The sequence below is a fragment of the Cornus florida genome, unplaced genomic scaffold, assembly GCF_030987335.1.
Source record: "Cornus florida cultivar Cherokee Brave unplaced genomic scaffold, ASM3098733v1 CherokeeBrave_3.0.0_Hap2_Chr01, whole genome shotgun sequence".
NCBI lineage: Eukaryota > Viridiplantae > Streptophyta > Magnoliopsida > Cornales > Cornaceae > Cornus > Cornus florida.
This window is the reverse complement of record NW_026775571.1, coordinates 91518634-91639381: the sequence shown is the minus strand read 5'-3', so window position 1 is coordinate 91639381 and position 120748 is coordinate 91518634. Positions and strand designations below refer to the sequence as shown.

At 35.4% G+C, this 120748-nt stretch overlaps 6 protein-coding genes and 2 non-coding genes across 12 annotated transcripts in view; 4 read left to right on the top strand and 4 right to left on the bottom strand.

Moving 5' to 3' along the window:
- The first annotated feature begins 21673 nt into the window (after positions 1-21673).
- TRNAD-GUC (transfer RNA aspartic acid (anticodon GUC)) lies at positions 21674-21745 on the top strand. Its single transcript has one exon. It is a non-coding gene; the product is annotated as a tRNA-Asp (tRNA).
- Positions 21746-34608: 12863 nt separating this feature from the next.
- On the top strand, positions 34609-34680 carry TRNAD-GUC (transfer RNA aspartic acid (anticodon GUC)). Its single transcript has one exon. It is a non-coding gene; the product is annotated as a tRNA-Asp (tRNA).
- A 380-nt stretch (positions 34681-35060) lies between these two features.
- LOC132306329 (myosin-1-like) lies at positions 35061-44550 on the bottom strand. The gene is made up of 6 exons (XM_059803684.1): positions 43891-44550; positions 38349-38478; positions 37894-38040; positions 37707-37816; positions 36343-36543; positions 35061-36029 (listed from the first exon to the last, which is right to left on the bottom strand). The coding sequence occupies exons 1-6, from the start codon at positions 44275-44277 to the stop codon at positions 35580-35582; spliced, it is 1425 nt and encodes a 474-aa protein (XP_059659667.1). The 5' UTR covers positions 44278-44550; the 3' UTR covers positions 35061-35579.
- A 4176-nt stretch (positions 44551-48726) lies between these two features.
- On the top strand, positions 48727-78257 carry LOC132306315 (anaphase-promoting complex subunit 4). Of its 2 annotated transcripts, XM_059803656.1 has the most exons (19): positions 48733-49220; positions 49336-49447; positions 54268-54359; positions 57488-57565; positions 60870-61109; positions 61272-61352; positions 62430-62590; positions 66792-66952; positions 67035-67135; positions 67221-67295; positions 69218-69397; positions 72956-73038; positions 73184-73282; positions 73456-73560; positions 73735-73873; positions 75909-76136; positions 76279-76431; positions 76665-76746; positions 77966-78257. In XM_059803656.1, the coding sequence occupies exons 1-19, from the start codon at positions 49152-49154 to the stop codon at positions 78058-78060; spliced, it is 2334 nt and encodes a 777-aa protein (XP_059659639.1). In that variant the 5' UTR covers positions 48733-49151; the 3' UTR covers positions 78061-78257. The 2 variants fall into 2 exon arrangements, 1 of the variants encoding a protein (XP_059659639.1); XR_009481931.1 differs by lacking the exons at positions 76665-76746; positions 77966-78257 and having other exon boundaries at positions 48727-49220; positions 75913-76136; positions 76279-76413.
- Positions 78258-78791: 534 nt separating this feature from the next.
- Positions 78792-88982, bottom strand: LOC132306324 (calmodulin-binding protein 60 B-like). The gene is made up of 8 exons (XM_059803673.1): positions 88626-88982; positions 87802-87877; positions 86318-86376; positions 84787-85280; positions 84522-84682; positions 84231-84434; positions 82169-82406; positions 78792-79900 (listed from the first exon to the last, which is right to left on the bottom strand). The coding sequence occupies exons 1-8, from the start codon at positions 88736-88738 to the stop codon at positions 79341-79343; spliced, it is 1905 nt and encodes a 634-aa protein (XP_059659656.1). The 5' UTR covers positions 88739-88982; the 3' UTR covers positions 78792-79340.
- Positions 88983-91661: 2679 nt separating this feature from the next.
- On the bottom strand, positions 91662-98109 carry LOC132306305 (ribosomal RNA-processing protein 17). Its single transcript, XM_059803649.1, has 4 exons — positions 97906-98109; positions 97604-97709; positions 95980-96103; positions 91662-92314 (listed from the first exon to the last, which is right to left on the bottom strand). The coding sequence occupies exons 1-4, from the start codon at positions 98013-98015 to the stop codon at positions 92058-92060; spliced, it is 597 nt and encodes a 198-aa protein (XP_059659632.1). The 5' UTR covers positions 98016-98109; the 3' UTR covers positions 91662-92057.
- Positions 98110-101648: 3539 nt separating this feature from the next.
- On the top strand, positions 101649-115763 carry LOC132306287 (B3 domain-containing protein Os07g0563300-like). 3 transcript variants are annotated; one of them, XM_059803635.1, is made up of 14 exons: positions 101649-101871; positions 101953-102082; positions 104848-104929; positions 105142-105240; positions 105986-106325; positions 106476-106842; positions 107105-107201; positions 109084-109258; positions 110807-110886; positions 111891-112301; positions 112871-112923; positions 113426-113539; positions 114384-114481; positions 114634-115763. In XM_059803635.1, the coding sequence occupies exons 2-14, from the start codon at positions 101961-101963 to the stop codon at positions 115410-115412; spliced, it is 2817 nt and encodes a 938-aa protein (XP_059659618.1). In that variant the 5' UTR covers positions 101649-101871; positions 101953-101960; the 3' UTR covers positions 115413-115763. The 3 variants fall into 3 exon arrangements, with proteins under 3 accessions (XP_059659618.1, XP_059659623.1, XP_059659615.1); XM_059803640.1 differs by having other exon boundaries at positions 101649-102082; positions 112874-112923; XM_059803632.1 differs by having other exon boundaries at positions 101649-102082.
- Positions 115764-119542: 3779 nt separating this feature from the next.
- LOC132306275 (vacuolar protein sorting-associated protein 28 homolog 2) overlaps positions 119543-120748 on the bottom strand; it is a 2113-nt gene continuing 907 nt past the window's right edge. For both annotated transcript variants that reach the window (XM_059803613.1, XM_059803622.1), the window contains exon 2: positions 119543-120510. In XM_059803613.1, coding sequence (XP_059659596.1) covers positions 119789-120418 — 630 coding nt within the window. In that variant the 5' untranslated portion in view covers positions 120419-120510 and the 3' untranslated portion in view covers positions 119543-119788. The remainder of the gene's footprint in view (positions 120511-120748) is intronic.

Below are 120748 nucleotides of genomic sequence, written 5' to 3'. Positions count from 1 at the left end.
ATTGGCTAGAAATCTGAGTCTACCAATATCTAGTGTTACAGGCCTATCACTCTCATATAAAATGGCTGTATCGCCTAATGGTGTAGAAATACCCCGAGGTTCAGTGCATACCCTCATCCTCATCCCAGATAAAGCAACAAAAGTCCTAGATACAAATGAGTGTGTAGCACCCGTGTCAAATAAAACACGTCCATGCAAACCATGATTAGGAAACTTACCCTCAACAGCCTGAGGTGCCCGAACATCCTGTGGCATGGGGTTGTACACCCTGCCATAGTGCAACTGCTGCTGCGCCTGTCCCTGAGACTGCGACGGTGCTGGTAAAGCCGGGAAGGTCTGTCCCTGAATGCGCGGAATCTGTGGAGCGGGTAAAGGTAATGGTGCCTTCTATCCCTGCTGCACATGCTGACCCTGTCCTGCTCTAGGACACTGCCTGGAAGTATGTTCATACTCTCCACAAGTGTAACAACTACCCTGGAAAGTACCAAATAGCCTCCTCTGTCGGTTAGCCGGTGGCTGACCCTGTCCTGCCTGTGGTCCCCCATTCTGCTGCCTCTGAATAGGTGCCCCGTTTTGCTGAGCATCTGAACCACCCTTGTGCTTCTTCCAAGGCTGATGTCCCTGGAATTTGCCTCTGTCATTCTGTCGGTGTCCGTTCCTATTCCCTTTCCCAGCTGACTGATTAGCAGAGTCTCGATCACCCCGATTCTCACCCTTAGCCTGTCTGATATCCACGGTCAACTGATACTGCTGTAAAGCAGCGTCTACCACCTGAGCATAGGAAGTATAGGCTGGAATACCCGTAATAGCTCTCTCGATAGACCACATCAGTCCCTTGACTAAACTGTTGCGCTTCTTCTCCTCTGTATCCACCTCATCTGGTGCAAAGAGAGACAAGCGTGTGAACTGCTACTCATACTCCGCTACGGTCATGTTCCCCTGCTGCAGATTAAGAAACTCAGTCTTCATGGTTGCCCTTACTGCATAAAGGAAATACTTTTCATCAAAGCGTGCACTGAACTGATCGTAAGTCAATGCCATCCCCTCCTCGGCGGTGGTAACTGACTCCCACCACTGTAGTGCATCCCCAACTAGCTTGGAGGTAGTAAGCATCAGCTTCTGAACCTCCGTGCATTGAACCAAACGAAGATGTCGCTCGATGTCCTGTTTCCACTGATGAGCTGCTTTCGCATCGGTGGAGCCTGTGAACTCAGGTGGGCTCCCCTTTGTGAAAAAACTCTTAACCTTTTCCCATGTATCAGTCTGAACAACCGGTGCTGGTAACGGTGCCGGTTGTACCTGAGACTGATTACGAAGTGCTGCGGTTACCCCTGCTTCCATAGCCCGAGCAATAAGATCATTGAGGTGAGGAAGAAACTCTGGATCTCCTCCCTGATCTTGAGTCTGCTGAACTTCCTCATGCTCTTCATGCAACTGACCCTCATCCTCCTGATGTTGCCTACGGGCTGCTTCCCTTCGTTGTCTGTTTCTCTAATTATCCCTTCTTCTTCTAGCATTAACCATTCTGTTAACATAGAAAGACAGACATCAGTACGATTTAACCGAACTGTAAAGAATACAATGAATCCTAATACTTAAGCTCTAATCAAGAGAAAACGCTACGTGGCAGTCTTATACGATAGAATCCTAGAAACACTAGAACTTGGAGTGCTTTAATACCAACTGTGATACCCCTCGATTCTAGAGCCACGGGTGATCAAGTCCGAGTACAGATCCGAGGGACATCAAACAATTAATATTTAAACAAGCATTTGAATACAAAAAGAATAATAAATAAATAAACAAATAATAAGCTGAAGGAAACTAAAGAATAAATCCCTATTTTAAAATCCTCAAATAAATAATAATTAAGAATCCCATACTAAAATCCTCCAATCCTCTGATACCAGTAATTAATTAAAACTACAACTCTGGAATCCATATTGTGGACCCCTAATAATATCCTAACTGAAATAGCTGAACTGAAATAAAACTAATAATTAAACCATGAAGAAGAGTCCTACGTAGAGTCGGAAGAGTGAATGACTGTCTCTGTTCGGCACGAACAATCTCTAAGACTAAAACTGATGAACTCCTGAAAAATAATGTTGGGTCAGATCCACATACAAGTTTTAAATCTACTACATCCCAAACAGAGACCCAATACACGTACACATCCTAATTAATTCAACAATAACTAAATAGTCCATATATAGATATACACACACTAAAGGAACCTCACTAGACTATAGAGTTGTCTCAACCTGAATAGTAGGCAACATGCAAAATGCACATATAGTAGGCATGAGTACCTAGACCAACCAGGGTACACAACTACACTATATCTAGCAACACATACCTGGCAATATATACACCCTAACCACTGATCCTGAGACTCAAGCTCATATCGTGGCGTATAATTATATATGTAAAATCCGTCCTAATCCAAACATCAAAAATAAACTATCCAATTATTATTTTAATAAAATGTCATCCAATTATTCCGTTGACCTGACACGAATAAGTAGGACTTAACACTGTGGTTAATCCGTTCCCTTATTAAAAATAGGTAGGACTTAACTCGTAAGTTAATCCGTCCATAATATGCCCCTCTCCCATAATAGTGCATTAATCCATAACATAACCAAATAACAGTTTCCAATCTAAGGATAATGTAAATAATATTTACATATGATAATCCCAACAAATATGATATAAATCATAAACACATTCTTCGTATTTACTTGAGTAAAAATATCGATTCTAAATAGTATACATTTAATTTACATCACAAGAAATTGACATGCATATCAACAAAATTGTACATCTTAATGTTCTGATTAAATTAATTTAAATCTAAATAAATGATTAAAATAATTTAATCTAACAATATTTAATTAATTTATCCTTTTAAAATTAACTAAATTTCACACTTAGCATGTAAACTTAAATAATGCATTACAAATTCCTAATGAATCTATTTAAATTAATTAAATATTTAATATAGATTTATCAATCCAAAAATAACAAATATTAATTTAATATTCCAACCCTAAACTAATTAACATTAAAATATTTAATAAAAAAACTATTTAATCAAAACAAAATAAATAAATCATTATTTAATCATTATATCAATCATAATAACAATCGTTATATTAATCATTATATCAATCGTAGTACCAATCATTATATTAATCATTATATCAATCAAAGTACCAATCATTATGTTAATCATTATACTTTAATACAATCATTATATCATCATTGCTTCAATTATTCCTCACTTTAGAACCAAAAACACAATCTGATTACAAACTTCACAATGGAAAACAACAATTCACTCCAGAGACTTATTGCGCCTCGTTCGGCGTGCTCTTTTACGTAACACAATTCTGTCACCGTGGAGGGAAAAACTAATTCACGCCACAACCAATTTCGCCTCGATCGGCGTGCTTCTTTCAGGAAAACTAAATTATTCTGACATTGTAAAATTAATTTATTAAATATACAAATTCATTACAAAATCATTACTAAAACACATGACTTATGATTCTCTAATCAATTCATGTAATTAGATCTAATTAATTATTAAAAACGAAACCCTGGAAATTAATCTAGCATGCATAAGGTATGAATCAAATGAAAAGAGAAGAATTAAAACTTGCCTTTAGGAATTGAATAAAAAAAAAACCCGATCCTCCTCATTCCTTTTTCTCTTCCTTCGTCTTCATTCTTTCTCTCTCTAGAATATATTTCGTGATTTATTTTCTAGCCTATTTTTACTAACCTATAGCTATATATTTATAGGCTAAATAAAATAACCTAATCCTTTTTCCAATCCAAGTCAAACTAATAATAAAATAAAATAAAATTTAAAGACTAAAAAGATAATTAAAATATATTTTATGTACAATCTATGCATAATCCTTTTTATATATAAAATATAAATATACACATCAGATTATTAATAAAGAACTTTCTTTTTATATATATATATATTTATTTATTTATTATATATGCATATCCAACTGTCCATGGATAATTATCCATACCCATCAAATCCCTTATCCAAGTAGTCCATGGAGCCCAATTGGTTGGTCCATTACTACAATCTATATCCAATTCCTTAAAAAATATAAAAAATAAAAATAAAAATAAAATAATTAAATTTCTAAACAAATACACATCATCACGCACAATTTAATTTAAACAAATAAATCAATTAACACATTTAAACAAATAATTAAATCAATTAAACAAGTAAATAATTAGCCAAGAAATCAAATAAATAATTAACTGCAATTAAAATAATTTTTTAGAAAAATACCGAGACTATCCTTTTAAAATCAGGAGTATTACATTCTTCCCCTCTAATAAAAGGAATTCTGTCCTCCGAATTCGCTCTTACCTTCTTCCATTATATCTGGAAACTATGAGCGAATGACATCCTCTTGTTCCCAAGTAGACTCAGCTTCATTATGGTGACTTCACTGGACACGTACTAACGATATGACTTTATTGCGAAGAACATAATCCTTACGGTTTATAATGCGACATGGTGGCTCCACATATGTTGCATCCGGCTGTAACTCAATCTCTCCAACATCGATATGCTGATACCGATCTTCATCTCGAAGAAATTTCCGCAACATAGAAACATGAAACAGATTATGCACTCAATCTAAATGATCTGGAAGTGCCAACCGATAAGCTACAGCTCCAACGCGAATGGTAATCATGAATGGACCCACAAACCATGATGATAACTTCATTTTCTTCCCAAACTCCATTACACCTTTCATAGGAAATACTTTGAGTAGAACCTGATCCCCAACCTGAAACTCCAATGCACGAGTACGACCATCCGCATAACTCTTCTGCCTACTCTGGGCAGTGCGCATGCGATACCTAATAAGAGCAATCTTCTCAGAAGTATCGTTAATGAACTCAGGACCCAAAAATCTGCTCTCGCCAACCTCCATTCAACAAACAGGAGATCTACATGGTTAGCCATATAATGCCTCAAACGGTGCCATACCAATGGTCTTCTGAAAGCTACTGTTATCTGCGAACTCCATAAGTGGCAAATACTCCTCCCAATGACCCTTAAAGTCAAGGACACAAGAACGAAACATATCCTCCATTATCAGATTAACCCTCTCGGTCTGTCCATCAGTCTGAGGATGATAAGCAGTACTAAGATCCAACTCTGTACCCAAAGCCTGCTGAAAACTCTTCCAAAACCATGATACAAAGCTCGAATCCATATCCGTTATAATAGATAACGGAATGCCATGCAACTTCACAATTTCTGTAATGTAAAGTCTCACTAACTGTTCCGAAGTGTAATCAATGCGAATAGGCAAGAAATGAGCTGATTTTGTCAACCTATCAATGATGACCCAAATGGAATTGTGATTCTTGAACGAATTAGGCAATCCCTTCACAAAATCCATAGAAATATTCTCCCATTGCCACTCCGGTATCGGCAGTGGCTGTAGAGCTCCTGCTGACCTCTGATGATCAATCTTGACCATCTGACAAGTACTACATCGTGAGACAAATATAGCAATGTCCCTCTTCATACCAGCCCACCAAAATTGCCACTTCATATCCTGATACATTTTGTCACCTCCTGGATGAACCGAAAACTCAGAGTGGTGAGCCTCAGTCATCAAATACTTCCTCAACTCATCAGCAGAAAGTACCACTAACCATCCCATGTACCTCAAACCTCCATCAGCCCCAACATAGTAGAATGGAACCTCTCCGGAAGCTATCTCTGCAACTTTATCAATGCACTGCTGATCCGTGAGTTTTGGCTTCAAAACTTTATGAATGATAGAAGGTGTAACTACCATGCAAGTCAGGAAAGCATCCGACAATTCATCCACCATTTTCAACACATTCCACTCAGTAGTGAATAGAGTGGAAAGACTACCAACAGGTCGACGGCTGAGTGCATCCGCCACCACATTCATTTTCCCTGGATGATACTGTATAGAAAAATGATAGTCTTTCACAAACTCTAACCACCTGCGCTGTGTCATATTCAGCTCCCGCTGAGTGAACAAATACTATAGATTCTTGTGATCGCTGAATAATCTGAAGGACTTACCCAACAGATAATGCCTCCAAATACGTAATGCCTCCTGTAATATCCTTCCAGACCGAAAAAACTCCAAATCTCGGTAAGTGATGTAGGCTGTCCCCACTCAACCACTGCTAAAACCTTGGCTGGATTCAGCTATTCCCCTTTCTTACACCACGTGACCCAGAAATTTCACTTCCCGCTGCCAAAATTCACATTTCTCAAACTTGGCATACAACTGGTGCTCACGAAGCGTCTGTAAGACTATCCGAAGAAATCTAGCACGATCGTCCTCTGACCTCGAGTAAATCAAAATGTCATCCATGAAGACAATGACAAATTGATCCAAGTAAGCCCTGAAGACTCTGTTCATTAAATCCATGAAAACCGCTGGTGCATTAGTCAACCCGAACGGCATCACCCGAAACTCATAAGATCCATATCTAGTGAGAAACGCCGTCCTCGGAACATCCTGCTCCTGAACTCGAAGTTGATGATATCCAGACCGCAGATCAATCTTAGAGAAATAAGTAGCTCCCTTCAACTGATCAAACAAGTCATCAATCCTGGGCAAAGGATACTTGTTACGAATAGTAACCTTGTTCAACTCCCTGTAATCTATACACAAGCGGAGCGAACCATCCTTCTTCTTCATAAATAAAACCGGTGCTCCCCAGGGTGAAGTACTCCTGCGAATGAAACCCTGGCTGAGTAGCTGCTGAATCTGATCCCTCAGCTCGCGCATCTCCACTGGTGCCATCCTATACGGTGCCCTAGTAATAAGCGTAGTGCCTGGAGCTAAGTCTATCACAAAGTCGATCTCGCGACTAGGCGGCAACCCTGGAATCTCCTGAAATACATCCGGGTAATCCTGTACAATTGGTACGTTATCCAATAATACAGTAGTCCCCTCCTCCATATGAAACAAATAGGTGCTAGTGACCCCCCTAGAACGCGGCATAGCGATGACGTACATGTCCTGACCAGGTATGATAAAAACAACTGACCTATCATAACAATCTACTTAGGCATGGTAATGCGATAACCAATCCATCCCAAGTATCACGTTATAAATGTGCATGTCCAGGACCAATAGATTGGCTAGAAATCCGAGTCTACCAATATCTAGTGTCACAGGCCCATCACTCTCATATAAAATGGCTGTATCGCCTAATGGTGTAGAAATACCCCGAGGTTTAGTGCATACTCTCGTCCTTATCCCAGATAAAGCAACAAAAGTCCTAGTTACAAATGAGTGTGTAGCACCCGTGTCAAATAAAACACGTCCATTCAAACCATGAATAGGAAACTTACCCTCAACAGCCTGAGGTTCCCGAACATCCTGTGGCATGGGGTTGTACACCCTGCCATAGTGCAACTGCTGCTGCACCTGTCCCTGAGACTGCAGCGGTGCTGGTCAAGCCGGGAAGGTCTGTCCCTGAATGCACGAAATCTGTGGTGCGGGTAAAGGTAATGGTGCCCTCTGTCCCTGCTGCACATGCTGACCCTGCCCTGCTCTAGGACACTGCCTGCAAGTATGACCATACTCTCCACAAGTGTAACAACTACCCTGGAAAGTACCAAATGGCCTCTTCTGTCGGTTAGCCAGTGGCTGACCCTGTCCTGCCTGTGGTCCCCCATTCTGCTGCCTCTGAATAGGTGCCCCATTTTGCTGAGCATCTGAACCACCCTTATGCCTCTTCCAAGGTTGATGTCCCTGGAATTTGCCCCTGTCATTCTATCGGTGTCCGTTCCCATTCCATTTCCCAGCTGACTGATTAGCAGAGTTTCTATATCCACGGTCAACTGATACTGCTGTAAAGCGGCGTCTACCACCTGAGCATAGGTAGTATAGGCTGGAATACCCGTAATAGCTCTCTTGATAGACCACATCAGTCCCTTGACGAAACTGTTGCGCTTTTTCTCCTCTGTATCCACCTCCTCTGGTGCAAAGAGAGACAAGCGTGTAAACTGCTACTCATACTCCGCTACTGTCATGTTCCCCAGCTGCAGATTAAAAAACTCAGTCTTCTTGGCTGCCCTGACTGCATAAGGGAAATACTTTTCATCAAAGCGTGCACTGAACTGATCGTAAGTCAATGCCATCCTCTCCTCGGCGGTGGTAACTGACTCCCACCACTGTAGTGCATCCCCAATTAGCTTGGAGGTAGCAAACATCTGCTTCTGAACCTCCGTGCAATGAACCAAACGAAGATATCGCTCGATGTCCTATTTCCACTGATGAGCTGCTTTCGCATCGGTGGAGCCTGTGAACTCAGGTGGGTTCCCCTTTATGAAAAAACTCTTAGCCTTTTCCCATGTATCAATCTGAACAACCGGTGCTGGTAACGGTGCCGGCTGCACCTAAGGCTGGTTTCGAAGTGCAGCGGTTACCCCTGCTTCTATAGCCCGAAAATAAGGTCATTGAGGTGAGGAGGAAACTCTGGATCTCCTCCTTAATCCCGAGTCTGCTAAACTTCCTCATGCTCCTCATGGGACTGACCCTCATCCTCCTGATGCTGCCTACAGGCTGCTTCCCTTCGTTGTCTGTTTCTCTAATTATCCCTTCTGCTTCTAGCATTAACCATTCTGTTAATATAGAAAGACAGACATCAGTACGATTTAACCGAACCGTAAAGAATACAATGAATCCTAATACTTAAGCTCTAATCAAGAGAAAGCTACGCGGAAGTCTTATACGATAGAATCCTAGAAACACTTGAGCCTGGAGTGCTCTAATACCAACTATGATACCCCTCGATTCTAGAGCCACGGGTGATCAAGTCCGAGCACAGATTTGAGGGATATCAAAACAATTAATATTTAAACAAGCATTTGAATACAAAAAGAATAATAAATAAATAAACAAATAATAAGCTGAAGGAAAGTAAATAATAAATCCCTATTTTAAAATCCTCAAATAAATAATAATTAAGAATCCCATACTAAAATCCTCAAATCCTCTAATATCAGTAATTAATTAAAACTACAACTCGGGAATCCATATTGTGGACCCCTAATAATATCCTAACTGAAATAACTGAACTAAAATAAAACTAATAATTAAACCATGAAAAAGAGTCCTACGTACAGTCGGAAGAGTGAATGATTGTCTTTGTTCGGCACGAACAATCTCTAAGACTGGAACTGATGAACACCTGAAAAATAACGGTGGGTCAAGCCTACATACAAGTTCTAAATCTACAATATCCCAAACAGAGACCAATACACATACACATCCTAATTAATTCAACAATAACTAAATAGTCCATATATAGATATACACACACTAAAGGAACCTCACTAGACTATAGAGTTGTTTCAACCTGAAAAGTAGGCAATATGCAAAACGCACATATAGTGGGCATGAGTACCTAGACCTACCAGGGTACACAACTACACTATATCTAGCTACACATCCCTGGCAATATATGCACCCTAACCACTGATCCTAAGACTCAAGCTCATATCGTGGCGTATAATTATATATGTAAAATCCGTCCTAATCCAAACATCAAAAATATACTATCCAACTATTATTTTAATAAAATGTCATCCAACTATTCCGTTGACTTGACACGAATAAGTAGGACTTAACACTGTGGTTAATCCATTCCCTTATTAAAAATAGGTAGGACTTAATTCGTAAGTTAATCCGTCCCTAATATGCCCCTATCCCATAATAGTGCATTAATCCATAACATAACCAAATAACAGTTTCCAATCTAAGGATAATGTAAATAATATTTACATCTGATAATCCCAATAAATATGATATAAATCATAAACACATTATTTGTATTTACTTGAGTAAAAATATTAATTCTAAATAGTATACATTTAATTTACATCACAAGAAATTAACATGCATATCAACAGAATTGTACATCTTCATGTTCTGATTAAATTAATTTAAATCTAAATAAATGAATAAAATAATTTAATCCAACAATATTTAATTAATTTATCCTTTTAAAATTAACTAAATTTCACACTTCGCATGTAAACTTAAATAATGCATTTCAAATTCCTAATGAATCTATTTAAATTAATTAAATATTTAATATAGATTTATCAATCCAAAAATAGCAAATATTAATTTAATATTCCAACCCTAAACTAATTAACATTAAAATATTTAATACAAAAACTATTTAATCAAAACAAAATAAATAAATCATTATTTAATCATTATATCAATCATAATAACAATCGTTATATTAATCATTATATCAATCATAGTACCAATCATTATATTAATCATTATATTAATCAATGTACCAATCAATATGTTTTAATCATTATACTTTAATACAATCATTAAATCATCATTGCTTCAATTATTCCTCACTTTAGAACCAAAAACACAATCTGATTACGAACTTCACAATGGAAAACAACAATTCACACCAAAGACTTATTGCGCCTCGTTCGGCGTGCTCTTCTAGGAAGCACAATTCTGTCACCATGAAGGGAAAAACTAATTCACGCCACAATCAATTTTGCCTCGATCGGCGTGCTTCTTTTAGGAAAACTAAATTATTCTGACTTTGTAAAATTAATTTATTAAATATATAAATTCATTACAAAATCATTACTAAAACACATGACTTATGATTCTCGAATCAATTCATGTAATTAGATCTAATTATTTATTAAAGACGAAACCCTGGAATTAATCTAGCATGCATAGAGTATGAATCAAATGAGAAGAGAATAATTAAAACTTGCCTTTAGGGATTTGATAAAAAAAAAACCCTAACCTCCTCATTCCTTTTTCTCTTTCTTCGTCTTCCTTCTTTCTCTCTCTAGAATATATTTCGTGATTTATTTTCTAACCCCTTTTTACTAACCTATAGCTATATATTTATAGGCTAAATAAAATAACCTAATCATTTTTCCAATCCAAGTCAAACTAATAATAAAATAAAATAAAATTTAAATACTAAAAAGTTAATTTAAATATATTTTACGTACAATCTATGTGTAATCATTTTTATATATAACATATAAATATACACATCAGATTATTACTAAAGAACTTTCCTTTTATATATATATATATATATATATATATATATATATATATATATATATATATTTAGTTATTTATTATATATACATATCCAACTGTCCATGAATAATTATCCATACCCATCAAATCCCTTATCCAAGTAGTCCATGGAGCCCAATTGGTTGGTCCATTACTACAATCCATATCCAATTCCTTAAAAAAAATAAAAAATAAAAAATAAATATAAAACAATTAAATTCCTAAACAAATACACATCATCACGCACAATTTAATTTAAACAAATAAATCAATTAACACATTTAAACAAATAATTAAATCAATTAAAAAAGTAAATAATTAGCTAAGAAATCAACTAAATAATTAACTGCAATTAAAATAACTTTTAAAAAAAATACCGCGACTATCCTTTTAAAATCAGGCGTATTACATTCTTCCCCCCTAATAAAAGGAATTCCGTTATCGGAATTCGCCCTTACCTTCTTTCATTATATCTGGAAACTGTGAGCGAATGACATCCTCTTGTTCCTAAGTAGACTCAGCCTCATTATGGTAACTCCACTGGACACATACTAACGATATGACTTTATTGCGAAGAACATGATCCTTACGGTCTATAATGCGACATGGTGGCTCCACATATGTTGCATCCGGCTGCAACTCAATCTCTCCAACATCGATATGCTGATACCGATCTTCATCTCGCAGAAATTTCTGCAACATGGAAATACGAAACACATTGTGCACTCAATCTAAATGATCTGGAAGTGCCAACCGATAAGCTACAGCTCCAACGCGATTGGTAATCATGAATGGACCCACAAACCGTGATGATAACTTCCTTTTCTTCCCAAAGTGCATTACACCTTTCATAGGAAACACTTTGAGTAGAACCTGATCCCCAACCTGAAACTCCAATGCACGAGTACGACGATCCGCATAACTCTTCTACCTACTCTGGGCAGTACGCATGCGATCCCTAATGAGAGCAATCTTCTCAGAACTATCCTTAATGAACTCAGGACCCAAAAATCTGATCTCGCCAACCTCCATTCAACAAACAGGTGATTTACATGGTCAGCTATATAATTCCTCAAACGGTGCCATACCAATAGTCTTCTGAAAGTTATTGTTATATGCGAACTCCACAAGTGGCAAATACTCCTCCCAATAACCCTTAAAGTCAAGGACACAAGAACAAAACATATCCTCCATTATCAGATTAACCCTCTCGGTCTGTCCATCAGTCTGAGGATGACAAGCAGTACTAAGATGCAACTCTGTACCCAAAGCCTGCTGAAAACTATTCCAAAACCTGATACAAAGCTTGAATCCCTATCCGATATAATAGATAACGGAATGCCATGCAACTTCACAATCTCTGTAATGTAAAGTCTCGCCAACTGTTCCGAAGTGTAATCTGTGCGAATAGGCAAGAAATGAGCTGATTTGGTCAACCTATCAACGATGACCCAAATGGAATTGTGATTCTTGAACGAATTAGGCAATTCCTTCACAAAATCCATAGAAATGCTCTCCTATTTCCACTCCGGTATCGGCAGTGGCTGTAGAGCTCCTCGTGGCCTCTAATGATCAATCTTGACCGTCTGACAAGTACTACATCGTGAGACAAATAGAGCAATGTCCCTCTTCATACCTGCCCACCAAAACTGCCACTTCATATCCTGATACATTTTGTCACCTCCTAGATGAACCGAAAACTCAGAATGGTGAGTCTCAATCATCACATCCTTCTTCAACTCATTAGCAGAAGGTATCACTAACCGTCCCTTGTACCTCAAACTTCCATCAGCCCCAACATAGTAGAATGGAACCTCTCGGGAAGCTATCTCTGCAACTTTATCAATGCACTACTGATCCGTGAGTTTTGCCTTCAAAACTTTATGAATGATAGAAGGTGTAATTACCATGCAAGCCAGGAAAGCATCCGACAATTCATCCACCATTTTCAACGCATTCCACTCAGTAATGAATAGAGCGGAAAGACTACCAACAGGTCGACGGCTGAGTGCATCCGCCACCACATTCGCTTTCCCTGGATGATACTGTATAGAAAAATAATAGTCTTTCACAAACTCCAACCACCTGCGCTGTCTCATAATCAACTCCCGCTGAGTGAACAAATACTGCAGATTCTTGTGATCGCTGAATAATCTGAAGGACTCACCCAACAGATAATGCTTCCAAATACGTAAGGCAAAGACCACAGCTGCCAACTCAATATCATGCGTTGGATAATTAAGCTCGCGAGGCTTAAGCTTCCGAGATCCATACAAAATCGGTCGCTCCTCCTGCATCAAAACACATCCAAGACCCTACAACGAAACATCTGTGTACACAATATACTCTATCCCGCTCTGTAGGGTAGACAAAACTGGTGCAGAAGTCAACTTAATCTTCAGCTCATCAAAAGCTTTCTGACAATGTTTATCCCACATGAACCGTACACCCTTCTTAGTCAAATGAGTGAGTGGTCACGCTATCTTTGAAAACCCCTAGATGAACCTCCTGTAATATCCTTCCAGACCGAAAAAACTCCGAATCTTGGTAGGTGATGTTGGCTGTCCCCACTCAACCACCGCTAAAACCTTGGCTGGATTCAGCTATTCCCCTTTCTGACACCACGTGACCCAGAAATTTCATTTCCCGCTGCCAAAATTCACATTTCTCAAACTTGGCATACAACTGGTGCTCACGAAGCGTCTGTAAGACTATCCGAAGATATCTAGCACAATCGTCCTCTGACCTCGAGTAAATCAAAATGTCATCCATGAAGACAATGACAAATTGAACCAAGTAAGCCCTGAAGACACTGTTCATTAAATCCATGAAAACCGCTGGTGCATTAGTCAACCCGAACGGCATTACCCGAAACTCATAAGATCCATATCTAGTGAGAAACGCTGTCCTCGGAACATCCTGCTCCCGAACCCGAAGTTGATGATATCCAGACCGCAGATCAATCTTAGAGAAATAAGTAACTTCCTTCAACTGATTAAACAAGTCATCAATCCCGGGCAAAGGATACTTATTACGAATAGTAACCTTGTTCAACTCCCTGTAATCTATACACAAGTGGAGCGAACCATCCTTCTTCTTCACAAATAAAACCGGTGCTCGCCAGGGTGAAGTACTCCTGCGAATGAAACCCTGGCTGAGTAGCTGCTGAATCTGATCCCTCAGCTCGCGCATCTCCACTGGTGCCATCCTATACGGTGCCCTAGCAATAGGCGTAGTACCTGGAGCTAAGTCTATCACAAAGTCGATCTCGCAACTAGGCGGCAACCCTGGAATCTCCTGAAATACATCCGGGTAATCCTGTACAATTGGTAAGTTATCCAATGATACAGTAGTCCCCTCCTCCGTATGAAACAAGTAGGTGCTAGTGACCCCCCTAGAACGCGGTATAGCGATGACGTACATGTCCTGACCAGGTATGATGAAAACAACTGACCTATCATAACAATCAGCTTGGGCATGGTAATGCGACAACCTATCCATCTTAAGTATCGCGTCATAAGTGTGCATGTCCAGGACCAATAGATTGGCTAGAAATTTGAGTCTACCAATATCTAGTGTCACAGGCCCATCACTCTCATATAAAATGGCTGTATCGCCTAATGGTGTAGAAATACCCCGAGGTTTAGTGCATACCCTCGTCCTCATCCCAGATAAAGTAACAAAAGTCCTAGCTACAAATGAGTGTGTAGCACCCGTGTCAAATAAAACACGTCCATGCAAACCATGAATAGGAAACTTACCCTCAACAGCCTGAGGTGCCCGAACATCCTGTGGCATGGGGTTGTACACCCTGCCATAGTGCAACTGCTGTTGCGCCTGTCCCTAAGACTGCGGCGGTGCTAGTAAAGCCGGGAAGGTCTGTCCCTGAATGCGCGGAATCTGTGGAGCGGGTAAAGGTAATGGTGCCCTCTGCCCCTGCTGCACATGCTGACCCTATCCTGCTCTAGGACACTACCTGGAAGTATGACCATACTCTCCACAAGTGTAACAACTACCTTGGAAAGTAACAAATGGCCTCCTCTGTCGGTTAGCCGGTGGCTGACCCTGTCCTGCTTGTGGTCCCCCATTTTGCTGCCTCTGAATAGGTGCCCCATTTTGCTGAGCATCTGAACCACCCTTGTACTTCTTCCAAGGCTGATGTCCCTGGAATTTGCCCCTGTCATTCTGTCGGTGTCCGTTCTCATTCCCTTTCCCAGCTGACTGATTAGCAAAGTCTCAATCACCCCGCTTCTCACCCTTAGCCTGTCTGATATCCACGGTCAACTGATACTGCTGTAAAGCGACGTCTACCACCTGAGCATAGGTAGTATAGGCTGGAATACCCGTAATAGCTCTCTTGATAGACCACATCAGTCCCTTGACAAAACTGTTGCGCTTCTTCTCCTCTGTATCCACCTCCTCTGGTGCAAAGAGAGACAAGCGTGTGAACTGCTACTCATACTCCGCTACTGTCATGTTCCCCTGCTACAGATTAGAAACTCAGTCTTCTTGGCTGCCCTAACTGCATAAGGGAAATACTTTTCATCAAAGCGTGCACTGAACTGATCGTAAGTCAATGACATCCTCTCCTTGGCGGTGGTAATTGACTCCCACCACTGTAGTGCATCCCCAACTAGCTTGGAGGTAGCAAGCATCTGCTTCTGAACCTCCGTGCAATGAACCAAACGAAGATGTCGCTCGATGTCCTGTTTCTACTGATGAGCTGCTTTCGCATCGTTGGAGCCTGTGAACTTAGGTGGGTTCCCCTTTGTGAAAAAACTCTTAGCCTTTTCCCATGTATCAATCTGAACAACTGGTGCTGGTAATGGTGCCGGCTGTACCTGAGGCTGATTCCGAAGTGCAGCGGTTATCCCTGCTTCCATTGCCCGAGCAATAAGGTCATTGAGGTGAGGAGGAAACTCTGGATCTCCTCCCTGATCCCGAGTCTGCTGAACTTCCTCATGCTCCTCATGGAACTGACCCTCATCCTCCTGACGCTGCCTACGAGCTGCTTCCCTTCGTTGTCTGTTTCTCTAATTATCCCTTCTTCTTCTAGCATTAACCATTCTGTTAACATAGAAAGACAGACATCAGTACGATTTAACCGAACCGTAAAGAATACAATGAATCCTAATACTTAAGTTCTAATCAAAAGAAAACGCTACGCGGAAGTCTTATACGATAGAATCCTAGAGACACTTGAACTTGGAGTGATTTAATACCAACTGTGATACCCCTCGATTCTAGAGCCACGGGTGATCAAGTCCGACCACAGATCCGAGGGATATCAAATAATTAATATTTAAACAAGCATTTGAATACAAAAAGAATAATAAATAAATAAACAAATAATAAGCTGAAGGAAACTAAATAATAAATCCCTATTTTAAAATCCTCAAATAAATAATAATTAAGAATCCCATGCTAAAATCCTCAAATCCTCTGATACCAGTAATTAATTAAAACTACAACTCGGGAATCCATATTGTGGACCCCTAATAATATCCTAACTGAAATAACTGAACTGAAATAAAACTGATAATTAAACCATGAAGAAGAGTCCTACGTAGAGTCGGAAGAGTGAATGACTGTCTCTGTTCGACACGAACACTCTCTAAGACTGGAACTGACGAACACCTGAAAAATAATGGTAGGTCAGGCCCACATACAAGTTCTAAATCTACTACATCCCAAACAGAGACCCAATACACGTACACATCCTAATTAATTTAACAATAACTAAATAGTCCATATATAGATATACACACACTAAAGGAACCTCACTAGACTATAGAGTTGTCTCAACCTGAATAGTAGGCAACATGCAAAACGCACATATAGTGGGCATGAGTGCCTAGACCTACCAGGGTACACAACTACACTATATCTAGCTCCACATCCCTGGCAATATATGCACCCTAACCACTGATCCTGAGATTCAAGCTCATATCGTGGCGTATAATTATATATGTAAAATCTGTCTTAATCCAAACATCAAAAATAAACTATCCAATTATTATTTTCATAAAATGTCATCCAACTATTCCGTTGACCTGACACGAATAAGTAGGACTTAACACTGTGGTTAATCCGTTTCCTTATTAAAAATAGGTAGGACTTAACTCGTAAGTTAATCCGTCCCTAATATGCCCCCATCCCATAATAGTGCATTAATCCATAACATAACCAAATAACAGTTTCCAATCTAAGGATAATGTAAATAATATTTACATCTAATAATCCCAGCAAATATGATATAAATCATAAATACATTCTTTGTATTTACTTGAGTAAAAATATCAATTCTAAATTGTATACATTTAATTTACATCACAAGAAATTAACACACATATCAACAGAATTGTACATCTTCATGTTTTGATTAAATTAATTTAAATCTAAATAAATGATTAAAATAATTTAATCTAACAATATTTAATTAATTTATCCTTTTAAAATTAACTAAATTTCACACTTAGCATGTAAACTTAATTAATGCATTTCAAATTCCTAATGAATCTATTTAAATTAATTAAATATTTAATATAGATTTATCAATCCAAAAATAACAAATATTAATTTAATATTCCAAACCTAAACAAATTAATTTTAAAATATTTAATACAAAAACTATTTAATCAAAACAAAATAAATAAATCATTATTTAATCATTATATCAATCATAATAACAATCTTTATATTAATCATTATATCAATCATAGTACCAATCATTATGTTAATCATTGTATCAATCAAAGTACCAATCATTATGTTAATCATTATACTTTAATACAATCATTATATCATCATTGCTTCAATTATTCCTCACTTTAGAACCAAAAACACAATCTGATTACAAACTTCACAATGGAAAACAACAATTCACGCCAGAGACTTATTGCGCCTCGTTCGGCGTGCTCTTCTAGGAAATACAATTCTGTCACCATGAAGGGAAAAACTAATTCACGCCACAACCAATTTCGCCTCGATCGGCGTACTTCTTTCAGGAAAACTAAATTATTTTGACTTTGTAAAATTAATTTATTAAATATACAAATTCATCAAAATCATTACTAAAACACATGACTTATGATTCTCGAATCAATTCATGTAATTAGATTTAATTAATTATTAAAAACGAAACCCTGGAATTAATCTAGCATGCATAGGGTATGAATCAAATAAGAAGAGAAGAATTAAAACTTGCCTTTAGGGATTTAAAAAAAAAAAACCTTATCCTCCTCATTCCATTTTCTCTTCCTTCTTTCTCTCTCTAGAATATATTTCGTGATTTATTTTCTAACCCCTTTTTATTAACCTATAGCTATATATTTATAGGCTAAATAAAATAACCTAATCCTTTTTCCAATCCAAGTCAAACTAATAATAAAATAAAATAAAATTTAAATACTAAAAATGTAATTAAAATATATTTTACGTACAATCTATGTGTAATCCTTTTTATATATAACATGTAAATATACACATCAGATTATTACTAAAGAACTTTCCTTATATAATAAATAAATAAATATATATATATATATATATATATATATATATATTTATTATATATACATATCCAACTGTCCATGAATAATTATCCATACCCATCAAATCCCTTAACCAAGTAGTCGATGGAGCCCAATTGGTTGGTCCATTACTACAATCAATATCCAATTCCTTAAAAAATATAAAAAATAAAAATAAAAATAAAACAATTAAATTCCTAAACAAATACACATCATCACACACAATTTCATTTAAACAAATAAATCAATTAACACATTTAAACAAATAATTAAATCAATTAAACAAGTAAATAATTAGCCAAGAAATCAACTAAATAATTAACTGCAATTAAAATAATTTTTTTAAAAAATACCGAGACTATCCTTTTAAAATCAGGGGTATTACAGAATATTCTATATAAACCCCGATATACATCTAGGTTTAGTACGGCTTTTGCATTACAACTTCAGAATTCCTAAAAGTCTTAGAGAGATATTTTTGCAGAAAATCCAAGTTGATTTCTCTGTCATTCTTTCTAGAACATACACATAAACACAAGAGTGAATTTAGAATGTTGTTCAAATCCTGACCGTGATCAAAGTCTTGCATCTACAACATCAGAGAAAAGCATATCTACTTCTACATCGAATTCAGATATTGAAGAATAGAAATAAAAGCGATCACACTTTGAAAGGGTCAAAGCATTCGAGGAGTGTTGTTTGATCTACAAGCAATCCTTCTATAGAGATCAATAGTAAGCCTAAGGTCAAGAGCTGTTGAACAGAAAGTCGCAAAGCCAGAGGATTGTCAGCGATTGGTATTTGGTAGAACGATAGAGTGTGAGTCTGAGTCAAAGTCCATTGTACTTTATTTTAAACATAGTGGATCGGTTTACTTTAAACTGCACAGTCCACGAGGTTTTTCCCATGCAAACAGTTGGCCTATTTTATCAATTGGGGTTCTGTCATTAAAATTCCTGGTGGTGTCATCTCTAACTTTATTACTTTGCTTTATTTTATCTTACATGAGATTAATTGATTAATTGATAAAATAAGTAAAGTGAGTAAGACACATATCTATTTATAAAAATACAAAACTAGTCTTCTGCTGCACATCCTCATTATCATAGACTAGATAGTGATGATAGACTGGATGGTGATGAAGAAGCCATTGTTTTCTTTTACAATAAAGATAGGATTCAATGAAGAGAAAATAGACTTCAGGATACAAAAAAGGAAAAAATGAATTTTAGGCATCAAAAAGTGAACTTGAAAATTCAAAGAAGAGAAATTGAGTGACCATGATTGTCTCTAAAAGTGCTTGACAACGCGGTTTCAGAAAAAATCGACGGCAAATAGTGCAAAAACAATTGGCGGTTAGATAATAGAATAGAAATGGAATGGAATGGTGATTTTTATTATGTTACTGTTTTGCTGTAAATATGAAATGATATTAGAATGAAATTATAATTATAATTCTAGGTGAAAGGCGTCTATGGTGACAGGTGGAGGCGGAAGGCAGTGTCCGAGGTGGGAGTTAGAAATGCGTTATGATTTTTGGACTTGGAATATAACGATTTTTTAAAATATTTATTTAAAATAATAATAATAATAATAAATTTACTTGAGAATTAAATGATTATTCCTTAGATTTCAAGGAGGAATGTATTTTCATTTTAAACGAATAAAAAAAGGAATGGTTGGAAGGACATTTCATTCTTGAATATCAAATTATGCCTTCATATTTCTAGAAACTCATGGTACTCACGCATAGGGGTGCAACTCGACTTTAGACCAATTTTTTAATTTTTTTTAGTTGGTATTTACACACACATACCTCGATTGAGGCTCAAACCCTGACCTCCCTTTGGAAAGTAGGGATCTGGTATCGCTAGGTTACTGGCATGCTGGTTACATTAGACCAATTTTTTATGACTTGGACAATTGTTTTTTACAATTAGGGTTGGTCCGTGATTAAAAAAAAATGTATATCAACTCGAACTTGATTAGAGTTCAGCTTGAATTAAGGTGCCAGAACTCAACTCGAATATAATTATAATATGATTATTTTATTTATTTTTATTTAAAGTATATTATATATAACACTAAATTATGATAATCTTTCTCTTCTCAACTTTCTTTATTTAAATATTAATTTATTGCATTTGAACACTTTTGGAGAATTACTTTCCTAAGAACTTGTTTTTAATTAGTAAAAAAATTGCATTAAGTTTGAAAAAAAATTTGTGCTTATGAATATTTCAATATGAAATTAAAAATTTAACGATGGGTTTAATTTTTCTTTTTTTTTCTTTGATGAGTAGAGTTTGGATTGAATAATTATTATTATTAAATATTTCACCTGTTGACTTAAGTCTGGCTTTAACTTGTTGCACTCTTACTAAACTGGATAAGATTCTAGGACCATACCAATTGATTTATCTCCTCACAATTGATGTGTTTGTTACACTATGTCCACATATATCAGCCATGTTTGGTGTATTAGTATAACATTCAAGTAGATTCAAAATCATAAAATTAATTACTTTGAGTAAATAATGTCAAAATGAAATTTCTCCTTAACACACACTCCTTTTTTCAGAATAGTTATTAGTAATGAACCTTTAGAAAAGAAAAGGGCAAAAATGATTTGTTTCATTTTCTTCTTCTTTTTTTTTTTGCTTCAATATTTTTATTTTTATTTTTTTATTTATGGATAAACTTCAAGTATTCAAAATTTTAAAGTAGACCCTTATTATCATATTGCCTTTTTAAAATATTAAAACAAATTAAGAAAGACCACCCCAAAAAAAAAAAATTAATTGACCGATTAATATTTAATCATGTGGCCCTCAAATTCTTCATCCTTTGCCAGCCATCCAGCCAAGTTCAAACATCCAATATAGAATAAAGCCCTTCGATACATAATTCATTATTTAATGTTATGAACAAACTAAACACAATCTTCTTTTCAAAGAACTTATGAGATATTCTTTTGTGTAGTGAAACAAACAAGTCGTTGTAGTATAGTGGTAAGTATTCCCGCCTGTCACGCGGGTGACCCGGGTTCGATCCCCGGCAACGGCGTTTTTTATGAACCATTCTGCCTTTTTTTTTTAACTGTGGAAGAAATTTTCTCTCTCGCTCATGGGTCATTCTTATAGCACTCAAAGCTTAAACAGAACCACACTACTGACTCTGCACACCAAAATAACTACACTTTCTTCTTCTTTTTCTTTTTTAAACAGAACCAAACAACGTTAAACCTCCAAATTCTTGATAATATATATATATTTTTTATTTTTGGAAAGAGAATTTTTTGAAGTTGAGTCTCACATTCTAATAATTTTTTGTACTTGATATTTCCGGTCTCAACAATTTGAATGGAGAGTAAGCGTGTGTGTAAGAGATTCAACTGAATCTAAAACATAAAATGAAGAGAAAATAAAAGAATTATTCAGACACATCATGTCCTGTGAAAATTAAATCTGTCAAAGACTAGTCCAGATAGATTAACAATACCAAGTTACAAAGCACATACAATGATACAAGCAAGTATACAACATTTCTTTCCTAGTATCATTTTTTGAAGGTGTTTCGCATTTCATCGTTCAAAGACAAAGTATACAAAATTACAACCATCACATTGGAACCATATAAAAGCGAAAGAACCTTCTCTCCCATGCTTCTTAGGCTCATCGATCCAATTTCCTTCTCCGCGCAAATTAGTACCATTTGCATATGGCAACCGCTCTATGCTAGTGAGAAGCAGCTCGGTAAATGAAGGAGGATGTCTTTGTAATCTAAAAACTTCTTCAACTTTACCCAAATTGCAGTGGTGGTTTGAGAAACAACTCCCACCATGCAATACCATGATCTTCCCCAAATGAAATTCCCAACAAAACAAAATAAGGATAACCAACAAAACAAAATAAGGATAATAACAAAGCAATTGTATACAGAGCAAGTCTTAGCTAACCAACAAAACAAAATAAGGATAGGTCTTAAAAACTCTACTGAAATCTGGAAATAATCATCACCCACATACCACTTGCAACTCAGGTACTTCAAGTTCAACTGCATTGCATAAATAAAACCAGCAATAGATATCATCCACTGAATACTAAACAAAACATCCACTGATAATCCAGGAACAAAAACAAACATCCGTCAAGGGGTGTATTTTAACGGTTGTCCTTTTAAGGGATTATGTTTTGGACGAAAATACCCCTTAAACAGTTAACCGAAGCCAACCGGACCCAACTCTGTCCAAATCGAACATAATCTGAACTTGACTGTATAAATAGGATGAAAAAGAAAATCCATTGAAATGATCGGTAAGAACATATTGTTCACCAAGTTTAGTTCAGGTCGGGACAGATTCGACATCGCGTAGAACTTGTGGTGTCTGTAAACTTTAATTATTCGTGCAAATAATTAATCACAAATAAACATGAATCCCATATCTTAGAACTTCATGATTTTCACATATCTATAATGCATAAATAAATAAATAGTTAGATATAAATAGCTCGATCTGTAATTGTAAAACTCGAAGAGATCAAGGCAAACGTCGAAATCTTTTCTGCGGAACGAACAATATGCTAAACTGCAATAGTCAAAGCGTGGAAACCGATTTCTCTCTCTTGGCCTTTTGCACACATAAATATTATACGTATTGTTTTCATTAGCGTACATAACTGATGGGAATATGCACTTTTATAAGGCAGAGAGATGGCCAGTTTTCCTTTTAGTAACTTTAATTCCACTTTCCATCAAAGTAAGGAATAAATAGGAAAATACTTTTCCAATAATTAATTACCAAAAAGGTAATTTATAAGTTGACCAAATAATATAATATTAATCTGATATCTATTTTATTTAACAACCAAATAATAGAAGTAAACCACGTGTCCAAATCATGTGGGCCACAAATATAAGAAAATGTCTTACAGTCTCCCACTTGGCCCATATGATAACTTCAGTAATGGTTTAGTAAAATAGTCATTATTGTGTGTAATACCCCTAATTTTAAAATGATAGTTATTGTTTCATTATATTTTGTGTGATTATTTGGCTTATTTGTTAATTGTTTAATTGTTTTAATTTGTTATTTAATTTAATTGTTTAATTATGTGTTATGTGTTTAAATTGCATTTAATTGGTTTAATTGTTTATTCACGTGTTTAAATTGCATTAATGGATTTTTTTTGTTTTCAGTCATTGAATTGTTTTATTTAATTGTCTTTTGTATGTTCTTTAATTGGATTAATTTAGTAATTATTAATTTTAATGTAAATAAGTTAAATGAGTTTTTTTAATTACGTTAATTAACTAGGGTCCTCTAGGAAGTCAGTATGTGTAGCCGACATGGATTATCTTAGGTTGCTCTATGGGCCGACTAAGATCGACATTAGGGCTTTGTCTCTAATCGTACAGGGAATATGGTACTTAAGTCTCTGTATATATAGAACAATATGTTGACTTAGGGTTTTAGAGTACACAACCTCTGTTCACGTATCAAAGTGACAGAGAGAAACAGAAAGGGGTTTTGAGCAAACAGAGTACGTTCGGTGAGGGTTTCGACTGCGGCTTAAAGGTCAGACCTAGGAGAAGGGAAGAGCAGAAGTAATAGGAGGCTAGACAGTATTGTAGTGTTGCCGGAAACGTGGACACGATGACGGGATTTCATAACTGAAATCACAGACAAGTTCTTTTCTTCATCTTTCTCGTTGGCTCGTGTTCTGTGCACCTAAATAGTCTCTAGGGTTTAATTGATCATTAACTGAGATTTACATGTATATTATATGCTATATTGATGATCTATATGTGTTGAAATCTATTCTGTTACAGTTCGTGCATGTCTAGTTTCAGTTTTGTTTCTTAAAGCATGTTAAGTCTGTAGAAATTTTAATCTCTGTAATTGATTCCAACTGCTATAAACACACCATTGGGATGCTACTGGGTATTAATAAGACTCTTAGGAACATTTTTTAAACCAATAGAAAGGCTGGAAGTGGCCGGAGTCGAAGACGACAATCGAAAGTAGCAGACGGCTCTTAATAGGGAGAGAACCAGCTCTATAGAGGAGGGAGCCGGCTCCCCCCAAGTGCAGAGCCGGCTCAACCCATCTAGAGGTGGCTCTAATAAATATTGGAGCCTGTTCCACCAATTTTTGGAGCCTGCTCTACAGGTTTAAGAACAGGCTCCCTTATTTTCGTAAATCTGGACTTTTGGGCACTGTTTGGGACTAGTTTGGTATTCTGAAATAATTTTGGAAGTGTACTAAGGGTTTTAAATATAATTTCATGAGTTACTAAAACCTCATATGGCATAAATTGTACCCATAGGCTAATGGATGGAACAGTAGAAAAGTATACAACTTTTTACGCTATTAACGGATGGAAGGCATATTGATTGCTTAACTAAATTTTAGCAATTTAATGGGATATAGTATGATTATAAAACATATTTTAAGTGCATGATGGGGTCATCTATTTGTTGATTTTGATCTATACATGCTCTGAATGTTAATTGTTGAAATATTAAATTCTTTTCTACAATTACATGGATTGCCGTCTAGATTTTAATTGCTGAAACATTAGACATTCTTCTGCAAATATTTGGAAAATGGTTTTGGATTGTAAATTACTAAATTATTATTTATGTGTTGTAATTTACATGGATATGGAGGGTTGTATGCACCGGTATGGGACGGTAGCATACTAGGGACGGTTTAGCTCAAAACGCTAAGACCTAACCTACCGGATTAAAGGAATGGATTGTAAAATATTGAATCCTAAATTGTGTTTAAGTCAGATCAACTGACTAAGTTGAACGACTTACGGGATTGGTTGATTGTAGTTAAGTCATATCAATTAAATAAGTTGAGTGACTAACTGGATTGTGTTTTGTATGTCACCTCACTGAATAATTGAATGACATACTTTGGTTTTAGATGAACTTTAGATATATGGTTATGGTACCACGATATGAGCTTGAGTCTCAGGCTCGTTGGTTAGGGTGCGTATATGCAATGGATGCGTCGCTGGCTATGATAGGTTGAGGTGTACCCTGTTAGGTCTAGGTACTCATGCCCACCTATGGGTGCGTTTTCGCATGTTGCCTTCTATTCAGGTTGAGACCCCTATTGTAGTCCAGTGAATGTCCCTTAGTGTGGATATATATATACTTATGGACTAAATAGATATTTTAAGGTATCTAGGTTGTATCTGCGTATCGGGTCACTGTATGGATTGCAGTTAGATTAGAACTTGTTCGTGGGCCTGACCCATTCTTTTATTCTTTTTAGGTACAGGACGGTTCCAGCCTTAGAGCTTGATCGTGCTTATCGAGGACAGTCACTCATTCATCTGCTTACGTAGAGCTTCGTCGATATTCTAGTTTGTTTTATTTTCAGTATTTAGTTCAGATGAGATTTTTGTTTAGGGGTCCACTAGATGGATTCCCAAGTTATACTCTTGGCGGTTTTGGAAATTTGGAGTTTTATTATTCAGTATTATTTGGAAGATTTTATATTTCATAATTCTTTCAGCTTGGTTATTTAAATTCTTAATTATTTTTATATTCTGTGTTCGTTTTAAAATATTAATTGTTTGATATTTCCTTGGGTTTGGGCTTGGGCCTAATCAACCCATGTCTCAGATCCGAGAGGTATCACATTGTGCACCATAAATCAGATTGACTCATTAAGTTGGTCATGATAAATACCATGAATGCGAATCAGGACGGTTATATGTCCCTAAATGACACAGTCCCTTCCATGTACCACAACACTAGTAACATATTTAACATAGTCTATAAATGAGAAGTATCAATAATGATCTAACAATAATGTCTTCTCTAAGACTATTCCTATTACCATTTATTAAAACAATATGTACATGTACATTAATTAATAGGAAATATCATAAACACATTTAATCAGCGTAAATTGTCAAATATATATAAGCACTATTAAGCAATCCATAATTAAAAAATAATCATCATTGACTACATTCAAGACCCATTCTTTCAACATGTTCCATAAATGTCGTGGGTGGTAGTCCATTCGTTAATGGATTGCAATCATAAGTTGTGTGCTTTTATGTTCAATAGACATTCGTTGTTTCTAAATATATTCTTTAATGATAAAGTATTTCAACTTTAGAATACCTATAATTTTTCATACAAGAAGATCAACAATTGCAGCATAAATTTTCAGCAATCTGAAAATAGTACTCATAACTCTAATTCCTGAAATAAATTTTGCAACCATAAGTTGTAGCCTCAAAGCATGCTACAAATTAAAATTTCATAATAGACAAAGTAATAATAAATTACTTTACACTTTTTCATAATATTGTTCTTCCAACCAAAAGGAACAAATAACCAGTTGTGAATTAATAATTATCCACATATTCATAAAAATGTCTTCCTAAGTGTGAGCATATAATCTTTTATCCTCTACCAACTTGTATATACATCAAACTCCACAATATCTGCATAAGGAATATTTTCCGTTTCTTTATCTTCCAGCTAACTCATTCTTTGGGATTACATTAGGCTGAATTTATCCCCTTTTATGTATAGAGTAATACTGATTGAACAATGTTCCATACCAAATCTTTCTAGAACTCTTTCAATATATACTTTCTGAGACAATCCTAAAAATCCACGTGATCTATCATGAAATATTTCTATTCCTGTCACGTAGGATGCCTCATCCATAGGGGTGCACAAAAGAACCGGGAACCGGAACCGATTTTACGGTTCTCACGGTTCCGGTTCCAAAAATAAGGAACCATTGAAACCAGTTCCAGTTCCTAACTCACGGTTCAGTTCCAGAATCGAACCCGACCGATATATATATATATATATATATATATATATATATATATATATATATATATATTATAATTATACTTGATTACAGATTCGTAAGATTACTTGTGCTGGAGTGTGGGCCGTTGTAACTTGTAAGACCTAAAGTCAAAACAAACTCAAAACCTAAAGTTACTTAACCTCTCAATTTCTTTTCTCAAACTCACTCGGTTACTCCGCCGCTCCACCTCCTCTCCTCTCTGGCTCTCAGCCTCTCGGCCTTCTCACTATCTCAAGTCTCAGAACTCAGAAATCTCTATCTTCTCATATCACACTCGCGACTCTCGCGACGCCGACTCGCCTTTGATTCGGTGATTCATGGATTCGTGGTCTCTGTCTTCTCAGATCTGGCAGATCTTCGACTTTCGGTCTCAGTTTGGTAGGTAGGTATTTCAGATCTGACAGATTTTCTTTAAATTTCTTGATCATCCATAACAATGTTGTTTTATTTACCTTTTCCTTTCAATCTTAAGTTGTTTTGTTCCATAATAATTTATTTTTGTTTATTAATTTAATTAATCACATCTTCTTTCAGTTCTTTGGTTATAACTTATATATAACTCCATGAATGCATATATTGTTTCTTTACTTATTTTTTCTTTTCTTTTTGGGTAAATAATTTTCTGTAGTTAAATTACCAAAGTGTGTGGTTTTTATTTAGTTAGATATGTAAATTTACAAATTTTTAATTATTTTAATAATCGTTAGCTCTGATGATTCTGGGCATGTGAATTTTTGTTCTTCTGATGCTTGATTATATTAAAGAATAAGTCATACAGTTTTTGACTTCGAGCAAAATAGCAAATATATGTTTTTTAGTAGCTTATTTTTTTGTCATGTAAATTTGGTTCAAGTCAAACGCAGAAACACGGTCAAGATCCTTTTTGTAATTTTTTATTTTTCATCATGAAAGCATTTTATTTTTTTTTTTTTGGGTTTTGTGTTTTGCTTTTATTGAAATATTTATAAAAGTTGTCTTTGCCTTTTGTAGATGAGAATGTAGTAGCTGGTTTGCACTTGGCAGCAGCATGCAACCATGCATGATGCAGCAGAATGTCTCACTGAGTCCCTGGTGAGTTCTTTTGTAGTTCTTTTACTAGTTATAGTTTTTTAGTTTCAAATTCACCACATTCTGTAACTCTTGGTTTTTTTTAAAAGGTGGGGAAGATGCTTTCTGTGTGAGGCTGCAAGCAGTTACAATGGAGGATTGCTGAATGTTGAATGTTGATCCAGTTTTCTTTTTTGTAATTCTGGAGTAACTGAATAGTCTGAATTTATGGATTGTTGAATGTTGAATTGTTGATCCAGTTTTCTTTTTTGTAATTCTGGAGTAACTGAATTTGTGGGATGTAATATTTTTATATTTTCTGTTTATTTTTGTTTTTATTTTTGTTATTGTATTTGTATTTTTGTTTTATTAAGGGAAATTAAAATAATATTGAAAAAGTCAGCTTGGTCAATGGTTCCACTGTCCACGGTTCCGGTTCCGGTTCCATTTTTTAGGAATCGTTGAGATGGGTTCCGGTTCCGGTTCCGGTTCCAGTAGGAACCGTACCGAACCGAATCGTGTGCACCCCTGTTCATCCATATTTTTCATTTCAAAATTCTTAGAGATAACTTTTAGTTTCATATAATAAACTAAGATCACTATTAGCAAACAAAATATTATCAATATATAGAATCAGAAATAAAAACTTACTCCCACTAACCTTCTAGTATATACACTGATTAACAGTGTTTTTCTTAAAACCAAACGAAATATTAATGGTATCATTGAATTTAAAATACCATTGTCAGAAAGCTAGTTTAAATTCATATATTGACATCTTAAGTTTATAGACCATATATTCTTTACCCTATAATGTGAAGCCTTCAGGTTGTTCCATATGGACTTACTCTTCTAAACTCCCATTTTTAAAAGTTGTATTCACATCCATTTAATGTAACTCTAAATCATAATAAGCTACTAATATCATGATATTTTAAGATAATCCTTCTTAAGTACTGTAGAGAAGGTTTTTTTATAATCTCTTCATTCATGGCATTAATCTATTTAGTAAAATCATTATTGTTAATAACTTGTGAATATGTAACCGGAACCTTATATATTATCAAAATCAGATTCTTGCAGATATATCACATAGTTATCCGGAATAATAAATCTCCTTTCTTTTTGAGATTTTCTTAATGTTATTCCTTTATGGTTCTTCTACAATCTATTTATAGGTGACAATTTCATCATGGAGTTGTTGATCATTCAATTGTTCTTCGCTATTATACGGTTCAACAACTGAAGGAACAATTATTTCCTTATAAGTTATAGGTAAATGAATTTATACCCTAACTTCTTGAATGATCACATTCTTATTTTTATCACTCCTACTGACTTCACCATTCTCAATGAATCTAACATTTTCGGTTTCAACAATTCTCTTACTATGTTTAGGATAGTAAAACTTCTAACCTTTAGATTATAGGTAACAAAAAATTACTTAACATACTCCTAACCATACCCATAAGAGTATGATTTACGCCTTTCAGCTACACGCTTATGATTTGTCATGTCTGGCATAGTGTATTGAGCACAAATACCATACATTTCAAGGAGTTTAGCAAATGGTTAAAGTATTAACGCGTTTCATCGTACTTTCATAATATTCATTACCTCTATATGACCTTATGATTTTCATTTTTCTATTTAGTTGTTTTTCAACCTCATTTATGTATACTTCAAGAGTACCCACTGCTTAAGATTTTTCATACAACAAATAGATATATCTATAACGTGAAAAAATCTACTATAAAGGCGATAAAATACTTTTCTCCACCAAAAGATGGAACATCAGAAGATCTACAAATGTCTGTATGAATAATTTCTTGAAACTCTGTACTTCTTGTGACTCATTTCTTTGTGTGTTTGGTTTGTTTACCCTTAATACAATCTACACACACACCAAAATCAGTAAAGTTTAGATATAGAAGAATCATATAATTTACTAATTTTCCTAACCTTTCATTGAATATTATATAATCTTTTATGCCATAAGATAAATGAATTTTCATTAATTGAGCTAAGCTTATTTTTAACATTATGATGCGAGGTCAAAAGGATTTTAATAAATAAACTATCAAGTTTGAATTTACAGAAATCACCAACAATAATACCATAACTCACAAATTAGAATTTCTTGAATAAACATCATTATCAAACTTAAAGGAAAAACCATTAACTTAAAGTTTTGAAATAAATTCAAATTGAGAGAAATTGAAGAAATATAAAGAGTTTAAAACAATTTAAATAAAATCCATTATCTAAGATTAAACAAAATGTTTCAATGGTTTTAATAAAAAAAATTTCCCAATTCTCATAAATAAGAAATTCTTATTTGAATTTGTGGTTTAGGCCATGAGAAATCATTGCATCTATTAGAAACATAAACATTAGTACTTAAGTCAACCAATCATGTATTAGAAGGAATATCAATAACTGATTCAAAATATACAAAAGTTAAAAGGCTTATCTTTCTTTTCGAATCATTCTTTATGTTTCATGTAATCTTTTTAAAAGTGTTCAATATATAAATGACACTTTTACATTATTACATTATTTTCTTTTAGTAGATTGACCTAAATTTTCTAATTTTGGGGTTGCTCACTTAATGCCCTTTCAGGCTTATTCCCAAATTTCTTTCTAACTTTTTGAGTCATGAGATGAACATAATGATGACATACTGCTTAAGCTTTGTCTCCTCCTAAATTAACATAATGGTTAATTCATTCACTTCCACTTGTTTTAATTTGAAATGACCCATACTGAGTGAACAAGAAATTGAGAATAAATTTAATGAGAAATTTCTCATCCACAATCATCCCTCAGGTTCTCAATTTTGTAACAACATTAGTTATCTTAAGAACATACCCATACGTAGTAAGAGTACCAACAAAATTGCATAGTAGTGATATAAATTAATAATTTTCATTTTAGATATTTATCTACAATACGAAAACATTCTTCTAGTCAAATATTTCTTAGCACTATCAATATGGGAAATAATTATTCGCATAACTATAATAATTAATCTGTTCGATCTCTTCCAAGCTTTATGGAGAATCTTTTCTCCCTCACTGTCTTTATCAGTAATAACAGTAGGTTTCTTAATTTAAAATGCTAAATCAAGATTTAACACATCTAAATTTTGAACTTAACTTACTCATTCCATTATGAGAAGTTAGTCCTATTGAGAATCAGAATAGATGTAGCATGCGCAATAAGAGATATAATAAAACAAACATAATAAGATAAAATGCTCACAACAATAATGTTTTGAGTTAACAACACGTACATGTAATTTAGAATATAAATACAATGTATAACTATAGTACCCCTTTGGGTGGCAACTATAAAATACTAATAATGATGTTTACGTGTATTTATATGTATACTTTCATTGGTGATGCATTATTTAATTAAACAGATAAGTTATCTTTGGATATCCTATATCTACCTAATTAAAAAATACATACAACCCCTTAATTTTTATTTAATCACTTGAAAATCAATTCCCTTTGGAAAATTATTTCTCATGATCAAATAAATTCAATATTCATGAATATCACAAGAAATCATAAGCATCAATAATTCATGAAATATTACAATTATGTCTACTACTAAAATTAATATTCATCAACCATTATGGTTGGGCCACTTTGATAGCTACCAACCTTTACAAAATATGAATATTAAATTAGTTAGTGGCTAATTCATCATTAATTATGTTTATTACTAAAATTAATATTCATCAATTATCATGGTTAGGCCACTTTGGTAGTTACTAACCCTCACATAATACGAATATTAAATTAGTTAGTAAGTAATTAATAATTAATTTACTCATTTAATATTATACAAATACTCATATCGATCTAAGTTTAGGTAAGTTCGATCCCAAAAACTTAATAGTTCGAAAAAATAATAAAAATATCATTTTATTTTATATACATAATAAAATATTATTTTTATTCTCGAGCTCAGATATCATAATTGAGTCAATCTAAAATTGATTATTCATCATGTATGTATGTATGGGTATAAAATAATAAATTATTTGAATGTCCAATAAGATTAAATTTTTATGCTGTTATTGTAAAAATTCAAATTTCTAATAAAATAAATCAATTCATAAAATTATTTAATCACACACACAACAAACTTAACTTATATGACCATTGTCCATTATATGCAAATAATGACCTATGATAACAAGTACTACGCATATAAGTCTGTATAAAAACAACATGTATTATTAAAGCCCACGATTTGTGCGAAAAGCAAAACTAACTTTTTAAATTCTAATTGTCAATCTAGTCATACACCAGAATGAACACATGCTCGTCTTATTATACATGTGCAATTCATGTTTCAGTAATTAACTTTCAAGCACTACAATCATATTCGAAAATCGAGGTGTGTAAATCAAATAAATAACCAAATTGATCAAAATCACACCAATCAAAACATATATATATATATATGGCAATTCTAAAAGAATGTATTATATAATTATTTAATTTACTTTTATTTATGTAACTTTAAAGAAAAATAATGAGTTACTAAACCAAATGCTCTAATACCACATGTAAACTTTAATTATTCGTACAAATAATTAATCACAAATAAACATGAACCTCATATCTTAGAATTTCATGATTTTCACATATCTATAATGGATAAATAAATAGTTAGATATAAATACCTCGATCTGTAATTGTAAAACTCGAAGAGATCAACACAAATGTCGAGATCCTTTATGCGAAACGAATAACATGCTAAACTACAATAGTCAAAGCGTGGAAACCGATTTCTCTATCTTGGCCTTTTGCACACATAAATATTATACGTGTTGTTTTCATTAGCGTACATAACTGATGGCAATATGCACTTTTATAAAGACAGAGAGAAAACCAGTTTTCCTTTTAGTAACTTTAATTCCACTTTCCATCAAAGTAAGGAATAAATAGGAAAATATTCTCTAATAATTAATTACCAAAAAGATAATTTATAAGTTGACCAATAATTAATTACTAAAAAGATAATTTATAAGTTGACCAAATAATATAATACTAATCTGATATATATTTTATTTGACCACCAAATAATAGAAGTAAACCACATGTTCAAATCATGTGGGCCACAAATATAAGAAAATATCTTACAGCGTCATTTCAGGTGATGTGTCATCGCCATCTATAAAGAGAAAATCATACGGTAGAAATTTCGTTTGTGATTTGATTAAACAAAATAAATAAATAAATTAGTTCATCGAAGAACAATTAGAGAAAAAAAATGAAGAAAACAAACCTGAATTGGAAATTTTGCAATCTGAATTTAAAATTTTAAAAATGAATTGGACTTGGATTAAGTATTAGAAATAAATATTTCATATACGGCTCTGAATTGCACCTTAAACGTGCACCAACCAATCAAAGCTCGATAAGATTCTACAATCGGACCTTGTGTTTGGTTTATTATTACAATATTCAAGTAAATTCAAAATCATAAAATTAAATAATATTAAAAATAAAGTTGGTATGTAATCAATTTCTCCCTAGCAGTTAGTGATGAACCTTTTAGAAATGAAAGGGGAAAAAAAACCGAATTGTTCAATTTTCTTTTTTTGCCTGAATTTAATTTTTGTGATGGATAAACGTCATCCATTCAGAATTTTAAAGCAAACCCTTACTATCATATTGCTGTTTTAAAAAATAAAAACTATCAACTAATTATGATCCAACAATATATTAGACCAGTTGTCCAATTTTTGACCCAATAAAATTAAAAAAATCAATTAATTGAGCGATTAATATTTAATCATGTGGTGTGACCGTGTGGCACTTTGGCCCTCAAATTTGTCATCCTTTGCCACCCTATCCAACCAAGTTCAAACATCCAATATAGAATAAAGCCATTCCATACATATAATTAATTCATTATCTAATGGTATGAACGAACTAAACTCTCTTCTTTTCAAACAAATTATACGATACTCTGTAGCCTAGAAAACAAACAAGTCGTTGTAGTATAGTGGTGAGTATTCCCGCCTGTCACGCGGGTGACCCGGGTTCGATCCCCGGCAACGGCGTTTTTTTGGTCTACCATATGTCTTTTTCTACTGACTTTGCTCACCAAAATAACGCTGCACCTTCCTTTTTCTTTTTTAAACAGAACCAAACAAGAAGGTTAAACCTCCTATTTGTTTGTATAAATATATATAAACATTTTTTTTTTTAATAGGAATTTGGCGTGAAAAATTGCCAGGGTCTTCAGCAATGATCTTTGTCTGGATAGATTATATACGTGTATATGTACTGTATGGCTATGAAATGATTTATTAAGATGTGAAACAACAAGGACTCTCCCTTGACTATCAGACTAGATAATGAAAATTTGAAGGCAATGGAGAAAAGTGTGTGTAAGAAGAGACTCAACTGAATCTAAAACATAAAATAAGGAGGAAAATAAAAGAACTATTCAGACACATTATGTCCTGTGAAAATTAAATCTGTCAAGACTAGTCCAGATAGATTAAACAGTACCAAGTTACAAAGCATTGAAACAAATGCCTCCCACAAAGCATATACAAGTATACAACATTTATTTCCTTTCATTTTCGCAGGGTTTTTCGCATTTCATTGTTCAAAACAAGCATATAAAAGCAAAAGAACCTTCTCTCCCATGCTTCTTAGGCTCGGTAGTGCATCGATCCAAGTTATATCCCCTAGTATTAGAACTTGTATGCAAACAATGATCAACATCTCCTCTCCTTTTCCACACGAATTAGTACCATTTGCTATGGCAACCACTCTTTGCTAGTGAGAAGAAGCTCAGTAAATGAAGACGGGTGTCTTCTTATTCAAGTGATCTACTTTCATTTCCAATACCATTTGATTTGGAAGAAATTTGAATTTATAATGGTAGGTAGCCAGCAAAAGGCTGCACTAGCTAAAACAAAGCAAATAAAGGAATTTCGGATTTAAGAGTCTAACATCCCATGTTCCTCTTGTGCGTGTGTTTCAAATTTCCCCACCATTTCTTCTGATTCTTTTCCGCTTCTGAGTGGCCAAGCTTATGAAGTGCCACCTTTGTCTCCTGTAACCTGATTTTGTAATCTTTCTTCCATGATCCAAACCTCAGCTTCAGTTTTTGAAGCTCAATGTCAGGATTCATGCTGGAAGCTAACTGCCCTGATTTTAGTTCGAGAAGGAAGTTGGCGTCATCATTAATCACCATTTTTTGCTGCTCATTCAGGTGACCGATTGCATCTGACCCACACTTCATTCTTTGTGGTCCAGCATCATGGGAAGCATTAGAAAACTTGACCATTGCATTACGATCATCAAAATGAAGATACTCTGGGGAAGCAACAACCTTTCCAGGTTGAGCTGTGGTGTTTTCAACAGCAAGACTCTTCTTTGCTGCAGCTAGACTAATCTGCATGATTATTGAAACCGAAACCCTTAAGTCACTTAAAAAACAACTTTCTTTGTCTGTGGAACTTAGATGCGTGTGCACTTAAAATTATTGTAACGAGAGGCGGGGAGTAAATTACTTTCTTAGTTTCTGTGACTATCAGTATTTACAAAAATATTGATTAAACCGTAAAGAAAATTGGGATCATTATTGACATTAATAAATAGAAAAATAAATTTAATTCTCATATCAATATGGAAAAATAAAACTAGGTTATAATCATTTGTTCATCAAGTCACACAGGGATCGAAAGAAAGATGCAGGTATAACTAACCTGAAAAGATGTCAACTGATCTTGCCACATCTCCTCCATGGATTTCATCTTTGCTTCATAAAGTGACCATTTATTTTCAAATTGCAGAAGTTGTTGCTGCAAAGCAGCTTTTTCCTCTTCCTTTTCTAACAATGCTGCATCTGCTCTCAAAAGTCGCCTTTGTAGGTCAGCTAGAACTGAAGGTAGAACCTGAACATGATCCTGCCCCGAGAAACAGCAATTATTTTTTCTTCCCCATTTCTAAAAGAATCGTGATTCATTCAATTCAGTAATCCACTGAAATTTTAATAACATTATTTATTTGACAACTGTCTCAACAGCATTTTTTTTTTGGGTAGCATTTATCTTCTAGGGATGACTACTTGGTGCAATGGTTAAAACTTGGGCTGAGAGTGTCATGGTGCACTTTCAAACCAGAGAACAGCCACTTTATATGAAATGATAGGTTTTTCTCCAGCCTTCCCCTCTCAATACCCAACGTAGATGGGCAAGCATCAAGTAATAGCCTTCTATTTATGTATCTTTTGATATATTTTTCAGAATAGAAAGAAAGAACAAAATTTTGTCTCTATCAACAATGTGTGATTGAACTTAATTGAATGGAGACAGCATAGCCAGGAAGTGGCGGCATGCTGCTTCATCTCCTTGTATTTATGGAGTTCCATCTCTCAAAAACCACTACCATACAGCAGAAAAGAGGCATGATTCTTTCACATACCAAAAAGTGCAATATCCATCTTTCTATTCTTCTTCTTATTTAAATTAAATCAATATAAGAAAATAAAAGGAAAGACATGAAGAGAAGCTTCAACCCATTAAACTGTTGAATATACGTTAGAGCACCTAGAAATTTTGTCCCAAAATGCATATCATAACCCTGAAGTACCTTTCAAACGTTATGTTATCCTTTTGTCATGTTTTGGATTTTACCATCCACTGTGTTCATTAAAAACATGTCCACTTTCATTCTGGCTCATGCTATAAGGCAATTATGAAAATCATGAAAAATTGTTTGAACTTTTGGATGACTGGAACTTTTATGTCAATAGGAATTTTGAGTTAATGGTATTGATTTCAGGTGTTGCAATGGAGTAGGTAAAGAATGTATTATAAACAACGAGGAAAAGAAAATGAACTTTAAAGAATTAAAACTATGATGTTAAATGATCTAATTAAGAAAGGTTAGAAATTGAACTGGCCACACGATAGCTGTTTTCTATTTATCATAAAACAAACATAAACAGTACCAACAAACAAAATGAAGCAGTCAAAGAAAATAGAGTTTTTGTTTTTCCTCGAAGCAAATAGAGTTAAGAGATTAAAACGTCCTACCACACTGATATTCTTAACCAAAAGAAATGTACCTTTGTTTCTGGATTCTTCCGGTCCAGTTTCTTTGTGGCTTCTTTAATCTCAATGCATGGCAGATTCTCTATACATCTCAAGTGCTTTCGAGTCAACCAACCACGGATTGCTACAGAAAAGCAACTGATAGAATGAGATATGATTGTAAAGAAGCAAGCTTGGGTTCAAAAAAAATAAAAATTTTACCAGATTGCAAACGCAAAACTGCTTTCTGCCTTTTTTGGAATGTTCTCCGGGCAATTCGCCTTTTCATTTGATTTTGTAGTACTACAATGGCTGTCAGTCTTTTCATCACAAGTTTATAGTCCTTTCTTGCATTCTCACCACGAACAACTGCAGGGGCATACAAATTCAGTGAGAGGTTAATAACAAGAACCAATATTCTTAACTTGGACAACTAGTACTTCTTAATCAAACTAGAACACAGATATGTGACTGCAGAAACTTTTGGACTTTGGAGTTTCCAAGTATAAACATTTTCAAAGAAAAAATGTGCATTCCCATAGCAGATATGGTCAAAGCTATACTTCATAAATCATATACCATCAGACATTGCTGGCAGTCAAACATGATAAGAGAACTGTGAAAGGAATTTTTCCAGACACAATCATCAAAATAAAATGATTAATATGAAACAATACATGATTGCAGTGTATATATTCCTCTTCTAAGCTCACGATAATAACAGCGAGCTTGGTGACCGCGGAAACATTTTTGGATCCCCAATATCCCTTGTAGTGCTCTTTCTCTTGTATCTTCCAGTACACCAACCTATCAACCACCAAACATATAAAGATTAGACAAACTTTGGAAGTATGCAACACAAACTTGTTCAGAATAGGAAGAATTATATATATGTTAAAAATCAATTATTAACAAATGAATAAGAAATCCCAAAAGGGCCAAAACAATAAAGATAGATTGCCTATGCTAGGCGCACTGGCATACAAAATTGTATAATAGGCTTTATATCATTAAGTAGGGCCATTACTTGGTGCAGTTGTAAAAGCTCAGACTGTCAAGTATGAACAGCCACTTGTGCAGGTAGTGTAAAATGTTGGGTCTATACCTAGTCCCCCTTTCCACCATCCTCTATTGACTGGGAGTTTGGGAGAGACCAACAAAGGACAATGATCTTTTCTCATCCAGTAGGAATAATATAATTACACAGTTAGATAAAAATGATCCTAGTGTACTAATAACAAGAGACATACCATTTTGCCCCATAATAATCAAAATAAGCTAACAAAAGTAGTTATGTGAGGTGTTTAAGTGTTAAAAAGTTGAAAGTTTCATGTCTCTCTTTTTGACCTTTGCAGTGAAAATCAACAATAGCTCACTCAATTGAAGAATTTTCTAGGTTAAAATCGATCCATTAAGCAGTAGGCATCCTAAGCTTTTCAGCTGTTTGAGAATCACCAAAATGAGCTTGAAAAGAAAAAGTTCTAGGCACCAAAAGTCATATCAAAAGCTGTATGAACAACAGTCCGAGTTGCATTTATGAATGCGATCTGGATAAAAATAGCAAGGTTGTGTTTCGAAATGTGACAAGGTTACAAATGGTTTAATCACATCTCTAAAATGCAACATAAATCTTTATTCGCAAAAGTTTGTCAAAGCTTCTAGAAGCACTTCTGTTTAGTACTTGGACCTGCAAAATGTGAGGATCTTTTCTTGCACTCCATGATACTTTAGTGCTTTGTGATGCGGAGGTGTCCCATCTCAAATATCTGAGATGCGTTTTGATCTAGTTCCAAGTTGTTTCCGGCCTTACGGTGAATGTTGGAAAGAGTGTTTTGGTTTCGGTTGGGGAGGTCCCTAACATCGCGCTGTTGGCCAGCATTCTTGGATGCCGTATAGGTTCCTTTCCCATTTCTTATTTAGGGTTGCCCCTGGGAGCTCCCTCGAGGTGTGTGGATCCAATTGTGAATAGGTTTGAGAGGAGGTTGGTGGGTTGGAAGAAGCAGTACATCTCCAAGGGAGGGCGGGTTACTCTGATCAAGAGTACCCTTTCTTGCCTTCCTACTTATTTCATCTCTTTTTTCCAAATTCCCTGCTCTGTGGCTGAGAGAATTGAGCGTTTGAAGCGTAACTTTCTCTGTCTCTGTGTGTGTGTGTGGGGTGGGGGGGGGGGGGGGGGGGTGGGGTGTTGTGCAGGCCGATTCGGAATTGAGGGTTAGGGCTTAGAAGATTGGTGCCTTTCAATAAAGCTCTCCATGGGAAATGGCTATGGAGGTTTAGGGTGGAGAGGCATTGGCTTTGGAGGAGGGTCGTTGTGAGCAGATATGGAGAGAGTAAAGGAGGGTGGACTTCTCTTGAGGTGCGTGGTCCTAGGGGTGTGGGGGTTTGGAAGTTTATTCAGAAGGGCTAGGCTGATTTCTCCAATCATGTTCGGTTTCGTCTAAGGGATGGCAGGAGGATTCGCTTTTGGGAGGATGTCTGGTGTGGGGATCTTCCGCTTGCTTTCGCTTTCCCACGATTGTTCAGGATTTGTTACGGATAGGCAGACCATGGTGGTCAATTGTTATCATCTTGATAGCGGGAGACTGGTTTGGGATGTTCGATTCAGGCGTCTTTTTCAGGATTGGGAAGTTGAGGATGCCATTCGTCTTCTGGAGGTGTCGTATCGTAAGGGTGTTATGGTTGGAGACTTTGATTTTTGGAGTTGGGCTCCCAATGCTCAGGGTCGCTTTGATGTTCGGTCCTTCTTCAGGCGTCTTACAGAAGAGCCTGAAGGTCCTTTCTCGCGGAAGGCTGTTTGGCATTCCAAGGCTACCCTCAAGGTGGCCTTCTTTGCTTGGACCACTGTTTTGGGAAAGATTCTAACTCAGGATAATTTGAGAAGGAGGAATCTGTTGGTGGTCAATCGGTGTTACATGTGTCTTCGGGATGAGGAGACAGTGGATCATCTTCTTTTGCATTGTTCTATGGCCAAGGAATGTTGGGATTTGATGCTTGGTCTGTTTGGAATTCTTAGGGTCATGCCTGGATCTTCTAGAGGGTTGATTGAGGCTTGGAGAGGTTGTCCTGTGGGGGCTCATATTCAGGATGCTTGGAGGGCTACGCCTCTTTGTGTGTGGTGGTGCATTTGGCTCGAGAGGAATAGGAGATATTTTGATGGAAAGGAGTTGCCTATTTCTCTTCTTAAGTTCTCTATTGTTTCCATTCTTTTTTGTTGAGTTTCAGGAAGAGATTATAAATCTGTTGAGGATATTGTTGATTTTTTGGTCTCTTTGAAGGCTTGGGGCTCTTTTTGCCTTTTGTTGTTCCTTTGGGATGCGTTCCCCTTTTGAGCGCTTTTTATACATTTCTTACTTATCAAAAAAAAAATGGACCATCTTCGTGATGGAACACCACTTGTTCCCATGGCCCCTTGATCCATACGCCTACAAAATACAAAATCTGGTCCCATATTTAAGTGTAACCAGAACAAAATTGACTTGGTCCCATTTTGTAAAGCACCAAAGCCTAGATTTTTCAACTTTATAATTTCTAATCTTACACTTCTTCCCTCCAACAACTCATATTTACACACCTTATTAACATCCTTAATGTGCCTACTCACCCTTTTATTTAAAGTACCATCTAAATGACAGAGTAAATCATACATCTCTCAAAGACCTATAGGCTTTATTTTCTTCACCCTTCGTATACATCATACAACATGCATAAACTCCCATCTTCTAGAACAACCTTCTTTTTGATACAAATTTGTTTCTCAGAATAACCTAGGCCTAAAACCACAAACTCATAACAACATAGTTCCTAAAACAATTTTCTTCTTTCTTGCTTCTTTCTTTATTTAATTTGGTTCTTACATTTTCCAACTGTTTAGTGAATATGGTTAAGTTCAATTAATGGTTGTGGACTCGCTAATGGAAGGGGCAAACCAAAGCAAGTGTTGCCATACACAAGAAGATTGATTGTGCATTCTTCCAACTTGTTCCTTATGATTCTGTTTATTTCTTTATTCAGCCACAAGTTGCCTTATTCTATGTATTAAATTAATAATGCAAGAAATATTCTTTGTCAAATACTACATCAAAACTATGCTCTCTCTTTAACTTCAATAATCATTTCAACATACTTTTTTCTTTACAATCATGAAAAGCCATGATGATATATCCATGGGCAGGGGCAGACTCAGAAACTTAAAATATTCTTTGTCAAATACAACATCAAAACTATGCTTTCTCTTTAACTTTAATAATCATTTCAACATACTTGTTTCTTTACAACCATTAAAAGACATGATGATATAACTATGAGCAGGGGTGGACTCAGAAACTTATAAGGGGGGTGGGGGATATATAAATTATAATATATTATTGGTAGCGTAGAAGTATTCTATATCTTTCTAACATGAAAAAATTAAGATAAGATAATGTATAAACAAAAATGTATTTCATATTCCATGCATACAAATTTATGCATAATTTTGGTATACATACAATACATATATATATAAGCAGACCCAAAAAAAAAATTAAAATTAAAATAAAATAATAAAATAAAATAAAAAACTGAAGTTAAAAAATAGTAAAACAAGGAGAAGAAAAATTGGGGTTATTTTATATATATTTGTATGTATATATATGTGTGTGTGGATTTTCAAAAATAAGCTTAAAAGATTCCAAATTGAGATTATTTATTAGCTTTGTGGAATTTTTTTGGTAAGTAAATTTTTTTAATATATAGATTTCAATTATTGCCATATTAGACAGGGATTTTCAAAATCTTGGAGGGGCCTAATATGTTTTTGGTACTAATTTTTCAGTAATTTTAGTTTCAACTATTTTAGGTTTGAAAAAAAAAAATTGAGGGGATGGTCATGTAATGTAATGTAATGCGGTAACCATTTTTTTGGATGTTTTTGAGGTGCCTAATACCTTCTACATGCGTAATCAGACTCCAAAATTAGATATGGAGTCATTCTTTAAAATGTCCTTTTACCAAATTGTTTTACATAATCAAAATCTTTTTCCTTGTGTATAAAAAAAATTCCAAAAGCCGTTTTCAAGTGACCTATATTAGCTCAATGTTAGGTGGCGACTCATTAGTTAAACAAATGACAAGGCCCCTTTGCATTGAGCCTCTTTTTAAACATAATTTTCCTGAAACGCCCTTTGTCATAAAATCAAGTGTAACAATACTGGAATATTACCATCTTAAAATGAGTGACTATTTAAAAAAGTCTTTAAATGGCATGGAATAGGTGTTATGGATACATAGAAGTAGAACCACAAATGCACCAATAAGAAAGGGAAGATTAGTTTGCATAGAAGGTAAGAGGCAACGAGGCCGACGAAAAGTAATGTGGGACCAAGTTATTATAAATGACTTTAAAAAACTAAATATAAGAGGAAGCATGGCTTGTAATACAATAGAATGAAAAATGAGAATTCATGTGGCCAATCCTATTCGTTCAGAGAAAGGCAAGGATTATGATGTCGGTGATGATGGAATAGGTGTTAAAAGTTATTATCTTTTGGACTAGAATCATTTGGTTGCTTGAGAGTAAAATTATAAAAAATTGTTCTGAATTTGGTTTCCCATTTTTCTTAGCTATTTCATATTATGTATGCCTAATTGGCTCATTGCACTAGTTATTTATTAAATTTAATATTGCCTATCGATTGTGAAAAGACACGTTGGCTATTAATGAAATAAGAGTAAAACAATACTAAAGCTCCCCAGTTTAGGAATTAACAATGACTATTATTACCCATTGTCCCCATTATGCGGTGAAGGAACTAGTGTTTCACAAGTATGGCTTTAGAGCCTCTGGAGAAGTCTATTGTGATTCGTCTAAGAGGCATCTTCATTTTCTTAATATCACACCAAAAAAAGAACTGTCTACAAAACCCTAACATATAGCTACATATTAAAATTTCAAGCAGAACAATTCTTACAAATTTATGCCATTACATGCAGCTGTTCCTAAAGAACTAGGAATCTAAATACTAAGCACAAAGAAGTACCATACCAAAGTTCCAAGCAAATACATGTAATATAAGCACCAAAATTATAATGTACCCATTTCATTAGGATTATGAAATTTAAATTTTAAACATGATTCACACATATAAACACTAAAATTATACTGTACCCATTTCATCAAAATTATGAAATTTAAATTTTAAAATGAAGAAACATGTTACTGTGTATCAAGACATCATTTACCTTCTTTAGAACAACACCAACACAATCACCACACTCACATTCCTCAGTGGATGCTTCAGTTTCCGATGACATTGGTTTGTAAGGTGATTCAACAAGGGCTTTTCTATCGGTTCTTGTGCTCTCAAATACACCCAATTGAAACCCTGATTTCACATCTTCCTTCTTTTTACCCTGGCTTTCTTTGAAATCAAAGGACAAACCACCCTTTTGGAGATTAATCGGCAACGACCTTCTCGCCGGAGGTAACCGGGCCCTCGACGCCGGACGAGCCGGCAATGCCGGAGGCACATCCTTCGACCCCTGTTCATCTCTTTGCTGGATTACGTCCAGCATAATCTCTAATGAGCTACGAGTCCTCATCGAACACATCGTCGTGGTCGATGACATCAAGATTGATCAACCAAAGAATCGCTGAAAGAACCAGCTACATACAAAAAACAATTGGATGTATATGTGTGTGTGCTTGTATGTGTGTTTAGATATGTGTGTGTGAATGGAAGAGAAGAGATTTGTGACTTTTTGGATGGTGATTAGAGGTATCTGAAGTTCTTGAAAGCTGTGACTTCTTGACTTGCTTGAGCTTCCCAAAACCTAGCATAAATCGGAATTCAATCAGACGGAACGGAGCTCCATTTGAGGGAAGCTTTGCTTTGCTTTACTTTTGCTTTTATCTGAAATTCAAATTTCCATATTGTTAGCTTTTTTGTTTTTATTATTGAAGCCAACCGTTGGACTGCGTATTGCTGGAGGGGTGTGTTTGGACACGCGTAATACGAGGGAAAGGAATGTAACGGAAAATGGAGAGAAGTTTACTAGGAGTAAGGTGAAAAATAAAAACTTGCATGGAAAAAATACCAAAAAAAGAATTATAAAGACCAGTAATTCAATGGTAAAACATAAAATTTGATGAATTTTTTTTATTACAATTAATTAATTACTAATGAAATAACATGTTTGTTATGAAAATTTTGAAATTATGCAAATTTAAAATGGTTTTGTCTGACCAAAAAAGTTCATCAAAAATTAATCCTTTCATTTTTTATTACTCCATTATTTGACAGAAATGATGAGACAAATTTATATCATCCACAATAGTGGTGTGACTTTGGCACCCTCCTTTACCGGATAAAAAGAAAAAAATCATGTTTTTTTGTAAGAGTAATGAAATAACAACTTGATTTTTAAATCCATAATAATATTGAATTTCTTTTTTCAGTATGTAATTAATTATATATGAATTTACATAACAACTTTGGAACAATGGTAGCCCCACATTCAAATCAGGACAATTGTGGCTTTTTGACTGACCCTTTTTTCCCCAAATTTGGTGTAGGTAATTTAAAGCGTTATTGATGAGTGACAAAAAAGATGAGGCATTTAATTAATATGGGATATGATTGTGGTCTAGGTAGACTCAATGCATGGCTTTGCGAAATGTATTTAATGGGGATCTGAAACAATGAAGAACTAATTAAATATTGGGTCATACATTATAGTTTTCCAAGGGCATGGTGGAACTAATGATGAAAGACTTCCTAATTTTTTTCTCCTAGACATGAGAAATAGGTCCATGAATTCATGCTTTTGATCATCGACTTCGAATTTTTTAAAAATCATATAAGAATTTTAATATAGTTAATAATTTTTTTACAATGGTTCTAATATTTTTTCTCTCCAGTGGCTTTAAAGTCGGTGAAGTATTAAAGATCTAGTCAAAATGTACAGAATTGAAAGCATCTAAACCCTTTATATGAGGGTAATATATACAAACCTCCCATATGATTTGTCATAATTACAGGAACCTCCCATTTGGTTTGGGAATTTACTCGGACTTACTCTAAAAATGAAAATATCCTACACAGACCTCCCTTCTGTTAGAGTCAACGACGAAAATTAATGACGTCATCTACTAATTTTACTAAAATTCTTAAAATACCCTTGTCCCTGTATAATTAGCCAAGTCCGCTAATATATTTGGCGGTCCATCACACATATAAGGGAGGTCCGTGTAAGATAGTTTCATTGTTAGGGAAGGTCCGAGTAAATTCTCGAATCACAGGGGAGGTCCATATAATTATGGCAAATCATAGGGGAAATTTGTGTAAATTACTCTTTATACTATGAGATGTAATTTCACGTTCAACAAGTTATTTAAGCCCTTAATACCATGATAAGGGAAGTCCTGCCTAATTATATCAAGGGATGTATCTGAGCCCTTGATACCATGAGACAGGACTTTATGTGACGTCCCGCCTGATTATATCAAATGGATTGTATCTAAGTCCTTGATACCATGAAATGAGACTTTACGTCAAGTCCTGCCTGATTATATTAAAGGGAATGTATCTAAACCCTTTATACCTTGACATGGGTCTCCAGGTGTAGTCCCGCCCCGCCTAATTATATCAAGGGTTTGGTGTCCTCGGCCGGCCAGCTTAGTAAGTAGGTATCTCAATCCTTTGTATTATGATAAGAGACTCCTTGTTGGGGGCCGCCCTGATTGTATTAAAAGCTTAGCTGCCCTTGGTTGGGCAGCTAGGCGTATCTAGCACGATTTATTCAATTTCCTTTATGTTTTTAGTAGGGAGAAGATTGACGGACTGTGGCAAAGTTGTCCCCTGAAATGGTCCCAAAGCTGCAAAGTGGCATTCAATATGCAACTAAAATTGTCATTATAAAAGGGATGTCACATGGGTTGGTATTGATTTTGTTTACCTAGGTATATATACTTTAAATAGCTTTTGCATTCTGATGGTCCATTGAACGAACTCTGTATCGACACTCGAGAGAATAACAATTCTGATGGACCCTACAAGGGCTCCATCAGATTACAGTAAACTAGTCATTCCTCACATTTCATTTGGTCCTTCCTTGCTCCATCTTTAAAGAAATGAAAATTTTTCTGGTCCCCTTCTTTCTACTTTGCGTCATTCATAGTTATATTTTCAACTACCGTACATCACTAAAATATATGCCTTCATTGGAGAAATATATCTCATTACTAAAATATATGACTTTATGAGTAGACTATTTTTATTTGGTTTTAATTTATTTTCTCTTCATAAATATTTTATGATAATTAAATACCAAAAATTAAAAAATATTTTATATTCAAACAAATAGAGTCAGCAGCAAATCCAGGTGTATGTTTTGGTGGGCTCAAGGCCATAAAAAAATAAAATAAAATAAATACTATAAGCAATTTTAGCCCAGCAAAAAAAAAATATTATTATTAGTATTATTAACCTACCCCATTAACAATTTCTGGATTTGCCCTTAAATGGAGTCTAAATCTCATTTGTATTTCCTTGTACTTGAAGTACTATGTGGTTTATTATTAATAAGCTCGTTTACATGTCCAATTTCCTTTGCAGGAGACTTGAAGTCTTAATCTATCCAATAAATTTTTTCATTTTTCTCACACATTATTAACTACAAAATGTGAGTCCATTGGAGAGATATATACTTGAATCCTTAAATCTCATCTGCAGTCAAATAGTAATCAAAAATGGAATATAACGGGCTGGACTGGGCTGACCCATATTTTGAATCACAAGCCTGAGCACCAACGGGTTTTGATGGTCAGCAGGCCGAGCCGGGCTTGAGAAATTTCGAGTAACCAAAGCCTTACTTGTAGGCATTGGAATACTGTACTACAGACTTGGCACAGGTGGGCTGTGGGCTTGAAACGAGTTTTTTTTTGTATGGAAACGAAAACCCTTTCGTTTTAGGGTGGAGATTGGAAAAGGTCACCTATTTATATGCAAAATTATCATTGTTGTTAAAAGCATGTTAATGTTTATTTAGTTAATTTGGTACAGTGGAGTGAATTTTGGAAGAATAATTATTTGGTTATTATTACTAAATGTGAGTTTTTAAATTTTGAATGGAAAAATTAGAAATGAAAAAAAAAGACAGAAAAATTAAGTATGAATTTAAACCAGTAGTTTGAGATTTGGGATGTCAGAATACATCGCCTTGTTGGGTAACCACCCCGCCCACCCCGTTTAGATTGGTTATGGGGGTGGTTATTGGGGGTGAGGATGTGAGTTAGGATTGAAAACTCCAATGGTCATGGGACGGGAATTGGAAAATATCGACCCCCACCTCATTTATAGTGATAAATTATATTTTATCCTTATACTTTATTTTAGATTAAATAATATTAGATATATATTAAGCTAATCCTAGTTTATTCTATTTCAATTACTAAACATCCATTTGTATTATTTTCATTTTAGAACTTTTATATGTTATTTCGATTTTTCTACAATAATATTAAGTTTCAAGTTCCAATTGAGAAGATGTATCTTGTTTTTATCCATAAAAGACAAAAAAAAAAAATTATTATCACAGGTGATTTTTTTTTTTTTTTTTTTTTTTCTATTTATTTTCATTAGATTTGTAATATAATTAGAGAAATACTCTACAAAAATTGCCTCCGCCCCACTAAATAAACGATTTTGGACAAGAATATGAGTAGCCATGTAAAACGGGTTGGGGATGTATTCTTCACCCCAAACCGTGCTGTTGCAATCCCTAATTGGGGCTGTAAACTTAGACATTTGTGAGAATAGAGTGTGTTGGATTCAAAGGAACTCAAACGAGGAGAAGTGACTCTCCAACCCGTTGCCATCCTTATCTAAGTTACAGAGAGAGAGCGAGAGAGACAAAATTTAAGTCAAACGGAGTGAGAACGGGAGCAAAAGCGAACACGACAGAGTTTAAGAGCGGCATCTATTGAAAAATATTGTGCGAATTATATCTCTATTACAAGCAGGACTCGGGAGTCTAAAAGTGTGTAAGTTGAAAAGGGGAACCTGTAATAGGCCCTGCCCATCCTCCTATAAGGACGGGTGAACCAAAGGCCGATGGACTCGAGTCAGGTTGTGGGATTTGGACTAGTTTTTCACCATAAAATTTAATTTATATCACAAATATACCACTTTTGACCACTGTCTCAATAACAGAGAGAAGAAAAAAAAAAAAAATCAAGAAAGAAATTCATTTGACCACAATTTGTTTCTCCAGTTGAAAAAATAAAAAATAAACAAAATGGTAAAGAAAAAGAATGGGCATAGTTAACACTTGAGACTATCATTTAGGGCACGGTAGGTCAGTGTTGCATGACATGGTTTTGTTGACACTGAACCGTTGGATGATTGCGATCGGGTATTGAAATCCCATTATCCCGCCATCGCTGCTTTAGTACTCCTGTCACAGAATCGTCAGTCATTCCCACTCAAACTTGAGAGAGACTAATGGAAACAGACGAAGCCCAACGGCTGCTACCATTTCAGCTTCAATTCGACAAACCTCTTGCCTCTCAGGTTTGTCTAATCTCTCCATCTCTCTATACATGTATGTGTATATCTATATACGTGTGTGTATACAGATATATGTTTAAAGACTGCTTGTTTTTGATGAAGCATTTTCACTTGGCAGATCAAGATAGCGGAATGGAACCCAGAGAAGGATTTACTGGCAATGGTCACAGAGGACTCTAAAATTCTGCTGCATCGCTTCAATTGGCAGAGGCTATGGACTCTCTCTCCTGGTGACCCCTCCCTTTCTCTCTAGACCTATTTTTGTCCGTCTTTATTGTTTCCTATTGAGGGGCATTGTGGGTGTGACTCAAAATTAACTAGCATTGCTGATTGTTAAAAGAGTGTGAAATGTTATGAATTCAATTTCTGTGTTAACCTTACATGTAATCCCCAGAGTTATAAATCCAATTGGTATTACCAATCCTTGCAGGCCTGTTTGGGTTTGGAGTCTATTTGTACTTCATCCCTTTGGACAGGGTTGAAGCCTAGTATGTTGCCTGGCGAAGAATAAACCAAATTGGTATTGTTTTCAAGGAGTGTAGAAACAAAATTGATTTACTCCTACAACAACAAGTCTTTTTCCTACATGAATCCTATGTTTCCATTCTGCTCTATTTAAAGCCATAACCTCAGTCAAAAGAAAATTGATTTACAGTGTGGGATATTTGGTAACTAGGTGGACACATTGGGTCTGAGTGCCACGTTGGTGTTGGATCTTCTAGCTATTATTGGTTTCAAGTTGTTTGCTGAATTAACTGTTTGACCATTAGGGGCTGCAAACAAGGTGTTGGGTGATGTGGTAAGGTTATGGAGTACAGTTAGAGAGAGAATGGTGGGTTTTTGGCTTCTAGTGGGGATTTTAAGGAGACAAAAAATCACGAATCATAGAAACTGTAGGGTGAGATTTGCTTATTCAACTAGGCATACTCAAAACTGACGTGTTAGTGTGTTACTTTTAGCTGTGATGGAATATTGATAGGTAAAGTTCTAAAAAAATTTCAGTCTTATCACTTTGTGCTTTATACATGTTTTCTGACCAATTAATTCGCGAATCAGGTTCCCTTATAATCATAGTCATATTTTGTAAGAATGATAGATTGCATTAAAGTGTGTTGAAGCATTTTGTTTTCAGCAACTACATTGTTTTGTCCAATTTAAAGTGTTGGTTTTAAGATGGTATACGAGGGTAGGGATGTCACCTTTCTTATCCTTTTTTTCCCCCTTTTGTTCTCCTGTTCAGAAGGGTGGTTTGATAGTTCACTGTTTTATCTCTTTTCAGGTAATTAAAGTTTTTTGAGGTATGGTACTTTATAATTAGATCGTAGCTAGTGCATTTTTTTTCCCTCTTTTTTGGGATAAATAATAAATAACTGGTGCATTAACTGGTAACTTAATGGGGAAAAAAGATGATTGATGTAGTTCAGGAGAGAATGGAGCTTATTCAGTGACATAATTATCCAATAAGGAGGACTATCTAATTTAAAGTCGATAATTCTCAAGAAAATTAAGTTTATGATAAAGGGCCAAGTTAGGTATATGTTTAAACTCTACGCTGAGACACGGTATGAAAAATAATTATCAGTCTTGGCAGCTCAAGTTAGGATCATGATTGAAATGGGGACCGTAGAATTATTTGTTTCCTGATCGGCAAATTGTTGAAGAGTGAAGTGTCAGGTTTATAATCAAACACTGCACTGGAGAAAGGATGTTGTCAATGAACAACATTTCGGAAATAGGAAGTACGTCGTCAATCGGTTTATAAAAAGTTCTGATGGGATGTTTGAACTCATACTAATTACCACGTCGTATGCTAATGGAAGATGTGGCTGCTTTTAAATGCTTTGAAAGAATAAGCGAAGCTATAATAACTTGTGGATGGGGAGGATGGTGTGCTTGTGCATGCTAACTAAGCTGCAAAGGATAGAATAAGATATGACATAGATGGAAGCGATGTTAAGGTCGATGCTGGTTGGGTGTTTGAATCATCTGGATCTAATTTTATTTGATTTTATATTCTAACTGTGGAATTAGATGCTTTTGTTATTCAGCTGGAGATTATAGGGCATTGTGACAGAAAAAAGTTTCTCTCTTGAAATGTTGTTTCAGCACTCGAAGGAACACTTTATGGGAGGCAAAAACTGACATTTTTTTTTTCTTCATTAGTAAATTTAACAGGTAGAGAGGAAAAAAGAAAAAAAAAAAAAAAAAAAAAAAAAAAAGGAAGAAGAAAGAAGAAAAAGGAGAGGAAATTCTAACAATGAGTAGAGGTTTAAAAGGAAATGCAAGTGTGGTTTGTGAAGCAGAAAAGAAGATAACGGCTATCCTTGGAGTTCTCATTTTCTTTATGAACTCCTTGTGGAACCATAGAGGTCTCACCGTCTCAGCATTGGTTGTGCTGGGAAGCTGTGAAGTGGAGTTGATAGTATGGTGCTGAAGGAACAAGTATAAAGAGTTTCTGTATCGATAAGGGACGGAGCCATCCTATACCGAGTTGGGGCATCCACCCCCACTGAATTTTTTTTTTTTTAATTACATTTTATATTCATGATTTTGTTTAAATCTTAATAATGTCTTCACAAAATAATACTAAAACCCCCCATTTATAAACTCGCTCCTACTGAAGGTTTAGTCTTCATACTCATGACACTCGCTCCTCTCTTGTGAATACTGTAATTGTTGACTTCTTGTTCTTCAACTATCATGCAACGTTTTCAAAATATGAAATTTCGCCGACAACAATTGTAAGTGTATCCAATAAAAATATCAATTAGCGTTAAAGTTCTTTTGTTTATTGTGATAGTTGAAATATTATCTTATCATTGTTCAAGGCCGCCCCCTCTCAAATAAATTTCTGGCTCCGTCACTGGTAGTGACAAAGATGAGTATTTGTTTTTTCGTGTAGCTCCTGTCTATATCTACTTGTAACCTCCATGTGAACGTTTTCTTACTTCGCTCGCTTCATTACTTGCGGATTTAGAATTTGTAGTGGCTGTTGCTCCTCTTTGATTAATTTTCCTCTATACCTAATCACATATACCTCGGGTGTACTTCTTGGTTTTATTTTGATTGTAACTTGTAAGCGTCAATTGATTTGTATTTGGCAGGCAGGCTCGTGTAGTGCGCTTGGCCACTGCAGAGTGCAGATGGTGTCACATTATTTGATGAAATATCCATGCCGCCTGGAAATTATAGTTTCTGTGGGAATCACATGATTTTTTTTTAACTCTATGCCTCTCTCTCTCACACACACACAGTCACACACTCACTCTCTCTTCAATTTCTATTGTAGACACTTTAACTTTGAAAATTTTGTTTTCTGTATGTGCTTTTAGAGTTTGTCAATTTAATTGGCATATTGGAGTTGTTAGATACTAAAATTAAAATGGAGAAGTGCAGCCTAATCTGAAACTGGTCATTTTCTTACTTAATAATTAACATATTTTTATGGGTTAAAATCATAAAACCCTCACTACTTTTAAATTTTGATCATAAAACCCCAACTTGTTATAAAAAATGATCACATTGTCCCAATATGATCATAAAACCCCAACTTGTTAAATGACAAATTTGACCTTACTATTTAATATTAAATAAAAAACTGAAAATTATTTTTTTAGATCTTCTTTTTCACCCCCTCTCTCTCTAAAACCCATCAATCTCAGATCTTGTTCTAAATGAAGCATACACCCTCACCAAAAACCTCCATTATCGTCACCATGTCTCCATCATCCTCACTGGAAATTCAGGACAGCCACCACCTAAAGCCACACTCATCCTCTACAACCCAATCACAAAACCAGTCCCAATTCTGGGAAAAAAAAAAAAAAAAAAAAAAAAACAGTCCACAAACCCACCACCGGAAATAGTTCAGCCCCCCCCCCCCCCCCCTCTCTCTCACTTCTCTCTTTCTATAAAACAGACCCATCAAAACTCACCAAAAGCTCAAAAAATTCAGAGCAACAATGGTGTTGCTGTGAAAGCAAACATTGGTAATTTCAAAGACGAAGCGACCCTCCGGCAGCATGTCTGATCAAGAAATTGAAGGTGACCCTCCGGAAAGCACCACAACGATCCTCTGTTCTTCAACTCTTCCTTGAGTTCTTCGGATATGAGTTTTGGAGAATTCTCATCCTTCGAAACATAATCCTTCCCGGCGATGAATGAGGGCTTTGTTTTAGAGAGAGAGAGAGGTGAGAAACTGACATCTTGCCACATACACATTGGGTTGCCAATATACAAGCCTTACCCACAAATCATTTATCTTGCTTTCTGCTAATAACTGAGATAAATTGTCATGAAAATGAACCTCTGTTACAGCTTGGAGAACCTGAAGCTTTAAATTCTTTACAATGACACTCTAATTCTCGCCCAGGTACCTACAAAATGAGATAGTGATTGGACAAATCAGGACTATGGTAAGAAAATATTATTTGCGTACTTTATACACATTTGATCCATTTAAAAACAAAACAAAAAACAAAAAAAAGATGATTGAATCTTGAGCTGTTTCCATATCTCCTTGTACACCTATGGTTATGTTATCCCCTTTCCAGGTAGCAAAGGCTTACTATCAATTTTGGCAGTAGGGTAATATTATAGCATAATTGTAAATGGGCAACAACGCAGATATTAGAGGCATTAATTGTCTCTGGAACGGATAATTATTTTTTGATGGGTCTGTTTTAGAGAGAGAGAGAGGTGAGAGTTTTAGAGAGAGAGAGAGGGGTGAAGAAGAAGACAACCCAGGGTATTTTTGTAATTTTCAAAAAATAATTTTCAGTTTTTTATTTAACATTAAATAATTGTAAGGTCAAATTTGTCATTTCACAGCCCGATTAACGGGTCGGGCATGGATATTGGGCAATGTGATCACTTTTTAAAAGTGTAAGGGGTTTTGAAAACAGGGTTTTATGATCAAAATTTAAAAGTAGTGGGGGTTTAATGATTTTAACCCTATTTTTATTTATTCACATAAAGATATGATTTATTGGGTTGCTATGAGTGTTTTTCTTTTTTTAAATACTGATACTGGACTTTAAATCTTATCTAGGAAGGTGCATAACATCCTTATGCTGGCGCCCTGATGGTAAAGCGATAGCTGTTGGGCTTGAAGATGGAACTATTTCATTGCATGACGTCGAAGTGAGTAGCAAAGACACTCATCCATTTAGCCTATTGTGCCTTGATTAATGATTAACCACCTTTTCTTAACACCTCAGTTTTTTTTTTTGGTGACAGTTGAGGCTACTTTTCATGTTGTGTTTGATTGCATTCTTTCTTATGGCTACATAGTTGTTTGTTGTTGCTAGGTTTTTTTTCCTGGATTTGTTCTGTTTATCGATGCTTTAAAGAGCTTCAGTATGCTGTTCTGCTAAGTCTGCAGGTTTTTAATGTAAACGGGATCCCCCCACCCCAAAAATAAAAAATAAGATTTGTTGTGGCAACAACTGTATTTTGTTCTTTGTGGTCCAGGATGTCTTCCAGGCCTCCCAAGCAGTCCGACTGAAGAGAGAGAAGTTGAAGGAGAAGGATAAGGAGAAATACAAGTGTAAGGACTGGACAAAGGAGATGGTTAGGAAAGATAGAGACGAATCAAAATGAAAGGGATAGGAGAGGGGGCAAGTACTATAGGGTTCTTCCAAGATGGCGAACCTCTCTTCAAAGAGATATGACAAGATATATTAAAAACCTTAAAAGTTATTCAGGAAAAAAAAAAAAAAAAAAAACGTAAAAGTCTTTCGATCCTACTAGGCTAAGTGCCAAGTCACTAAAGTTGTGCCTTAGACACGACTCAACTTAAGTGTATGTGGATGTCCTCACATCATAGGCTGTAAATAAACTAATACAATATAACTAAGAAAAATTTAAAATGAAATAATAAGGCTAAATAAACCATAAAACTAAGCTACATCAGCTCCCTTAACTGATAGTCAAAAGAACTTGACTATGTTGAGAAAGCCTCTGAAAATCTCAGGAACAGTTCTCAGTTTTGTTTCAACTTTGCCTCATTAATTCATGAACAATCTGTCAAAGACCAATCTCTCCAACAAACTAAGTAGTTGCAACGTGTGTCTCAGCGTGTCTCTGTAGTCCCGACATTGACCACATCCTCAGTATGCTCCCAGGCAGGCGTAGTCACATCTGCAATAGGTAGATTAACATTCCTTACTGGCTCAGGTGGGTTTCCATGAAATATGATAATATCCGCCACATTGCAGCACTAATAATCTTAGGTGTTGTTTGATAAAACTGAAGTACTGAAAAGTTTTAAGTGCTGAAGTTTTTATGTGATAATTAAAAATTGAGTTATTTATTTATTTTTTATTTTTTTATATCTATTTGAATTTTAAGTGTTCAGCATTTAGTGATAAGTGAAGTTAGTGTCACTTAACATCTTAACCCATTTTAGTGGCGCTTACCTTTTTAAATGATTTTCAAATTGCGTTATCAAACATATTTATTATTATTTTTTTCTTCCTCAAACACACTTCCGTTCAAATTAAGTACTGAATTGGGTTAATAAACAACACATTAGGCTTCACAAGCTGAAAAAATTTATTTTCCTCTGGGCCAATTAAAAGAACCCCTTTCAAGACAATCAATTATGGGAGCTATTTGGATTCTAATGAAATGCCTACAAGATGAAACTAACCCATAAAAGCTATGAACCTCTCTAAGTGTCCTGGGGTAGACCTGTTTTGAACTGTTTCAAGTTAAATGGGGCCAAGTTTAGTGTCATCAGCCAATTCAATATATCTGAAAAAAAGGTTAAATTACTAGGAAAAGTGTGCATTTCTGCAGGTTAAATATTTTCTTATTTTCTCTCGGGATATAATATATGACTGCAAATTTTACAATGAAAGGCCTAAGCATTTGTTTCATTGTGCACGTGAATGCGGTAGGATCATTCGACGAACCAAATGGCATAGTGAGCAACTCATAAAGGCTTCTCTACTTGAGAGCTATCTTCCGCTCATATCGTGGTCATATTTTTATCTGACAAGGAGGAGAAAGTAACGAGAATAGCATTTCTTGTGTCCCCAAAAGTTCCAAATAAATTTCTGCAAGTTTTTCCTGGGTTTCGAAATGTTTTCAAAACATTTCTGAACCTTTTTTTTTTTTTTTTCTGAAAATTTCCTGGAAGTTGCAACATGCATCCGAAAACAGGTTTCCTCAGAAAGGGATTCTTGTCCTCAAAGGAAGTCTGCTGGCAACTATAATCTCACTTAATCGGAGTGCAAACTCCGTGAGCCAAGGAAAGTGTGACAAGCTGTTGGGAGAAGTGTTCCAGGCTCCTAAGCAGTCCTACTAGAGAACAAGGTTTAGGAGAATGAGCAGAAGAAGGGGAGAGGTTTAGAAGAAAAGAAAAAACCTATCCTCAAAGAGACATGATGGGATTTGTATAGGAAACCCTGGATCTTAAGATCCTAAGTATTATTTCTTGCATGTGATTACTTTTCATCATCACATATATTTCTAATTGGGAAGTCAATGAAGTTGATTAAGATGTTATGTGCCTTGCATATAATTACCTAAAGCATAACTTAAGTGGATGTGCAACTTCTCCGCATCATAAGTTATAACAAACTAAAATAAAATAATGAAAATGCAAATGTAATAAACAGAATAAGTAAATCCAAATAACTACCCTACATCACTGTTAATGAGGTGTTGGCCCAAGCAGCACATGTGTTTACAGTTTATTTTTTATTTTTCTGAATATTAGATAAATGAACATGTATATGGCTTATGCTCAAACATCTATGTAACGTGCATGCATATGTATGTATGTTTATTAGGTAACTAGGGTTTTAAGTTACTTGTTGTTCTTTGACCATAATATTAACATCATGGCTTTGATCTTTGTGTTTATGTTTCCAGTACAGGAGTAGAATTGAATCAAGTTTACTGTTATCTGTTGTTGAAAATTTCAGTAGTTGATCGTTTGAAGATCTTAAAGTGCAACTTAAAAGATGTAAATTTTAGATATTGTTGTAGGGTTGTAGTATCATCCAATGTGTTCTTTGTATTAACTTTTATACTTGTGTCTGTACAGCTGTTGCTAAACTGATGAGAGCTTTGCCATTTTGCTACCTCAAGACATGGCATGAATACATTTGATAGAATGTCTATATGTGGTCATGAATTCTAATATATGATGGAACAAATATACTTAAATTTGTGTGTACTTCTCTAGTGTCTCATACCTTCTTTTTCCTTAGCAAATTGATCTCTGTGCATATATTTTTGGTGTCTTTTATGTAAAGCAGAATGGAAAGTTGTTGCGAAGCGTAAAGTCCCATACTACAGCTGTTGTGTGTCTTAACTGGGAGGAGGACGGACAGCAGGTTGGGGATATGCTTTTTTCTAAATTTTTATTCATATTGTTTTCACGGCCACGTAACCATTGTGGATTTGAAAATAAAATTGCAATGCTACTTTTTACTGCAAATGTATGGCAATTTGAAAAAGAAAAGAAGAGCCAATTTGTTTGTTCTTCTTTATGTTTATGTAGTAAGGTGGAGTTTGATTACTGTTGTTCTTTCAGATGCACTTTAAACTTCAATGTTTGGTTATAATTTAGTTACATAGGACAGGGTTGGCCTTATGAGACTTTATGAACTGTCAAGAGCAAGCAATGGAATTTTATTTTTTGAAGTATTGCATTGGCTTTGGCATAAATTTCAGTCACTTTAGACTTGTAATCCTTGATTCAACTCAACTCAACTCAACAAGCCTTGATCCCAATTCTTTGTAAAGCCATACCCTTGTTTAAATTTAAGTCCATTTTGTTCCTATTTACAGACTTGATCTATGATCTTTTGGATTAACTTATTGTTTCTTGGAACCATTAGGTTCACCATCTATAACAGTGCACTAATTGGTTTGTTTTGCACATGGCATCTTGGACAACTTTTTCTTGTATCATCTTTAATTGGTTCCATTGTGAGCTTCCCACGAAAGCATTTCCTTGATATTACTGAAGGTGACCTTAGCCACATGGTTGGCACATATGGGGTGGCCATTCTCAAGCTCCGCACATGAATCTGTGAACTGAGAGCTCGTTCACTGCTAATCCGTGAATCCCATTTTCACAGTTCGCGGATTGACTTCTCTAATCCATGTATTCCACATGGATTGAAGCTGAGGCACTTTTTGTGATCCAGGTGTCCAGAGTTCAATGGCTGTGCATAGTCTGCAGTCCATTTCATGGGTGAGACTGCTGTAAATGCGATACTATGGTCCGCCTTTACCCCTACTCTTTTTTTTCCGAAACAGTAGCCACTCATGTGTATGCTGTAGTTGTACGAGTTAAAACTACAATCCGCTGAAGGGTTAAGTTTGAATACTTGCCTCCAGGCCCCTTTTTGTTTGTGAAAGTTTTGGAATAATCATAATATTTAATTAATTACTTCTACTATTTAATTAACTAAATCTATGATCAATAAACATATTTTGAATATTCAAAATTCAACAAAAAATGGTCTTTAATAAATTAAAATGATAATGTATTACATGGGATAAATTAGCATGAGTAAACATACAGATGCTCTAAGGGTGCTTCTACTCTATTTTTATTTTTTATTTTTTATTTTTAGATTTTGACTCTCTCTCTCTCTTGCTCGCTCACTCCCTCTTGCTCTTGATCTCGCTCTTGGTCCATGTGACTTAGGGTCAGGCACATGAATTGTATTCCTCCGTTATTCTCTATTTCAAGCTATTTCTCTTACTAAATTTAATTTCTTAAGGTCTTCTCTTATTAATTCATCCCATAGAAGTTTTGGTTTGTGTTGTTGTCTCTTACCTTCTATTAGAATATAATACTGGACATCAAACAAGAAAAAAGAACTATGCATCATTTTTCTGAAATGATAATACTAAGATGGATTACAGAAGTAACTAGAAGAGGGAGGATTAGCAGTTGACATTTTAGGAAGAATCACATTACATGTTAGATATTCTAGATTTAAGATTTTTAATATTTCATCTGCGATAATGCAAGTGTGGAATCACACATGCATATATATATATGTGTGTGTGTATATATATATGTATGTATGTATGTATGTATATGTATGTATGTATGTATATATATGTATGTATGTATGTAGAAAGGTTTCTATTGGGAAATCATTTTCGATATTCCTTCATTTTACTCTGGATAACTTGAACTATGATTTGTTGAGTTATTTATCAACTAACAAATTGATCTTCTTTTTGAATTTTTAAGTACTGTGTTACAATAGACGGAGTTTAGGCATCATGGCTACTACTTTATTGGGATAAATAATGAGTACCAAAAAAGAAAAGACTAGTTATGAGTCTTATCTTTGGTGGTTAAATGGCCTAATACCTGAATATCTCTTGGAGAATAAGCCAGCTTCCAGAGACCTTCAATTTGCATGAGTATCACTTAGGTATCGTCAAATTTTGTTTCTGTCACCTTATATCTCTAAATAGCTCTATTTCTCAATTGGTTGTGTGTCTCAATCTCTCTGTGTGTATATCATTGCAAATGCTTATTTTTTTAATCTGGCATATAGTGCTGCTTGGTCTGAAATTGGAAATTAATTGGCTTGCAGAGGAGTTAAGATCCCGTTTGATGTCAGTAAAAACATGCTTCCCAATTGGTTATTTAGGTTTTTAACCCAGAAGAAATCAGAATTGGCCAATTTGTTGAACATTTTCTGTATACCCATCTATTAGAAGAAAATCTATGTTTCTTATTCTCATTTGATATAATATCGGGAATAATAAAAATTAAAAATTAAAAAAGAAGAAGAAGAGAACTTTTAGGTTTCTATAGCACTCAAAATTTAGAAAGCTCCTTTAGTACCAAGAGGTGGTTATGGTGCTAGCTTGTCTTTGCCTGCTTTTGTGGTGAATTTTCTTTTAGATGCAACATATAAGCTTGTCTATATGCGGATCATCAAAGTCAATTTGTTGTATCCTCGCACCGTCTTTACTTTTAGATTGCAATTGTACATTTTATTGCAGTAATGCATTTGCTGGAATATGCTCCTCAACTGGAAACGATTGACAAAAATGATGGAACTATGGTCTTAGAGGCATATACAGGGGTTCTTTACCTTTATAGGGAATGTAAAGACGAGGAATGATTCAATCCTTTGAAAAGTAAACAGATTTTCTGCAGCTTCTAGGTAAAGGATTTAGAATTTATATTACATCGTTCGCACCTGATAGTGGGAATTGATGTTTCAAGGAAAGGATGATGTAGAGATGTGGAAATTTGAGGCTTCAAGGCTTTGATATAGATTGGAGTGTTGGAGAAGATTTATGGTAATTATATAAATTTTAGTTCCAATGGGTAAATACTAGAATAAAACATGTGCACTGGGACCAAACAACTCAGTTCCCTGGACTGTGAAGTTGTTTAAAGGTGTTCAAGAGTTTTTAACCCATGCTAATTGAGTGGCTGCTATAAACATGATTGCCTTCATTTAATTTTGTAGGGATGTATTATTGCTTCGGATAATCTCAGAAACTTGGTGGTACTTTTAATTTTTAACCACGATTTTACTTTTGTATAAACATATGATACTTATTTTCCTTGCACTTGAGTCTTTATCTGTTTTTATTTTTTCTTTTTCTCTCATAAACAGAATACTCTCTCTCTGAATTGATATTTAGGATGCCAGTAGTAACATCTCAATTTATGAAGACCGTACTTCCCGTTTCTTCCCTCCTGCTCCAAGAGTTCCTCGGATGCCTGGACTGGTACCTGGAGATACTGGTTTTATGGATGACAATGATGATTCATTTCGGGAACCATCAAATTCTTCACATCAACGATTTAACATCCTCTCCAGTGGGGACAAAGATGGAAGCATCTGCTTTAGTATATTTGGCATATTCCCAATAGGAAAAATTGTAAGTCTATTATCATAATATGGGAAATACTTAATATATATATGAGAGGTCTCTTTACTAGTATATTTATTCTTGTTGGTTTCTGTTTGACAAGTCAGCAACCTTTTCTTTTTCTTTTTTTCCTCATTGGATGTGGATTACATCTCTGTATTCATGTGCCAGAACATACACAAGCTTTCTGTTTGTAGTCCACTAATGGATGGACATGTGACTTGCCGATTTCTGAATGCTTCCATTTGTAAGGTACGTTCATCTTTATTGTGGATGATCTTAGAATGCTACATTTCTATTGTACTATACTGTGCTTGTGAACTGGAAAGTTAGTTACATCTCCAATAGAGAGTATTTATCTTTATTGTTCTATGTTTATTTAGGTAGTTTTTGTGCCAATTGCCAACATAGATTTACTGTTTACCTTTTGTATAAGAGGAATATAATAATTTTGAAATGATGGCGGAACTAGGTATACTACTACAAACAGAAGCTATGGGTTGCCTAGGCTATGCTAAAATGGCAGTCACAAGGAGTTGCTTTGCTGAGGCTTGGAAGTTTATGCATATTACTCTGAGCAAATGTTTATGAAATTTTAAACAAAATCCTTCTTTTTAACAGTAGAAAATGAGTTCTTGTAATGTTTTCTCAAGAATCATGGTTCCTAAAAGAGAAGGAATTAATAAAATAATATGTATCTCAACTGCATGATAATGTATTGTGAAGATTCTCTAGAGTCTCTGGAAATTTGTGACCAAGGTCGGTGCATGTGGACCAAGAATCAGAAAGTAAATTCTGCATTCTAAGCGGGAAAGTAAAACAATCAGGACAACTTTGAAATTTTTTTATTATCAAAGGTAGGTTTTTGGTTTGAAACCCACAAAGGGATAAATACTTTGGTGCATCATGTCAATCAACCTTTGAAATTATGGGTGACTAATTTGATTCTAAGCAGTTGGCACATTCCTCTTTTACCGTTTCCATTTAAATTTGTGTCTTTACCCTTTTGATGAAATTCAAGATTTATCTGGAAAGAAGTATTGAGAAGAAATTTAGCTGTTCCTCATTTTCTTTCAGTTGAATGAGAAAAGAAATTTAGTCATCAACAGTCTGTAAATTGCATCAACTTAAGCAAGGAGTTTTCAGTCTTCTTGGTTGGAACCTGGTATCTATCTGTAATTTATTTAATTAGTTTTCAAACAAGAAGTCCTTTATTGTCACAATGATAACAACTTCAATATCATCTATTGCAGTCTTTAGTTTCTTTTCACAGGTGAGTGAATGTTCTGGAGTAATGTTACATTGTTGATGTGTCTTTCTTGACTTTAGGTGGCTTTGTCAAAAGATCTTTGTCATTTGATAGTCATGTGCTCTGGGGAACTCTTTGAAGATAGGGTTGAACCTAGCGGCAGACAAATGTCTGTTGACTCTGGTCATGATTTACTTGGTTTGCATTGCTTAGTGCTTGATACTTCAATCTTTTCCAAGAGGTAATGTTTCTATGCAGCAAAAATTGTGGTTGCTGAAAGTTTTTTACATTTACGACTTGTTTTGTCCTAAAATTACATTTACTTGGGCTGTTCTGCTTTTTTGCTCCTTTGCCATTCCATTCCTCAGAAATTGGTGCTTTTTTAAGCTTTGTTTCCTCGGACCTGTACCTGTAAAGTTCTAAGTATTGTTACCCATTGGTTGGGCTATCTGAGACTGCCATGAACTTGATAATAGCATTTTATCAATTCTTTATTTATTAATGAGCTATATATCCTTTCATGTTGTGTGTGATTAAATTTTGTGGGAGCACTTTGTTAGCTGATTTGATGGAATATTTATTAAATTATTAATTATTATTATTTGTTGGTAGGTGTTGTACAATATTGTATGAGTTGTCACGTTGTACAGTATTGTATGAGTTGTCACACGTGTACAGTTAGTATTGTATGAGTTGTCACCTACCCCTCATTACCATATATAAAATTACCATGCATAGGGTTTACTTGTTCTCCACTCACTTATTCCTGTAACTTCTCTTATATAAACACCTTTGTATTATTGTATTACTTACTCAATAACATATATGTTTTCATATATCCTCTCTCTCTCTTTCTCTCTCTATCAAGATGGTATAAGAGCGGAAATCGATCCCTCTTTAAATTTTTTTCTTTTCTTATTCAGACTCTCCGATCTTGATTCCATCTCGGCTTTCTCTCAGCAATCTCTTCTCGGCGATCTCTCCTCGGTAGTATTAGTTTTTCCATATGTAGCAAGCTGGGAGTTATTGACATTTACTCTCCGGCTTGAGGGGGAGTGTTGTACAGTATTGTATGAGTTGTCACATTGTACAGTATTATATGAGTTGTCACACGTGTACAGTTAGTATTGTATGAGTTGTCACCTACCCCTCATTACCATATATAGAATTACCATGTATATGGTTTACTTGTTCTCCACTCACCTATCCCTGTAGCTTCTCCTATATAAATACCATTGTATTATTGTATTACTTACTCAATAACATATACGTTTTCATATATTCTCTCTCTCTCTCTCTCTCTCTCTCTTTCAACAATAAGTAATATGATGGAATTTCACTCCTTAAAGAAGTAGAAATATTGAATTGATGAACAGAAGGGAGAAAAATGAGGAGAGCACCAAGGGTTGTAGCCTAGCGGTACTTCCTCACCTTCCAAAGTAGAAGGTTAAGGGTTCAAGTCCCTGTAGGGGCAAAAGTGGGTGTGTCAGTTTCTTGCCAAGGTAAAAAAAAAAAATGAGGAGAGTGGATTGATAGTACAATAAAGTGAAATCTTTTAGAATAAGTGGTTCGTTTAGTACTCCTTTCACTAAAAAGTATGTTATGACTCTGTTTCGTGTGTTGGCAAATTTCATAGTCAAACCTCATCGAGTTGCGTTTTGTTTTAGTTTGAGCCTTGTCCAAGTTGGGCTACATAGATCAAGAAGATCATCTTCAAAGGGTTGATGAAGTCATGAATTATTTGGTGACATGTAAAAGAGTGTTGAAAGGTCACAAAAATAAAAATAAATAAAGTTTTGGAAATTTAAATTTTGCTTTGAAGTGTTTTTAACATAGGACATTGCATTTAAAATTGAAAAGTTTCAAAATCTCAAATCTTTGTAAGATGCACCCGTAAAAGCAATCCAGAGATTTATGCACCAATACACATTTTTGACATTCACCAGTACCTGTGCTCCAGTACATCTATTTTACATGCACTGGTACATGATTGCACATATACTATTTTAAGTGTTTCTTTTTAATTAGAAGACACCCTTAAGTGATTTTTTCTGCATGAAAAGTTCTGTAATTTTTTTTAAAGACTAATATGTCTTGAACTTAGATAATAAACTCTATATAAACATATTTTTAGGGTTGTTCAAGTCTATTTCTTTTCTACAGAAATTATTCTGCATTTTGAAGAGACACTTCTTCTACCTTGCTTGTTTTTTTGGCTTTCAAGAAAGATAATACTTAATATACAAGCTTTTTGTTTCTGTTTTATTTGCACACTTCTGCACGAGAGTGTAGTTTGTGTGTGCGCACTTCGGATTAATTGTTTGTGAATTAAGCTACTCATGGAATATTAGAGAATGGTCAAGCAGCAGATTTTATCAATTTTCACCTATCTTCTTTGTGAGGATTGAGTTTCAATACTGAAGAAATGTGGATGGCATTGATTGACACAACTAAACTCGGGAGCAGGCGTAGTCCGAAGCCTGCATTAACATGGCTTGTTGGATGTGAGTGGAAACCTGGTGTGATTTGAGATGTTAAACTGTCTGATCAGTGTCGGGAGTAAGTTTGTCCTAGAGTTCTGGGTTTGTACTTTTTGATTCATAGTGGATTAATTAGCCCAAGATAGATGCTCGGTGGTTTTCCATGTTAGAATAATTATATATCTATTTATTTTGCTTCTCTCTGCTATATGCTTTATGTAATAGTTGCTAATTATCAATGTAAATTTAAAATTTGTAAAAAGAACAAACAAATTTTACTCACATGTAGGTTTGGTTACATACTTGTGAATGCATTGGGAACTTCTGCTTGCACACTCTCAGACTGATAGGGAAGAAGGGAAAGTGCTCCTCTTTCTTCTTCTTTTTTTTTTTCTTTTTTTTTTTTTTTTTTTTCTGTCCTTTCAAAATATAAGTATTCCTTTAATATGTAAAGGTATAATAGTAAAATAATACAATGTTCCTTTCCTTCTTGCTTTCCCCTTTACTCACCCAAACAAAAATGCCCTTTTCTTTATGTGGATATACCTCCTCCATCTCTCCTACCGTCCATTCCTTCCATTTTTCCATCACTTGTACCAAACAGAGTATAATAAGCGGAAGACAAGAACTAGGCACCCTTGAGGCTCAAAATAATAGAAAATATGGTGCAATAGAAGATGATTATGGTGAAGATGATTCAGTTGTAGCCATTTGTGTAAGAAATCATAGTAAAAATAATTATATATTACATATCTTGTTTGTTCTCCTATCCAACTAGCCAAATATAACATAATGATGAATTACAGTTGAATGCCACAGGTAACATATAAAGCGAATCTCTCATTTGTGATTCTAACCACACCACTCAATTCAGGATCACTTTGATTGAGTGACATATTTCATTTGCTATTCTGGCTACACATCTCATATTCAGAGAAGAATGAAGAGAGTTCTCTCTGAATTCACACGATTTATTTATTTTTTATATATTTTTATTTTAAAAATCAGTTGAGACTAGAAGATTGAAACCTTGTTCCGAATTTCCTGCAGTGGAGGTGGCTAAAATCACTTGGTTCCAGGTTCTTGATGCTGCTGGTATCAAACTTCAGGACACTATTGCTTTTATGTAGATTTGTGATAAGACCTGTGTTTAGCTTTGTAATGTACTGGAAATGGTACTTTTCTGTTTGGGTCTCAGTTGGGTAATGTGAAGGAATGCCTTGACTGTCTAATCCTGTACTGAATGCTTGATCTTTCTATAGTAATCCAATACCTGCTTATGAAAAAAAAAACATTCCGAATTTATCATTTTTTAATTTCCTTTGTAGAATAAGTCATTTGACTGTATATGCCTCAGAGAGTTCGCAACCTTTCTCGCTCTCTCTCTCTCTTATCTCTTTTAGGTTACCAATATGCCTAATTTTGTTGTGGATGTATCCCCTTCTAGTAGTAGGCCCTGTTTTACTAGTTTGGCATTCAAATATGAGCTTGGATTTGTTGCCTTTATTTGATTTAGCACTCGTGACCTCTTTTGTAACTTAGAGAATAAATATATGGTGTTTTCTCCCTCTTCCTCCTTTCAACAATATTCATCATTTATAGATTATTTATTATTGCTCAATATCCCCTCCCTTTTAAGTTGCTATGAATTTCTTTGTCAAACATGTTGCTGTTATTTCTACCTTAAAAGAGATAATTTTAAAGTTTTGTTTCTTCTCATAGCTATGGGTGTCTCAAGAACTAAGGGGAATGTTGTTCACTTTCTGTTCATAGTTTTTTTTTACTATAACTAAAATAGAGATAAGAGTATGTAATGTTGAAATTACTCTGCTTAACCAAATCAATGATGATTCTAGTTGTCCTATTTGGAGGCTATTATAATTTTATATGACCTTTCTGCAGATAAAACTATCAGTTAATTTCTTTTATTTTTTCTTCCTCACAACCCCCAACCAACTCTAGGAAAAATGAGCTTCACCAGGTGGCTCAACAAGCTTCTAACATTGAGGATTTAACTGAAGTCATCCGGGCATCACTATCAGTCATGTGTAAGCAATGGTCTGATGCCATGCATACATTTCATGAGAAATTTTCTTCGCTTTCTACTCTGATAATGGACCACGGTAACTGCTGAAAACTGTCATGATTTAATGGCATCTTTCCCTATTTGTTTTCCGTTCACCATTCTCTACTGTTTATATACAGCACTAGACTCAACTCCCCAAGAGGAATTCCTTAGCCTTTTAGGCGGTGCTCGGACAAGTCCACCAATTCATCAATTTCTAGTTAATTCTCTTGGCGAAGTGGTATACTCTGCCTCACTTGAACCATCCGTACTATTTAAAATAAAATGGTATAATATATATATGAGTGAATTTATTACTAAAATAGGGTCTCAAGCGTGTAGCAAAGGTTGTCTGTGGTGCTGGAAAAGAGCTTCAGCTTATTGTTCTCGATCATCTACAGGTACACAACTGTATTTAGCTCTGTAAATGCATTATTTACTTTTTGAGAATGTAGTGGTTGTAAATAAGTACTATATGTAGGAGCGCATCTAATAGAATTAATAGATCAGGTGTTAGATCCACAGCATGCTTATATAAAGGTTTCCCCTATTCGGACAAGGAATGTGCAGAAATAACAATGGATGTATCTGTATTCCTATCTGCAGTATGGATGTATGATTGAGGTTAAATTTTCTCAATTACTGAATTGGAACTTGACATATAAAGAACAATGGAGACCTTTTGTCTTTTTGCAAAATTCTTGATTTCTCTTTTGCTTGTTAAAAGTGGGAACCAGGAAAGGCGCATAGGACTATAACATGTAACAATTTGATTTTTTGATATTGCATACTGATTTGTGTACAATATGATTTGTCGATATTGATAATTGTGCAGTATAACATGTTGAGTCTCTCTGTACCATGTTTTTATCATGGTTGGTATTATGGAACTATGTGGTTGCAAATTGTCATAGTAAGTTTGTAGCAATCTAATAGTCTTTTCCTTGGGCAAAATAAAGTTGAATATAGTTAGAACTTAGAAGGAGCTCTTCCTTGTCATCCTTGTAGCCCCTTTAATAAGGTTCTAGAGGTTTAGTTTTGATCCTTTGCAACCACTTCCCCTGGGGCTCCCATGCTTGATAAATAGTTCAAGGATGTACCTGGGTTCTAGTCTCCACAATTGAGTAGAATAGTGGGCTAGAATATTTACTGGCAGTTTCCCCTAAATTACCTCTGACATGGCTGCTGATATCATAAACATAAAATATGTTTTCTCTATACTTTTTCAATCTTATGTAATTTGAACTCTCTTTCAAGTGTTGCGCGATTCATGAGTGATACAATTTATAGCTTATTTAATGGGTTTCCTTTTCTTAATAAATTGTTGCACGTTGCTTCTAAAATCTATTTTTTTTTTTTTTTTTGATAAATAAAATTATTATATATCATTATGATTATCTCATAGAGTCCACTATTATTATATTACTTGTGTATAAATATTTGAACCAAATGCAGTCAGTCAGTCATATATTCCACTTACTAGGTTGTAGAGCATGAGAAACATGCAAGAGGTGTGGGCCTTAGCTAGATTACTTGTGATACTCAGATAAGATCTTTCGTGGTGATATTAGCCTATTAAATTTAGGGGTACTCCAGTAAAAAGCTAACATCTAGGAAGATCCATCATTCCTTGGTCAGGAGGGATCACTTACTGCTAAATGTTATTTATTTGTTTTAAGTTGTTGTTTCAGGTTTGTTCAAAATTGGAAACATTTAAATATGAAATACAAAGATATTAGAAATCTGAACATGCATGGAAAAAAATGTTTGGTTGATGCACCCTCTCATGTTGGCATACTTCAACATGCAATTGAGCTAAAATACTGTCGTGGAACTAAAAAATGGTTTGTATGGAGATTGCAACCTTTAATTCAAATAAGTAAATTAGCATGAGTGAAATAGACATCTAAGAATCAAAGATGTTTTTGATGAGCCAAATATTATTAAAATAGGCACTCAAGGGTGAATACTTATTGTATGAAGGCTGAACCTGACTCCATTCTATGGGGGATGTCAAACTAACCGGTGATGCCAATAAAAACGGGTTTATACATTTACAGAAAAGAAGAAAAGGAAAACATGCTTACCCGTTTGCTAAGTTTATTTCTCTTGATTCAAATTAGAACTGTTTATTTTAATCGGAGGTGCATGACTGCATTTTTCTATCTTCACCTTGCAAGTTGCCCTAATTTATATCTAATTTTCTGCCTACAAGTTTTTTTTTTGTCTTGGCCTTTGCATCAATGACTTGAAAGGAAGCTTAAAGTTTAAAGTTTGTTTTGTCTTGGTCTTTGCATTAATGTTTTACATCTCTTATTCCCAGCCTGCTGCAGAAATTATTGGATTTAGAATGGGAGAACTGAGAGGTCTTTCTAAATGGCGTGCACGTTATCAAGGTATCGGTTTGGATGAGACACTAATCAATAATGCGACAGAAAAGGCTGGCATGTTTCTTGTACAAGTGGAAAGATTTATAAGGATCCTATCCTCTGTGGTGCAACAGGTATTCTATTTCTAGGTTTTAGTTTCATTTCCCCCCACATTTGTGAGTTATGGCATATTTATGGTTGTATAATTATATGTTGTCTCTAAGGATCCTATTCTCGTGATGATCAAAGTTCGCCTTTTCTTTTCTTTTTCATTTTTTAATTTTTAATTTCTCTGTTGGTCTGAAGTATGTATGTTGATTGATCAAATCATTCTCCTTTGGCTCAACTAACAACTAAACGCCAAAGATGAACAAAGATTAGAACAACTGAATCACTGAAATCAGCTGTGGCACTAAAATTATTACGTAGTATTACATTAAAATGTTGTTGACCTTTTTACATTTACATGACATGCAATTTGGAATTTAGGGTTGCTATTTAGTGCATGCATCCCGAACTTCTGTATCAAGCCTTCAACAGAACTTGTTTCTCTATCAATGGCATGTTTATTTCGTATGACTCTTGCTTGTTAATTAAAAATGGGACTTGTTTAGTAAAGAGATAACTTGATTATAAGGTCTTAAGACAATTACATTAGATATAGCATTTAAGCGAATCATAATGTCTTTTTATTAAATTTCAGATTGTTTATGTTGAAAAGACAAAAAGGAGTCGTTTCGCCTCTTGGAAATTAGAGAGATCTAATATTAATTCTGAACAAATGTTGTTCTGACCAAAAACATAGGAAGTGAAAACCCATATTCTCTTTCAGTGTACACAGATTATTGAAACTCATCAATGGTTGTTAAAACATGAAAGCTAGATATAAAATGTATAAGCAATGGATATGAATTCCCAATTTGATAGAAGCAATAAACTTATGGATAATCTGTAAGAGGAACATTTTGATCATAGATTTGCAAATTACTTGCTCTTTTTTTTTTTTTTTTTTTTTTTTTTCCCAAATATAATAATATACTATTAAAAATTCTTAATAGTGGATAATGTGATATTAAAATAATAGGCTTGTGCTTCTATGGTCAATGTATGTATGACGATTAAGATTCAAGGTTCACTACCTTGGAATAATAGTACTTCCATTTTAGCAATGTTAGTAAATATTCAAAGTGAAAAATGGAGAACAGTTTTTTATTTTTTATTTTTTATATATATAAAATGAAAAAGCTTTTGCATACAAATAAAAAGAAAAAATTGATGAAGCTTTTTCTTGTATCTATTATCGGAAGAGCTTTCACGTAGTAATGATTGCTACTAGGTGAACAATTGAACTTCTATTTATCTTTGCTGTATCTGGAAGTGGAATTTATACAGGTGACCTTTTACTCTTCCACTCCGTTCCATGAATATTCTTCTAGAAAAGAATATAGTATTCTTGATTTCAAAGTTTAAAATCTTCAACAACAAAACAGTCATCTTTGCAGGCTATTAAGATACTTTTAACCAGAATAATACTGGATCATAAAAAAATTGAAACAAAGCGTGTTGAGAGGTGTTAGAGTAGTGAGCGTATCACGAGAACCAAAATCAGAAGTCACATGTCCAGATGTAGTATGAGGCAACAATGGTTGTGCAATACCATCCATAACCTGATGTGCATGTTGTGGTTTGCCATATTTCACCCAACAATAAGGTTCAGTGTGATTTGTACCACTACAATGATCACACTTCTGGCACCACGTCCGTTAGAAAGGCCACCACCACGAAAACCACGACCACCACGGTTACCACGAGAACCACCACGACCTCCACTGCTAGAGACTAATGTAGAAGACTCTATGGGAGGTACAGTGGAGCTTTACCCCAAAGATGACCGTAATAGACGAGAATAAGCATTAGCAGCTGTAGGTAACTTCTCACTAGCAAAAATCTGATCTTTGAGGCCACGAAGATCTGTATCTAAACCAGATAGCAATGAAGCAATCATAAATGCCTCCCAATGCCTCTTCTGTTGCTCTAAATCAGTACTAAATGGTCGATGTTGTAGTAACTGATCCCACAAAATTTTCAAGGTACTATAGTATTCCGACAATGGTTTCCCGGACTGCTTAGTAGCAAAATTTTTCTCATACAACTCATAAACTCGAGAGACATTACTTTGGTGTGAAAATGACTCTGCAATAGAGTCCCAAATCTTCTTAGAAGAATCACAAAATGCAACTGTACTAGCAATCTCGGGTTCCATACTGTGCCAAAGCCATCCCATAACAACATTATCCTCACACGCCCAATCTTCAAGTTGCTTCTCATCAGAGGGAGGATTTTCAGTCTAGTATTTCAATTTCCTTCGCCCACATTGAAAAACTTGAACCGCATGAGCCCAAGAAAGGTAATTAACTCCTTTCAATTTTTGGAAGGTAATGGACTTAGGCATATCATCATCCTTGATAGTTTGTGGCTTAGTCTCAGCCATGGGCAATATTGAAAACAAAATAAACCAGCAGCTGAACAGAGTATAAGTTCAGAATCAACACACAAAGCAAGCAGGAAGCAAACAGGTTTTAATATCAGTTTTATAGCAGCACCAACAACCCAATTCCAAGATTTAACAGCAGATTTCAGCCCCAATCTGACCAAAACAGTAACAACAGCCTGCAGCCCAAGAACCCAAACAAGGTTTTACAACAGATTTTAGCACCAAACTCCTCCAAGGCACAAACAACACCCTTTAGAAGGGATTTCAACAAAATAAACAACCAAAAATGGCTCCAAAATCCAGATCAAAACCCACAAGGCCAGAATTTAAAACATGTTTCAAAAATGGAAAACAACCCTCAAAAAGCATCAAAAGGCAACAAGAATACTATCATAATTACCAGAAAATTCAGGCGATCCAGTTGCTGTAATTCGTGACCTGTATATGCTGTTGTCAGAATGGTGTCAGCGAACTGACGCTGACGTCAACCTATTCTGGTGTTGGATAATTGAATGTCACTGAGTTCTAGACTTGATCTTGCTCTGATACCAAGTTAAAGTTGAAAGTTAGGGTTTGTAGAAGTAGAGAAGAAGAGGAAGAAGATGAGAGAAAGAGAGGAGTAATCTGTGAAAGGTGAGACACGCAGATTAGGGTTATCCCTACACCTCTCACCTATTATATATTAAGTAGACATAAAGACAATAGTAACCTTGATAAATAAAAGAAATAACAACCACACTCTCTGACAAGAGGAAAATAGGCAAGTCTCATAAGTTACTTTTAACTGTGCCCTGATTGTTTTTTTTCCCCCTCTCTCAAAGTCATTCGTGTTTGCCGATTCTTGTTTGTTTTTGCGGATTAATAAATACAAATAATAGAATGTCTGGCCTTCAGATGGATGACAATGTTTTCATTCTCTTTTGAAGCCTAAGCTACCCTTACCTTTTCTTCTTGCAGGTATATTCTTTGAACCCATAAATCAGGAATTTAGCTGTTCTAAATAAAGTGGATTTTATGACTTGAAAATAACTTTTACTCATTTTAAAATGGTATTGGGTGCAAAAAATGTTGTCCAATATGTACAGTTGGTTATGCTTTCGTTTCTTGTTTCATTGTTATGCGTCAAGATGTGATTTCCTCTTCTTGAATTTGTTTTTTAAAATATTCTCTCCAGAGCTCTAATAGCTGTTTCTTTCAGTTTTCAAACTTCTTCAGCTGGCTTCTGAAAAGTGTAAAGATACTAATGTCAGAACCAAGTGATCAGCTTCAACCATTCAGTAGGTTTGGCCTTTTTCTTTTTCTTTTTTTTTTTATTTTTTTATTTTTTTTATTTTTTTTGGGTACCATCTGTTTCTTTATTTGGGTTCAATTTAGTTTCCTGATTTTGTGAATTTATAATTGGTCCTATATTCTTCGGTTTTGGCAGTGAACTAGTTATTATATTCTTGAGGTTTCTGTATGATCAAGATCCGGTCAGGCAGTTGCTGGAACTATCTGAAGTTGATCACTGTGTTGAAATTGATTTGTAAGTACTCTTCCAACCACAAACAACTAGAGATGGAACTTCCGCTCTGACACCTTTTAGGAAAACCTGTTCTTTTGCTTATGTGCTATTTAATCAGTGGTAGTAGAGATCTTTCCTCAGTAAATCCTGTTCATGTTGATTCTTTAATTATTTGGTGTTGCTTAATTCTTCAGGGAAACAATGCAAAGAGTTAGAGAATTAGTTAGTTTTGGGGGATTTTTAGATTCTGAATACTTGCAAAGGACGTTAGCCAAAGAATTTCAGCAAATGGATTCTTGGTATGCCTTATTTGATGTGTGGATGTTATCATTGTTTTCTTCTAATTTCTTTCCTTAAAAAGGGAAGTATGGGATCTTTTGTTTTAGAAAACTTGGCTTGTATGCATTCTTTGAATAGATTCTGTTTCTTGGCTTCAAGGTATTAATACCTTTTTTGTGACTCCAAAATTTCAGTTTCAAGGAGGCTTTCGAGATGCCTTTTAGTACAATTTCCAAAAGAATACTTTGTAACGATTTATGGCCACTGTTTCCTATTGTATCTTCACCAAGGTCTTTTTCCTTCAGCGATCCCACATCAATATCATTCTACAAGGTACTTCTCATTCAATGCATAAGGATGCCATTTAGAAGTTGTCTTTCCTAGCTGTTGCTTGACAAATCATTTGATCTGTTTTTCCTTTGTAATTGGTGGAAACTATGTGTCTATGTCATTCATATATCACTTATCAGTTACATTTAATTGCTACTTTCTTCTTCTTCTTTCCTTTTTGTTTAAATTACAAATAAACCCTTTGTTGCTGAATTTGGAATTTGTGGCATTGTGAAGTGGCTGATCTGAAGGAATTTGATTTCTTTCAATTTTGCCTGCAAGAGATTTCAATATCTAATAAAAATTAAGGATATTGATGCAATATTGGTCCAGAAGGGTGGCAGAACAGGAAGGATTCTGAGCCTTGGGGTGAATAGAAGCTCAGGAATCACTCAATGTGAAGGCAAATACTTATTAATGGAAAAGGGGATGGTGAAGCAGAAGACAGTGGGATTTCTCAATGTTGTTAATTACTAGATCACTGTACATGACCTAGCCTAATGCTTGATCAAATAAGCAACTGCTAAACCAATAAAAAAGGAAACTTGCAATTTTTGAATCTGGCGTTTTCCTATTCTCATTTATATGATGAAGATTACAATATGGTAAGGAATACTTGAATGACTAGACTCATAATTTTTTTGATAAGTAAATGACTAGACTCATAATACATATAGACTGGGACATTTTCCTATATAACTAAATTTTAGCAAGCTGTGACATACCTGGTCAAATAAACCGTTTATAATAGAACATTAAATGAAGATTTTAATGACTAGTTATCCTATGAGTTACTGTAGCAATCAATGTATTGGCAATGATTCAAATAAGATTTTTAAGTTGAAATTATTGATTTATATTATGACCAAGGAGAGTATAGGACACATGACAGCTTTAAACAAATAGTCCATCACTTTATCAATAAGAAATTCAGAACTGGCCAGCAATAACTCAGATGAAGGAGCCTTGTCAGATGAAGATGGTGAGCAACTGTATTCAATAGGCTCAAATCTATTATTCACATGTCACCACATTAAAAATATCGTATGCATCCATGTGATCAGATTCTTGTTAAAAAGAAGATTTAGCTGTTCACATTTTCCTGAACAGTGACTTGGGCACATTAATTTGTGCTAGATAATGCTTTTCTCCTAGTCAATTCAACAATGAATTGTACTGTTTGTCCTAGTAATCACCTTCATTTTTCTCCTTTTCATCTTAGTGATCGCCGCCTTCTGATTTTCTAAGATGTTCTGATGAGTCCTGATGTTCCGTATGCTGAACATATATAAATTTCTTAACAACTGCAATTCTGATGTACCACCTAGATATTATTACTCAATTTAGACAATACCATGTAGGTAGTGTGGGATAATGAAATAAAGTTAAATCCATTTTTGCACAGATTACTGATTTGTATCTCCAATTCATCTTTGGCATGTTCATGGAGTCAAATTATCCAAATTGTGACTGTTCTTCCAGTGCTAGTCCTTGGTGTTGGAAAGTCAATGAATTGTACTGTTTGTTGGAATTGTGCTATCTGATAAAGACATTTTCATACTATATTTTTTATTGTGGTAATAATAATTTAAATGCTTATGATGGGGGTATGAACCATTTCATCCAAATTTTAGGTCAGAGAGTGTGAGTTTGTCACTCTTGGATGATAAGAGAGCGAAAGCAAGAGCTAGGGTTTGGGGGCTGAAACTTGTAGTCGCCAGATTTTCACATAGTGAATTCTTTCGCCGGATCTTCGCCGTGGACGTAGGCCTTACCGAACCACGCTAAATCTTTATGTTCTTTGCGTGGCGTGTTTATTTTCTGTCGTGTTTCTTGATTGTTTCTTGGGCTCAATGCATTGGTCATAACAGCTATGAACTACATTATCTGATTTTTGGTCAATTTGTCCGTGCGCCCTAATGTGTGTTTATCTCCACTTTCATGCTCCCTTCTACAATTGTTATACCTTGATGACGCTCCAGGTTAATGCATGTCTAGCCCTCACAATTATTTTGCATTCTGATGCTTTCCTCTGTAGGAAGCTTCGCAGGCTGTTTCAACTTATCAAATGCATCAGCATGGGCTTGTTGATTACATCTCTTTCAGAATACCGGATGCTTCTTTATCAGATATTTCAAATTTCATAGGCATAGCGAGGGGATTTATGCATGACTCAAGCAGCGTGAAAAACGGGCATACTTCATTGGAAGCTGTCTTGTTATGTGTTCCTGATGGCTATCATTGTGTGGATCTGTCTCTATATAAAGTAATGCTTTAAGATCTACATATCCATGCCTATTAATTTTGATAATAGGAGTTTCATATGACCTGTTGACCTGATTTATCTATACTTTTCTGTACATAAATCTATATTTGTACGTATACTAACATGTCTTCTCTGAAAACAGGAAAGTCAAATTGTGCTGTTACTAAATGAGACAACTACTACTTCCGAAAGCTCTGGGAATGCTTATATGATGCTTGTACAAGCAAGTGATCTACCATTTGTATCTGTTTCAAGATCCAATAGTCAAAACTATTGGAATTTGCATGAACTAAAGGTATATCCTTCCCAACTCTTATAGAAAACTCATCAGATATTAGGCTTTTGTGATCCTATGGTCAATGTTTTTAATTAAAAACTTGTTTAACTCGATTTCATCCGACTTTTGATGCATTAATTTAATGTGAGATTAATTTACATCCTGTCAAGTGCTGGCATCTCTTTTGTTCTTATTTAGTTTCCAGGTTTCTTTTTGGTAAAATACTTATCTCACAAAGAAGTTACTTTTAGGACCATGCTGTATGCCTGAAAATGGAGAATGAAAAGGTTCGAGGTATTCCTCATTCTGTAATTGCTCCGTTGGCGGTTAGTGGTGAGTGCTTCTCTTTTTTTCTTGGTTCCTTTTCCCAATAATGGCTTGTAAACAGCAATCAGCTTACATGGGATATAATATCAGATGGAATTGGAATTGCCACGGTTAATAATAGTTTCCTATATTTTAAACTTCTTAAATAAGCCTGCACATATAAATTTGGAAAAATATTTATAAAAAGATTTGGCTCACTGACTGAAAACAAATTGGATAGTTTTAATATATATATATATATATTTCAAAGATTTGTCATCCACTGCTCAATGTCATCCTATATTTCTTTAATGTTTATAATTGTTGCCCACACTCAAACACCTAGGTGCTACAATGGCATTTGGAATCATATTTGAGAAAGGCCTGCTTAATATTGTGCCGTGCATAGTATCATTTTAAAAAGCAGCCTGTTTTCAACAGCTGTACCTATGATATAACAAATTTCATAGAGGGCTTTGTTTCGCCATTATTTGATCGAAGGTGATTGTAATAGTGTCCTAAGGGTGGGTGACAAGCAAACACTTGGTCCTTGCTGCGATGCCAATTTGTTGAGGCCTTAAGGGAGATTTTAGATTTATTGACATCCTTTTAGGCGGTTATTTCATGGATTCTTATGTTGGTTGATGTAGAGGCGGAGAGTTTGGCCCCAAAAGTGTATTACCATTGCTCATTTATGGTTTGGTTGGTACGAAGATGGAAAAGTAGGTCAAGAGAGGGTAGGAAGGGTGATGAGACATCCAGATGGCGTCCTTCCTGTTTTTGTTTGGTTGAGTGGAAGGTTATAGAAGGTGTCCTCCCTGTTTTTCGCATTGCCTCGTCCAACCACCTTCCTCCAATATTGATGTTCTATGTGTCTGCATTTTTTTTCTTGTTTTGCATTTCCGCTTGATCTCAACTGATCATTAGTATTGTAGGCATTTTTTGTTTCATACTTAGTATATATACATACATACATACATACATATATATATATATATATTCGTACTTGGTACTCACACATCCATGCCTCCATGGAGGCTTGAACCCCTGACCTCCCTTTGAGAAGTAGGGGTTTGGTACTGCTGGGCCACTGACCCGTTGGTTTGTTTTGTAGTATAGAATATACTGTTGTAATTTCTCCCTTAGGATGGGATTTAATTATATTGCTGTAATAGCAAACATTGTTTCTCATCAATTTGAGGGTAGTACAAATGTTTTGATATTCTATCAATATATACTGTTTCAGCATCCAGAGGCGTGGCATGTATTTTTTCTGCAAGAAAGCGTGCTCTGGTCTACATCCTGGAGGAAGATGAAGATGAAATCTCAGATGCAGAATGACTTATTTTGTTCATCTATGACCATTTTTCTTTTCTTTTCTTTTTTTGTTATTTGTTTTTGTCTAAAGGGAGGAGTAGTGATTTTGTTGGCACAATTTCACAGTTCCTTTTTATTAATATTTATTGTATCATAGGTATTAGAAAACTCACTATATTTTATTTTTAGCATTCAAATTCAGTCGGTTTTCTTTGAACGGATATATCATGTCAACTCCTGAGACATCCAAATGGTTAAATTCTTCTAATCAATGTCTGGTCACAAAATGGCTTACATGGCTTGAAAATAGACAAGAATACAGGAATAAGGGGTTTTAAAACGGTAAATCCTGTTGCATTTAGGCTGATGAACTCAACAGGATATTTATTATATAAGAAAATACTCATCGGTGCTGATGTCGGCCAAATTACAAATGCGTTTATTTAAAAATCAGTAAATTAATAAATAAGGGAAACAATTTGTTTGGGAATAAATTCAGTCACCCTTTGTGTGCATTTGTAATTAGATGACATCAGCAGTCGGTAGGTAAGTCTTGTTCATTAATAGGAGAGAGAATTGACATTGGCATCCGGCTCGGTATGGCTCATCCCTTCAAGTGCATCTGCTGAAAAGGTTCATTTGAGTGATCGTACACGTCTCACGCTCAAAAAAAAATTTCCTTCCTTCACTTATGAATTGTCGTCCCTAACACTATATAAGCTACCAATAACGGTGACTATTTTCAGCAGTAATGCTTGATCAAATGAACTGCAACCACTGGCATTAATAATTATTCTTCATGTTACAAGCGAAAAAGTAAAATACATGATAGTGTTGGACCTCAACTAACACAAAAACATAATAATGCAAAACAAATTAGCCACCATGAAAGAGAAACCTACCCCTGCTTCTATGACGATCGAGTCCATTATGAAGGAGCAGAAGGGGATCCAATCTACATTTCTTGGCTTTCAAATAATTTGAATAACCCATGTCTGTGGTCATTCAGTTGCAGCTAGTATACTCAGAAACTTCCACCATAATAGTAAGAACATCTATATGGCTACGACTACATTGTTGACAGAGGAAACTTACTGTACAGGATAAAACTGTACAAGTAGAGGCCTCCAGATGTCGGGTTGATTCCAAGGAACAACAGTTAGCGCCCAAGACATTACCCAATCACTCAAAAACCTTCAACATTCTTCACATTGGAACTTCAGTAGGATATGAATTAGACAAGCAGGGGAGGAAGCCTCAACTCCAAATCCATACTGCAGCATTATCATGAACATGGGGCATATTTATGAATCATCCAATTCAACAAGTTGGGCTCGTCTCTCGGCAGCTTTTTTCCTGATGAAGATGCCCCATCTCAGGGCCGCCTTGAGCTTGAGCCACCCAACAACAGCTTTACCTGATGAGCGCATTCGGTCATCATCAAAACTGTAGTTTGATGCTGGATTGGTCATGTATGCTGACGAATAAGGGTAAACATCTTCAGATACATTAGCAGAAGCATGACCATGACCACCCATGTTGAAGAGACGAAGTAGATGCTGCATGTCTTCATTTTCAAGCATCTCATGACTTCTCATGCGAATCTCTTCCTCTGAGAAGAAGTCTTCAAATCCCTTGTAAGAAGATTGATGCTGCATGTTTGGTGCGACACTAGGCTGGAAGCTTGATGAGGATGGCTGTGCTGGACCAAGGGCCAACATGTTCTCACTTCTAGAAGGCTGGGCTTGTGGACTAATCAACTGGTTATTTAGAGGAAATGAAGTGCCGTCAAACTGAATAGGAGCATTGAGATTCATGCTCTGTGGCTGTATTGGATATCTATTGCCCACACTATCATCATAACCTAGTGAAAGAGAACATTCAGGAATCAGCAACAAAGTGGATGGGCATAAACACACAAGTATGAAGTTTTATAGACGGACAATTGGACAATCTAAGCATCTCAAAAACAGAAACAATTAGATTTTGTGTAACAATAACTGAATCACATTGTATGAAGAACTTGAAGACATCAACGAAGTAGGTTCTCACTTAACAAGTAAAACGAAATATAGTCATTATTGTACATCTTCTAAGAACTGATTTAAAAAAATGTTTCATCAATTTTTGTTTAACACTCAAAATTTCAAAGTGTATACTACAGTGAATTAATCTGATGACCAATGATTACTCATTTTTCCTTTACAAACATGTCTAAAATCTAAATCTGCATTTTACGTCTACACCCATATAGCAAGATGCTTCTCCATAATCTCAAATTCATAAAATGTTTCACCATGAACCTCAAGCATAAAGTCTTGAGCCTTATATCTTATCACACATCCAGAAATCCTAAGGACCTATGCTTTTCATTTCACAATTGTTTATCAGGCATATCGAGAGGTACAAATGAAACATTGCCAATTAGATAGAGCGGAATGGAAACATAGGATTGATGTAGCCGACCCCAAGTAGTTGGAAAAAGGCTTGGTGGGTGTTGAATAGTATTTGATGACCAATGATTACTTGTTGATGCCTACTGTTTTTTTCCTTTCCTTTAGGATTCTAGTATTTCCCTTCCATCTCCAATTAGAGGCAACCTCTTCCTTTCTCTGCAGTGTTCTCTTCTTCAAATAATCTTCCTTCTCACTCAAGAATAACAAAAAAATAAGCTACACAGGTCAGTGTAACAAAAGTTTATTACACATGCATACATGTGATAAAACTTGCATGTAGCATCTCTCTGATGCAGGACAGCTAAATAGAAACTCTCTCCAAAAGGCTATAATACTATAATTGATGTACGGTATTGCTAATAAAGGTCTTTTGGGCCTGATTTTTATTGGGTTGTGAAGCTAAAAGGCTATGAAGATGAGGATTTTGTAAGGTTTGTTAAGGGAGTAGCAAAGGATTTAGGATATGGGGCTCTGACTTGGCAAAGATAAATATTCTGGGCTGTTAAGAGTTCTGAACAGCACGAGTGATCAGTACATTGATCCTGGTTTGTCTCATAAAAGATGCTAAGTTGTGTGTTTCAAGAAGGAAGGTGGCTGTGGGATTTTTTCAATTAGATGTTTCAACTTTCAAGTGTACCAGATCTACTTCTGGGCTTTTACTGGCTTGAAAGTACATAAAATAAAGGAAAAGAAGAAGAAAAGTATGAATCATTCCTAAAATTCCTTGGGCATCATATGGTCGGAATTACATCTCACAATCCTCAAAAAACAATTACTGGAAATTTCTCGAAAAACTTTTCTATATTTAGAAACTTAAGACTTTGACTAATAACTCCAAAAAAAAAACCTGTAAAGTACACAAATAAGGATTTAATACCATAACTTGACTCAACTATGATCCACTAGACTCCTAACCCATGTCCAACGCACCTAAATACCCTTAACTCCTAAACGTATTAGAAACTGACCAGCAGCATCCTCAATTAAAATAAACATAAAAAAGGAGCTGATTAAGGTTAACATTTAATAATACAATGTCCCAAGTGGTCCTACCTTGAAATCAAACCAACCTTTAAGATTTTATCTCTTCTTTCAATTTGTTTTCCTAAGCTTCTTATGGACTACATCATTTTCCCATGGTTAGAGAACACTTGACCTTGAATTTGAAGTGTTGAAATATATGACTCCATGAGCCCTCAATGTGCATCTTGGAGTTGCATGAAAACTTTGGCATTCATGCTTAATAACGGAAAAAACAATGGGAACTGAAGTTCTTAAAAGTAGGATTGAATTTTTCTTCAATGACAATCAACTAGATAAACCTAAATCTGATGATCCCCCTACCATGTATTAACCTAAAATGTGACCCATGGACCCCCCACTACAATCGATGTCCAGCAAATCTAGAAATTATCAAAATACGTTTAACTCCTAAAACATTTGAAAATATATAATAAAAAAACTGATGACTAGCATCTTAACTTAAATAAACATAAAATAGGAGTCTGATAAGACTAACGCTTGATAGTACAAGGTCCCAGGAATGTCCCTCCTTGAACCCAAGTCAAATTCAAAGACTACTGTGTTCAATTCTTTTTTTCTTTTTCTTTTTTTAATATTGAGTTCATTTCTCTCTCTCTCTTACCCCATTATTATGCATTCAAATATATATTTACCTCCAATAGTCAGGCCTGGATTAATAGAAGGCTGCTCTGAAGGAATTGAAGGTGGCAGGTTTGGTAGAGTGAGCTGATGATCAAAGGAGTTGGAATAATCCTGTGGGTCCCCCGTAGCATTTATATGAGAAACACCTGAGCTCCTATTCTGCTTGAAGACTGAGAGAGATTTGCCATCATATTCAATAACATGCATCCAGTTGTCATATGCTTTTTTTACCAAGGCATCCACACAGACCTGCATGAACCAAATCATCAAGTGTTTTCTCAAGCTTTTCTCAATTTGGGAAAACAATACATTTCTTTCTCATCTAAATAAGAATAACGTTCAATGGAAACAGAAGTTTCATTCTAGGCATAGTGTCATGCATTATTAACAGCCCATAACATAAAAAAAAAAAAGAGGAAAGAAAAAGAAAAAAAAAAAGAGGGGGGGGGGGGGGGGGGGGGGGGGGGTAATATTTCTGAAGGACAATATATTTGAGACAAATCTATTATTAGATTTCTCCAGTAAAAGAAAAATAAAAGCTATACTCAAACATGATTTCAGCATTAGCTATCGCGACCTCGTTTAGGACCTTAAATATTCATTAGCACAATATCCCAGTTAGATTCCAAAATGGGTAAAAAGAAAAAAAAAAGTTATTATTTCTTGACAAGTAAATAATCTTATTAGAACTGTTTCTAATCCTAATAAACTGATTTCTCCAGCGTGCATAATTGCTATCTGATTTCTCTAGCATGCATAATTGCTATTAGATAAAACAAACTGTCCCAAAAGGAGAGTTTAATGGTAAGAAAATAAAATAAAACATAAAAAAGGAAAAATAGAGAAAGAAATTTGCTGGTTCAGACAGCCAGGACCTCCAAAAATCTAAATAGAGACATCCAAAATGTTATTATTATTTTAGCTCTACAGTATCTATAATACATAGATCATACTAGAAAGATTAACCACACACAAATCTCCTAATAAAACCTAATATTAAAATTCAAAAATCAACTAATCTAGTTAGCCACCTAATCCATTTTATTTTCTTTAAAGACCAATTATCTTGATATGATTGTTACATTTCGTCCCTTTTAGAATTACCTTGTCCTCAAGTTTACAGTACAAAAATACAAGAAACATACAACTTCACAAGGATCCCACATCTTGTTGGATACAATGTCGTCACACACATAGATAATAAGAACATCATTCTGTTTTCTTGTCTTTCAAATAGCCATCAAGATTTTACAAGCACCACTTGCAAAACAGTTTGCAGGCAGTATTAGAAGAAAGCACGATTCTATGACACAAGCCTTAAAATTAATGGAATCGGTAAAAGGACCCACCAAACTACCATGTTTCTTTATATTATGTTGATAAGCAAACATTGCCACCATCCATTGTCAATTTCATCTCTAGCGAAAAGCCAACTTCCTTGATATATGATTTTTCATTATCATCAGAAGTCATTTGTTTCAGACTTTCAGTCCTATTATTATTCAATTATTTGCCAAGCCAACAAAAAATCATCCAGAGGAAGGCTCTGGTTTCTTTTAATTCATCACAGATCAACTTGACAATGTTAGATACCAGATGGTGCTGACGAATAAGAATAAACCAGAAAAGAAGAAATGAAGAAAAAATAAGGATTCGAGGCAGCCAAGCCCTCCTGAAATCTCAATAGAGACAATAATGTTTTCTTATCATTTTTAGCCCTACGGCATGTACAACAAATACGCTAACACACTAGAAGATAAACACTACCCAAATCCCCTAATAAACCTAATATTTAAGCTTAAAATCTACTTCTAGATAACTACCTGATTTTATTTAATTATTTAAATATCATTATGTTAATATGGTTATGGTTGTTAGACTTTTTTTTTTTGTGTTAATTTTCAAAGGATTAATGAAGTTCAGGAATGCAGTAGTAGTCTAGTATAATGGGCTTGGCCCAACAATAGAAAGCAAACCATCGTCATTTTCAAATACACATGAAACATCATTTTTCTTTTTAGTAAGACATCGCACATTTTGAAAAATATTTGAAGAGCCTGCAGGATTACCAACCTTCTGACTGTCAGATAGAGAATCAGCTGAATAATATTGTTCACCAGAAATTAACCCACTAAATTCATAGATGTTGTTGAAAACAACACCAACGTTCTTCACATCATCAGGATAGTAAACATACAGTTTCCCACTTAAAACACAAGTCTTTGCGTGCTCAACAAGAACATCCCACATCTTATTCGACATGCCACTTCCCAGTATCTACAACAACAGTAACAATAAAATAAGTTTAAATTGGAATATATGAATCAAAAATTAAAGTTTGACAGCTAAATCTGACATTCTTACATTCCGCAGTCTCTGCATGTCTCTCACTACAAGTCGTAGGAAGTCTTCAACTGAATGTATTCCAGCTTTATTAAGCCGCTTGTGAAATGATCCATCTTTGCCAATCTTCTCCAATCTCCAAACCTCATCACCTAATGCAGGTGGATAGTGCTTCTTGTATACTGTAAATCCAAATATCAATACTTAACATCAAATAGAAAAAGAAAAACACGAGCACATGCACAAGCGAAACATGCTATGAACATTTGATAGAACAAGAACTAACATTCTCCTCTGTGATCCTTGACAGTGAAGGCATCTGTTTTTGCCTCACGAATACGAATGCCCTCACAAAAGCCCGAGGCAACCTTCAGACCAAGTCTGAACTTTCTGCTTCTTATCCAGCTAGAGTTGTCAGTAAATGTCAGCTCGCCAAGCGTTCCAACACCTTCCTTCAATGTCACTTGCAAATCCCCTGTCAGAAGTGGCCTCTTTCCTTCACGCTCCTTCACCACATGAGATTCAAATTCTTCTTGAGTCCAGACATCATCATCCTCATTGTTGAAATCACCTTCAAGAACAACAACATCTAGTTTCACTGAGGACTCCGGACCTGTTGTTACAACATGGCCAGCGTTTGCATCAAGCAAGACAATATGGATCGATGCACCCTGCTCGCCTTCTACTTTCCCTCCTGTGAAAAGAGGGAGGGACAACCTAGTCCTGAATTGCAGCTGTAAATTTCTCCCATCTGGCCCTTCTATTCGTTTTGGAGAAGCCCTGCATTTTTTCCATAAACAACAAACAACAATGCAATTAGAAAGAAAGAGAAATAAAAGCCCACAATGTGCAAATTACTTTATATTTCGAGACATATTAGAATATCACTGAAGTTAGGAACAGATAATGGTATTCTGCTCGTCATAATTCAACAACAAACATCACGGTTATATAAATGACCTCTATAAAAAATTAATAATGATGATCATGTCAGCTATGCAGAAAGAATAACAACATGTGAGTTGGTATCTGAACATATGAGCTGTCAAGCACCGCGGGCACAAAAAAGAGCTATCTATAACAAAAATTTCAGTGTCCATATAATATCTTCTTTTATTTATTTTTATTTTTAGTATGCCATCGTACAATTTAGTGAGCCAGTCATGTAAAAACGTTAAATTTACATACGAATTGTGTCCCTTAGGGTATTATGCAGTGTATGCAATCTTTTATTTAATTTAATTTAATTTATTTATTATTATTTTTAGTGTATGCAATCTTACCAGGGCACCCTGCAAAGTCGGAACTACAAAATGTTTCAACTTAAAGACTGACAAAACATGTAACTCCTAAAAATAAAATGAGAACTCTACCACTTTGGCTAGAATTCAACATACACTAAGAGAAGAATATATAGTATATATAGAACAGAAGTAGCCAAATCTGGTCATATCTGGCATAAAACTTTACTCCAAGTTCGGCTTAAACCAGGCCTTTAGAATTGAACCCTGCATGCCCAGCCCTATAGTTCTTGAAACTGGACAAAATGAACTTCAAACAGGTCAGGATGGACAAGCCAGGTTGATATTGTTACCCAACTTTAATATACGCAGAACGATGATGGCAAGGACACCAAATACACCTTGTGTGATTTTATTTCAATTAAAGATCAACAGGGTAAACTAATTATACACACACACATATAAAAAGGACAAAAACCAAAACAAAAACTTACTAGAGTAGGGGCAATACATTATGCTTACCAAAAAAATACAAACTAAAATATAATATTTATAATAAGTGAAGAAATCTCATACCTTCCATTAAGTTTGGCAGGGCCTAACTTTGCCAAAGCTCGCTCCACTTCTTCACTAACCTGTGCAAATTAAGACAGTAAAATACTTTAAAATAAATACCCAAGCATCATATACACAAACTTACATATCAGCAAACGACAACTTTGCTATATGACACATGGAAAAGTAAACACTTGTGGATGAGATAATTTGTCTAATTAAAGATTGCAGGAGAAAACAGTAATATACACAACTTTGCCAAAATAATGACTGATGTTCATGCACTCAAAAGTTTGCAAACCCCCTGGAGAATACAAATGGGATCATTGATAATTGCATGAAGAGCACATATAACTTTAAGCATAGATTCTCAACATGCAATTCAACTATTCTCAACACTGTGCCATTATTTATGTCTTAAATTCCTATAGTGACCATATGACATGATTCAATTAGAAAATCCATACCAGAGAAAGAATCTTTGCTAGTGAACTTATTGCTAATAAATTGGACCTACATTTATATGTACAGAGATTTAGAAAGAATCTTTGGAAACATTCTTTTTTCCTTAACAAATGAGACTCGAGTTCATAATGTGAAATAAATTCAATCACGTACTCATCAAGATTCTACAAAATTTGACAAACTTGTTCCTTTTTCTCAAGGAGCGTTTGACCAAAAAAAGATACCCTTGCAGTTCTGATATTACACATATTGAGACTAGTTCCCTCACTCCCTGTGATCAATTAATAAGGAAAATCCATTTTTAGTAGGTACTCTCAGGAAACTCTTTTGTAAAATCCAGCTTACAACAGGCTTTGAAACAAGAAAACGTGAAGGATACACCTACAGAAGCTAATATGAAATAAAGGAAGCAAAACATAGTAGTAAAAATCACCTTAAGACAGACTTATAGTAAAAATCACCTCACCCTAAAGACGAACAGATGTGATTTTTATTGCCTCATTGGCAGTACTGCAGTAATAGTACACACACACACAGAGGGAAACATTTCCCCTAACAGCATTAATACAAGTTATGCCTCACAAAAAGAGAGAGAGATTACCTACAATCTGTTTAGATGATAACAATTATAGTTAGTATGGGGAAAATGCAATGAAAATTAAAATATCTCCTCTTTCCAGATCAGAGTCCATGCTATGAGGCAGCACTCTAAAGGACTAATCATACAGATACCATGATTCTAGTGGTTTTTCCAACAGGCCTACACAGCTTAAATCAAACCAGAGCAGTCATAAGCGCACACAATTGTATCCTTCAATTGTTTTGTGTTTGACATATCTGAAACATATCAAAGCCTTAAAAACCATAGAATTGAATGGCCACTCCCCCACAAAGGCATAACTGAAGGACATGTTGCTTAGACAATGACCTCAGACAGTTTCTCCCAATCACATAACTAACCAAATGAAAATTGGAAAGATGTCTATCCTAAATCTTTGATAAGTAGGAGCATAATCCACATATGAAGCTAAATATCTTACAACTCTCCGAAGAATAGGCTCCAGTGATGAGCAAAGTTTCTGCAGGCTATCCACCTTGAGAGCTTCAACAATAACACTGCACGAAATATGTCATCTTCAATAATCAAAATCTGATGCAACCATAAACATGGCATAAACAACTAACCAAGCTTCAATAAGTCAATAATAATAGTAGTAGTAATGGATGATGATGATAAGCTTAGAGCACTACTATCTACAAGTGGCAACTAGTTTTTGTACTTTTTTTTCTTTGAATAGGCCATCATCCATGTTGATTAACGAGGTAACTTGTAAGAGCACGTGTATAACAAAGACTTCACAGAAACTTTCAGTTCAATTCACCAATTTCAGACAGAAAAAAATACTTTTTTTTAGGTAAGTAGACAAATTAAATACACTTGAATAGCACAATTTCATATTTCTCCTTTGAGTAGAAGCCAGAATCACTTGAAAGCTGACTTAGCTCATTAGAGCAAATTCTGAATTCCCCAATTTCTCTTCTTTCTTCCACTAAACTACACACACCCATGTCTATGTGTCTATACATGTATATAAGCTGGTTTTCAATTTCAGAAGGAAAAGAAAAATATTTTTTTTGGGTAAGAAAAAAAATTGAATACACAATTTCATAGGAGCCAAAATCACTTGAAAGCTAACTTCGAACGCGTTCACAAATTCTAACTTCACAAGCTCTTATGTATATTAGAGCCCTAACATCAAATTGTTAACAAAAAGCAACAAAACTGATAACAATTTTAGCAAATCAAACCAGCAAAATTAACAGATCAAAATGAGGAAACGAAAAAAGAAAAAGAAAGATATACCTGGCGAGAGCAGGTCGTTTCTTGTCAGGCTGACCTTCTTCACTCGCACTCGGATCCAATCCTCGCTTCTCCCTGGCCATGCTGTTGGATCTTTCCATAAACCTAGTCTGCATTTTCTCAGCTCCCAAACACTCACTGCTCTTCAGATCTGATCTAATTCACTTCAAGTAGAGGTATCCAATGATACTTTTCCCGTGCGTAGATTCCAGTGGAAATAAAAAGGACGGAAAGCGGGAAAATTGAAACCAGAGAGAAGAGAGAGAGAATCTTCTGAGAGGTTTCCGAGAACGTTCATGGAAAAGTCTGCGAATTTTCGCTCATCCAATAACACCCAAAAGTTTCTACTCTGACGGCTCATACATGTATAGATATATAGACATAGATATATATGTATATAGTACACATACGTATAGGTATAGCTTTTGTCGTTTTCTCTTTCTCTGTCTTTTTTATTTATTTATTTATTTTAAATCTTTTTGTAAAAGTGTTGGTGGGATGACGATCGGTTGATCCTGGTCGTTCGTTGGTGGATAAGCATCTCGGTTTGCTCTTTTTAAAATGATTAGCCACGCAAGCTCAATAACGTTTGCTTACGTGTCAATCTGACATCACAGACACCATGGTACTCTTTGTATGGTGTGTGATTGCTGACTATGACTATTCAGTCTACTCCTTATTTCCTACTTTTAGCCATAATGGTTAATACTTTTTAAAAGATTTTTTTTAAATAAAAAAAAAAGAAAGAAAAATACTCCGTAATAAATAGTAGGCGTTATATTATTTTTTCATTATAAAAAGATTTTTTTTGTGAACTTCAATTTGAGAGAAAAATTATTAGATGGTCTAGACAATCTTACATATAAACAAGTGAGTTTTTTTTTTTTTTCCTTTTTTTTTTTTTTTGGCACTTTGGGTAGTGACATTATCCTGGATTGGGCAAATTCTTTTTAGTGTGGTGCTATTTTTGTCGAGTAGTTAGTGAATTCCATGAAGGAGTTTGGGGGGAAAAAGCATACTTTGTATTATATATTGACATTATTGTACATTTTGATTGTGTATAATTTGTTCAAAGTTAAAGAGAAGTTAAAGTAATTTATTTAAAATTTTACATATAATAGACAATTACAAATTGACACACAAATTAATGTGTCAATTATATTTAGAATTTTGGTTGTTATAAATTATAATGGTTGGGATTAATTATTTCACCTTGTTCGCTCTTTATCCATTTAACAACATTTATTAAGTGCACTTGTTTTTGAGATGATTATTTTATTTTATTTTTGCATCGACAAAAAACACACATCATCAATCATACACCCATTTTGTCCTGTCAATAGGGAAGGAGCGAAGGAGCGACAAATTAAATCCAGGGCTACAGTGTAAGTATATATATGTATATATATATATTAATAAACATAATATAGATTATTCAAACAATGAGTCATTTAAGGAAGACAAATAGTTAACATTTAAGGAAGACAAATAGTTAACAAAAATTTTAAAAAGAAAAAAAAAATGAGAGAACTTTGAAAAAGAAAAAAATTGGACTTTGATTCAAAAAAGAAAATTTGACCTTTTTCTTGAAAGGAAATTAAACTAATTTAAAGAGTAACGAAGAGAAGAAATACAAAATTTAAGAGATAATTTTAAAAAATAAAAATTTATTATATGAATTTTTCCATATATACATATAAAAATACATAAATTTAGTATATAAGCAAGGCTAGGCCAGAGGACACGTGCCTTCGGACATACACTGGCTCCACCCTATTAATGCGTCGAACTCACTTTAAAAGGTAGGTAAGATATCACTAACCTACAAAACTCTCAAGACTTATATAATGTGTATAAAAAATGGATAGGAACAAATTCTTGTAATTCGCTTGCCAAATATTATAGAATAAGAATTAAAGAGATTCCCTATTTCTAATATCATTTTAAAAAAAAAAAAAAAAATCTCTATTCTCGTATTCAAACACGTATCAGCTATATAGGCAACACATGATTGTGGAAAACATTTAGTTGAAGAAATAAATAATATAATAAAATAAAAAATCAAGAAAGAAAGAGAACTGAGAAGTGTAGGTCCACGGGTAGTTTGGCAGCGTTGGTTCATTTGCTTGATTTATTGAAGATCATTGTTTTTTCACGTCCTCAAGCTAATCCACACTGGACCACATCCAGTCCAATTTAAATTGAAGATGAAAGAAGCTACACCAATTCATCATGGACCAAAGGCTATCGTTTTAAAGAGAGTAGTGAGGTTCTTCTTCCGTTTAAATGGGTGTGTAAATTTCTGACGAATAAATAAATAATATAATAAAATAAAAAATCTCATCAAAGATATGACACTCATGCAACAATGATATAGATGTGCAACTTTGTTAAAAGCTTGATGTGCACGCGCGCGCATATATATATATATATATATATATATATATATGTGTTAGAAAGTTTGACTCGAATAAGAGATGTATGGACACGATAGTGCCCTGTCTCCCCCAGAGAGTGGGAACATGTATCATCATTCATTTACATAAGCTCATCAATGCTTGCAGTCTAAGCAGAAGCTGACTTGATTGGTCCGAGTGCTGTGCGGCTCAGCAATTATGGGATTGGATGTTCTTGTGGCTTATATTGCTATTGCTATTACTTTGAAGCAAAAATTGGATGTTCTTGTGGCTTATATTGCTATTGCTATTACTTTGAAGCAAAAATCAGAGACTTCTTGTTAGTTTCTTCAATTTTTAATCAGTCCACTTTCCCTCCTCAACCGAAAGAAAATTTTCTCTCTTTTTCTTTCAATTTTCTTTTTGTAAATTTGACAATTTTATTTACTACCTCTTCCCACCCTCTCAATTCCCTCTGTCTCAATTCCCTCTCTCTCTCTCTCTCTCTCTCTCTCTCGCTTCTAAACTAAACAAAAGATAATAATTTCTCTTCCTTTTCTTCTCATATTTTGTTTTTCTTTACATTCCCTTCTCTTCACTTTATCCATAACAACTAAACAAATCAAGCATCAGAAAACCCAAAGGTACATAAGATCATCAAAGGTGATGATTTACAAATTCAAAAAGGCATACTTTTCCATTCTGTTGCCATTACATCACGCAAGAAAACTAGGATAACAGTTTTCATGACGGTAAAAGCAACATTACAAGAACAGCCGTTTGTAAAATAAAATTTCAAAATAACCCAAAAAAATAAAAATTAATCAGCTAAAATCATAGCTGATATCATAATTGTTAAGAAAATTCAATCAGCCATGATACCAGAAGTAACTTTGCCTCAGATGGCCCAAAAACTTATACAACGGTATGCACATGACCAAAATTTAGTTCTACAAGCAGCTAGGTTGGTCTAATGGAGAAACACTTCGGTTTGGATTTTCACTAGGAAAAATAGAAGGAAAAAGAAAGAAACCCCCAATTAGAGCTTGTTATTCTTCATCTTTCCCTTCCTTTTGTCTCTTTTATTTTGCGTCTTCGACCTAGACCTGTGTTTTGAGACCTTTTTGAACGGTTTCTTCTTGCTCACTTGCATCTTGTGCTTCTTCTTTTCAGCAGCTCCAACTGATATAGGTGCAGCAGGTGCTTCTGATCTCTCATATGGAGACTCTTCTTCACGAGAGATCTCACTTGTTGTCACAGTGACTTTCACATCTCCGTTGTCATACATTGTTGTCCCTGTCACATATAAACAAAGTCAACCCAAATTTTAGATGAGTGATTAAAGATACAACTCATTCTACAGATATGGACATCAGCCAGTAGAGAGGAAAAGAAGTAGAGACAGTGTTTCCATATTGCACATACCTATTGTCTACCAAATGGTAGAATCATAAGTTGGTATCTAGAGGCAGTTTAAGAAAACAATTTGTGATGTTGTGGCCCGAATTTTGTTTCGGCTTGGGCCGAACGCAACCCGGTTTTGGCCTGTTTTCTCTTGCGGGTCGTGGACCCTATTTAGTACTCTCTTGTAGCTTGGTATATAACAGGGGTGCACAAAAGAACCATGGAACCGGAACCGGAACCGAAAATTCTGATTCTCACGGTTCCGGTTCTAATTCCTAAAATAAGGAACTGTTGAGTTTCGGTTCGGTTCAAGTTCCGGTCTCACTGTTCGGTTCTGGAACCGAACCGTAATATATATACATATATATTATATATTTGATTATATTATTAGTAATATAATATATAATATTATATATAATGTCATATATTATATTTGATTATTTGATTATATTTTATTTTTAGGGCAAATCAATGAGGCTCAACCTCCCCAATCGCCTCCATCTCTATTCTCTCGATTCTGAACTTGCCCTCTCTCTCTCTGCAACTACAAAATCTACAAGAATCAGAAGTTCAAAACCCATATATTTTAGATCTGTCTGCAATAATCAAAAGTTCAAAACCCATATCGGCATATCATTTCAGATTGTTCAAAAAATCAAAACCAATATCTTTCAGTTTCCATCGCCTGTTGTTCCAGTTCGGGTTTGGAAGCTTCAGCCACTCTCTCTCAACTCTCAAGCTTGCCCCTCTCTCTCCCTCTCTGTGCAACTGTAAACTACAAAATCTACAAGAATCAGAAGTTCAAAACCCATATATTTCAGATCTGTCTGCAAGAATCAAAAGTTATATCATTTCAGATTGTTCAAAAAATCAAAACCCATATCTTTCAGTTTCCATCGCCCGCTGTTCTAGTTCGGGTTCGCAAGCTTCAGCCGACAGCCGCTGTCTCTCAACTCATGGTTAACGGTTCTCATGGAACCGAACCGGTTCTACGGTTTGGTTCTAATCTATACGGTTCTGGTTCCTTTTTTTAGGAACCGTTGTGAACGGTTCTGGTTCCTTTTTTTAGGAACCGTTGTGAACGGTTCCGATTCCGGTTCCGACCGGAACCGTAAGGAAGCGAATCGTGTCCACCCCTAGTATATAAGGGTGTTTAGGTTTGGAGTGTAATAACGAGACATTGAAAATCGCAGGAAAGATAGTGAGAGCAAAAGGTAGGGTTCGGGGGTTGAAACTTGTAATCTCTTGATTTCGTATAAGTGTACCATGGACGTACGCTTTGCCCATTAAACCCAAGCTAATAAAATAAGGATTTCGGAACCACGTAAATCTTTGTGTGTGGCGTATTTACTTTTATAGTCGTAATTCTTAATTGTGTTATTGGTCAGCGGTGTGTGTTGTAACACAATTAATTATACAAAAAGTCATGCCCTTCCTAACCATCTTGTTGCCATAAATCTGTGACATTGAAGCAGATTTCCCCAAGTTCAAGAGTTGTGAAATAAACCTTGACTTCTATAATAGGCATGCTACATATTCATGAACTACTTTTATTATATACAATCTATGAAGCATAGACACAGATACTGTAACAACCATCACCCTAGCCAGACACAATATTGTCCGTTTTTGGCTCCCCCAAACCAGAGACTTCCCAGGGGGTCACCCATCCCTGGTACTACTACAGGTTAAATACGCTTAACTCTAGAGTTTTCAAGGGTTCTCGGCTATCGCGGCTTTAAAACGCGTTGTGTCATAGAAGGGTGTTGAATCTACATATAGCACTTGCCCCATCCACACCCAGGTGATGCAGGATTGTGCACCTGTAAGTCGCCCAGTGCGGTAGCCAGACAGTGCCTCATACCTGCCCTCATATGTCGCCACAATCACCCCCTTTTGGGGCCCAACGTCGTTGGCCACACTTCCGGCCGAGTCAGGCTCTGATACCATTTGTAAGAACCCTCACCCAAGCCAGACACAATATTGTCCGTTTTTGGCTCCTCCAAACCAGAAACTTCCCAGGAGGTCACCCATCCTGGTACTACTCCAGGTTAAGCACGTTTAACCCTGGAGTTCTCTGGTGGGTTCACGGCCATTACGACTTTAAAACGCGTTGTGTCATAGAAGGGTATTGAATTTACATGTAACACTTGCCCCATCCACACCCATGCGATGTGGGATTGTGCACCTGTACCTCACCCAGTGTGGTAGCCTGTCAATGCTTCACACCCGCCCACATAGGTTACCACAGATATGGGACACGGGTACGACACGACATGGATACGGCAATACAACAAATTTAAAAAAAAAATAGAACACAGACACAGCAATAATACAATAATAAAATAACAATATATATTTTTTATTATATATAAAATTTTAATTTTTGTCCAATTTCTAATTTTATATTCATAAATGTACTCATTCAAATCAGGCCTACCAAATACCTATACTAAAAGTATAAAAATTCACATAACCAAATGTTTTATATCTCTGTATCCAAAAGGTACACTTTCTATCCTTGTAACCAAACGTTGGGCTAGAAAAAAAGATAAGATTGTGGTTTTATCCAATCTCTTTCTTTCACGGCTCTACAACGCTCTTCTAGACGACCTCTTCATCTCCTCCATCTCTTCACTTCTCTCTTCCTCACTCCTTCTTTCACATGGCTCTCAGATATCTATTTTCAAGCGTTCATCTCTCTCATTCCACAGACTCTTCACATATTTAGATATTTCTTATCTCAACTTTTATATATCTTAACAGATCAACACATATATATCAATACAAACATATATATACACATATATATCACACACACACACACACACACACACACACATATTTACAGTATATAGCATCTACATCCTCTATTTAAAAGAACCTCCGAGCAATCAGTAGCCGTGTTGCCGAATGTGTCCCGGTGTCCTCCAACGTGTCCAATTTAAAATAAATTAATAAATAAAGAGGACACGTCTGCAAGTGCATTGGACACGTGTCCAAGCTTGGGACACGCGTGTCCGTATCAGACATGTGTCCGACACAGGTACAACAACCCTCTAACGCGTGTCGGTGCTTCATAGTATACAATTTAACTGCTTGCAAGTTAGTCTAGCTTGAATATGACAAATTTACTAAAAATTTCAGAAATTCAACAGTAACCAAGCCCGAACTTGTAAGTTTTTGTGGAGCTAAAACATCGTTACAAAGTGTACACTAGTAACGAGCTCAGTGAAACAAAGGCTCCAAACTCATGCTATGGGGGGAATGTGCATGGTTTCAGCAAGCCATCAATCCTTTGTGTTACATGCTAACACTGCACTCAATAGAAGGGAAGAGAGGAGAAACAAAAAAATATCTAAATCCCTCCCTTTAAGTCATTTGTAGTTCATTAGAAGAGAAAATGAGAGAAATTCTTTGAATAATTTCTCTCCGCTTCTTTTCTCTCCTTTAATTCCCTTCTGTTGTCTCCTCCACTAGTGAGTTAAAGGTCCAAAATGTCCCCACAAGCTTATATTGTGCTACAATCCAGTGAATTGAAGTGTTTAACAACGTACCAGAAACTGATGGAATTGGCTCAATTTCCTCATCATGCTCAGACTGCTCGCCACATTCATCAGGTTCTGCAACTGTGTCTGGTGGGGCTCCACCAGATTGAACATATTCTCTTTCCAGTTTTCTCTGTGGACAAAAGCAAAGATAGAAAAGTTCAAGCACATGTTACAGAATTTGATTATTGGCGCGAAGACCTATAATTTGAGCCACTAAGTAACATCACTAGTCTGCATCTGATTCTAATAGTTGTACTTTTCTAGAAATAATCATTGTTTTGAGTTTGAATCGTGTAAAGATCCATTAGACATGGATTTCATATAAGTTCCACTCATGTTGTCTCACCCGCAACCTCCAAAAGATAGTCAAGCATGTTAGATGAACCAACCAAAGGACTTCTTAATGCTTGACCAGTTCACCATTTACTGTTCTCAGACAAGACTGAAACCAAAACAAATCAAATCTCCAATGTGAACCTAATCCTACCAATTGGGACAATGTTAAACCTAGATGCATAATGATGAACATTGCAAGCCTGAATAAAATATAAGATTTGAAATTTAAAATAATTGCTCATAAAAGAAAAGTAGTTTACAATATAATTTTACTTTTTAATTTAGAAGGATTTCAGTAAAGTATCTAAAACTAAAAAATAAAAAATAAAAAATTAAATATCTTTGTTCAATTACATAGGTATGCCAATAACATGTTGCTGACAGGTGACGTGAGCAATTTATACATAAATTAAGCAGAAGTGCATTATTGAAAAAGCTAGGGAAGAACTTGAATAGACATGTGGACCTTGAATCAAAGTGCTTCAATGCACACGAAAAAGGTCAAAGAAATAAGACGACAAAATGCTTTCTTCTTCTTGGTAAGTAATGAGGAAGAAAAGAACCTGTCAATCAATGCATTTCAATGATTTCACTCCACACGAGGGAAAAAGGTGTAACATAAGAGAAGAAGAAGAGATCTTGTTCATCAAATAAACAACATTACGACAAAAGGACTGCTAAGAGGAAACAAAAATGAGGCCTGCAAGTAATCAATCTTCCAATTGCAATCATCAGCATGGATTTGTATTTTTTTTTTTTTTTATTTACTTTTAGTTTGGATATGGATTTGTACTTAACAGTCCAGTGATTAGTGATTGTTGTTCTGTATGATTTTAGCATATGATCAACACCGTAAATAGGAAGAGAATGAACATGAAAAACAAAAGGAAGCAAAGTCACGACATGATTCAAGATTAGGAAGATGAATGTGCAAGAATATTAGGTCATTACCCTGTGTTGGCCCGAGCTATGCAAGGTGTTGGGTGGTGGATTGCACATTATCTTGCAGTAAATGCCTGCTACTTGGTATCCCGATCTTCAACCATTGCACTAAGCAATGGCCCTATTTACTAATGCTGATAGTGTTTCATGTTTATAAAGTAGGGAGATGTTTTACAAAGCATTTGAACTCGCAATTTGGACTGTAACGTCGCGACATCAAGGGCACAAAATATAAAATGTTGTATTGCAATAAACACCAAAATCACATTGATGCATCTAAAAGAAGTAATGTACTCATTTCAATTCCAATGTAATATCAGTAAAGCGCAACCAAAGGACTTGAATTTCGAACCTTTTTACGCGCATCGATGCGCTTTCGACGCACTACTTCTTGTAATTGCTCTTGCGCTTCCTTTCTCCGTTTCTTCTTTCTCTTGTGAAAACCAGTCACGTAGTCCCTTTTCAATTCAAAACCCTAGTTAGACGATAACCATAAGAATATCCACACCAAAATACATATAAATACGACCCAAAGAATGAACTTGCCACTATGGTTTCATTGGACAGATTTCAACCACTACGGCAACAGCAAAACTAGGGTTATACATATAGATGTGTGTATGTATATGTGTGTGTGGGCATATATATTAGCACCTGAGGTCCTTCTCGTCAAAAGAGACGGACAGAGCTTTGTTCTTGAGTGCCCTCTTCTTGATATGCCGAGCTTGTGTGTGTCGAGGCTGGCTTGCTTCATCGTCTTCCATTGTAGCTGCTAAACCCTTCCCTGTCCTCTTCTAACAGCTATTGTGTACAGTTCCGAAAACAAGTTTTTAATGTTTACGCTTGAAATAGTTGTACCCTATCCTAAAATGTTGTGTACTTGTACCTCGGCGTCTCAATAAAAAGTTTGGTGTTGGTGGTGACTCACACAACTCAGAACTCACAAGTCACAAGTGTGATTTGTAATTAAATGTGCTTAAAATATTCATATATAGAGATATGTATTAATAAAGTTGGGAAATTAACCTGTGGAAAACTTAAAATTTAGATGGGTATCAATAAAAAAATTCAATTTACAGTAGCTAATTTTTAATTTTATCAATTATCGTGAAAGCATCAATAAAAGTGAATTTCGAATATTCACTTTAGCCATGAATTTTGTCCTAATCCACCGCTATAAATAAAAAAATAAAATAGAAGAATTACGCAAACAAGAGGAATTCGTATAAGTTGTTGTTGTTGTTGTTTTTTTTTTTTTCCAATAATTATCATCTTATTCCAAAATATATTGCATTCCTTTGGATCGCATGGAAAATATTACGTTAATTAACATATGGATTTTATACCATTATATAAAGGTAGAACATACTTTTGATGCTGTCAAGCTAGATCTCCTCTCCTCTCAGGTTTCAAAGATTATCAATTTAGATCTAATGCAATGTGGTCTATAAATTTTTTTCTAACAAATAAATGTTTTTTCACACTCGTAATCAACCTCAATCAGTGTGTTTTTTTTACTAGTCATCTGATCCCCGATAAATATCATGTTGCTCATGAAGTGTTGCATTATTTGAAATCTAAATGAATAGGTTACGTGTCTATAAGGTTATGTTTGGTACGGTAGGAAAGAAAATAAATGATAACATTAGTTATGAAGGAAAGGGAAGTAAATGATAATTTTAATCCCCTATCGTGTTTGGTTGATTAATAAAGGAAAATATAATAATCATATTTGGAAAAAAAAAAAAAAAACTATTTTAATAAATTTATTATTATACCCTTTTATATTTTAAAAGATAAATTTATAGATTTAACTATGTAATATAAAAATAAATAATAATTTGATAAAAACATTATTATTCTTTTGAATTCATGTTATACGTTTAACTTATATGCTGGATAGGCAAAAGAAATATATGCTAGATGGGTAAGAGAAATATTATTACTGTAATATAAATGAGTTAAATGAAATGTTAGCAATAAAAAATGAATAATTATTTCTAAGTTTTAACAATTGTTTAGTGAATGAATATTCTAACAAGTTATCAATAAAGGAAGCCATTTATTAATATCATTTTTCATTGTTCTTCTAAAGAAGCATGTAGAATTCAAGTTCAATTTTTATATATTTATTTTATTTTATAATAAAAAACAGGGATAGATACGCAAAAGTGTGGAACCAAACCTTATATACAAGTATGTGGAAAAGGTTTAGTTATATGGGGGCAGACATGTACTGGAAAAATCCATCCATTGGATCAAAAACAAGAAAAGGGGCGATTGTAAACCAATTTCATTTGAAGGTGTGCACCTCCTTCTCTCCCTCCTATACCACAACCTGAACCCACTTCCCCCTTCTCTCTCTCATATTTCTTCTATAGCAGTGAATTTTGGCGCCCTTGTTTTCCACAAATTTGGCGCCTTTGTTTCCCTCAGCTGACTACATGCCCTAAAATCAAGTGTAATTTGTGTTAAAGTAAATTTGGTATCAGAAATAATATATCAAGCCTCTCTTTTTCTTTTCTTTCATTTCCTCTCATTTTTTGAAAGATAAGAAAGTTACTATTTAAGCCTTGTAATATCTTTAAAAAACCATCCCTTTCATTTTCTTCCAACCATTTATGCCAAACACAAGTTTTTAATCACCTTCTATCACCTTTCCTTTCCTTTTCTCTCCTTTTCATTGTACCAAACTAACCCTTAAAGCCACATATAATCGGGGAGAGCGATCATAAACTACATATCTTTAGTCTCATATTCAATTTTAGTTAATAGTGAGACTGGGGAGTGGGGTCTAATTATTCCTTCAGCAAGGTTGATGAGAAGGGGAATGAGAGGGGAATCTCTATTGTTTTTGTATAGAATGATTTTCCATCTTACTTGCATGATTTTTTTTTTTTTTTGGAGAATAAAGCAACTAACATTAAAGTAAATTGTATGTACAGGGTTGGGCCCTTTGGCCGTTACACAAATAAACCCGCAAGGGTCAAAATGCATAAGCAACACAAGTAAATTGTAAAACAAGACAAGCCCAAACAGGCAACTAAGGGCACAAACCCAGCCAAAAAAGAAAACCCAAAATGAGAATCAATAACTGTCATTATCAATAACCGTTAATTGAGCTCATTTGAACCTAATTCTGGTGTCCAAATTGAGGTATGCAATTCCTCACAGATTGTTAATCTGGAGGTCGTGGAGGTGGCCTACAGCAAGAAGGAGGGAGATTCCATTTGACAATGATCCTCCTTGAAGCAGCAGTCTTTAAGGAATCCAAGTTGCAGAATCGATGTGATACAGGAGTTGATCTTGCTGAGCACCATTCGCTGTGAACATTTCTGTTTCTTGAAAATTCTGTTGTTGCGTTCTTCCTAAGTTTGGTAGACGATTGAGGAGAGACAAATCTTTCGAACCATGTGTCTGTGGTGAATTTGTTTTCCATAGGTGGCTAGTGAGTATGACCAAACTTTTCCAGTTAGTGATTGGAGTCGAAAAATAGTCATGTGATTCAGGAGAGTTGGAGCACAATGCACAATTATTTTGATGCTTGGCCATGGCTTTGCTGTCAAGAGTGGGTAGTCTAGATTGTACAATCAACCACAAGTTGAATTTCATGTGCGGAATAATTGGGGATTTTGTTGTACCATCTTACTTACATGTTGATTAGTAACATTTAATACATTAGAAGTTGGGATAGAAACGCCAATAAAAAAAATACCGTTAAGTGTGCTTATAGAATTCCTCAAATGGTCAAACATGTGGATGATGCAGAACTGGGTCGTGTTGAATGTAATCACTCCAAAACCCAAGCTCGTGTTTGAATTTAAACATAGAAAGGTTTGTAACAAAAGGAATATCAATTTTTTTCTTTTCTTTTCTCCGCCAATGCTGCCGCGAGAAACTCCTACTAAATTTAGTACCCCGTAATGTTTAACTTGAAAAAAATACCAATCTACTTTTATTTTTTTTACCACCCTCAACTATTAATAAATTACTTTACCCCACGTTTGAAAATCTTAACACTTTTTATAAAAAAAAATTATTTTTAATATTTTAAAATTCATATTCCATTTGAAAATTGTATATTATTCAAAATATCTTAACATTTGAAAACTTTTCTCAAGTATTATTATAAACTTTTAAACTTCAAATGTGTATAGTTTTGAAATTTCAAAAAAAGACTACAAATAAGATGCATGAAGTGTACTTGGAATAGTGTCGTAATTGAAAAGTAAAATAGGACCACATTTGTCTCTATTCGTGCCCCTCACCAGAAGGGGAAAGAGACCGAATCGACAAAGCCTTAAACCAGGGACGACTTCAAAGCCCCATATATATATTTATATACAGTATAGTAAAATACGAGGGTATATATATATATATATATATATAAAAGGAAAGTTACTTATATTTATTTCAATCTGTGTTTCTCTCTCTCTCTAGCCATCTGTGACTTCTCCGTCATGACTAAAGATTGGGGCACCAAGTGGCACGACAACCGCCTCCGCCATTCTTTTTCTCTCTCTAGTTTCTCTCTCTAGCTTCATCTAGGGTTTACATTCAGTTCAGTTTTGTTTGTTCTCAGCTTCTTTGTTGTGTTCGTGATTTACTTCAATTCGAAAGGTAGATAGGCGAAATATTTATTTTTCATACTCGTTCATTTCTCTCTTTCACTTTGGTTAGCTTAGGTTTTATATGTTCCAGAAGTTTCAATGTTGACGTCTTCGTCGAAGAAGATTTGCTTCAATTCGGGCTGTAAGGATGTATTGGAACGACCAAGAAAAGGTTGGCGTCGCCGGCATGGCGACTTCGCTGACCTCTGTAATCGATGCGCGTAAGTACTTTTGACTCTCTTATTTTAATTTTGTTTACTAATTCAAGGGTTGTATGTTCATTATCTCTCTCTGCTGTATTAGTTATGGTTTTCAATGTTGGGAGCTTTATGGAGCTATTTAAGTAGAGTTTAATGCATTTTCTAAGGATTTTAGTAGTATATTTTTCTTGACTTACCTGATTAGTTTCTTAGCTGAGCTTTAGTTACATTGCTTGTACCAAAATTCTTTCTTTTTGATGATTTATTGGAGAAATTGACGTTCTTTTGTGCATTTTGTGTTGCTTAGTTTGATTCAATATTGAATGCATGTTATTGTTGAATGAACTTATTGAAGCGGTCATTTCTCATATTATTAAAGTTCTCATTAGATGGATTTTGGAAGTCTTTGTTTAATTTAATGAAAAATTCCGCCTACAAAAAGTATCCCACAATACAATTAAGTGTAAAGATATTTTTCCCCTAAAGGCAATTGAAGATTTTTCATAAATATTCCCCAAGCTTCATCAAGAATAGAAAATTTTAAGTAAAATTTCCAGAACCAAATTCAATGGGCTGCGTAGGGATGTTGACCAGTCCTTGTTAATGTGGAGGCTGAGAAATCCGACCTGTACTCGTAGCATCATTCAAAGTAGTGCTAGTGACAGAAATTCCCAAGGGGAATCTAAAGGACCACAGGGAAAGCTACAGGACGAATAGAGGGCAGAGGGGTAGGAGAAGTGACTTGCTGACGGCACCTAACTCAGGCTCATCCTTCTCAGGTTCACTCTCCTTGCGTCCCGGCATCCCCAGTAAATGTGATGGTACTGTTCTCAATTCCTTGTTTAGGGTGAAATCCTTTTTCCCGGAAGGAAATTGAAGATGGTGATAAACCCTTTGAAGTCTTGCCATAAAAGAATTCCAGTGTCCAAAAATCTCAAGTAGAGCAGTCGTAGAATGATTATTGGAATATATAGGGCAAGGAATGAGAAATCATAGGTCGAACCGCCGAATGGGACAAATAGGACCAGTTGGCTCAGTACGATAGGGATTTAGAAAAACATGAAAAAAAAGAAAAAGAAAAAAAAAAGGGAAAGAGAGTTGTTGTAGGTCCCATGGTCAAGCAGGTTTAAGTCCTGCATCAAAAGTTTTCCAGAAATATTTTCCTCCAAAACAATAATTTCCAGAGTTATTGTTGTCATGTTATTATCAACCATGGACTGTTTTAATTAATAGAAAAATGTTAAATATGGGAGATCTGCACTTCTATTTTTCTATCTTAATGGGGTTTAAGTGGATTATGTCTTTCCCTGTTAAACCATATGAAATTTGTTGTATTGGTGAGCTATGGTATACAATGTGACTGTTGAAGTATTGGTTTTACCAATAATGACAAAAGCCAATTTTTGTAGCATATTCTGCATTTGGGACTAGAATAAGTATGAAATAGTAGTGTAAGCTAAAGAAGCAAAGGTGCACAAGACATGCATGTGTAGGGATGGCAACGGGGCTGGGTATGGGCGGGGGTACCCTGCCCCGCCCCCACCACGTTTTAAGTTTTCCCACCCCACGGGCACCCACCCCGTTTAAACTCGTACTTAATTTGCAAAATCTCAAAATTACTTCAGAGACATCTATGCGACATTTCCCTGCCCCAAACCTGCATGAGTTTTTTCCCCTCAAACCCATCCACGCCCAAATCCCATAAATGGGCCTCCAAAACTGGTTTAAACTGGGCGGGGCGGGGTAAATTGCCATCCCTATGCATGTGAAGCTAACACAACTCTAGTGATATAGGCCATGCTGGCTTCCCATTTATTTATTTTTATAAGGATGCTCTTCCACTGGACAATAGGGGATCAAGTGAAAGTAACACTAACAAAATTGGTACTTGATTACATTTCTCTTTATTTAGAACATTCTTATGTTCTTTTCTTCATTCTTTTGTATGTGTGTTTTAGAATGGGGTTGCTTTCCTTCATTCTTTTGTATGTGTGCTTTAGAAGGGGGTTGGGGTGGTTGTGTGTTTTAGAAGGGAGTTGGGGTTGTTGTGTACTTATATTAGGCTTTTTAAATATATGTCGCGTACTAGTCTGAATGATTCTATTTAGGAATTATTAAAAATATCTGGGCTCTTCAAAACAAACTTGCGTATAGATTAACCATACATCAACAGAAGGACAAATTCTGTCTTTGATTTTCACATAAGCTTGGAATCAAGTGACGGAAGTGTAAAAGTAGAGTTGGAACGAAATCAAGTGATTTTCGCATAAGCTTGGAATCAAGTGATTTTCGTAAAAGCATGCATCAAATTTGAAACATATCCTAATTGTATATTTTACAACAAACGTAGCAAACCAAGAACAAAACATGAATCACGACAGAAAAGTTAACACGCCACACACAAAGAACGCAAAGATTTACGTGGTTCAGCTTAAGTCTAAGCCTATGTCCACGGTGAAGATTTGGTGAAGGATTTCACTATGCGACAAACAGGAAATTACAAGTTCCATCTCCCAAACCCTAGCTCTCGCTCTCACTCTCTTATAGGGTCCACGACCTGTAAGCGAAAAACCACTTATAATTGGTGGACTTGGGTCCACACAAAGTCATTCGGGTCGAAACTAGGCCAGAACAAAATTTGGGCCACCACATCACAGTAAAACATGTTTAACACTTTTGTTACCTTACATATTCAGTGGTATCTCGTGAGATTTCTTCGTGATTTATGTGTCCATTTTTCTGCTTGGTTATTTTGAATTGTTGACTTTAGTTCTACGTGACTCTAGTTCTGCTTATGAGGAAGGAAAATTCTGTGAGACTTTTCACTTGAATGCTTCTGGTTGGAGATGTTGCGAGTCCTGTGGAAAGGTTAGCAGAAAAATCGTTATTTTCAGGCAAATTTTGTTAAACTTAAATGCTTTTTTTTTTTTTTTTTTTTTTTTTTTTTTTTTTCTTTTTTTTTCTTTCTAAACTAGATAGGAGATTGGACAAATTACATCTTGCTGACTCCTTTATTTTATTTTATTTTATTTTTGAAATTTGTTGCCCAAATCTTCTGATGGTAATATTTTTCTATGTAGCAAATACATTGTGGATGTATAGTTTCATTCCACACATTTGTACTGTTGGATGCTGGAGGAATTGAGTGCATAAATTGTGCAAAGAAAAGTTTTATTTTGGTGAGTTGTTCTATGTTCATTATGATTTTTTGTTTTAAGTTTTATGGCCACCATGTTGTTCGCCAGTCTTTATCAATCCAAAGTCATTTGTTAAAGCTGATTTCTGTAACTAGGGTTGAATTGAGATTCTTTTAATAATTGTACAACTAAACCTTACCTAATTGTAGAGCTGTTTACAAGTGGGAATGGGAACAAGGTGGGTCCAGGACCATAAATCTAATTTAATTAAACATACCATCAGCCTGGCCTTGTTCGATCCTGACTGCAGCTCCAAACCTGCCCCTGAACTGAATACAGCAGATGAATTGTGTTCATTCTAAGTTATGAATTTGTGCTATATGTTTGTTGTTACATTATCTTGAGCCTGCCCAAAAAACATATTTAAGTGAAAAACAGTAGCCCCTATAAGTTAAGGAATTCTTCAATTCATGTAGATGGACTCAGAGACTTGGGATTTAAGTTTCCACTGAGTTATTTTGTCATTTTCACATAATTATACAGAATATTTATGTTGGTCTTGTAAAATTATTTATAAACATGAAAAAGTGAAACCAGTTATTTTTATGGCAAATTCTCTCTCTCTGTCTCTCTCAAATGATACATCGGAATGGATTGAACTTCTTTACTAGTAGATGACCTTTTTTACTTTTCTCCTGTCTGCATTAACCGTACTCCATAATATATTATGTTCCTCTCTCTGTATAAAAGAATATGCCACAATCATAGTTAATATTTAATGTTTCAGACGCCAAATCCTGCATGGCCTCCACCTTCTCTCTTCCTTCCTGCAGTGCCTGAAAGAATTAAGGATGTCTCAAACAAAAACTGGGGTCAGATAGCTGCATTAGGCTCTGTTCCCTGGCGACAAGCACCCAGTTTGTTCAGCACTTCTACTGCTCAGTCTGAATTGCATCCAAAAATGCCCTTTGAGGTTGACATACTGAGTGGCAGTGACAGACTTATCGCCAGCGAGCAATTATCTTCCTCCTCTTTAGAGAAGAAGAAAATAGAGGATTTGTCTGAAAGATCAATGAATGGTAGCTTGAAGCTTGGTGCATCAGCAGTGGTTGAGAACATGAATGCAGGTGTTGGCATTTTTCCAGCACAATATGTTACGCTAGAAAAAAGAATCTTGGTTGCTTGTCATGTTCTTATTGACATGCAGGTGAAATGCTCTAGGCTTCTAGCATATACATTGACTGGTTGCATAACTTGATGTGAGCATTTTGTTGCAGGAACCAATCACGAGGAGCAATCTTACGCATGTTTAAATGCTCCTCCACAATTGTCCTTCTCAAAGAATGACAATCTTTCTCAGCAGTCATCCTTCTCAAAAAATGACCCATCTACTCCACACTTCAGTTTGGCTGTAAATTCAGCATCATCAAATGATCGAACTAAGGTTTCTAAAACTTGTGCACAAAAACCAACCTCCCCAGTTCCTGTGGGAAAGGAGTTCTTTGGGCATAATGGAGTTGATGCATCTGGTGAAAAAAAAATACATAATGGAAAGCCTCAAGGAGAGGCCGGAAAAAGAAATCAGTTACTTCCTCGGTACAGACCCAGGATAAGTGATGAAGAGCTACAGCTGATCTCTGGAGAGTATCCTATAATCCATATTTGATGAATAGTATTGTTAGCTATATTATTAATCATAATTGTAAAACCAGGTTATCATTCTGAATTTTTTAACAACTTCATCTTCATAGCAGGTACTTTTTCATCTACTAATTTTCACAAAATAAGTCAAGCGGTATTTAATTTATACACATTTTTAATGTTCAATTAAGCAGTTCATCATCATTTTAACATTGTTGTTTCTTTTAAGCCATTCAGCACCTGATTGACCTTAATTACATGTAAGTTCGAACTCTGTAATAACTTCCTTGTTTGAGAAGATATTAAGTGCTAGTGATGCTGGCCGGATAGGGCGTTTAGTACTGCCAAAAAAATGTGCAGAGGTGCGTCTTCTTTTCTCAGCTAAACTTTCACTTTGTTCAGCATTCCAATTCTTCAAGCTGTCTATATTTGGAATCTGAACCCCTTCTGCTCACAAATATGACATACATGGATGAAAAATATATTATGATTCATTACGCACACACATATTTAGTAAAATTTATACTTACATATATTTATATGCATACTTGTTTATATTAATGATAAAAATAACAATGCTGTACTTTTAAGGTACATGATAAAAGAGAGAAGAAAATAAATGTAAGTCATTTGATTCAACTTGTAACACAATTATACCTTGCAATTTCTATTGGAATTCACCAGATGATGTGAAAATTCCACACAAAACTAAAACGCTACCATCAGTTCCTATTGGAATTTAACAGAGTAATGGTGATGAATGGAATTGAATGTTCAAACAAGAGGAATCATAGTACCAGTTACATTAGGTGTCAATTGAATGGTGTGAGGGATTTTTTATTTTAATTTGTGAAGGGAAGAGTTGGATAAGCAAATCCAAAGTCCAGCCATCTTAATTTCTGCTTTAGAGCACATTTAAGGTTTTAAAGAGGTGTGTGTGTGTATTTGTGTTTCTTTTCTTTCCTTTTTGGAATTCAATCTGAATCTGAATTTTTGTATTTCTTGGCAAAATTTGGAACTTCCAAAACTTAAAATTCTATTTTTTTGCCTGAATTTTCAGTGCATTGTATGAATTTGTGAAAGATTCTCCCCATTTTTGCTGTGTTAATAAAAAACTAAATTGTTGTTTTTTCCTAAACTCTGAATTTTGGTTTTTCTTAAATTGGCTTAATATTAAGACTTTATGCTTGAATTTTTTTCTATCCAATTTTTTTCCTATTTGAATCTGAACAACCAATGCGACTGTGAATGCAAATTTTGGTAAATAACTGCAAAAAAATAATGAATATGAACAATAAGTAGATATGTTATTTTACTTTTAAAGCCAATATCTTTGTAAATTATTGTGTAATATTGGCTGCATGGGGCAAAACTTGATCAGTCTAACTTGTTACATTTGCTTGTTGAATGATACTTTCTTATTTGTTTTATTCTTCATGTTGAGAATTTCTCTCTCATGATTATTTTACTTATGTGATTTGTATGATAGACCAATGCGTGTGATCCCTCTGTTGGTGTGGTGGAAAGAGACATACTATGTGAGATCTACTGAAATGGTCATATGTCCCCCTTATTCTAATTAAATGTAAAGACTTAGTTATTAGCATAGATCTCTCTCTCAGAATTTTCTTTTGCACCTTTTGTTATTTGCTTAATAAGGTTTAAAATAGCAATAATTACAATTGGAATTGTGGGAGATTGGAACCGTCCAACTTTAATTAGCTGGAAAAGTGATATCACAAAAATGGAAAAATAGTTAGGTAATTGAATGGATAAATATAAATTAGGCTTAATAACCAAATGAATATAAGTTATAGGAAATAATCAAGTGAATATGTATAAATTATATTTAATTGAAACAATATAGAACTAATTTCAGTGGCAGAAAGTATCTGAATTTGTTTATTGCAATTTGACGAAACTGTTTCCATCCATCTTCTTGCCTTTTACCTAGATAATCAGTGTACTGACATTTATAGAGCATGCTATTTGAGGAAACTTATGTGGCATACTGTCAAGTACTTTCTTGGCTTTTGGCAAGTGCACTAGCACTTTTGACTTCCATAAATATTTTCTCTGGAGTGAGACTTTTGCTGCTAAGCACATTCATGCAGTCTTTTTACTTCTAGTTATTGGTATTTTGTCATTGTACATAGAAGTATTTAAATTCTTCATGTAATTTTTACCGTCTAAATCTCCAGGACAACCCTGATAGAGTTATCATGTATCCTTACTATGACACAGGCCTATTTTCCACCAATTTCACAGCCAGAAGGATTACCTCTCAAAGTACAAGATTCAAAAGGGAAGGAGTGGATATTTCAATTCCGATTCTGGCCCAATAATAATAGCAGAATGTATGTTTTAGAGGGGATCACTCCTTGTATACAGTCGATGCAGTTGCAAGCTGGTGACATAGGTAAATATCACTTGAAAACAATGTTCTACGTGTCATTTTCCTAATTATGGGTGTTAAAATGTTTTTCATTGTAGTTGAGTGGTTCCTTTCCACGCTTCAGTTTAGGGAGGTAAGATTGTGTGATTTTATGGCCCGAATTTGGTGCCGGGTTGCGTTGGGAGACTTGGGACCCATTTTTGACCCCACAACCCGTTCCTTGAGCTTTGTGTGGGCCTAAGCCCCCGGTTTTTTGCTTGCGGGTCGTGGATCCTATCTATTACTCTATTGTAGCCCGATATATAAGGGCGTTTAGGGTTTGGAGTGGGATATTGAGACACACTGGCTTTGCCGAACCATGCTAAATCTTTGTGTTCTTTGTGTGTGGTGTGTTTATTTTCTATCGTGTTTCTTGGGTTCGCTGTGTTTGTCGTAACAAATTGATATGGAGAACTGATCTGGGCTGAGTAGTAGAGTGTTCAGACTTGGATTGTCTCACTAGGACCATGCTCAAGCACAGCTTGAACTCGTTATGAGCTCATCCAACCTCGTACAAAGCTTGGCTCTGCTTAATATTGACGAACCTTGCTTTATTAAAAGAAAAAATTCCTAATTTTTTCTTCTCTAAAGAAGATGAAAAGAAGAATACCGGAGCTCAATTTGAATGTGGATTGCGCGGCTACGATCATCAATTAATCTAGATCAATTTTTTAAAAGAAACAAATGCCAAGAAGCCTTAATCAATGAAATTTCATAACACTGATGGGAAATAAAGAACACAAAGTGATCATGACCAGCTAAAAACAAATATTGAGGTGAGGACAGGATACAGACCTTATTTTTGGCATTAATATTGACATGTGAAAGCGGGGTTTGACTTCATTCATTACCCTTATTTGTTTCTATTATCTAAATCTAATGATTCTTAGAAAGTTAATGTCGGAGATTGGTAGCCATGAAAACACGTAAAAGTATACAGGGAGGTATATTTTCACGAGCCTGCGATCTTAAGTTGCTAGGCTTGCCTCATGTTCTAGAGTCTCAAACTAAAGAGCTTTAACTTAGTTCATTTGCTTAATAAAAGAGCTTAAACAAACTCTTACGAGTGCCAAATTGTCTATGAACAGGTTGGTTCATTTGCAAGCCTACCCACCACCATTCACCTAAATTAAATGCTAATTGTGTATTTGCACATTTCAATGACAGTTGATACAAAAGGGGCGGCAGGGGCCAGCCTCGTGCAGTGGTAAAATCCTTGGTCTGTCAAATGTGAGGATGCGAGTTTGAATCCTGAGAGCAACCACCTTGTGCAAATAATGGGAAATGTTAACTTAAGTCTTTATCCGATTTGCCCCTCCCAGCATCCTCGATTATTGATGATGCTTTAATGACATGGCATACCATTCCCCCCACCTCAAAATACCATTTTCTGCTTGTCTTCCAATTTTCATTTCATGTGTTTTTTCTCTTCCATCTTCCAAGTGAGCTCTGTAGTGTTTACTTCCTATGAATGAATTTACTATGAGTTCCCTGATTTTTGTTTTTGTGCTGATATATGATTTATTTGTTCAGTAACATTTAGTAGGTTAGAGCCAGAAGGAAAGTTGGTCATGGGGTTTAGAAAGGCTTCAACTAGTCTGCCATCTGAACAGGTTTGATCTTGTAAAATAAAACAGTACTTTAGTTTTCTCTTAAATCAGTACATGTGAGTGTAATGCAATGGGTATCTCCAGTGGCTTATGTAAATGATTCTTTTTCACCATTCTTGTTGGCAATTGAAAATTCAAGAAGATATGATAGTCATTACCGTTTATCAAATATGCATAGGTTTTTTCCTATCATGTCATGGCTTTCTTATTGACATTCTGGTAATATCCATTACTGAAAAATTATCATAAATTTTCTTGGACTGCGTGGTTGAATGATAATATCTTTGATTTGTTTAACCTCCATATGATATTGTAGTCACTCATATATTCTGTTTCACTATTGTAGTTTGTACTGACAGAAATTATGGTAGGAATAATTGTTTTCTATTCTGGAGTTGGATAAGGAACTTTGTTTATGCTAAATTTCTGAAAGTTTATTTTGTACTTGTAAAAAAAAAAATCAGAAAGTGTTTGTATCTGCGGAAAATTTCCTATAAAGCAACATTGACATACTGTAAAACATGTGCGGGGTTATATATTGCCTGCTGCATTCAGTAGCATAGAGCTAGCTGAACTTCTAAAAGCAGTCATCGTTGTGGTTCCGTGCATCATCAACCAAGATGGATCCCAGTCAAATATAAGCAACTTCTCGTATCAATACTGATGAATTATGGTTGCCCTAAAAGGTCGTGTACATGACAATTATAATTTGGGAATTTTTCAGAATTCTGTTATGCTGCATTTCTGCTTGAAGCCAATCAATTAGATTGTAAATTTTGCAAAATGTGGATTGTTTGCGTTTTAAGCTATTGATCATCTAATTTCACTTTTAGTTTTAGAAGTAGCTGATATTAAAGTCCCAAAATGAAGTAAGTGTGCAACCAAATTGTATTACCATTTAACTTGCGTGATATCATAACCGCTTGATATTGAAGTTCTGTCTTGTGTTAGAATATACAGCTTCAAACACTCTTCAACAACTATTTATCCTATTCTCTGATCTGCAGGGCAAAGAAAGTGTCAACAATGGTAATGGAGTTTCTGCACGTGGAGGTGTTAGCCATAGAAAAACTAAACCTGGTGAAACTGTTTCGACTCATCTTCAGTTAAAAAGTAATTCAGTGTCACCTAGCTTTTGGTCAATCGACCAGGCTAACTTGGCAGATCCAGCAAGTACATCATCCAAAGCTGATAAATCTGGGTATATTGCTAAGGAAGTAGTCACAACTAAATCTTCTTTTCGTATTAAGCGGAAGAACAGCACCTTGGGATCAAGGAGTAAACGTTTAAGAATTAAAAATGAGGATCTCATAGAGCTAAAGCTATCATGGGAAGAAGCTCAAGCTCTGCTTCGCCCACCTCCTAACCGTGTGCCCAGTGTCGTGGTAATTGAAGGGTGTGAATTTGAGGAATATGAGGTACTATAAGTCATGTTTAGTACATTTTTTATATCAATTGATGTCCTGTTTATGTTTCTATGATTGTTGTTTAGCAATCTCATATTCCTTGTTAAGAAAAGTACCTTATAATATATCATTACAACATGGAAATGCTCCATTTTTTCCAAGAGAATTGGTATTAAATTTTTTAAATATGTTTGATATGTGATGGTTGAGATATATATAGCAATAGGATCTTCTGATATCTTGAAAAGTTGAGGTATGTGCCACCTATTATGGGGGAAACGGTAAATGAAAAATAGGAGATAAAAAAGTAGGAAAGTAATCGCAAAGTTAATCAAACTTGCTAAGACATCAATGTGTATGTTGCTTTCAATTGAATTATTTGTTTATTTGTATGATGTTTAAGACCTGCTTAAAAATAAAAGTTTGAGCTACCTCACATTCATTAAAAAACTGCATATTCACGTGCTGGGACTTTAGGATTATATATTCTTAGTCTGCAGATGTGATACACTATTACATTATTTATGATCTTCAAAAGTAAAAACATCTGTTTAAGCATGGCCTGATATAATTTGCTTCAGCAGGATGCACCAATAATTGGAAGGCCTACGATTTTCGCAACAGATATTCTGGGGTAAATCACTTGGATTACTGACTTGCAGTTCTATTCTGATTATAGCCATTTTGAAATTATCTTGTGGCCATAGCGGCGTAGCATTATGTGGACAAATTTCTTCTTCTGGAAGATGGAATTTATTTCTATATTTTGAAAGTTTCTATGAAATTTTACTTGCCAAAAAAAATATATATATATATTTCTATGAAATTTTGAAGAGTTGCTTTTTTATAGGTTCTTCATGCTTGCCTTAACAGTATATCTCAAATGTTTCCTGAACTTCATTGTCTAAAATTTGGGTCCAATTGGTATTTGTTCAAAAATCTGCAAGGGTTCATTTCACTCATTATTTGACATTTCATAGACTACAGCATTTTACTAATAATAATTACTAGTTGCTTCATTTTTCTCTTTGATTTGCCAAGTCTAGGGTTCTCCCTTCTAGTTTTATATTGTTCTTTTTAGTCAATTTACATCTCACTGGATTGTGAACACCAATGCTATGTTTCATCTGTGTCAGTGAAAAGATCCAGTGGGCTCAATGTGAAGACTGTCTTAAGTGGCGCAAAGTTCCCGCTGATGCTCTTCTTCCCTTGGGATGGACTTGTTCTAAGAACTCATGGGATTCAAAAAGGTAAAAGTAGGACTTAAAAAAGCATGAAGTTTGAGCCCATACCATATAAATGTTTTCTTTTGATTCAAGGACTTGTTGGTTGCCCGTTAAACAAGCCATGAAACATTTGTGTGGAATTGGGCATATATGAGGCACTCATCCATGTGTGGAATTGGGCATGTGTAAGGCAGGTGTGCGTTTCATAAATATGAGTTCTAGAGCATCAACGGAATGACTGTTGCTTTTGGATGCTGGGCCAAGTGCTGTGGTATTTTGAGGTTATCCAACTAAGCTATATGGATCCCAGGACTTATCTGTTGTTCTAGGACAGCTTTGAATGTCCAAATGCTTTTCAATCAGGAGATGATTCAGAAATTAGTTAACACAGCATGCCTTTCTTTGCAATAAGTTCCTTCTCATTTCATTTATTTTTAAAATTTTCTTAGGAGGTGCCTCAAATAATGCATCCATTTCATCCCTCCCAAGCCCCCCGCCCTGGTTTTGGCTTTTCTTAAACTGCTCCTGCATAGATCTGTTGCTGCATCCATTCCATGGACTAATACTTCATTGAGTGCCCAACTTTCAGGATAAAAAAACATGGCTGGTCTTTTATTTTTTTGTTTCATGACATATTTGAACATATTGACATACATAACTAACACTTGAAAGCACCTATTTCACAGTCATAACGGACACTTGGACATCATTAGCATTTAAATTGGAAGCTCAAGTACCATTGTTCACATTTGACCTCTCTCTTGTTGTGCAAGCCCATTCTTAGAAATCCCTTTGTTAGCAACTAGCTGAATTTGTTTAAGCACTTCTGGAGTTTTTGCTAATGTTCTCGTGTCCTTTCTGCTACCAGATCTTTATGTTCAGCGAGTCAAGAATTAACAGCAGAACAGCTTGAAGATCTGCTACCCATAAGTAATCAGGGTACAAATGTCACAGACGGTGCACCTGGTAGAATGGCACATTTGAGTTTTATAGTTTTACTTCCGTTGTTTTGTCTCTCTTGCATGTGACAAAACTGCTATTTATTTCAATGTTAATGATTGCATTTCATGTATGGTTTTATCACATTTGCAATTGGCTTTGTGATTGTGGTTGTGCAGATGCTTCTGAGAAAATGAAGGCTGCTAAGCTTGATCCCGATCCGGTAGAAGCTTTGGAGGGGCTCGACAAACTGGCCAACCTAGCTATTCAGGAAGAGGGTGAGGCACTCGCATCATCATCCCAGGCCACAACAAAGCACCCCCGCCATAGACCTGGCTGTACGTGCATTGTCTGCATTCAGCCCCCAAGTGGGAAGGGGCCCAAGCACAAGCTAACATGTGCATGTAACGTCTGCCTTACTGTGAAGCGCCGGTTCCGAACGATGATGTTGCGGCGCGAACAGAAACAATCAGAGAAAGAAGCAGAAAGTGCACATGAAAAGCAGCAGCTACAGATGCCTGAGCAAATTCCTGATGATGACATCCAGGAATATGGTAACATGGGAAATAGTATTCCCTACTGGAAAAACGTGGCCAATGAGGATCCTAGCAATGAACGAAGCTGGACGAAATCCTCCCTTTCACCTTTCAAAGGCCAAATTGACCTGAATATCCAGCCAGAGCGGGAGGAAGAGCTGGCACCAGGTTCAGATTCTGGCAGCACAATGAGGTTGCTCCAAGATAACACGGAGAGGTATCTCAGGCAGCAGAGACTGTCTAGTTCTGGTGATCACAGAGATTCAGTATGCAATCAGATACAGCAGGGTGGAATTAGAGGAGAAAACTTTAGCAACCGTATCACCCTTGATAGCAGTCATCAAAAGGACGCTGGAGCAGATCATCGTGTAACTTCGTCTATGAACCCACCAGCATCCACATCAACAACCACTGAGAGATAAAAGGTACCATTTCGTGGCACATATTGCAAAAATCATTGGTAGGACTTTCGTATTGTATGCTGGGTTAGCTCTTGTTGTACATTTGTCTGCATCGGCATCAAGGGGAGGCGCGAAGTGGAGGATTTGGTTAAGAAAGCAATTATATCTATAATTGTCCTCCTTTCGACGGTAATTTAGTGGACACTAAATTTATAGGAGGAAAAAGGTAATATACAACTGGAGTGGACAGTGGGTCGTAGCCATTACTTTACTGTTAAGGAGCTCACCTTGCTGCCCTGTAATGCTAGGCTTAGGATGTAACTATAGGTACTTTTATTTGACTCTCCTTTTCCGTTTTTTTTTTTTTTTTTTCCCAGTAGAAGAGGATTGCTTTGGGGCAATCTTTCGACTCCTCATGTTGCTTGCTGTTAACTGTAATACTACCGGTTGGCTATTGGCTTGAGTTGATTTAATTTACATTACATTTTGGCAAAAAGATTTTAACTTCCAGAATGATTTTAAAGTGATTTTTGTTCAATTAGAATTCTTTTTCCGGATAAAATTGAGCTAAAAGTTTAAACTATTTTTTTTTCCAATTCTAATTTCAATTTCAAGCGACAAAGCCCATCACTGCCTTTTTTGTTTCCCTCTTCCTCTCTCTCTCCGCCTTGCCACCAACGCCACTGCCAGACCCGCGCTAGCTCCTTCCACCACCACCCCGATCACTGCCAGATTGGCAGCCATCGAATTGGGTCGTAAAAGAGGAAGTGGGTTAGAGGGAAAAATAGGGTTGCTGAATTTGGTGGCATCGGTGATCGGCAGGATCGGACCACCATTCAACGTGCCCTAGATCCAACAATCATTATAGTGAGTTTACACACACACACACAATAAACAATGTTCAGACCTGAAATTTTCCAAAGCCATATGGGAATAGATCTGAAGGAGGCGAAGGAATTAAACAATTGATCGGTGATGGCGTTGCTGCTATAGAGCGAGAATGGGTTTGTCTTGGTTAGAAAGTTCTATTATATTCCAAAGAACTAAATTTTTGACTCGGAGGCGTGTTTGGTCGTATGCACATATTCTTTGACCCAGAGGCGTGTTTGGTATGGCTGGTTGGTGTGGCTTGTTGAGAGGGGATTACAGAATAATGATTAGGGTTATTTTTGTCAATGTAAATAAGTGCGTGGACTGAAAAGTGAGCGTGAGTGCAATTTATCCGTACTTCCCTGATAGTTTGTGAAATGATTGTGGGCCTGTGCTATCAGAGGATCTACTTACCCTAAAGAAATCATTTTCAAAGAGAAGATTGATAGTTGGACATTTAGCCGAGACGGATGATTCGTTCTCAGCTTTCATTCATGAAGTAAACAAAAGCACCACCAAGCACACGTTTAAACCATAAAGTACATGAGAGCTGGAAACTCGCTGCTGCTGCTATAAATAGGTTATTCGAGGCCATTGACAGTGTCAAGGAAGACGTTGAATAGCTCGGAGACTACAATAAGCAGATGAAGAAAGTAAAAAATCCATGAGATCAAAACAATGAAATAGCTGGGAGACACAGATATTTCAGCATGTCAAGTAGATGTTAACACAGTAGCGTAGATACAGCAACAAGGATGGCGCATTGTGAATACCAAGGTCCAATGCACCTCTCATTGCAGAAGCTGTTAATCTTTGTAATCAATTAGCTCTTCAGAATCTGGGCCATGACAACAATCTTAAGATTGCAATTTACATACAGTAATAAGCTGAAGAAACATTGTGACATGGAAAATGAGTAACCCATGAGATGTATAAGACTGTGATAACCGTGTGGAAGACTCTTAGTATAAAACAGCAGACTACTAACAGTTATGTTCTTTCTTTGGTAGGTTTGAAGAATAAGTCTTTTCTCATCATACAAAAATAGAAGTTGAATATGACTGGTTACGTGGTCTCTGTCTGAATGAAGGCAGTTCCATTCATGAATATATATCTTCCAGGTCCAGAAGCATACACCAGTAGAGATACTAACACCTATTTGGGAGGAAGGAAATGCAAACAAATGAAGGTTAGGGAAGGGATAAGTAGGGAGGGGAAAATGACTATCCCTCATTTGTGAGTTTCATACCAAGAGAAAAGAAAAGAAAATAAATGGGAGGAATGGCACTCATCCAGTCCTATATTCCCCTCCCAAAGAAGGCAACACGGAGGGGAAAAAATGAGTTGGTGATTTTCTGTTTTATTTCTAGTTCTTTAGAAGAGATTTCCTATTTTTCCCTTCTGAACTAAGAGCACGGACACGGATACGACATGGACACGGCGACACGGTAAATCCAAAAAAATTAGAACACAAAGACGAATAGTGAAAAAAATTACTGAGTGTTATTATTTTTCATCAACTTCATAATGAAAAAAATATACAAATCATAACTCATCTACTGTAATAGTGTAACCATTGATCCTTAAATATCTATTTGTTTTGTCTAAAATTGCATATTAACCTTAAAAGTTTAAAATTATTATGCACTGACCACATAAGTGAGTAAAAGTTGTTAAATAACTTCACATATTTATTTATACTTTAACCCGATTTTCTTTCAAAAATTATCTTTTAGACCCCCAAAAATAAGACGCGTGTCGGACACATACTCCTGGCGTGTCGGACGCGTGTCTGCGAAGTGTTCGAGCCGTGTCTGAAAATTTTAAAAAAAAGTAAAAATTTCAGACACGTTTTTTGTGTGTCCGACACGTATCGGGGCACGTAGTGTCGAACACAGATTCTTCGCCCATTTTGACGTATCCGTATTTTTTAGCTTCCGAATAACAAAATAATACGTCTTTATTAATCCTAGATAAGCGAGGAATTATCACATTTCCTTCGTCCTTGTCTTTCATAAAAGAACCAAATGAGGAATAGATTATCGCCGTCCCTTTCTTTTCTCTCCTCGAGGGATAATCACTATCCTTTCTTTTCATCTCTCCAAAATTCCCAAACATGGTGCAAGATCTACTCACACACTATGAAAGGGTGCATTTCGTATAAGAAAATTTGAGAATTTAGTCCATGGAAATGGTTCTAGACAAGTCTAAAGCATCTTATACAACATGCATGAACTTTCAATAAACAGGTAAAATCAGCAACTTAATTTATGCTTTAAAATTCTGAGCTTTTTTGTTTAGATTATTCACTAAAGCATATAATATAATAACATGGAGACTTGGAGCTGTGATAACTTTGAGGGTGCTATTTAACATCTCAATGTGAGGCAAGCTTGACTTAAATGCAAGTCTTCTCCCAAAAAAAAAATATCTACTTGGAAGTCCTGGGCGTTTAAGTAAACTAACAAAGGAAAGTTACTTAGCAACTTATAAAATCTAGAAAGAAGGGGGATACAAAGTTCTTGCATAGAGTTGCTAGCGCGCACACAAGGGTAATCATATTGGGCATTTTAATATATCTGGGACGAGCTAGCCAGTAAAGCAGAGGTGAAAGGACTTGTCCACTTTTACGAAAGGATCTTCTTCAAGGCAGTTAGCAACCATTGGGAGGGTTTGAATTTAACTCCATTAGTGAGGCAGACAGGAACTGATTGGATTGACCTTCTACAGGAGAGGAGGTGCCCGAGGTTTTGAACACATGTAATGGGGATAAAACCCCAAGATCGGATGGATTGACTATGGCATAAGAGGAGCTCTAATGCCTTCTTTATTGCTTTGATGCCTAAAAATAGTGCTTTTGTAACAATTGCCGAAGATCAAGAAAAGGTAACCCACTGCTTGTCCTGCCTGTGTGGGTGCTCCGAAAAAAGGACACGAAACAAACCTAACCTAAACCTTTGGTAATACTCCACGCAAAGCAACTGATCCCAAAATCAAACCTACATTCTCAAGTTTTACCATTGCACTACGCAACAAGCCCCTATATCAAGAAATATAGGAGGATACACGATGGAAGGGGTTTTTAAATATAAAAATGAAAATAATTGACAACATGTCCTCCAAAAGAAAACAAAAGGGAAACAACAAGAAATGTATATCACAATAAACAATCAACCCCCAAAACCCAAAAGACATGTAAAGAGGAGCTAAAATTGATAAAATATATAGTGTTGAAGCACTGTTAACCATTCCAAAATACATGAGGAAATGAAGATAAGCACTAAGAAGCCAAAACAAATCACATATTCTTTTCATGATACAATATGAAATCAGTTAGCACAAAATATCAGTTAAGGATCAACAAGCCAACCATTCCTAAAGCATGGAAAATGGAACAAAATCAGAGATAATCCCTTCCAAGCAATCACTAATGTCCTACCAAATAGGAGAAATAAAAAACACTATTTATCAGAGGCACCCAAATGAAACAGCATTTTGCCTCTTATTTACAAGCATACCATATTCAATTAAGTTCCAGCAGTGGGCAATGCCGCCATAAAGGAGTTGTAAGACGACTCGAGATCAAAGTGAAGCTGGCGAGCCTGCTGCTCCGTCAACTCATCTGCTGCCCCCATCTTTGACAGCCTTGCAATCCACTCCCTCATCTTCGTCTTCCCCTCAAAATCAGGAGGCAAAATGGTAAGCTTGTTGAGCGAAGCCGACAGGTCCGAAAGCAGCGGGTGGACCTGATCAACAGCAACCATGTTCAACTTCAATGAGTCCATTGCCGTAATAAAATTTTGCACACATTCAGCCACAGTGGCGGCCGAAGTAGTTGCTGACATTGCCGCGGATGACCTGTGCTCAACCGTGGCAGGGACACCTGAGGTCACAAGGCGGTTTAAGGCCGCCGGGCAGTCCATTTTGTATGTCTCATGGAACCGCTCAATGTTTGGAACAGTGTCTTTGAGTGTGAAAGCTAGGGTTTTAAAATGGGCAATCAGTTTTTGACATTCAGCCTCATATTCTGATGGAGAAACAATGTCACGAACATACGCCTTCTCTAGCTTCTCGGTGGCTCTGATAATGGCGAAGAGCTCAGCAAAGTTTTCATACATCTCTCTTTCGCGCTTGTCGTTCCATAGCTTAACCTCCATTAGAGAGGGTAAATAGAGGTCTGGTTGAGTTAGGGCTTTTAATTTGGAATGGAGAAGAGAACGGGACACGCGCAAAGAGAACACCTTTTTCACTGAACGAAGAATCACATTAGATAAAACTAACATTCTACACATATTTATATATATGTAAATAAATAAAAAGATTGTAAGATAACATATATATAGAGAGAGAGAGAGAGAGAGGAGGGGAGGGCAGAAACAAGTGTATATTTATGTGCAACAAATAGATGAAATACTATCAGCAGCAGAGAATGAAGAATGCCCGAAAATTATTTGAAATCAAATAAATTGGTAACAAATTAATCAATA

Excerpts from the sequence above, each read along its gene's own strand:
- LOC132306324 (XM_059803673.1), bottom strand. The coding sequence starts at position 88,738 with ATGCAGACTAGGTTTATGGAAAGATCCAACAGCATGGCCAGGGAGAAG. Across the intron at positions 84,683-84,786 it reads CAAGGATCACAGAGGAGAAT|TATACAAGAAGCACTATCCA; the intron begins GTTAGTTCTTGT and ends TTGGATTTACAG. Across the intron at positions 82,407-84,230 it reads CTCTATCTGACAGTCAGAAG|GTCTGTGTGGATGCCTTGGT; the intron begins GTTGGTAATCCT and ends TGGTTCATGCAG.
- LOC132306329 (XM_059803684.1), bottom strand. The coding sequence starts at position 44,277 with ATGTCATCGACCACGACGATGTGTTCGATGAGGACTCGTAGCTCATTA. Across the intron at positions 36,544-37,706 it reads GGAAGAATCCAGAAACAAAG|GATCATGTTCAGGTTCTACC; the intron begins GTACATTTCTTT and ends TTCTCGGGGCAG. Across the intron at positions 36,030-36,342 it reads ATCAGTTGACATCTTTTCAG|ATTAGTCTAGCTGCAGCAAA; the intron begins GTTAGTTATACC and ends ATAATCATGCAG.
- LOC132306305 (XM_059803649.1), bottom strand. The coding sequence starts at position 98,015 with ATGGAAGACGATGAAGCAAGCCAGCCTCGACACACACAAGCTCGGCAT. Across the intron at positions 96,104-97,603 it reads GCATCGATGCGCGTAAAAAG|AGAAAACTGGAAAGAGAATA; the intron begins GTTCGAAATTCA and ends TTTTGTCCACAG. Across the intron at positions 92,315-95,979 it reads GCCAATTCCATCAGTTTCTG|GGACAACAATGTATGACAAC; the intron begins GTACGTTGTTAA and ends TATATGTGACAG.
- LOC132306315 (XM_059803656.1), top strand. The coding sequence starts at position 49,152 with ATGGAAACAGACGAAGCCCAACGGCTGCTACCATTTCAGCTTCAATTC. Across the intron at positions 61,110-61,271 it reads TATTCCCAATAGGAAAAATT|AACATACACAAGCTTTCTGT; the intron begins GTAAGTCTATTA and ends TTCATGTGCCAG. Across the intron at positions 69,398-72,955 it reads TATCCTCTGTGGTGCAACAG|TTTTCAAACTTCTTCAGCTG; the intron begins GTATTCTATTTC and ends TGTTTCTTTCAG.
- LOC132306287 (XM_059803635.1), top strand. The coding sequence starts at position 101,961 with ATGTTGACGTCTTCGTCGAAGAAGATTTGCTTCAATTCGGGCTGTAAG. Across the intron at positions 105,241-105,985 it reads CAAAGAAAAGTTTTATTTTG|ACGCCAAATCCTGCATGGCC; the intron begins GTGAGTTGTTCT and ends TTAATGTTTCAG. Across the intron at positions 114,482-114,633 it reads TGTCACAGACGGTGCACCTG|ATGCTTCTGAGAAAATGAAG; the intron begins GTAGAATGGCAC and ends GTGGTTGTGCAG.